The sequence below is a fragment of the Maylandia zebra genome, linkage group LG15, assembly GCF_041146795.1.
Source record: "Maylandia zebra isolate NMK-2024a linkage group LG15, Mzebra_GT3a, whole genome shotgun sequence".
Lineage (NCBI taxonomy): Eukaryota > Metazoa > Chordata > Actinopteri > Cichliformes > Cichlidae > Maylandia > Maylandia zebra.
Window position 1 is genome coordinate 26720335 of NC_135181.1, and position 143506 is coordinate 26863840.

The 143506-nt window shown below is 43.9% G+C and overlaps 6 protein-coding genes across 19 annotated transcripts; 4 read left to right on the forward strand and 2 right to left on the reverse strand.

Moving 5' to 3' along the window:
* Positions 1-9738: 9738 nt before the first annotated feature.
* Positions 9739-11778, forward strand: sox11b (SRY-box transcription factor 11b). The gene has a single exon (XM_004572857.6). The coding sequence runs from the start codon at positions 9914-9916 to the stop codon at positions 11189-11191; it is 1278 nt and encodes a 425-aa protein (XP_004572914.1). The 5' UTR covers positions 9739-9913; the 3' UTR covers positions 11192-11778.
* A 5321-nt stretch (positions 11779-17099) lies between these two features.
* Positions 17100-37281, reverse strand: kidins220b (kinase D-interacting substrate 220b). Of its 10 annotated transcripts, none has more exons than XM_076874220.1 (30): positions 37050-37277; positions 35140-35295; positions 34747-34845; positions 34511-34609; positions 34330-34428; positions 34091-34192; positions 33671-33769; positions 33370-33567; positions 33191-33289; positions 32712-32810; positions 32533-32631; positions 31898-32075; positions 28426-28590; positions 28150-28329; positions 27896-28061; positions 27664-27815; positions 27279-27568; positions 26803-26943; positions 26308-26545; positions 25859-25947; positions 25460-25604; positions 25126-25288; positions 24873-25051; positions 24517-24752; positions 23815-23940; positions 23306-23335; positions 21750-21887; positions 21576-21674; positions 19733-19963; positions 17100-19652 (listed from the first exon to the last, which is right to left on the reverse strand). In XM_076874220.1, exons 2-30 carry the CDS (start codon positions 35269-35271, stop codon positions 18459-18461), a joined length of 5265 nt encoding a protein of 1754 aa, XP_076730335.1. In that variant the 5' UTR covers positions 35272-35295; positions 37050-37277; the 3' UTR covers positions 17100-18458. The 10 variants fall into 10 exon arrangements, 9 of the variants coding, with proteins under 9 accessions (XP_076730335.1, XP_004572907.2, XP_004572908.2 ...); XM_004572850.3 differs by having other exon boundaries at positions 25859-25950; XM_004572851.3 differs by having other exon boundaries at positions 25859-25950; positions 35140-35298.
* A 5657-nt stretch (positions 37282-42938) lies between these two features.
* On the reverse strand, positions 42939-54970 carry mboat2b (membrane bound O-acyltransferase domain containing 2b). The gene is made up of 13 exons (XM_004572849.5): positions 54744-54970; positions 52739-52884; positions 52124-52201; positions 51603-51698; positions 51463-51518; positions 51334-51388; positions 47136-47319; positions 46744-46936; positions 46465-46568; positions 45241-45305; positions 45018-45150; positions 44718-44869; positions 42939-44461 (listed from the first exon to the last, which is right to left on the reverse strand). Exons 1-13 carry the CDS (start codon positions 54831-54833, stop codon positions 44290-44292), a joined length of 1524 nt encoding a protein of 507 aa, XP_004572906.2. The 5' UTR covers positions 54834-54970; the 3' UTR covers positions 42939-44289.
* A 912-nt stretch (positions 54971-55882) lies between these two features.
* On the forward strand, positions 55883-97540 carry cep43 (centrosomal protein 43). 5 transcript variants are annotated; one of them, XM_076874228.1, is made up of 19 exons: positions 55883-55992; positions 59095-59148; positions 59691-59745; positions 74682-74770; positions 76160-76297; positions 77532-77588; positions 77681-77751; positions 77853-77914; positions 78019-78080; positions 78198-78260; positions 78987-79034; positions 79877-80034; positions 80536-80610; positions 81784-81852; positions 82599-82708; positions 82962-83027; positions 85800-85833; positions 97210-97297; positions 97372-97540. In XM_076874228.1, the coding sequence occupies exons 2-19, from the start codon at positions 59101-59103 to the stop codon at positions 97450-97452; spliced, it is 1374 nt and encodes a 457-aa protein (XP_076730343.1). In that variant the 5' UTR covers positions 55883-55992; positions 59095-59100; the 3' UTR covers positions 97453-97540. The 5 variants fall into 5 exon arrangements, with proteins under 5 accessions (XP_076730343.1, XP_012780642.2, XP_012780644.2 ...); XM_012925188.3 differs by lacking the exon at positions 55883-55992 and adding an exon at positions 58016-58203; XM_012925190.3 differs by lacking the exons at positions 55883-55992; positions 80536-80610 and adding an exon at positions 58016-58203.
* Positions 66586-68421, forward strand: LOC143412696 (uncharacterized). The gene is made up of 2 exons (XM_076874227.1): positions 66586-66985; positions 67855-68421. Exons 1-2 carry the CDS (start codon positions 66633-66635, stop codon positions 68123-68125), a joined length of 624 nt encoding a protein of 207 aa, XP_076730342.1. The 5' UTR covers positions 66586-66632; the 3' UTR covers positions 68126-68421.
* Positions 97541-100272: 2732 nt separating the features above from the next.
* Positions 100273-108812, forward strand: ccr6a (chemokine (C-C motif) receptor 6a). The gene is made up of 2 exons (XM_004572846.3): positions 100273-100559; positions 106026-108812. Exon 2 carries the CDS (start codon positions 106076-106078, stop codon positions 107264-107266), a length of 1191 nt encoding a protein of 396 aa, XP_004572903.1. The 5' UTR covers positions 100273-100559; positions 106026-106075; the 3' UTR covers positions 107267-108812.
* Positions 108813-143506: the final 34694 nt, after the last annotated feature.

Consider the following 143506-nt stretch of genomic DNA (forward strand, 5'->3'; position numbering starts at 1 on the left):
CAGGTGACCCTGAATCCTCCCTTAGTTATGCTGCAACAGATATAGGCTGCTGGGGGATTCCCATGATGCACTAGGTGTTTCTTCTTCACTCACTATGTGTTTATACGCCTCTCTGCATTTAATCATTACTTATTATTAATCTCTGGCTCTCTTCCACAGCATGTCTATGCCCCTCACCCCCTCACCTCTGCCGGAGGTTTCTTCCTGTTAAAAGTGAGCTTTTCTTTCCCACTGTCGCCAAAGCACTTGTTCACAGGGGGCTGTCTGACTACAGCAGGGGTCTCAAACTTAAATGAGATGTGGGCCACTGCTGGCACTGTCCTCTCATTGTAGGGCCACTTTAGTGTTCAAGTAGTACAAAACAAACAAACAAGAAAACAACCACAAATATTTCTGAAAATGTAGTGTTTTGTTTGTTTGTTTTTAAATTTCAAATACTTTATAACAAGACATTTTTTTCTCACTCTTAACTAATTGGAGCATTTCATTGAACACTCTTGAAGTCCAGATCAATAAATCTGGAGTCAAAACTCAAAACTAAAACATGAAACACTAAATGATCAACAAAATGATCTGTAAGTCTCCACCTCCTCCATCTCCTCCACCACCTCCCAGCATCTCACTGGGAGTTCTGGGTTGGAGGTGGGTGGTCTGATGGATGTCATTCCTCCATCAGGAGAGTTTAGAGCAGCCCGGTTTCCATGACTACCAATTACATGTTGAGATTGGAGGGTGGGGGTGTAACCTTGGATTTATGTTGCCATGGAAACAGGGCCCATGGTGCATGATGGCTGGAGTGTCAATGTACATATATTTGTACATTTGTACATGTACAGGTGTTTGTGTGTGTGCATATGTGTGAATATTGATCAGTCAGTGTTGCATCCAAGCTGATCAATTCGTGTGATCAGTACAGACATGAAACATGCTCACACCTGAAGTGTGCCGCTAAAGCTGCTGTGGACCAGGTGGAATCAAATGTGTATTTCTGGTCATTCTCCAAAGCATCTGCTGTACAGGCTCATATATTTAAACCTATTTCTTGCATGGGTGGATTATCAGTGCTACCAGAACATTTGAAGGTTGCTCTATTCCATGTTGCTACCCTCTTTGAGGTCCAGACCGCCAAACAGGAAATGGGAAATTCCAAACTTCTATATATTAGGGGGGAAGTGGGATCTTACCAAGTAGTTAGAAACAGAGGGGAGTTTTTCAGTCTTTAGTCTAAATCAGGGGTGTCGAACTCCAGGCCTCAGGGGCCTGCAGGTTTTAGATATCACCCTGAGGGTGGAGCTGCTAATCCGAAGGTTAATAGGTTAAGGTTAATAGTGCAGTGCATGATGATGGGATAATAATAATTATTATTATTATTATAACCACCAGTTTAACCACTACAACCAGTTTATCTCATTATATCATTCATTATTGTTTGATTCATGGTGACTAGAAAGATTTTAAAAGCAGAACCTGCAACATTAGAAAAAACAGAAATTCATCATTGTAAGTATGTGTTTTTAAAACACGATTAAACTTGCAGATATTCTTGTTAAACCCTGAGGGCAGTAAACGTCAGGAACAGCAGCAGGAATAAGGAGCATCATATTGAATCTATAAAACAGGACCAGGTTAGTGATGAAGTGTCACTGAAAGTCTGTGTCTGTCTTTGGGACTTTATATAAGTGCGTTTGATCTTTAATATGTCACGTGGCTTTTATTTGGCATATTTTCTGTCTTGTCTTTATGCTCACAGTCCTCTGTACGTTTGGATTTCTTGATTAATTTAATATGCCATTAACATTCAGGACTGCAGAGGAAAACAAGCCTGTGCGGTTAAACCTGGCTCATGTTCAAGGAACACAAACGTGAATGACAATTGTGGATGTTTTCTCAGCAACTCATCGTCTTTGTTTTTTATCCACATGAATAAAAGAAACACGTAGAATCCTTTCTTGCTCCCATCCTGTGTACATATACATCTTTACTGCAGCTAAAAGCCCTCTCATATAACTCAATTCAACTTTATTTATATAGCACTAAATCACAACAACAGTCACCTCAAGGTGTTATACACTGTAAGGTAAAGGCCCTGCAGTAATACAGAGAACCCCAACAATCAGACAACCCCAGATGAGCAAGCACTTTGGAGACAGTGGGAAGGAAAACTTCTTTTTACCAGGAAGAAACCTGCAGCGGAACCAGGCTCAAGGAGGGGTGGCCATCTGAGAGACCAGGGGTTAGGGAGATTACTTGGTGTTATGCCCATCACAGCATGTGACCAGCAGAGCACCAGCTCCTCATTTTAAGACACCAGCAGTGGAGAATATTAGAGCTGCGACTGAAAGCATTATCACCCACCATTAACACTGATCAGATCACTGATCATCTTTCTTTTCAAAATGATTAAGATTAAAAATGATTTCATCTGTCTGTTAGATTAGCAGCGCATAATCTCACTGATTACTTTATTTTGTGGTGAGGGGTCATGTGACAGCAGGTCATCAATCATAACAGGCCTGATAGCTCTGAAGCAAAAAGCAGCATCGTCCCTGAAAAAACACAATTAGATCAGATAAAGTTTAAATCGCAGCCTCAGACTCAAAAAGCGTCAACAGCTCGTAGGGTTTCATCCAACAACTCGAAACTTCCTGTTAGACTGACCGATCACACCAGAACCAGAACTGCCTTCAGCAGCTGCACACAGCCTTCAGATGAGGAAACATGGAGCTGCAAGACAAGACCTCCCAGCATACACTGGGCCTGCTGGACAACAGGACCAGCAGACTGAGAGTCGGTCCATCAAAGCACGTTTGTTTCCTCCTGCAGCTGCTCCAGGCTCAGGCAGGTGTTCATTCATTGTGAACACCTGCTCGGATCCATCATTCAAATAAAGATACTGAGCTCAGAGTCACCTGACAGGTCCTCACCTGTCAGGTGACTCTGTCTGTACTGATCACATGAATTGATCAGCTTGGATGCAACACTGACTGATCAATATTCACACATGTGCACACACGCAAACACCTGTACATGTACAAATGTACAAATACATGTACATTGACACTCCAGCCATCATGCACCATGGACCCTGTTTCCATGGCAACATAAATCCAAGGTTACACCCCCACCTGCTGACAGGTTAGAACAGGGCTGCTCAACCTGTAACTCCGGCTGCGATTCCATCCATCCATGTTTAGGGTTATGTTGACATCCACAGGTTTCCAGTTTTAAACCTCAGTTTTATTTTCACAGATCCCACCAATCCACATGATGATGATGATGATGATGATGATGATGATGATCACCACCATTATCATCATCACCACAGAGAGCTCAGTCCTGATGCATGACCTCACTGCGGGTTGTTGCCTTTGTTTCTCTGTGGTTTAAGAAATCATTGTTGCTGTTGGGTTTCGTGCTGCAGACGATACTGACCATTTAAAATTGGAGTTATTAAAGTCATTGCTAATTCAGTTTTATCAAATAAAAGCAGAATTTACTCCACACCAGAGAAATATATGTAAATTTAACAAAGTCTTTGAGTCTGTTTGGTTCAACATTTTCTGTTTCTGCAGCCTCGGTGTGAGGCGTGAACACTCAGGTAGCAAGACCAGACGCAGGAGGATGGTTTATTAAATGTTTCAGATCAAACTGGACAAACTGAACCTAGCTGATTTCAGGCCCCCAAAGATATGGACATAGCTGGACTGGCCATCGGGCATACCGGGCATTTGCCCGGTGGGCCGCTGGCGATTTTTTGTTTTTATGGGCCGATGGATTTTTTTATTTTTTTTTAGGAAGGGTATATATAATGAAAGGTGTTGGATTGGCCAATTGGTCATGATCGACTCTGGGCTGGACCAATTACAGCCGAGGAGGCCGGATGCACCCTCCCCCTTGTTTAGCAATCACGTGATTTTTGTGCATTGCATGCCGGGAACTCGTGGCAAAACAATCCAAACACCGCATCAAATGCAAGCATTTGCAGCACCGCAAAACGTTCATTCTCCGGTTCCAATACTTTCTTGTTTTTTTCTTTGCCGCACAAAAAAGGAATGTACAAAACAAAAGGAGAACAATGCCGGTCCGTACAAAGACAGACTCGACAAAAAGACAAAGAAAAGATACGAGGAAAAAATAAAAGGAGTGAAAGGGTCAGACCCTTAGGAGCACACAGAGTGGACAAAAGACGTTAGCGTGCTGCCCAACTTTCATCACGCTCAGATTTATAATTATACGGTTCTTGGAGTGAGTGCATACACTCATGAAGTTTAGTAACTTCAGGTCACTGCAACAAGCCCAGGTACAGTTTACCGACGGATGGGACAGGACCTTGAAATGCACCGTGTAGAACGAAAGACCATCGTACGAACAAAGGTAAGTTTACCAGTCTCACAAATCATCGTCATAAATACACATTCGTTAATCAAAGGAGCTTGTAAAGAAAGGCGTCTGGACTTCTTTAAGTTACTTGAAGACGTTTCACCTCTCATCCGAGAAGCTTCTTCAGTTCTAAGGTCAAATGGCGGAGAGTCCCAGATATAAACCTAGTGGGAGTAACCCCCCGCAGAGGGACAAAAGGACCCCCTGATGATCCTCTAATCGCCTGAGCCAAGGTGTGAAACTGGGTGTGGGTCCCAATCAGCCAGAGTTTCGGGTGTGTTCATTGTGAAACCTGGCCCCACCTTATCATGCGAATTCCTGAGATCAGATGGCCCAGGATGTGAGTGGGCGTTAAGGCGTCTGGGAAGGGATCTCAAAACTGGATTATAGATGGCAGAGAGTTGGTGTCGTAAACCACCGCCTCTGTTCAAAGATGGTCGCTCACAGTGGACATAGATGGCTTCTTTCACTCCTCTTTCAAACCATCTGTCCTCTCTGTCCAAAATGTGAACATTGGCATCCTCGAAAGAGTGTCCTTTATCCTTAAGAAAGATGCAGATGGACAGCTGAGTCTTGTCCTGTGGAGGTGGCTCTTCTGTGTTGTGCCATGCGCTTGTGAAGTGGCTGTTTGGTCTCTCCAATGTAGAGGTCTGAGCATTCCTCGCTGCACTGTACAGCATACACCACATTGTTAAGTCTGTGTTTTGGCGTTTTGTCTTTCGGGTGAACCAGTTTTTGTCTGAGCGTGTTGCTGGGTCATGCTTGGAGAAAACTCTCCTGAGTTTTTCTGATACACCGGCTACATAGGGGATGACAATGTTGTTGCGTCTGTCTTTCTTATCCTCCCTCGCTGGTGTCTGGACTTCTTTTCTGTGCCTCTTTGCTGACTTTAAGAACGCCCATTTAGGATAGCCGCACGTTTTGAGTGCTTCCTTTACATGTGTGTGTTCCTTCTTTTTTCCTTCAGGCTTAGAGGGAACATGTTCTGCCCGGTGGTGTAGGGTCCTAATTACTCCAAGTTTGTGTTCCAGAGGGTGATGGGAGTCAAAGAGGAGGTACTGGTCCGTGTGTGTGGGCTTCCGGTAAACTTCGATGTTGAGGTTGCCGTTCTCTTCAATGTGCACAGCGCAGTCCAGGAAAGGCAAACAGTTGTCCTTTGTGTCTTCCCTGGTGAACTTGATGTTTTTATCCACCACGTTAATGTGCGCAGTGAAGGATTCCACTTCTTATGTCTTGATTTTGACCCAGGTGTCGTCCACATATCTGTACCAGTGGCTGGGTACTCTTCCTTTGAACTTTCCACTTTCCTTTCCACTTCCTCCATGTAAAGGTTGGCTACAATAGGTGACACGGGGGAGCCCATGGCACAGCCATGTTTTTGTCTGTAAAAGCCTTCGTTGTACTTGAAATATGTAGTGGTGAGGCAGAGGTCTAACAGTGTGCAGATCTGATCGGGTGTGAAGTTGGTCCTGTCCTCCAAGGAGCTGTCTTCTTGTAGTTGTTTTCTGACAGTCTCCACGGCCTCCGTGGTGGGTATGCAAGTTAAAAGAGAGACTACATCAAAGGACACCATGGTTTCATCTGGATCCAGGGTAAGTTTCTGGACCTTGTCGGTGAAGTCGGTGGAGTTCTTGATGTGGTGTGGGGTGTTCCCCACAAGAGGAGCAAGGATGGTAGCAATTTTTGCCATTTCTCCACAACAGTTGCCCATAGTGGACCTCATCACAGCCACAGAATCTGTCATACGGATTAATAAATTATCACAGACAGAAGCAGAGCAAATCAGGATGAAAGTCTCAGCCACGCTCCCTGCATCCAACCTCACAATACAGGAAAAGAAGGCCGTCGCTTCCCTGAGCAAAGACCACAACATCACTGTTTTACCAGCTGATAAGGGAAGATGCACCGTGGTCCTAAACACTACAGATTACCATACAAAGATCACTACTCTCCTCAGTGACAACAATACCTACGAAGCCTTAAAGCGAGACCCCACAAGCAGCTACAAAAAGAAAGTTATAGCTTGCCTTCAAGACTTTGAAAAGGACAAAATTATTGACCGCCTTACATATCACCGCCTTTACCCAGGGGATGCGATACCCTGCATTTACGGACTTCCTAAAATCCACAAGGAAGCTGTCCCACTCAGACCCATAGTCAGTAGCATAAACTCAGCCACTTATAACATTGCTAAACACCTAAAACACTGTCCAGACGCCTTTCTTTGCAAGCTCCTTTGACTACGATGACCTGGATGACTGAAAACCTTCACAGACATACACATTTGTTAACCGTTTATTAATATAACCTTTGAGCTCAACGGTAATTAGGGGGGCGATCGTGGCTCAAGAGTTGGGAGGTCGCCTTGTAATCGGAAGGTTGCCGGTTCGAGCCCCGGCTTGGACAGTCTCGGTCGTTGTGTCCTTGGGCAAGACACTTCACCCGTTGCCTACTGGTGGTGGTCAGAGGGCCCGGTGGCGCCAGTGTCCGGCAGCCTCGCCTCTGTCAGTGCGCCCCAGGGTGGCTGTGGCTACAATGTAGCTTGCCATCACCAGTGTGTGAATGTGTATGTGAATGGGTGGATGACTGGATATGTAAAGCGCTTTGGGGTCCTTAGGGACTAGTAAAGCGCTATATAAATACAGGCCATTTACCATTTAATTAATTAGTAGTGGAAATAATTTCTGGTAGCATTACAGAAATGTAGCAGTGACAATAATATTGTATGTTGTAATCGCAATGGACAATTAGTGATACAAAACAACTGTTTTATCCTGTGAATAAAAGTATATGTTTTTGACAATGTACCATAATAACAGAAGCGAAACGCAATATTGTGTCAGGACAATTCACTATTTATGCACAATAAATAAAGGAGCATAGCGCGACAATTTCTGTTCAGCGCCAGACTTGCTTGTAACCTATATCACCAATTATGTTAAGAAAAATGACGTATTAACTACTACAAAACTCTGACCTTTGTGGGAATGCTTGGAGCAGACTAACATGTGAGCTGGAGTGTTCTGAGACGTTATATTTGGTATATCCAGGCCATCCGTCGCCTCTTTGTTACTTCGGAAACATGGCTCGAACAATTTCTCTTCAACGACGTAATCCGATAACAACCGATCCCTTTACCCGTCGGCTTCCCGTGGCTGTCATGCGACCGGCTATTGCAGTTAATAATACAACAGCTTCTTGCCATCTTTTGGGTTTCTTTTAAGCGCTGTGTAACTGAGTTCAATTGAAAGCCTGCGTGCGCTAGTACCTCTTGCCACAAGTTCCCAGAATCCTTTGCGGTTTTACCCCTGAATGACATCACATTTTCAATCTTTATCCTGGTGGGCCGGTCTCTAGTCAAAATGCCCGGGCCGATTTTTTGTCCCAGTCCAGCCTTGGATATGGAGGTCCCCCTCTGGCTTCTGCTCCGTGGCTGCTGGGTGACCCCTTGTCTGGGGCTCTCCTCAGCTCTTCCCAGGAGGGTGGCACGGATGCCCCTCCGATGGTCCTCCTTGGGCTCTCAGACTCTGGGGCCTCTGGATGTCTGGGGCCTGGATCACCTGCTTCATGCCCTGGGGGACGGGGCTAGGTCAGTGCTGACAGGAGCCTGAAGGTGCACCCTGGGGGTGTAAAACTTGAACGTCCATGCAGATTTCTGCTGCACCGATGAACTGCTGACCAAAGATGATCTAAAACACAGGACCCAACCCCTGTGACCTCTCAAAGTGTTCACAGTATGAAGGTTAAACAAATATGCTGAAGTAATTGAATTAAACTAAAAGACATGAAATAAAAGTCAAAATCGTGACTCATTTCTAACAATTATAACAGTTGTCTTCAAAACCTTAAAAAGGTTAAAAACTTTAAAGTTCAGATCTTTTCAGTAGAAACTCTGAGCTGCAGACACATACAAACACACAGACAAACACACAGAAACACTCACACACACACGTGGACCGTGTGCTGGTGCAGGATCGGCAGCTACCAGCTGGATTCGGGAATCATTAAATCAGACAGCGCACTAACTGTTTTATCCAGAAGTTCACTTTATAAACATCCACAATCTACCTGTCAACTGTTACAGCAGCTGGCAGGTAGAAGCCCTGACTGTACCTGCATTTCAACAAACACCAGGTTAATTATTTCATTCGGAGGGATAAAAGGTCCTAACGGCTCTCTAAAAGCTTTAATTTACATTTTAAAGGGCCTGAATCCCCCAGCAGCAGCCGAGCTGTGCTTACAAAAGCTTCATATGCACTGCTCCTGGTTTCTTGTCACGTTGTGTGTAAATTCTTTTTTTATTTTATTTTCTGGTTTAGGAACTTTATCCACAGAAGGAAGTTTTTTTATGTGATTTTTTTTTTATTGAAATGTGACCTTAAACACATGTTCCCAAGGACTCGGACCTGTGTCAGCTGATGTCTGGATGTTTATTTGCTGTACAAGTGGGAATCTCTGCAGGGCGGCCGGGGGGGCGTTGTCTACCTGACTGTCCTCACACGCTGCTTACAGATGGAAATTTCCTGTAGGGCAGTTAGAAAGGCTTGGTGCTGGGCGAGGGGGGGCTGAGGGCACTGGGTGAGGACGGTTGTTCAGCTGAGGGGGAGCAGTTTTGGTTTCAGACTTCTTTTACCTGAGAGCATTAAAGCAGTGCAGCAACAACAGTGACCTGTGACCCCCTGAGAGGCAGTGTCTCTGTGGGGCTCCTGTGTGTGTTTGTTTGTGGTCGTGCACAGGAAGTCCTTCATAACTGTAACGTAAGCAAACACGGTTTGCTCAGTTTCTGATGCTGACTGTCTCTCCTGATGAGCTCAATGTTCTCCTGGGGTCCAACTGTGGTTCTGGAAGAAGCCAAACCAGCTCCACATCAGGAACTGAGATTATCTAAGCAGAATAACTGGAACTCCTTGAAGACTCCAGGAACCTCCCAGCCTTCCTAAAGGATTCCTGGGATGTCCTTAAGGACTCTTCAAGGAGCCTTAGAGGGCTTGTTACCTGAGCGCTGAGCTTTTCACTCATTTAATATCAGAAACACATGAGATCCAGCTGTGATTGTTATTAAACAGTGAAATAAACCAGGCTTTATTCAATATGTAAGTGACCACCAGTTTGTTCACACTGAACCATCTCTCATACACACACACACACACACACACACACAATGGGAATATTTCTCTTTTGTCGATAGAGAGCCGCAACCATTGATTACTTTCACTGATTGATCTATTGAGAATGATTTGGAGTAACGGCCTGAGGCGGGTGAGCTAACACGCGGGGGAGGAGCTACACTGTGACTCGCTGAGGGCGAAGCGGAGGCGGGAAGGTGTTCTTGCAAAACAACGCTGATTGGTTGAGGGCGGGAACGACTTCTACTTCGGTTAAAAAGACGCCGGTTTGAGAGCTCGCGCACGAAATGCATTAAGCGTGACTGAGGGGCGCGAGTACAGACAAACTGAGAAACTGAAGGAAACCGCGGGAACATCAGCGGGATCAGCCGGTCCGGCCCGGTGGCTTTCAGGGATTATTTCAGACGATGGGTCTGCACAAGGAGCCCACTGAGGCGAGGCTCACCGCCGGCTACCGTGAAGCAGCTGCCCCGGAGCGGAGCCGGACGGTGGGGGCCTGTGCCGGCAGCCCCTCGCCGCAGAAACCGGAGCGGCGTAAGACCGCCTCGGGCCACATCAAACGGCCCATGAATGCCTTCATGGTGTGGTCTAAAATCGAGCGGAGGAAGATCATGGAGCAGTCTCCGGACATGCACAACGCCGAGATCTCCAAGTGGCTCGGGAAGCGTTGGAAAATGTTAACCGACAACGAGAAGGTTCCGTTCATCCGGGAAGCGGAGCGCCTCCGGCTGCAGCACATGGCCGACTACCCTAACTACAAGTACCGGCCCAAGAAGAAGCCCCGGACCGAGGGGAGGTCGGCCGGTCAGTACCAGGAGAGAAACGACACACCGTCTCACAAGACCCCTGCTGCGGCGAAGAAGTTCCCCCGAGCCGGCAAGTCGGTGGGCGGGGCCGTCAAAGCGGGCAGTCTCCCCCCGCAAGACCAGCAGACGGACTCCCGCCACCAGCGGAAACCACAGGACCGAGATAACCCACACCAGCAACTAGACCCCCGGTGCCAGCAACTAAACTCCCGGTACCAGCTGAAACACCAGCAGCCGGACCCCGAGTACCAGCTACTGAACCCCCGCTATCAGCTCAGCGCCCGGCAGACGGATCACCGGTTACGGTACGTGCCGAGCGCTATTACACTCAGCAAACGTGACTATACGGACAGCGAGGAGGAGGACAATGACGACTCATCCTCATCATCCTCAGAGGAGGAGGAGGAAGAAGAGCTGCCCTGCTACAGTATCACCAAGCTGCCCCCCCGGGATTCCGCTGTGGGACCCAGCACGCTCCCGTCCTCTGGCCGTCTCTACTTCAGCTTCACACGGCATAGCACGCCGGTCCACCCCGCCTCCCTCTCCCCAGCTTCCCCCTCCCGCTCCGTCTGCACCTCCGCCTCCTCCTGCTGCGGGGAAGACCTGGATGACCTCCCCGTGGAGCCGCTGGATTTCACCTCCAACTTCCTGGGCGGCCTGCAGTCCTGCTCTGACCCGTGGAACTCGTCGTCTAGCTCGGCCTCGGGGAGCTTGAGCCTGTCGCTTGTGGATAAGGACCTGGACGCCTGCGGATGCACGGAGGGGGGCAGCCTCGGGTCCCACTTCGAGTTCCCGGACTACTGCACGCCGGAGCTGAGCGAGATGATTGCCGCTGACTGGCTGAAGGCCGACTTCACGGACCTGGTGTTTACCTGCTAGTCTGACCCTTCACCCCCGTTCGAGCTCCGGTCAGGGAGCGGGGTGTCGCGGCTGCTGCTGCACGGGCTCCAAGCGCTGTGGCCGGCTGCGTTCTGGCGTGGACTTGGTGCTCGTGAGCAGATGAACCGATAGGCTTTTATGGACTCGTTTCTGCCGCTCGGGTCGGACCCGGACGACACCGACTGACTTTTTTTTTTTCCCGTTCAGGTGTGGATATTTGTGATATTACCGAACCGAGCATACCTCATCTTTTTAAGGAAACTAGATTAAATATTTTCAAGCCTATTTTTGTACAGTCAAAGGGAATGTCAGACTCTTCCACTGGTCTCCTATGTGAGGGTTCAAACCCGTGTGGCCTGCCTTGCTTTACTCCCTTGTTTTACTGGTTACACACATTCAGGCCTGTCTGTACCTACTGGTGTGTAAAAAGGTTTGAGGGAAACAAGAAGTTTGTTGCTTTTTCATGCTGTTGTTTGCTCATTATTTTTGGTGCAATATGAAGGAAAAAAGGGAAATCCAAAAACCAGTGATTCTGTGCGTTATGATGGAGTGTGTATGTGAAGCTGAATAAATCAGCTGCAAACTGATCAGCGCCTCTGTCTCATTATTGATCCTCCTGGGATCTGATTGGCTCCTTTAAGAGCCCTGCTGCTTTATTAAACCTTCCATCAGTTTGTAATGTTCATGTTTTTGACTGTTGGTTAGGTCAAACTCCGTTTTCAGTCCACGTCGGGCAGATTTGTGCAAAATGAGCTGCTGCTGTGGACAGACGCGAAGTCATCGATGGTTACAGCCTCGTACGGTGAACACAATTTGTGTCACAGACACAATGAGAGGCCATAGCAACATTTGGACTTTTTTTCTCTAAATGATCAGTAACTTAATTTTTAATTCATGCTGTGATCATTTAGAATTTCTTGAGATTTAAATTTTTAATCACACGATAGAGAGAGAGAGAGAGAGATATCTATATATAGATTCTTCCATATGTTTCAGCTGGACAGCATAATTGCACCTGAGACATCTGAAGCCTGTCTGTGTAAGTGAAACTTTATTTTTTTTCACGTCTGGTGTTTCTGAGGCTGTTTGCAGGCATGCATCACATTAAATGAGATTAAGCTTCCACACTTTGATGACCCCAGTGATGTCTGACCTCTTCTGGCGTTTCCAGAGTGTGAACTAGTCCTCCCAGTTTATCAGAGCAAGGCAGAGCAGGGCATGATGTTTTCAGTGGTCACATGACTCATGTTAACAATCAGTGGACTTCAAAACTGATCATGAAAGAGTCAAGAAGTTAAGATTTTTAAGGAGTCAGAAAAGAGAAAGTGACATCATCGGAGGCACTGTGAGGGTTTTTCCTCACGCAGCTTTAAAAACAGGACCTTCTCTGACCTACAGTATTCCCAGGACCCTTAAACAGTCCCAAAGATGTTATACAAACATGGCCGCTACAGCACAACTCACTGGCCTGTGGACAGTCTTATCATTTTTTTTTTTTTTTTTTTTTAAATTATTTAAAAAATAAAAAGGACAGTCTGTTATCAGCCAACTCTTGATTATTGTACTACAGCCAGAGACTGTTTGGTACCATCAGATGCAAAACTGGAGTACTGTCTTCTTGGACCATCTGTTAGTACAATGACCTCACAGCAATCATATTATTGGTCACATGATGTCATTAAAATGTTCAAAAAGGCTCCAACAGCACAAACATGGGCCAGAGGTCTAGTCCAGGTGAAATTAGCAGACAGCTAGCAGCTACAGCCACCTGTATCACCATTCACCTGTCCGTCACAGAGACCACACCCCTAATAACGGAATTTTTAAATTAGCTATAGATACCAAAAGAGTTTTTGTATCAGGTGGAAACATATTTATTTCTACTGACTGACTCACTGCTACCTCTGCTAGACGCTAGAGGAACTGCAGCTTTTGTTCTTTTTCCAACTCCTATTGATGTTTGGTCTGAACTTCTAAAAAGCTCTGTCTCAAAATGATGACCTTACATGGACCTTTATCTAACCTCTATTTAAGCAGGAAGTCCCAATGATCTATATTCAAACCTGTTTTAGAGGACTGGCCTGACCTAAGCAGCAACATGTTCATGCTTTTATTACGCACTGTGAAAATGTGTTATCAGTAAATATACAGAGGAGGAGGGATGAAGATGGAGTTTGCTTAGATGGCAAATGGAGAGCTCAATACCTGCTAACCAGGTGTGTGTGTGTCTTGTCACACATTATGGTAATGCCTCTGGACAGTTATTTTAGCTAGTACCACCCTATAACTTTAAAGCCAACGCTCGAAAGATCATAAAAACTGCACGCACTGGTCGGTTTGGCCCAGTTTTAAGGTTCTCTGCAGATTACTCTTCCACTCACATCCACAAACACTCAAATGTTAACAGCTTGGTACTTTATTTGTTATATTGTAGAAATTAATAAAGAAAACACTTTTGAGTTTCATACAAACCAAGCCATCGTTTTCTTTTTTTCTCCACATTTTCTCCACTGGTCAGCAGTGTTGATCCTGAACCAACATAATGATGATAATGGTGACGACACAAGTGTATCAGATACATTATTGTGTTATGTGCAGTAATGTCTAAGGTCAAGAGTACCACAGATTTCAGACACCTTACTGGTGTCTTTTCTGAGAAGGTTGGTTTTGATTGGCTGTTGTTTGCAGAGCATAGTTTGTCTTTGTTCAGTTGTTTGCTGGTTGTTAACTCTGACATCAAGGCCTGATAAACAGTCAATCAGAGAGCAGTATACTTTCCTTCACCTCTAGGTTGTTAGAGAAGATCCTCCTTGGTTTTCACCTGTGCATACATCACAGAGGTCGGGAAACGTCTGGGATTTGGAGTGAGCTGACTTCAGCGCATGTCGCTGCTCATGGTCAAATCAGAGGAAACAGTCAGACTGCTCACCTCTCTATCCCCACTACTCTCTGATCAGATGTTTGGCAGCAGATTAAAGGCAGCCGGATCCCCACCGGCCTGATAAATCTGAAGGTTCTGCTCTGGATAATTGAGGCCAACACAGCGGCATTCTGGGTAATGAGAGGACGAGGTCATTGGGGAAGTAAAAATATATTTAAAAATGTGCTTTTAGCAGCAGAAAGAAGCAAAAGTCCGAGAGGCTGAGCAGTGAATCATATCAATAATAGATCAGTGAAGCAGGTCGGCACCAGAAACACTGTCTCTTCCCAACAAACATGTGAGTAATTAACCACAAAATAAATATTGTATAAGGAGCTTGAAAGAAAACCAACTAGACTTCTTTAGGTTTCTTGAAGACGTGTCGCCTCTCCTGCAAAAATCAGAGCTTTGTGAAATCAAAGGTAAAGCTCGTCTTCCTTGGGCCGACTCCACCTCCTCAAAAAGTTTAATGAAATTCAGCCTGGAGGTTTTTTTTATCACTGACGTCTGAAGCAAGAACAGCAGAGACAAACGAAAAGTAACCAGTAAAACATGAAGAGAAACAAACACATAGGAGCCGACGCCGGTACCATCACAGACCACAGTGACTGCAGCGCCCCTGTCAGGCTGGCAGGTGTGGCCTTGTGTCTGGTGAGTTGTGGAGGCGAACATCTGGGATCTGATCCCAGCTCTGATTGGCTTCCTCTGCTGTGTTTGCATATTTTCACCGGAGCGTGAAATCGCACTCTTATCAACCACTCGCTTTTATCTGAAACATCAGAGCAGCAGCCGCGATGCATTCACTGACACCCCACAGGGACTGCCATCAAGTTCATCTGCATAGCAATGCATTCACTGACGTGCATTTTTGAGCTTCATGTTTTAAAAGCATCTGGACTTCTTTAAGTTGCTTGAAGACATTTCACCTCTCATCCGAGAAGCTTTTTCAAATAAGAGGTGAAACGTCTTCAAGCAACTTAAAGAAGTCCAGACACTTTTCTTTCCTCCATCACTGACTACAATGACCTGGATGACTGAGAACCTTCACAGACAAAGTCACCCAGACTTCTTCCTACATTTCCCATCATGCTTTTAACCTTCTTTGAAGCTGATTGAGGACATCTAAGCGTCAACTGACTGATCAGCTGTGTTTACATTTGTGATGTTTGATAAATTAACAACAATAACTCAAAAAATAAAAGAATACAAAATAAAACTTAATTAAATAAAACAAATATCTTCAAACAGCTCATCTGTGGCACCTGCTGGACAACAACTCCCATCTTCCACTCTGCTCCTGCAGTTTCAGAAAAGAGCAGCTGAAGAAGAAACTTCACAAGTCAAAAAAATTGTAAATGAAGAAAAAATACATTATTGAACAAAGTCAGCATTTAGAAATAAAAAGTGAAATTTATGTATATATATATATATATATATATATATATATATATATATATATATATATATATATATATATATCTCCAATCCAATTAAATCCAAATATAAATCTGAATTTAAGAAGTCCAAAGAAGTCAAATTAAATATGTGAAGAAAATAAAGTCTTTAAAGTCCAACTTTTTAAAATTATCCTAATGGTTTAGATTTGTTTGCCACAAATGTTTGTTTGCTTATTTGTTTGTGAAGTGGAGACATCAACAGATTTATTTCCTCACAGGAAGTAATTGATGAACATCAGCAGGCTCATTTGGTTCAGTTCATTCCTACATTTCACATCATACCCTCACTTTTACCTGGTTGGCTCAAATTAGAGTCAATGAAGGGGAGAGTTGTGTCATTCCAGTCACTCCTGTGGACCATTTTTTGCAATAATGGCAGATCATGGAGCGTCGCCATAGTTACAATAGTTAGCAGTCTATGCTAGTCATGCCCCAGAGATGTATCAGTACAGACTCCAGGGCCGTGCAGAGATGTTTGAAAGGGCGGGTGCTCAAATCTCCTTCACATCCCCCCTCCCCTGCATGTGTCTGACAGACTCTGAGGCATTTATAAAAGGTCAAAACAGGTCTGTGTCACAATCCAATGGGCCGCTCAGCACTGTGGGAATTATGTGATGGCAGCAAATTCTGTCCCCTGCTGACACGTCTCTGATTTAACATTTAATCAGCTTCAGACTGTCTGATGAACTGCAGTTTTAAATAAAGCACTGTTAAAAACTTTAATTATCCTTCAGCTCCACAGACAAAGGACGAACAGCCTTCATCATCATCACATCTTCACCATCAACATGTTTACCATGTTTCATTGTTGCTGTTTCCTGCTATAGTCCAGGCGGATCAGAGTCATGTGATTGCAGGAGAGGCAGATGTTTGGCATCTTATCACCCATGGTAACAGCATTCCGATCCAGCTGGAACATCCAAACCAGGACACACACACACACACACACTTGTTTTTATATCTTTGTGGGGACATCTAATTGAGATAATACTTCCCCTATGCACTAACCCTAACAGTCAACATGAATGCCCAATTCTAACCCTGAGCTTAAACCTAACCTTAACCTAACTGTAACCCTGACACTAAAACCATATTTTGAGTCTCAGACATGTCTTCAAACTCGTGGGGACAGACATTTTGTCCATTAACGGCTGAAACTTTTAAAATATTGAAATGTAAATAGTTTATGAAAATATTTTTAAACATTAATTCTAATAAAAATATTTTTCCACTCAAATGAAAAAAGTATAGGGTCTGTAAAATGAAAATAAGAAACCTAGCATAAGTTTTTGGATTTTTCCCTTTAAACTAAGGAAGGCCAAAAGTTAAAAAATCCAAATGAAATACTGAAATAAAAAAATAAACACACAAAAATAAAAAATGTCTTTTAGAAACTGTAAATATTTGTTTTTGCTTCTTTATGTCCAATTTCCTGTAAAAGTTCCTAAAAAGTGTTCAGAACAAAATAAAATATTTATTTATTTAAAATGCTCACTACTGTGTTCATTGTTCAATAAATGTACTCTGATACTTTCAACATGCAGGTTTTTTATTTTTAGTTCACAGAAACATTTTTTCCATTAACTTCGTCCTGAGACAGGTCACATGATCACTGAGAGCGCGAGACACAAACGACAGCGTTACAGAAACATGCTTTTAGAATCTAACACTGAAAACAGCTATATTATTCATTATTTATTTTGAAGGAAACATTTATTTTTGTTATTTTATTCTGAAATCTTAAGATATCTGGATAATTTTGGTATCTTCATTTTCATTTCCTGTCGTTCATAAATGTCCGACAAAGCTCACGTTCACTGCTGATTGGTCAGAATTTTTTTCCTGATGATTGGAGGACGTTAAACTCATCCATGATTTCAAAGATTTTCAGACCAAACGACATGATCACAGATTCACTTCACTGTAAGAGCACCACGTCAGTGTGACACCAAACACAAAAAGCCGATTAAATACTCGTTCACGAAGATCATTGCAAAATAGTTAACAAGGTTTTTTTCTGATTATAACTGACTGCAGTACACCTCAGCAATGGGTAAATAACCCATTTGTAATGCTGAATATCACCAGGGGGCGAAGTGGAAGTCTGCGCTCACCTGTCCAGGTAATTTCTCAGGGTGCTAGTTCACTGTTTGATCAGTTAGAGCAGGTGTTGTTCCAACTCTTTCTCCTGATTGGTCCTTGAAGGATATTCTACTAAACAATCAGGAAGCTCTGCTGATGTTTCTGGACTCACAGGAAGCTGGTGATTTGTATCACCATGGAAACCTTGCTCTAACTGATGAAACACCAGATCATTCCCATTGGCTGGTTTGACCCTAAATAGGTTAGGTGTCTGTCTCTAATTGGCCAATTAGTTTGTGGTGTTCTGACAGCAGGAAGTCACCTCTCTCGCTGTTAAACAATTGGATGCGATGTCAGTGGCGATCGCTTTCAGGGGCGTGAACGATAAGCATTAATAATGAACTCTGTCACGATGTAAACAGGCCGGAAGCGCCCAATCACATCAGAGCAGGACAATAACGACATGCAGCAGCTTCACGTTACGTCTCTACAAAGCTTCATGTTACCTACGGACTACAGGTGAGCATGCACAAACATCTACCATTAACACTGAAATTGAGGTCCTCCAGCAGCCACTCTTCTTCTTCTGCTCAGATTTAAAGTCCAAAACTTCTAAACATATTTTTTCTTCCTAATTTCAGATTTTTGATAATTTTTCAGTCAAATTGAGCTTTTTTTCTTTTTCACTGATCAAATGTTTTTTTTCTTCGTCAAACTCGTCAAACCATTCTAGAGTCCTGATTGGTTGCAGAAGTTGAAAGGCGACTCTCAGTGGACCCTTGGCGCTCTTCCCCTCCTCGCTGTGAGGTCACAGGATGCTCTCACGCTCCTCGCCGAAGGTGACAGTGTCGGAGGACACAGTGCAGATCTCCGGCGGGTCTCCGGGCTTCAGGCCACGCTTCAAGTGAACCACTCTGACGTTCTCGTTGTTTGGCCCCGGCCGAGTAGAAGTTGTGGTGGTTGTGGTGGTCCCGGAGCTCGGGGGGATGATGACCTCGCTGGTGGAGGAGGTGGAGGAGGAGGGGTTGGAGGAGGTGGAGCCCTCTGGGGGCTGGCGGGCGCGGTTGGCCTGCTGGGCATTGGTGTTGTTGTTGAGGGTGACATTGCTTGGCGTGCGGTTCAGGTTGTAGCTCCTGGACGACGGCCAACTCTCCTCCGGGCTGCTCGCCAGCAGGCTGCACTGATCCTCGGAGCAGATGGACATGCGCGCCACCGCCGGGTCCTGCAGGCCGCTGAAGCTGCTGGGAAGGCCACGCTTCCGGGCTAGGCTCTCTTCATTCAGCTCAATCAGGTTGGCCCTGTCCAGCTGCGACAGGTCCGCCTCCTCGTCCTGCAGCGAGTGGTTGGGCGAGCTCTCACTGGACCTCACGCCAGAGTCAGACGAGTCTTTCTTGTCCAGCATGGCATCAGAGAGGTAGTCCTTCCCTTTCAGCGCCAGTGAACCGCCGGGCAGTTTGGGGTCCACCACCTTCTTGCCATCTTTCAGCAGGGGGGCGTGATCCGACTCTTCAGACTCCTCGTCATCGCTGGTCAGCTTCTGGTAGCGCAACCCACCACTGGCCTTCAGCTTGAGATCAGCAGCGCCCTGGAACAGCCCGCCTCTTTCAGCTGAGGACTTGCGGGTGAGCACTGACTTGGAAGACCCGTGGTCACCCTTCTCGTCTTCTTCTCTGATGGGATCTAGCGCCTCACCATTGGAAGCAAAGTCAGTGTTGTCCGCTGCCGGTTTGCTGCTGCTCCTCTTGTTGAAGGATTTGCGTCCATCCTGCTCGGTGCCATCCTTGCTCTTATCCTCAGATGATGATGTCATGAACTGTCCCGGTTGTGGTTGGATGGGCTTCTCCCCAGTGATGACGCCCAACTCCAGCTGGGCCATCTGGGCGATGTATTCCTGGTAGGCATCGCGGTACTCTGCCTGCTGCTTGTCCGTCAGCTTGGAGATGTCATTGGAGGACTCCTGCGAGTTCAGACTGGTCATGCTGGCGGTTCTGTGAGCGCCACCCTGAAGACAGACAGAAAACAACATTCTTCAGCATCAGACCCCTCACATCTGACATCACAGATCACATGTTCTATAGTTACCATCCACGGCATGTTTCCGTGTCGCTGCGGGTCATCCAGTCCCACCGTACTCAGCTCCTCGAAGCTCAGGTTGAAGCTGTACATTGGTGATGCATCCGTGTTCGGGGCGCCAGCGTGGGGTGGAGCCATCACTCGCCTTACTGGCTCGATGTGACCACCAATGACGCTACCTTGCTCGCTGGCAGTTTCCTCATGTAGCACCTGGCTCTCAATGTGACGCATGTCCAAAACCTTCAGCAGGAAGGAGGAGGTGGATCTTATTTTAAGTCATTACATAGCAGTAAACCAAGATGTGTTTTATGTGGAAATGAACCCAAAAGCTGCTGCAGGTCACTGAAAACTGTTTTAATAAACCCCAATTTTTTGGTTTTCCACTGCTACAGGGTTTCTGTTTTAGAAAATTCACCTATATGGAGATAATTTTACGCTATTAGTCAGTAATGCTAATGATATTCTTAGCATTAGTGACGCTCTATGGTCCTAGTTTTACTGGACCTCTCTTCGGCCTTTGATACGGTGGACCATAACATTTTATTACTAAGACTTGAGCACACTGGGTATTAGAGGCACTGCCCTCGACTGGTTTAAATCATACCTCGCTGATAGATCCTTATCAGTTCACTTAGGCACCTTCTCCTCTTCCTCCGCTCCGGTCTGTTGTGGTGTGCCTCAAGGATCAGTTTTAGGCCCTATTCTCTTCTCATTGTATTTGCTCCCTCTAGACGCAATCTTTGAAAAATACAATATCGCCTTCCACTGTTATGCCGATGACATACAGATCTATTTTGAACTTACTGACGACCTTGCTGTGTCCCTGCACTACTTTCAAGAATGCATGCGGGAGGTCAAAGAATGGTTCCTGAGTAATTCCCTCGTTTTAAACGATAAGAAGACTGAGATTGTGGTGTTCAACAGTAATATCCCTCGTGCCCAACTCTGTGCTGCCCTGGGTTCCTTTGCTAGCTTTTCTTGTGACTATGTTAGTAACTTGGGTGTACTGCTGGATAGCTCGCTCAAACTCGATAAGCAAGTGTCTGCTGTAGTGAGATCTAGCTTCCACCAACTGCGCCTTATCTCTAAGGCTAGGCATTATGAGGACCTGGAGAAGCTTATTCACGCTTTTGTGACCTCCAGGTTGGATTATTGTAACTCTTGGTACTACGGTCTTCCCTCTTCTCTTCTTCTTAGACTCCAAACAGTCCAAAATGCAGCAGCCCGCCTTTTGACTGGTACCAGGAAATTTTGCCATATTACTCCTGTCCTAGCTAGCCTGCATTGGCTGCCCATAAAGTACCGTATTCAATTTAAAATATTACTCCTTACTTTCAAAACTATTAATAAATTAGCGCCAAGTTATCTTAGTGAACTTCTCAAACCACATACTCCTGCTAGAACACTCAGATCTGCCACTCAACTACTTCTGACCCAACCCAGATCTCGACTGAAGTCCCGGGGTGACCGTGCGCTTGCTCTGGCTGCCCCGGTACTGTGGAATACCCTTCCTCTCGACCTCCGCGCATCTGACTCCATTGCACTGTTCAAATCACGATTAAAAACCCACTTATTCAATCTTACCTTTCCCTCTAGTTAATATTTCTTTTATATCATGCACTTTTATGCTCATTTAAATTCTTGTTTGCTCTGTACCTGTTGCTTTCCTATGTATCAGTGGCAGTTATCTGCTTGCATACTTAGTACTTACTTTGATCCTATTTCTATTATCCTCCACCTATTCTCTATCTTACTTGTTAAGCACCTTGGCATAACCTTGGTTTTTAAGTGTGCTTTATAAATAAAGTTTATTATTATTATTATTATTAATGCATTCACTGCCTGGACTGACCGTTGCCCTGAAGAGCTGCCAGTCTCCAAAGTTCATGTTCATTTCCTTCTTCAGCTCGTCGATGTTACACTGAGACAGAACTCTGCCGTTAACGTTTGCCTGAAAATGAAAAACATTTGTATTTCAGTCTCAGGTCCCTGGCTTTCTGCTTTCCTGTGAAGTTGTGTCACTGACCTTCCTGATGGTGGCGGTGTACTGTCCTATCATGCTCTGGTCGATGCCTTCCATATGCCGCACGCGCTCACAGACAGCCTCTGTGGTCATGGAGCTTAGGAGGACGGGCGGAGTGGCAGACGCAACGGAGGCGGAGCCCTGAACACAGATATATTTCCCAGGGAAAAATATCCAACATTTTTTAGATTTTAATAACAAATGTCATTATTTTCAGATGTGACATCCAGCTGTGAGATGAATAGAAACTTCATCCAAATCCTGGCAGGTTAAAGTCTCAACCTGAGCTTAATGCTTTTAGCTCAACATTTCTCTTCAGTGACTCCACCAGACTAAAAACATAAACGCTAACTCAGGTAAAAGTACACCTGACAGACATGTAAAAGACAGATGTAGCCACTGTGAGATCGCCCACTGATCAGCTTCACCACTGTTAACTTGGTCTTTAGAAATCAGATGTGAGGAAGAGCAGCAGCTCTGAAAATCATCATGCATAATTGGAAAATTTTCTCTCATGCTCAGAATGACCAAAATTTATTGAATAACCTTGTTTTGACCCGATATGAGAGACTAAGCAACATAAGGAAGGTATTTATAAATGTCAGAGGTCATCCCACAGACTTCTATAGAACCAGAAGAAATTTTACAGTGTCACCTCCTGGCGGCCATAAAATCCAAAACAGTTTAAGGCACACGTGACTGCTTTATTTTTTGGACCCAGAAGCTACGTCCATGTTTTGTACTACCTCTGATGTACAGTTTATCTGGATCTGGATAACCATGTCACGTGACTTAGCACAGCTAGCACAGGACTCATCTGTTTCTTTTAGGCCAATTTTTAATTTTAAGATAACTTTTTGCTGAAACGTGGCCTGAAACACAGAAATGTCCCCAATGACGTACAGAAAATTACTGTCCAACAGATGTTTTAAAGCTTTGTGAGCACCTTTAACTCACAGTCAGGACATTTTTTCACCATGCAGAGGTGGGGCTGGGGGAGTTTGGGGTGGTGAGCAGCTGTGTGGGTTAGCAGTGAGGGGTCAAAAGTCAAGTTAAAGTTTCTGAATAGATCAAACAACAAATTTTTGATCTATGCCACTACTACTTTTTGAAGCCACATGCTAGTAGAGGCAAGGTGCATGCTGGGGGGTTGTAGTGGTTGGAACACTTCCTCCTTTGGTCCACAGCATCCGGCTCAAGTCCGGCTGAAGTTCAGATCGGTCACGGCTCAATCACTGGCTCATGTTCATGCTTGGATCTGTTTTTCATTTCACTGTAACTACAAATCAGAAATTTTGCTCCTTAAATAAAAACAGAGCATGCTCAGTTGTGAAGCGAAGTATTTCATAAAAAGTCACTTGTTATGTTTCAAGTGTTCCTGTGGGAACCTGTTGTGTCTGAAACATCCTTGAGAACCTCACAGAAAACTTCTGAGGCCGATTTGTCAGCTGGCTGAACGAGAGCGATCAACACCAAAACACGCGGACGCTTGCTGTGGACACTTCAGGAAGGAAGGAGGGAAAGAGACAAGGAGGGTCATGTTAGGTAAGGTTAAATACCTGCTTCCTTTTCAAAGAAGAACTCTTAGACTGCAGACAGACAGACAGTTTGGGGATGAAAACATGAGGAAACACAGATGAACGACAGGACAGCACAATGATTTCTACTGAAGGCACAGTTTTAAGAAACCGCCACTGGTTCAGTGTTTCCAGAAACCAAAGAGGAGAATAACAGCAGCAGTAAAAGAGGGGAAAACAGAGGAGCCTTCACAGACCACAAGCAAAGAAAACTAAAACTCTGACTTAGACTCTTTCTAGATTTCTAGAGGAAAACCTCTGAGCAAACAAACATCTGGTGGGCGGAGTTTCGAAAAGATTTTATTCTAAAATATTTTATGTGTTTCTTCTTCACCAGGTAATAAAACTAAACATTTTAAGTTTCAGATTCAAAAACTGAAAACAGACAAGTTTCATTATTTTTTCACATTTTAAGACGAAATATCAGAAAAATAGAAACTTGTTAAAAACGTTCATGTTGAGTCATAGCTTCCAGCTACGGCCGTACTTACAGGAGCGGCGGGAGCAGCGGCATCCCTGCTGAAGGAGCTTTTAGGAGGTGGTCGTGGATGGAGGTGTGGTGGGAAGGAAGCCACGAGTGGGCGTGGCAGCTGGTAAAGGTGGTGGGGAAAATATGGCTGAGGGGGAGGAGGTGAAAAATTTAAATAATGTCGGTGGATGTGATGAAACATAAAAAAACCTGTCAAATCAAAGAGCGAATCCCTGCCGCCTGACACCCGGTCAGCGTCAGCAGACAATTGACAAGAATAAAACAGGAATGTGAAACTTTGAATTTTTATTTCAATGTGTTTCATGAACATTTGTGTTTTTTGTCGTTTCTGTTTGTATTTCTGTGCTTTTTTTGTTATGATGTCAAAACTTTTGACGCATTCAAAATAAAAAAAATCATCATTAGCTGAAGCTAGCTGAAAGTTGAACTTTATTCAACTCTCTGTGAAGCTTTCTGTCGACTCCTTTTACTCTACGGAGCTGGACGGCAGCCTGTCAGCTGATCGGTGGGCTGTGTGAGACAGCAGGGATTCAGTGAAACAGGAAATGAAATCAAATCAAGCAAAACAACACAAACGATGAAAGGGACTGAGGCGGGACAGTCGTCACGTGAACCGATGACATCGCTACGCTACCTGCTGCTCAGCCACCTACAGGATTCAATGACATCATGAGGTGTGGGCAGGGGCGGGGCCTTTACTCACTCTGTTGTAGAAGGGATGCTGTGTGCTGGCCATGCCGCTGTAGTAGCTGCTGTGAGGTGGCGGGGAGACCACGCCCCCCGCCGGTGGGTTGAAAGGCCCGGTGAAGGACGCAGAGGGCGAGCACGTCGACGACACCTGACTGTAGACTGATGTGGGGCGGGGCTGAGCTTCCTGCAGGGGCAGGGGTGGGTACGTGACTCCGCCCATGTTCATCTGCTCACGGGCAGCGCGAACATCTGTGGAGGAATCTCAAACTGATGATGTCATCAAATCACGCCACGCTCATGAGAGCAACAGGAAGTACAGTCAGCAATACACTGAGCAGTATTTTCAGCAGTACTGAGCAGTACTCGTACCTGCAATGATTTCACGGAGTTTGGGGTCCAGGTTGACGGTGCAAGGCAGGAAGGTGCGAATGTCCCTCGCTGTAAGGACAGGTGTCCGTGATGACAGGAAGACCTCGAAGCTGCGCACGTCTCCGTCGATCTCCAGCAGCGGCTCCACGTCCTTTGTGGTTGGGATGTTCTTAGACACTCTTAGGGAGAGAGGACACACTGATCAGCTGACGCAGTGTCGTTTTACACCTGTGGAGGGAGGGTGACCTCTGACCTCTCATAGATGGTCTTGAGCGTGGCATGGTCAGGGACTCCGTCGGTCTCCTCCAGGTACAGGATGAGCCAGGACGTCCTGTAGGGCCACTGCTCCGTCAGGTTGATCCACGACGCCAGGCGGTCCCAGTTAAAGCTGATCTGATTGGCTCGTAGCAGACGGCCTGGACAGGAGCAGGCGGGGTTAAAAACTGCATTATTATTATGATAATAATAATAAAAATGTTTTTTTAATGAAAAATACTGGAATGAACCAACAAGATCAGCAGGAAGTGGCAGACGGGCTGACGGCAGTCAGACCGTGTCCTGCTAATAATGAAGGTGATGGAGGTCACCTGTGACGGAGACAATGTTCAGCAGCCTCCTCATCGTCTGTGGGCTGATGTCGCTGAACCAATCCTCCGTCACCATCAGCTTCGTCAGGTCGAACGACATCTGACGCGTCACCGAGCGCTGCACCTGGCGGCGCCGGTACGTTTCCTGCAAAGTGCACCACACAGGTCACATGACCACACGCACAAGGGATAGAGTATATTTACACAAGCTGTCAATCAAGAAACAGCAGCTCATTGACACAGTCAATAAACGGACCTGATCACATCTAATCACATCACACCCTTTTCAAATTAAAACCTGAAAAGCAGCTGGATTTAATTCAATCAGAGGAAACATGAGACCACCTACAAGTCATTAGATTAACACACACACACACACACACAGACACACACACTCACCCGACGGTTGAGCGTCGTCTTGCTGCCAAACTTGGTTAATTCTCCCAGACTGTGCTGAGACAGCTTCCTGTCTAGCTCCTCATGCCACCCTGCTGACACACAAACAGATGTAAACATTATGTCGTTCTGTAACCACAGACAGAGGTGAGTATGATGTGTGCAGATATTCTGGGATTACAGAATAGCCTCTGCACTCCTGCTCCTCTAATTCATACTTTTATCTTAGTAAGAAAAATAAAACCGAAGGTTTATTTTCAGGTCCAGACTGAATCTGAGTGAATCTCTGTGAGACTTCATCGAACATGATTTCAGAGCAGACGCGGTCACGTGACAGCAGAAGGATGTGACAACAGGCTGCTGATGTCACCTGCACGCTTCATTAATCGGCTACGATAAAAAGCGATGTAACTGCAAGTCTCGTATAACGTAGTCATTGTGTGTGTGGATACCATCGGCGGTGGTGACGTCTCCGTTGGTGGGCGTGGCAGTGCACATCTTCCTGGCGCTGGAGAGGCCCCTGCTGTTGAGAAAGACAGGCAGGTGCACGATGTTCCTCATGTAGTCGTGCCCGTTGATGTTGGAGTCGCGTAGGACGCTGTTCAGGTTCTGGTTGATGGCCTTGATGATGATGTGCGGGTCACTGGCAAAGATGGAGATGAAGGGCCCTTTGGAGAACAGCACACGCACCTGCAGGAGGGACATGCCCACACTGACCATCTGAGGCAACTTTCTGCCCTTTCAAAGTAAATCTGACCCACGTGATGAGAGCTGAGCTGTTCCGACTGATCACATTCATCTAATGAAAACACGATTCAGCTTGACTAAGGCTGTGATGTCACAGCTAACGTTTGCGTTAAAGATGACGATGAGGTCAGACTGTGTCCATGCTTCTGCTCCGTTATCTTTAAAAACACTGACTGAATGAAGCCGTGCGAGCGTCTCACCGTGTCGAGCATCTGCAGAACTTTGTCCTGTTCGCAGGAGTCCAGCCCATCAATGACCACCGCCAGCCTCGTCTGGTGCTGCGTGAACCCGTCGATCGTCTTCGCCATCCTTGCCATCAGCTCCACCTCGTGCTTCAGGACCTGCAGGAGAAAGTGTGCAGAAGCATCAGAATTCAGCTCAGACAGACTCTTCAGTCTCTGAGCTCACACTAACAAACTCAAATGACCACCCCCATGCTCTTATTCTGAAAGTTCACCACAGCACACAAGCTACATGAAGCTTTTTCCTGTGTGCAGAACCAGCCAATTACGTTCAAGGGCTCATTCAGAACCAGGAAGACTCCTGAGCTACACCCTTGCCCCCGCCTCTTGTTTCCCTCCACCAGAGACATCAGAGGATTAAAAACACTGAAACTAAAGACCCTCAGGCTCAAGGAGACCCCCTCGCCGCTCCATAGACTGTGTCCTCTCCTCACCTTCATGAAGCCCTCGCTCTTCAGCTTGTGCATCCTGTTGGCGGCACTGTGGAGCCTCTTCCTCTGCGAGTTCAGCACCGAGTCGGTCACCTGCCACCACGTCCTGCAGTTGAGCAGCAGAGCAAGGCCAACCACGCTGCCGATGGCGATCAGCACCGCGTTCACTGTCCGGTTCTCGCCATCCACCTTGAAGACGGCCAGCAGCGCCATGCCGGTGACGAGACAGGCCAGCACGACGGTGAAGAGGATGAAGGACGGCACGCAGCACGTCTTCTTCCACTTCCTCTTACCTGAGAGCACCGAAGAAGAAGAGATTGAGCCAAACTGGACTTGGGTCAGGTGACCTCAAGAAGCGCAGGCTGCCAGACAGGACATGATGCAATACCTTGCGTCTCCTCGGTCTTAAACACTCTAAAGAGTCGTGTGGCGAGGAAGCCGAACTCTCGCTCGCAGGCGTCCGACAGCGTGGCGATCATCTCGGCCATCGATGTTTCTCCTCCAACGCTGGACAGCCGGTTATAGTCTGTGAATAGGAACCTGCAGGAGACAAGTGACATCATCATGACATCAGCGTGACATTACTGTGACATCATGACCTCCCTATGTGGTGGCGTTACCTGACGGGCAGCGCTCGTGTGCTCTGCTCCGGAAGCTCCGGCGGGTTCACGAACATCAGCTTCAACAGCAGCTCCAGGTACCCGATGTGCCGCGCCAGGCGGGTGCTCAGCAGCCACGCCCACGTCCAGTTATCTCCCTCCCTCCGGCCGCCAAAGTACACCACCACTACAGAATGTAAAAGGTTATGTGAACACCGGTGGCAGTACAGGAGGTCATGTGTTAACGTGCGGCATAACATCGAAGCGTTTCTCACCAAAGAAGAGGTAAAGCAGGGCAAGCAGGCTGAGGGAGACCGCCATGGCGAGCTTGGGGTCCACACTGAAGCCGAGGATGATGGCGATGGAGCCACAGAGCAGCAAGGACAAGAAGACAACGAGCCAGGAGAACTGAAACAGCGGCTCAATCTGCTGCCCAGCAAAAGTCTTCATCTCATCTGAGGAGAAAGAGGAGTGTCAGTACGTGTTGGCCAGGTGTACCCTTAGTGTAACGAGCGTGGTGAGCCTGGCGAGCGTGGCGAACACGAACTCACCCTCCAGCTTCTTGAGCAGGAAGGACTTGCCGCTGCCCCACTGAGCGTACAGACCCACACAGATGGGCGGCTGCATGGTGGGCTCGCTCAGGATGTCGGCGAGCGCCGAGCTGTACAGATCGTAGCCCAGCATGTCACCGTCCGTCTCCGAGGGCGACAGGTGACCTGGAGGGGGTGGAGACACAGAGAGTCTTTTATTCTTTTGATTTGAGGATCCCTGAGGACAGAACAGATAAAAGTAATCTGCTGTGGCATTGTAATCAGATTTCTGGAGTCAGAATGATTTTGGTAAGATGAGCTGATCGATTAACACGAGCCTGCGGAGCAGTCCCAGCGTGGCTGATTTCACTCTTTGTATCAATTTACAGCAAACACCAAGTCTGAATGAGCAGAGAGTGCAGAGGGAACTCAAGCCTGCAGCTTCTGAACTTCATTTTCTACTCATGACATTATTTCCTGTGAGTGGGTGTAAATATGTCAATATGCTGATGATACTTTACTGTTCATTCACTCACTCTGCATTCAGTAACCATAAATCAGCTCTTATTGCAGATAAACTACAAGTTTTTCCTTCATCTTTGTTTTTTTTGTTTTTGACTGTCCTATTTGGTTCTTTAGCCATCAAAATTGTCTGAAGGCCAACAAGGATACCCAATAGATTTACTTTACCAAGTGGATCATCACAGCCTTGCTGTATTGGTCCATTTGATCGACCTTTGGTGTTATTATTCATTTATTTTATTTTCCGGAAGAGGTCCGACCAAGCCACGGGCACCAGGCCCCGCCACGCAGCCACCGGGAGTGAGCTGGTACATACTTGAGCACCCAGCCCCGGACACCAAGAACCACCAACGCACTGAAACACATCAGGCAGTGTGGTGAGGATAGATAGGCCTCCATACCTTGGAGGGCCTGAGATGTTCCCAGAGAGGTGCAGTCTAAGACCCGACCTGACATATAAACACAGACGAACAGGCACACAGAGACACAAACCTGCATTCCCACCCTCATGCACACATATACGAATACTCAGCACTCACCCAACGGGAAGACAGACACAAATGGACACTGTACACACAATCACACTCCCCAAACATACTCTATAGCCCGGGTCCAGGTACCTTCGCCCGTAGAAAGCAACTAGACCCAGGAGATGTTACCCTTTCCCCCGGGATGGAGACAAGCAGACCGCCCCCGGCTCCGTAGCAGCAGGGAGGCCCCGCATCCGGGACCCCAATCGGACGGTCAACACCTCCTCCCAGCCCCTCCGCCCTGATGGCTAGCAGACAACAGGGGTGTGTGAAGACCCCATACATCCCTTCACCTGCTGATGTGTAGTGTTGCTGCGTGTTGTTCTAAAGTGCATTTAGAACACGGGAGGGCATGGTGCTTCCTGCCAGAGAACAGCAGGTGTCAGCACAGCCCCGAGGTGACATTGAATACACAGACCATCCTCTGGACGCTGTATAACGTGCCCGTTCCCAAGGCCCTATATGTATGTGTTATGAGAGGGTGATAATGTGGATGTGTGGAATAAAATTGAGGCACAAGTGGCCATAAGGGGACAGAGGGGGAATGCCTCCCCTGCACCGTGGTGGTAACCCAAGCCTCCAAGGTCCAGCCAGGGCCCCAGCCCGGAGGCAGAGCACCCCCAGAACCCCAAGCCCCCACGCCTGCCCCAGACCCACCCAGGGCAGCCAGGCTACCAGGCCAGTAACCTACGTCTGCCAGCACAGACCCTCCCCCAGCCCTGCAGCACGCAGTCACGAGGGAAACACCATCTAAGAGCCACCACACCCCCTAACCATTTCATGACCACAACCCCCGGGTTAAGCCCTCCAGGGAAAATGTCCCTAAGTAAGAGAGGAATGCCAAGACCTCTACGTTGGAGAGACCAAACAGCCACTTCACAAGCGCATGGCACAACACAGAAGAGCCACCTCCACAGGACAAGACTCAGCAGTCCATCTGCATCTTAAGGATAAAGGACACTCTTTCGAGGATGCCAATGTTCACATTTTGGACAGAGAGGACAGATGGTTTGAAAGAGGAGTGAAAGAAGCCATCTATGTCCACTGTGAGCGACCATCTTTGAACAGAGGCGGTGGTTTACAACACCAACTCTCTGCCATCTATAATCCAGTTTTGAGATCCCTTCCCAGACGCCTTAACGCCCACTCACATCCCAGGCCATGTGACCTCAGGAAATCACTTAATGGGGTGGGGCTAGGTTTCACAATGAGCTCACCCGAAACTCTGGCTGATTGTGACCTACATCCGTTTTCACACATTGGCTCATGTGATTAGGTAGAGGATCATTAGGGGGTCCATTGTCCCCCTTGGGGGGGTCACTCCCACAGGGCTTAAATCTGGGACTCTCCACCTTTTGACCCTAGAACTGAAGAAGCTTCTCCGATGAGAGGTGAAACGTTTTCAACCAACTTAAAGAAGTCCAGAGGCTTTTCTTTCCAAGCTCCTTAAACTACGATGACCTGGATGACTGAGAACCTTCACAGACATGTCCCTAAGGACTCTCCAGATGCCTAAGCCAATCCCTACCTCCACATCAACCACAATAGCGAAGGCAGGACCAAACTACCAGCTGCTGCTAGTGGTTTGATAAAAATTGCAAACAGTGAAGGGGAGAGTGGGCATCCCTGCCAGGTACCCCTCAGGAGACAGAAGCTGGAGGATGTTTGGTCATTTGTTCTGACGCAAGCTGTTGGGGAATTATATAATAATTTTAGCCAGTTTATGAAAGAGTTTCCAAAACCAAATTTGTGCAAAGTTGAAAATAAAAATTTCCAGTTAACTGGAAACGCTTTTTCAGCATCTAGAGACATTATTGTGGTTTCAATGTTTTTACTGCATGAGTAGTCTATTAAATTAAGTAGTCTACGCGTGTTTGTTGATGAGTGCCTACCTTTTACGAAGCTGGTTTTGGTCAGGATGAATTAAAAGGGGGGTTATCTTCTTATCTTTTTGAGAAAGTTTTGCAGATTATTTTGAGGTCTACATTTATAAGGGATACTGTTTAGAATGATCCACATAGTGAAACAGTCTCACAACTTTTAAATATGAGAAAAACTAAGAAGTTTGGTTTCAGCCGAGGATGTTATCACTGTGAGCTGTGCACTGAGGCCAGGCTTTGATTTCTTCATAACACTCTGATCTCTGACTGCAGACTGATCCAGTTATGTGTAACAAGCTGAGGATATCCAGTCTGGCTCCCTGAGCAGCCGCAGCCTACAAAAACACAAAGCACCATGTAAAGCTGCCTCATTACTTCATACTTTCCAATTACAGCTTCTTTCACCTGATTCACTCTTAAGTTTCAGCAGTGAGATCGGCCCAGGTTCATTTAAAGGTTGAAGGAGTGACGAAGAGACTCAAAGCTGAGCAAACATCAACCATAACACTGCGTTTGCGTGCAGTTCAGGCCCACTATGAGGTGAGACAGAAAAAGACGTACGTGCTCCAAAAATCTGCGTCAGGATGCTTTTCTGGTGGCTGCAGTCAACGTTGTACGGCGTCTCTCCAGCCTTGTTGGGGCGGTACAGCAGGCGACCATCTTTGGGGTTCCTGAGGAGGAGCTCGGCCAGGCGCCGGCTCCGCCCCCGGATGGCAATGTGGAGAGGAGTGTCCCCTTTCTGTGAAAACAGGTGTCAGCATCAGGTCCTCTGTAACCTGTTCATTCATTTCACTCTGTGACAAATCTACAGACTAAAAAACAAGCTAAATATTTAAACCTGCTTTTACTTTGAAGGGCAGGTAGATACACGTGATGCTTGTGTCTATGGACTGATTGGTAAATGGTAAATGGACTGATTCTTATATAGCGCTTTTCTACTCTCCCAGAGTACTCAAAGCGCTGTATACAACATGCCTCATTCATTCACCCATTCATAAAAGCACTTCTAAACTCAAGTGCAAACTAACCAACATACACACTCCGATGAACGCATCGGAGGGCAACTTGGGGTTAGTATCTTGCCCAAGGATATTTGGCATGTAGAAAGCCAAGGATCGAACCACCAACCTTCCAATAAGTAGGTCATCTGCTCTATCACCTGAGCCACAGCCACCCCTAGTCTATCTGGCTCTCACCTTGTCCACAGCAGACACCTTTGCTCCTTTGTCAAGTAGTAGCTCCACGATCTCGATGTTCCTCATCTTTGTGGCTTTGATCAGCGGAGTCTCTCCATCCTGAAAGCAAAACTCAGGTTAACCACAGAACCCCACCCCCTACTCTGAGACAGGTGTTCTCAGGTGTGCTGGGCTCTCACCTTGGTGCAGGTCTCTGTGTCGGGGTTACACTGCAGGATGTCTCTCACCATGGTGGCGTTTCCTTTCTCCACGGCCCAGTAAAGAGCCGTCTTATTCTCCTGGAGGTGGAGCAGAGAGATAACATTAGCAACATCACTTTACGCTGCATCTGATTGGCTCCGATCCTCAAGTTCTTCTTTACTGAATGCTCGCAGAGTAACAGCAGTCGTCCTTCTCATCAGAATGTTGAAGACACCAGCAAATCAAAACAGAGACAAAACTGCGGAGGACACCAAGTGCCAAAACAATCAAACCTAAACCTGCAACTGAATTAAGTAATGATGACACATTTATAAAATATCATCTGTGTTAGTCTGACTGCAGCGTGCATGAAATTGGGAAATGGGAAAGATTTTTCATGTTCATAAACATCTAATGAGCTAAGAAATGAACTCACTGTTTCCAATGTGATGAAGGAAATGTGTCTCCAAAACCTCACCTGCCCTCTGATGTCGATGTCAGCGTATTTGTGCAGCAGAGCTCTGACGATCTCCACGTGCCCGCCCCTCACGGCTCCGATCAGTACCGTATCGCCGCTCTGGAACACACAGGACGCCGTTTAGTTTCCCTGTTATTGAAACCGCGTGTGTCATGTGACGATGCCTGTTGGCGCCTCACCCGGTCAGGGATGTTTACATAGGTGCCGGCATCCAGCAGATCCTGGACGATCTCGGTGTAGCCCTCCTTGGCGGCGATCATCAGTGCCGTATTCCCGTCCTTGTCGGTCATGTTGACGTTGGGGTTCCTCTTCAGCAGCTCCTTCACCACCTCCGTGTACCCGCCCCTCACCGCCACGATCAGTGCTGTCATCGAGTTCTGGGGACAGACAGGAAGTAGTTAACAGAGGTGGGCGCGTATTATTCTGGCATGCCGGCAGTGATGGTGATGATGAAGGTGGTGACGGTGATTAAGGTCGTACCGCCCCCTCCTGGTCAACGTCAGCACCGTTCTCCAGCAGGTGCATCACGCAGTCAAAGTGTCCTTTCCTCGCCGCCCAGATCAGAGGGGTGGTCCCGTACTGTAACACACACACGAAACACACACACCTCTCTGAGCTGCTTTATTGTGAAATATGGCATAGTGTTTGGTGTGTGCTCCTGTGTTGTGTCACTTCCTGTTGTTGTCCATCATGCTACTTATTGTTGTATTGGTGTTATTTTGCAGGACGTTTCCTGTGCAGGTGTTTTTACTTTCTTACTCTCGATTCACTCGAGCCCACAGAGATTAATTTATTTGATGTCAGTCGGATGTTGTGTTGCACTGTTTCCTGTGGTTTCTTGCTGTTTCAGGTCAGGTCATGCAGGTGTGTGTGCTCTCTGTTGGGCTCTCGCCCCCTCACCTTGTCTGAACAGTTGACTTTGGCTCCATTTTGCAGGAGCAGCTTCACGATGTCAGCATGTCCTCGACCTGCGGCCCAGATGATCGGATACACACTGTACTGCTGCGAGGGGCACAGGAGGACATGTCAGCACCATCACTGAAACACTGTGGACTGAAACCATCCAAAACACAACAAAATCTTCCTGCCAAAATCAATTCTCTCGTCCGTGTGTGTTACCTGTGTTGTCTGTGTGTTACCTGTCCTGTAGTGTTGGGGTTGGCCCCGTGTTCCAGCAGCAGTTTTGCAACCTCCACGCGACCTTTATAAGCAGCCCATGTGAGAGCTGTCCAGCCGCCCTGGGACACACATACACACGTTAACCCTCGGTTTAGCTACTCCATTCTCTGCACGACATTTCCCATGAGGCTTTGCTCCCACCATATCCCTGTGCTCGATGTAGGCGCTGTTCTCCAGCAGCTCCTTCACCACCTCCACGTGACCCTCCTTGGCTGCGGAGATCAGAGCCGACCAGCAGTCCTAAAATACACACAGACAAGGTTACCATGGAAACAGGAGCCGGCCAACTTGCCCACCTGTCTCCTAGCAACCATAGCACCGGAGGATGGGGGAGGGTTTTTTTTCCTCATTGGTGACAGAGCACTCGTTTCGCTCACCACATCATCCAGGTTGACATTGGCTCCTCTCCTGATGAGCTCCTGGACGATCTCCAGACTGCCCTGCTCGGCCGCCAGCATCAGAGGAGTCTGACCATTCTGCACACATAGGCAAGTACACAAACAAACAGGTAAACAAACCAGAAAAATAAAACAAGCACTAAGGTAAAAATCACTAAAGAATAAAAGTCAAATAAAAAGTGACCAGAAATGAAAATAATATAATACAACAGCATTAATGAACTGAATTCAAAGAAAAACTACAGTACAAACAATGACACTGAACATGAATGTCATTAAATACAGTTAAAGGAGGGATATCTGTGCTCAAATGCTCTAAAATGTCTTTGACTGTGAAGCGAGCGCTGCCACCATCACAGCGCAATTACATACGTCACTGCGTCCATCCACTTCCTTGAAGCGATCCAGGTGAGCCTTCAGGGCGGACAGGTTCTCCTCCTCCACGTAGCTGAACAGGTTCTGGATGGCCAACGTGGTCATCTTGATGGACGTGGTAGTGTCCATGTCTGCGGTCTCTCACGGCGCCCCCTGCTGACACAACAAACACGGCAGTGAAATGCTTGGCCTGCTGGGTAAAACTGAGCTGAACTTCTGAGATGAAACTCTTAGATTCACTCAGCTGTTGCTCCTCTAACTGCAGCCAAACAGTGACCTTTGAACCTGCTGCAGAAACATGCCGTCCTGTGGTATAAATCAAGCTGCCCCCGTAGCTCCCCCACTCCACCACCACCACCACCGCCTCATTCCCTCATCATTAGTTTTTATTTGAATTCTGTTTAAAGGACAAAGACGTGTTTCTGCATGTTGTTGTTTGAGTTTATGAGACAAAGAAGATCTTAATTACTGATAAAAGCAATTAGCTGTACTTGAGTACTTCCTGTTTGTCAATAATCACACTGAAGTGTCAGTTTTTCTCCTGGTTTTCGGGAGCTGAGCAGCCTGCAGGAGGCGCTGGCAGGTTTAGTGAGAGGCAGCTGCAGCCTGTTTAAATCTCTGTGACATTTCTGTGGTGCAGACATCAGCCAGTGTCTGAAGACAGTTTCCTTTGAAACAAGCTGACCTGAGATCTGCTGGCGGCTCTGCTCTATGCCTGATAAAACAGGAAGTCATCATCTAACGGACAAACCGCCATGAACAGACAGCCTGAGGTCTGTCCACATGAGCGAGCGTTTCCCTCTAATCAGCCACAAACACGCCCACAGCTTTCTGCCAGGAGCCAAGGGATAAAAACAACCCAGGTGAATATGTTCCAGGATTTCTCCAGTCGTGGATCCTCACTTTTACACCTCAACTCATCCTCTTTTACACTAAAACCCATTTCTCCTCATTCGCTGGCTTCTGGAAGCCTACTGAGGGGCACGGCACAGATCTGCTAATCTGTAACATCCAAATAAAATTTTAAAACTGGAGCTTGTTGGACAGTTTGTCTAGAGGCCAGAGGTCACACAGAAGAGTCAGAAAAAGGTCAGAGCTGCTTCAAAGTCCCAGAACAAAGATTGAGATGCCGGCATGAGCAGAGTCACAGATACTGAAATCTTTATGGATTCATACTGAAGAGCAGACAATAACTGTGTCTGAGGAGCAGCTCCAATATGTCACAGAATTCATTAATGTGCTAACAGTGACGTCTTCGATAATCCCACTGTTTACAGCTCAGGACCAGCAACAAATAAATAATAGATAAATAAATACATGTAGATAAATCAGACAATTTTAATCCAGTCACAATAATAATGATCGATTAACTGCGGAGTTTTTTTTTGTCTGTAGTTATATTGATTGATCAGGTTTTATTGTAAGCTGAATAAGTAGGTACCTGATGACGTCATTTAATGATTTATGTTATTATGTTGACTCTCTCGGGTCCAGTGTTAATAATAACAACCACACTGTAAATGAAGAAACCGCCATGTTTCCGTGCAGTGGTGTATCTGACCGGCCCGGCTGGTCCCGGTGAGGGCAGCGGACTCTCGGACTCATTACCGGTGAAACACCGCCGCCATGTCACCTTAACAGCGCCGTTATCTCCCGCGGTAACCGGGATAACCTTCACCCATTCACCGCCCGGAGCCCCCACCCCTCCCACCACCCCCGAACCAACCAGCAAAAAGCCCCATATTACACCGGTAGCACTCAGATTTTATGTTTTACCGTCGGGGCGGAAATCAAACCGAATCACCCTAATCTGATTTTTCTGACCGATCCGGCGACGTGTCAATCAAACAGCGATCGATGGCAGGGAGGATGCTGCAGAGAGAGCGACGGGAGCAGAGCCCCTCTACCTTCAACGGAGAATCAGAGTGAGTTCTGGCGGTCCGGGTCCGGGGTTTGGCTCCCGTAGATCAGCGGGTCGGTGCGCGTGTCCTCGGCCTGTGTTCGGATGTCAGCCTGAGCTCACTCTCCATCCCCGACAACAGCAGCCATCTTGATCTGATCAGAACAACAGCAGGAGGCACGGAGACAAGGCAGCCAATCGCAGTCCACCGCCCGTCAAGCGTGCCAAAGCCAGCTCGCCGCTTCCGCTCTCGGCTGCTACGATAAAAGCACACATGACAGCAGTTTCCTGTTAGTTTAAAATGACTTAAAATAAAACACCCGCACTCTAAGCCCAGTGTGTTTTTCACTTCCAACGCGTCTTCATCACACATCACCCCCGACCCCCATCTCCACCCAGCCTGCACTCTCTTCTTCACCTCTGCTTAACCTAACTTACACACCTGGTTCCCGTGTTTTCATCACGCTGTACTTCCTTCAGCTCTGCACATCACCATGTTCTCGAAACTCAGAACTGGTACACGTCTTCTTCATTTCCATCATCCGCTCAATTTCCAGCATTGTGCTGTACTTTTTAAACAGACTATTAAAAAGTCCACCACCCTCTCTCCCAGACCTCCCCATACCTGCACAAGTGTCGTCTGGACCAACCTCCTTCAAGTCAAATCAAGTGGCTTTATTGTCATTCCAACCATGTACAGTGGTACAGTACACAGTGAAGCGAGACAGTGTTCCTCCAAGACTTTGGTGCTAAATATAACAGACAATAAAGACAGGACTACATACAGTGCAAGTGTGCAAAAATTGCAGAACAATTGCAAAAGAATAAAAGAATAAAACAAAAACAGTGCAACACCAGACAAAGCACAGCAATACAGACACAAGACAGCACAGTAGAAAAGCAAAACAATGACAGTGGGTTGTGCAAAATGACTGAGCATTTTGCAAAAGTAACTTGATGTATGAAGGTATACCTGTGTGTGTCAGTCCAGTCACTGAGTGTTCAGGAGTCTGACGGCTTGGGGGAAGAAACTGTTTCAAAGTCTGGCAGTGAAGGCCCGAATGCTCTGGTACCTCTTGCCAGAAGGCAGCAGGGTGAAGAGTGTGTGTGAGGGGTGTGTAGGTTCCTCCACAATGCTGATGGTTTTGCTGATGCATTGGGTGCGATAGGTGTCTGTGATGGAGGGAAGAGAGGCTCCAATGATCTTCTCAGCTGTTCTCACGATCCATTGTAGGATATTGCAATCCAATACGGTGCAGTTACCGTACCAAACAGTGATGCAGCTGCTCAGGATGCTCTTGATAGTCCCTCTGTAGAAAGTGGTGAGAATGGATGGTGGGAGATGGGCTTTTCTCAGTTTCTGCAGGAATTAGAGATGCTGCTGGGCTTTTTTAGTTATGGAGCTGGTGTTGAGGGACCAGGAGAGGTTTTCCACCAGGTGAACGCCAAGGAATTTGGTGCTCTTGACGACCTCCACAGAGGATCCATCGATGTTCAGTGGACAGTGATCTCTCCGTGCTCTCTTGAAGTCGACAATCATCTCTTTTGTTTTGTCCACGTTCAAAGACAGTTGACTCTACACCAGTCTGTTAACTGTTGCATTTGTGTAGCACTTTTCAAAACACAGAGTTGCAGAGTGCTTCACAGTTTCAGTAAATGCCACACATTAAAGATAAATATACATATTTCAACATACACACATGCATTTATGCAGGGTTGCAAACTATGGGTGAAAATTAAGTGGAAAAGATTAAGGCACAGCTAACCTATAAAAATGAGTTTTTAGCAGGCGTATAAAGAAAATGAAAAACAGTGATCCTGATTGCAAAAACCACAAAAGCACAATCTTCTCTGGTTTTAAAATCAGTTAAGAGACCCTGGTTAGAGGGTCAGAGGCCAGCTGCCGTGACAAGGTTTCAGAGACTGCTGGATAAGCAGGGGCGAGTCCGTGTTGACATTTATATGTTGGTAACAGAATTTTAAAGTAGATTTTAAATTAATATGAATTGTGCAACATGAATTCTGAAATATCTGTAGAAGCTGGTGAAGGCATGCCTTCGCCAGCTTCTACAGATATTTCGATCAAAAATGATCAAGGTGAGAGAAAAGTGTGAACTACAGCTTCCAGATGATTGAATGACAGTAAAGGTGCAATTTTTTCAATATTTCTGAGGTGAAGGAAAAAAGACTGGATGAGCTCTGAGGTGTGAGAGTAAAAGTTAGTCAAAGATGATTCCAAAGTTTTTAGCATATGATTTCATGTTATTGGCAAGGGGGCAAAGCAATGGCTAACCTCCTTAGAGAAGCTGTCTGGGCCGAGCACTAGAACCTCAGTTTTACTGGAACTGAGATGGAGGAAATTTGAATATATACACTCAGTAATGGCAAAGAAGCATTTGTTGAGTCAGGAGACGCTGTCGAGGTTGCTGGGCTTTACAGAAAAGTATAGCTGTGTGTCATCTGTATAGCTGTGGTAGGAGATTCCATTAAAACCATTAGACAGGTGACCCAGGGGTAATGTATGTAAAGAAAACAGAACTGGTCCAGGGACTGAGCCCTGTGGGACTCTACATACGAGTGATGAGAACTTACACTGCAGCAGAGCTTGGGGAGAGTCTGTGCTGGCGGACATGGGTTACTGGACTGGTAGTCAGGTTTGGGGGCTTGGGGCTCTGGCTGGGCCTCAGGGGCTTGGGTCCTGATGGTGGTGTGTCACCGAGGTTGTGGATGGGTGTGTGCATGGGGGCCCAGCCCTGGCATGGGGGGGCCTCTGGTGCATTTGCAGAACTGAGGGTCCCTTCAAATGGCGGGGAGGTTGTTACATCCTTGCAGGTCTCTGTTCTTCAGGAGTTCACTCTGCAGGTGAGGGAGAGATATAGGAGAGGTGGAGAATGAACTCAACCTAGGTGTCTATTGTCTTACAGTGGGGCAAAAAAGTATTTAGTCAGCCACCGATTGTGCAAGTTCCCCCACCTAAAATGATGACAGAGGTCAGTAATTTGCACCAGAGGTACACTTCAACTGTGAGAGACAGAATGTGAAAAAAAAAAATCCATGAATCCACATGGTAGGATTTGTAAAGAATTTATTTGTAAATCAGGGTGGAAAATAAGTATTTGGTCAATAACAAAAATACAACTCAATACTTTGTAACATAACCTTTGTTGGCAATAACAGAGGTCAAACGTTTACTATAGGTCTTTACCAGGTTTGCACACACAGTAGCTGGTATTTTGGCCCATTCCTCCATGCAGATCTTCTCGAGAGCAGTGATGTTTTGGGGCTGTCGCCGAGCAACACGGACTTTCAACTCCCGCCACAGATTTTCTATGGGGTTGAGGTCTGGAGACTGGCTAGGCCACTCCAGGACTTTCAAATGCTTCTTACGGAGCCACTCCTTTGTTGCCCGGGCGGTGTGTTTTGGATCATTGTCATGTTGGAAGACCCAGCCTCGTTTCATCTTCAAAGTTCCCACTGATGGAAGGAGGTTTTGGCTCAAAATCTCACGATACATGGCCCCATTCATTCTGTCCTTAACACGGATCAGTTGTCCTGGCCCCTTGGCAGAAAAACAGCCCCATAGCATGATGTTTCCACCCCCATGCTTCACAGTAGGTATGGTGTTCTTGGGATGCAACTCAGTATTCTTCTTCCTCCAAACACGACGAGTTGAGTTTATACCAAAAAGTTCTACTTTGGTTTCATCTGACCACATGACATTCTCCCAATCCTCTGCTGTATCATCCATGTGCTCTCTGGCAAACTTCAGACGGGCCTGGACATGCACTGGCTTCAGCAGCGGAAAACGTCTGGCACTGCGGGATTTGATTCCCTGCCGTTGTAGTGTGTTACTGATGGTGACCTTTGTTACTTTGGTCCCAGCTCTCTGCAGGTCATTCACCAGGTCCCCCCGTGTGGTTCTGGGATCTTTGCTCACCGTTCTCATGATCATTTTGACCCCACGGGATGAGATCTTGCGTGGAGCCCCAGATCGAGGGAGATTATCAGTGGTCTTGTATGTCTTCCATTTTCTGATGATTGCTCCCACAGTTGATTTTTTCACACCAAGCTGCTTGCCTATTGTAGATTCACTCTTCCCAGTCTGGTGCAGGTCTACAATACTTTTCCTGGTGTCCTTCGAAAGCTCTTTGGTCTTGGCCATGGCGGATTTTGGAGTCTGACTGTTTGAGGCTGTGGACAGGTGTCTTTTATACAGATGATGAGTTCAAACAGGTGCCATTCATACAGGTAACGAGTGGGGGACAGAAAAGCTTCTTACAGAAGACGTTACAGGTCTGTGAGAGCCAGAGATTTTCCTTGTTTGAGGTGACCAAATACTTATTTTCCACCCTGATTTACGAATAAATTCTTTACAAATCCTACCATGTGGATTCATGGATTTTTTTTTCACATTCTGTCTCTCACAGTTGAAGTGTACCTCTGGTGCAAATTACTGACCTCTGTCATCATTTAAAGTGGGGGAACTTGCACAATCGGTGGCTGACTAAATACTTTTTTGCCCCACTGTATGTAGTCCGGAAGATAATTGGATGATGGGGTGGGAGTAGAGCCCCGGGCTCTGTGGGGCTTGGTGGTGCTACTGCTGTGGGTCCCGGTCTGGATGGGCCTGGACCCCCTGCCCTTGGTGGGGGTCCAGGCCCAGGGAATGGGGGCGCCTACTGAGATCAGCAGGGGATCAGATAAGTCGAGCGGGACTAAAATAGAAAGCTCAGCTTTATCTGATTGTATTAGAATACCCTTAGTCAATAAAGCTGGTTCAGTGCTGTGGGTTTATCTCTAACCGGACTGGAATTTAAACGATAAACGACCTGACAGACTTTCTCAAGGATTTCAGAAATAAATGTGAGTTTGGAAATTGTCCTGTGAGTATCTGAAACAGTGGGATCTAAGTAGGGTTTTACAGCAGAGCAAAGATGCTAGCTGTAATCTGGAAGGCAGCCAGATAAAAAGGATTGATTCATAATAGAAAGAATCTGAGGGAGATGAGGCATAACGCCTTTGATGAATTTAGGAGGGATAATGACTGCTGGGCAGGATGACAGCGTCCATGTGTGAGACTATATTGAGAAGATCTGTCGAGGAAACTGGTTTAAAGTCAAAGAACAGGACGTGAACAGCAGACTGACGAGTCTGCTGATGGCGTCAAACAATAACCTTGGATTGTGTTTGTCGTTAATCAAATCAGCAAAATAAGATGTTCTCACATCTTTTATAAGCTGGTCGAGGATAGTTAGTAACTCCTTCACATGGGAGGGAGTCACTCTCACCTGCTGCACATCCTTTTCAGCTCGGTCTCTCTGCCTCTACAAGTCCTTCTCTCCTTCCTCAGAGTCCAGCCTCACTATAAACCTTACCTTTGCCTCATAATCACATTTATCTCAGTGTTTAACATTTTGAGCATGTCAGGCTATGCAATTCATCATTATGACTGTTTGTCCTTCAGTCATGACTGTACTATGTAAAGCACCCAGATACTTACTGAGGTTATACATACTGTAACAGACTGCACCCCTGTACAAAAGCCAAAGTTAGTGCAGTGGAACATTTGGTTAACTCAGAATTAAGGAAGAAGCAGGAAAATGCAAGCTCAGGCTGAAAGGCCGGAGTGTGTGAGGATAGCAGAACATCTGGTGTATTTGATAGAAATCCAGAGTGATAGCTTTAAATAAAGTGTTTGTGCGTGCATGTTTGTGGGTTTAATGCTGTGCTGGTGAAATCTCTGAACCACAAACATCACCCAGCGACTTTATGACCTGATATTTGAGGAATTATTAACAGAGTTGTTCTCTAGTTTGATTCCTATCAGCCTGCCAAAGTTTAAAGTGCAGACTCAAACTTCCACCCATCCCAGCAACAATCACACATGTTCACTTGGTCAGGTGTCAAAAATCAGCTTTAATTCACATTTACAAAACCATGAAGCCCACAGAGAGGTGTCTGTGTCCCAGAACATCTCCACCAGGAACAACACTGACGATACAAATATGGCAACAGGAAACAGAAATGTGTTTTCCTCAGTTTACAAAAACATACAGCAGTAAACGCATAGCACTTCCTGTCGGAACGTCCTCCTAGATCCGAAGACCAGACTACAGAACCACGATGAACCCAACCCGAAGCACTTTCTTTATTTTCTTACATAATATTAGCATGTGTTCATACGAAACATGGCCCAAGGTCAAAGTAATAACACTAGCATGTGAACGTAGTCCAGAGTAATCTAAAGTAACCCAACGTAAAGTAATCTAGTCTCAAGCCTGCTCTTAGCACTCAGCTTCAACGCTGTTCTATATTTTTGTCATTACATTAGATTTCTTTATGTGGTCATCTCCTGTGGGCAGCACAGCTCACAGGTACAGAGTGCTGCCCCTCAGTGGGTTTTCAGAAGCTGGCCAATCAGAAGGAAGTGGGATTTTAAAGAAGGATGACTTTAAAGAGAGAGGAGCTAAAAGAGTTTATTGAGCTGAGAAGCCAGAGTTAAATAAAGTAAAGTTGTTGTTTTTTTTATTTTATTATTTTTGAATCATTGGAGGGTAATACAGCTGAGTAGAGCTGCAGGTTAGCTCAATGGTTCTCCTTTAACGTGAAAGATGATCATATGACCCTTACTGATCTTTCAGTTCATTTAATCTTCGAGCTAAATCTGCAAACACCTGACTGCTTGGAATGAAATGACATAAATCACCTGATTCAGACATCTGCTAATGTAAACGTGATGCCACCCTCTCCAGGTAACACCTGCAAAAACCCAAACGGGTAAGACTGCTGAGTGGACCTTTATCGGCCCCTGTGAACACTGTCATGCTGTGGTTTAACCTGCCTGACTTCCATTTGTGCATGCTTCACTCATCCAGCCACTCTTCCCGTCCTTCCTTTGTTCTTCTTCCTTGCAGATGAACAGTCAGCAGGTGTTTAACCACAAAGAAACACTACACAGGTGATCATGAGAGTTTGGGGCAGCTCAGCTTCCCACACAGCAGCTCCATGTCAACTTACACTGTATGTATTTATACACATGAATCCTCCATCACCACACATCTGTCTGAATCTGAGCAGTCACGAATCCTTTTGAAGACAACACGGGGCCTGTTTCCATACCCCTCCCTATGACTCCAAGTAATCGTCATCATGTTTCTGTACCCAGCCAGCAGGAAGCTCCATCTGCCCACTTTCTGTACACGTCCATGTAATGCATGATGTCACATCATCGCTCTCTGTCCTCTGTCTCATGTGGTTTTCGCCTTCTGGCTGCAGGTCCTGTCTGTAGCCTCTAGGTGGCGCTGAAGCGATTCCTGCACTGGGCTCTTCTGCTGGTCTTTGAGAGGGAGATTCCTCCGTTTGACGGGCAGCACGAATGCGACCAGAATGCAGCCGATGTGGAGGCTAAAGTACCAGGAACTGCAGAGAAGATGAAAATTCAGAAATGCTGCTATGAGCAGTCAAAGTTACACATGAATTAAACCTGGGTTAAACAAGGTTTAAACCTGGGCTGCACCAGCAGTAAACCTGAAATATATCTGGGTTAAACCTGGAATAACTTATATTAAACCTTGGTAAAACCTGATTTAAACCTGGGTTAAAGCTGTGTTAAACATGCATTAAACCTGGATTGAATCTTGATTAAACTTTGGTCAACCCTTTCTGACTTACTGACCTGTAGAACTTCATGGATGGACCCACAGACAGCAAGACAAAAGGTATCACCGTGTAGCAGATGGCAATCTGAGTGGCTGCCCACGTGATGACATCATAGACCAGTTTGTGTACGGAGGAGTGCAGGAAGTATGGTCGAACGTTGTGTCTGACCTGAGGATGAGAAGTTAACATGGATGACTGCTAAAATGGACACAGGTCTCATTTCAAAGGCTTAGCAGCAACATCAGTTAACAGATAACAGCTAACTGCTAAATGATAATGGCTAACAGCTAGCGGCTAATAGCTAACAGCGGCTCACCGCTCTGGCTGCCAGCGTGATGACGATCCCTGTGAGGAAGGTGAGGTAATATCCTGGATAGGCTCCGTGCCACATGGCTGACAGGATGAAGGTGGCTGCTGTCGGATGGTAGGGACATCGCTCATAACACACCCTGTCAATCAGAGATAAGGGGTCAGAGGTCACAAACAGTCATTTTTACACATGCCAGGTACAGATTCCAGATCAGGTAACTGAGTGTGACCTTTTGAGCCAGTGTGCTGTCTGAATGTTCCAGTTGTCCAGGAAAACTTTGAAGCTGGTGGCAAACTGGAAGCAGACAGAGATCCATTAGACTGATGTTATCAAACCATTTTAGTGACTCGTAAATAGGGATGGGTACCGGTATCCGGTGCCATTATGGCACCGGTTCTGACATAAACGGTAGTAACCAGACCGAAAAGCAGTGCACATTTCGGTGCTTTATTTCGGTGCTTTTTTTTCCTGAGCTGTGATACACTTTAGATTCTAGCCAATCATTTTACGTTTCCGAGGATAGTAGGCGGGTCCAGGTACGTACGTTCTTTTAGAGCAGAGCTACAGATTAAAAATGACCAAGGCAAAGCGGTCAAAAGTCTGGCTGTACTTCACAGCAAAAGATGCAAACTCAGCAGCAACAAGTGCTTTAAGCTGATACTGTGATACTGTGCAAAGGAGGTAACACCTCGAATCCGATGAAACACCTGGCGACGCATAGCGTTTTTTTTTTAAAAGCCGAGAAATGCGCCGTATTTGATAGCTTGCTGTGAGACCTCACACCGTGCACATCTACTGCGGGTGTGGTGCCTGTTATCGGACCCTGAGTTAGCAACATCCCCCAAGAACCCGAAGAATAGAGTCCTGGCCCCTAGCCCTGCCAGTGTAGCAGAAATGATGACGGATGATGATGGCAGCAGCAGCCGTTCTTCTCTGCGTGAGTAGCTTAATGTTGTCCGTGTGTAATTTACGCTGAGTAGGCTAACAGCGTTATCAAATTAATGCATGTAAGGTGAACTAGCAAACATCATCATAGCTACATGCGGCTGTCTTCTTGTTTGATGGCAGATACTCCCTTCACCCTGGCCAAAAAGGCTAAAATGACCAAAGAAAAAGTGGAAAACAGTTAAACATGAGAGGTTTTTGGACAAAGTTTGTGTTTTTTCCATTGATTAAGCACTGCTTCCAGCCAAGAGTGATGCCATAAAAAAAGGCTAACATTGTTATCTTTTTACAAAAAAACAGCTGAAAATGAGAGGTTTTTGGACCAATTTTGTGTTCTCCATTCTTTCAAATTCAAATTCAAATTCAAATTCAAATTTAAGCACCGGTTTGAGCACCGTTTAAGCACCGGCACCATTTCAAAAGTACCGGTTTGGCATCGATATCGGATAAAACCTAAACGATACCCATCCCTACTCGTAAACTTGTCCAGGTCTGTGATGGTCCTGACCTCAATCTTCAGGATCCTCAGATTGGAGATGAGGTCCCAGCGAGCAGAGCCGTCACTGTCGTAACCATTGAAGCCAAAACCGGCGGCGTTGTTGATGGCGTCAGCTGTAGCACAGATGTGACTGGTCAGAAATTTAGGTATGAACAGTGTGTTTGTGCTAACAGTGAACCCAGCATTTTCATTTCAGCACAAATGATCGGTTAGATTTTGATTTTAATCCAATTTCTCTAAAGCAGCACATGAAAGTTTATTTGCACAAAGCAGATTTCAGCCACCCACCAAGCGTCCAGACGAAGTAGTACTTGGGTCTGGTAGTCAGCATGGACAGGTACAGGTAAACCACTTGAGCATAGAAAGGTGTGTTGGCAATGAAGTTGTCGTCGATGTTTCGCTCCACTGGGAAAACCTTACACACTGACAGAAACACCAGCAGGCAGAAGAAGGAGGTGGTGACCTTACGTACGACCTCCATCTGTGGAGAAACATAGTATTCATTCAGGTTCAGTATGTCTTAAATTCAGTCAGCAATCATGAACAAAAGAAGAAATGGATTACGCTCCTCAGTTTAAACGTCTCAACGGTAAATGTCTTAAACCTGCTTTCTGTTTAATGTCAAGCGGGGGCGACTGCTCATACTGTAAATACAGGTATACCTTAGTCATGCGACCTACGTTTGGGGAGGGCTCACTGTGCCTCAGCTTGCTGCTGGACTTCCTTTCATCCTTGTAGTCTCTGCAGCGTCGAGGGGCTCCCTCGATGAAGCCGATGTAGTCGTTGTAGGAGCAGGTGGGGCCAGCCAGGATCCCCATGAAGTTACAGTTGTAGCTGAAGTACTCCAGCAGACTGGGCATTCTCCTAAATAAATAGAGGGTTAAGACCATTTCACCACAATGCTTTCTATTGGCAACTCCTGTGAATGTTGTATGCTATGGAAACAGCCGTGCTCCGAAAGAAGGCATGGAGAACTATTCAATTTTCAATTCAGTTTTATCTATACAACGCCAAATTACAACTACAGTTGCCTCAAGGTGCTTTTTACAGTAACTTAGACCCTACAAGAATACAAAGAAAACAGAGAAAACCCCAACAATCACATGAGCCCCGATGAGAAAGCACTCTGGTGACAGTGGGAAGGAAAAACTACATTTTAACAGGAAGAAACCTCCAGCAGAACCAGGCTCAGGGAGGGGCGGCCATCTGCTGTGACTGGTTTGGGTGAGGGGAGGAACACAGGACAAAAGACACACTGTGGAAGAGAGCCAGAGATTAATAATAAATGAACAAGTTGTATATGAAAGATCTGTTTTCACACGCCCTAATTTCTATCACTGCTGGGATTCTGTTCTGCTGTGGTGGGCCATCAGAGTACATGCAAAATGGTTTCATTAAATTCTGTATGTCAATAAATAATGTTCAGTTTCTTGTACTAATCTCTTTTTATTGAACCAATGATTTAATGCGAGAGGTGTACGAACACATGAGTGACGTGAGTTAAGAAGAAACACCCAGTGCATCATGGGAATTCCCCAGCTACCTTCACCTATTGCAGCATAACTAAGGGAGGATTCAGGGTCACCTGATCCAGCCCGAACTATATGCTTTAGCAAAAAGGAAAGTTTGAAGGCTAATCCTAAAAGTAGAGATATTGTCTGTCTCCTGAATCCAAACTGGAAGCTGGTTCCACAGAAGAGGGGCCTGAAAACTGAAGGCTCTGCCTCCCATTCTACTTTTAAATACTCTAGGAACAACAAGTAAGCCTGCAGTGTGAAAGTGAAGTGCTCTAACGATATGATACTATAAGGTCGTTAAGATAAGATGGGGCCTGATTATTCAAGACCTTGAATGTGAGGAGCAGGATTTAAATTCTGGATTTTTAATGGAGCCAATGAAGGGGAGACAGTAAAGGAGAACCAGAACACAGAACAAAGAGCTAATGTGATTGGCATAGTGAGACTTGTAGTAAAAACCTCAGTTAGAAAAGCTCTCTAAAGTACATATCCATTTATCATGTCTGATATTTAGCTAACATCTGCACAGACAGCATGCTAATGCTAAGCTAGCCAAGAACCTAAGAGTGATGAAAGAGTGGAGTATATGCAGACCCCAGTCTAGCAGCCAGACCCTGAACTTCAATAGGTTAACAAAGGCAGTTCTACCTGTTCATGTTTCTAAAGCAGAATCACCATGACGACTGCTCTGAAGTCTGTTTGGCTCGTTTTAACTTTGCTTTTATTCAAACTTCAAGAGTGTGTGTGTCCTCATTAGCACAGAGATCTGTGTCAGTGTGCGACTGTAGCTTCAGGTGTACACTGTTCATTGATAATTATCAGACTGTGCTTCAGGTTGGAGTGACATGGAGGTAATGTAACAGGTTGTGTAAGAAATTACTTTCTTCAGTGAGTAATTAAGTAACATACAACACTACTTTTAATATAAGTAACAAGTAATGTGCAATAGATTAGTTTTTTGAGTGACAACTCTAACACTGTCTTGATGCATGCTAAATCACCCAGGGAGGTAAATCCCAAAAGGTGATTCTGTTCATCTGGATGTAACGTTTTTAGTGGGGGAAACATTTCGTCATTTATCCAAGCGACTTCTTCAATCTCAGTTGACTGCAGGTTTCCCTAATCTTATAAACAGTAGATTTGCGCAATAATTGAAACCAGCCCACTGATTGAACAATTTGCTGTGAGGTTGGTTTATGATCATTAATATGCAAATTGTCGTCAAAGGAGCTTGCAAAGAAAAGCGTCTGGACTTCTTTAAGTTACTTGAAGACGTTTCACCTCTCATCCGAGAAGCTTCTTCAGTTCTAAGGTCAAATGGTGGAGAGTCCCAGATATAAACCTAGTGGGAGTGACCCCCCACAGAGGGACAAAAGGACCCCCTGATGATCCTCTAATCCTCTAATCAATCATCCAGGTCATCGTAGTCAAAGGAGCTTGCAAAGAAAAGCGTCTGGACTTCTTTAAGTCCAGACTTGATCTTAAAAGTTTATTTTGTGACCCAGAAGGAGCAATAAGAGTGATATTAAAACTAAGTAGCTGCCACCATTGTTGGAAACTGGAAATTGGCTGGGCCACACTGTGAATTCTGAGATAGGTTGGGCTACGAAGGATACACCTGACCCATCCTTCAAATCTGGGGAAAAGCAGGACGCATTTGTCAACCGCATTTGGAGGAGTCTTTGAATTGGGACAGCCTTTGTCGCGTCACCTTTACGTACTCGGCCTACAAAAGTGCAGCTGTCTATTGTAATTTTTGAGTGTATGCTAAAATAAAAATAAAAGTGTTCTATATCACCTGTTTGTTTTTATTCAAGCATACGTGTATACTATTTTTATTGATAGAGAGATTAAGCTTGTGTTTCAGTCATGTAGTGACTGTGCTTATTATGAGGCTTATTAGACATTATAAAACAGATGAACGTAATTTTGTGCTTAAGGTCGCATTTGGAGGAGTCTTCAAATTGTGACAGCCTTCGTTGCGTCGCTGTCACATAATCTGCCTACAAATGTGGCTTCCGAAGATATGCAGTCCCTGAATCTGGACACAGCTATGATACCGGAGACTGCTTCTTCTTCTTCTTTGGCGTTTAACGGCAGCTGGCATCCTTGTAGATGCATTGCTGCCATCTTCTGTTTCAGTCCGTTATTATACTCTTAAATCCTACTACTTATTCCTGTGTCTTGCAGGATCTTAAAAAGCTTAAATTGATGCATCGACTATTAAATTACTTGGCAACGATTTTGATAGTCGACGTAATCGTGACTAGTCGACTAATCATGGCAGCTCTTCCTCCCTTGTGAATTTGATGTGTTGGTCCATCGAGTTAATGTGATCCATGAATTGTGGTACGTCCCGTGCTGAGATTTGATTTTCACCCAGGTTTCATCCACATACCTGAACCAATGACTTGGTGATGTTCCATAGTAGGATAAAAGAGCCCTCATTCCCACTTCTTCCATGTACACGTAGGCCACAGTGGGTGAAACTGGGGAAATCATGGCACACCCATGTTTCTGACTGTAGTATTGACCCTTGTATGCGAAATAGGTGGAATTAAGACACAGTTCCAAAAGTAAACACACTTGGTCAATGCTGAGAGTGGTCCTGTTGCTAAGGTTGGGGTCATCCTGTAATGTCTTACGAACTACCTCCAACGCTTCAGTGACTGGAACACAAGTGAAGAGAAATGTAACATTGTATGAGACCATTGTTTCATCTGCCTCCATAATGACATCTCTCACCTTCTCAATAAAATCCAAGGTGTTCTGGATGTGCTGTTCAGAGCTGCCTACCATTGATTGATTAATGATCAAGGAACTGACCTCACAGCTGATTGTTCATTTAGTGGCTAATTTCAGTTATTGTGTAAATGTACTGTTTGTAAGGTTGAGGAAACATGCAGTCAGCTGAGACTGAAGAAGTCACCTGGATGAGTGACGAAACGTCCAGACGAGCAGAATCAACAATTTTGAACTCCAACACTGCCGATAACGTGATGAAAAATGAAGGCCACAGAATGAGGATTGTTCATGCAAAGATCTACTAAGAGCAGGAAGAAGACCATTCAAAGGGTTCCGCTATGTCATGAGTTTTGAAGGACTGATCCAGTAAAAGTGACTCAGCCGAGTATTTTTTGTTTTTAGTTTAGGTGAAGCTATTTTTTCATACTAAACCTGTTTTGCATGAACAGAAGTACAGCAGGAAGTTGCATTACTTTTAGGGAGAAGTATTAGGGCGGAGATACCTTTGATTGACAAGTGTCTACCATGGAGGCATGGATTTTGTCTTAAGCTCCACCCTCCTGCCTAAACACAGTGATTTCTGTTCCAGTAAATAATGTTTCTACCATGAACAAACCTTATTGCCAGAATCTTCTGTCCCGCCGTCAGATGTTCCTCCTTCCGAGCCATTCCTGTCAGAAACACAGAGTGGACAGTAAAACCTGAAGGATTTACGGAAAACAGCCTGTCTGAGAGTGCAGCTCACCGTCATGGATCTCAAACGCCAGACTGGTGATCTTCTGAGTGATGACCATCATGGGGCTGCAGAGAGGGCAGAGGCAGAGATTAGAGCCTGGACACGGAGAGGCGTTTAGGAGTGAATGGGCCACAGAGCGGAGGCGTTACCCTGTGAAATCGGCGGTGTACATGCCGTAGTCAAAGACGTACACTCGAGTGATCTGACACAGACTCAGGTATGTGAGCGCCACCACTAGGCAGTACCTGGAAAAACACAGAGAACAGGCTGTTATTCAACTTGGGGTCGGCGGTCCTGACGGCCTCACTGAGGTCTGAGGACCTCTGTGATGATCTGGCTCACTCAGGTTTCTGGCTGTAGCTCATGTGAAGCTCCACGGGTTTAAGACCTTCACCAGTCTGAAGTTTGCATCCTTTTGAGGACAGAACACCTGGTGCAGTCATGTTTGTTTGGCTGAAAGGAGCACATTGTTACTTTTACAACATCAGAATCTGTGGAAGTCCTTTTGTGCCAGTATGCATGACCTAATGTTCACAGAGCTGGAAATAACAGAGGTCCGACTGTGAGCTGCTCTCCTGACATCAAAGGTGATAAAAAGTTTCCTCATTAACCCTGAGCTTGTTAATGGCTTGTTAGCAGCGTTTTAATGCATGTCGTGTGTGACGCTCACTTGTGCATGTGTTCGACTCCGGTGAGGATCATGATGCCGTAGGTGAGTCCGCTCTGAACCAGGAAGTGGAGAGCATACCTGTAAAACAAGGAGAACACAGAGCGTCATCTCCAGACACCAGCTGACCAGAACACGTGATGTGTCTGCTGCTCCTGTGACGGATGCTCACATTAAACATAATCAGCTTGGTGTACAAACAGTAATCTCTGTGAGCCAACGCTCAGGCTGCCCTCAACACTCAGTCAGTCACAGCATTTTTCCCTCTGGGATCTGGATGATGTCATAGAGAGTTTGTTTTAGGGTCATCTGACACACAGACCGAATCAGAAGAAAGCTTTCTTAAAGGGGGAGAGGAGCTAAAAGTTGTTTCAGACGGCGAGAAAATGAAAGAAGGATTATTATGACTGCGAGTCATGCAAAGCTGCTCTAACAGCGGATTCTTATTTAGTCCAGCCACATCTGATGTTTTCTGCTCCTGACAATCATTATTGTGTAATTTTTCCATTACAGGTGAGATGAGCGATGCACGTGTGACCTCTATCAGAGTTCAATTTTAGGATAAGTCAGACTTTGGAGAGCTCAGTTTTACTGATCCTGAGTCGTAGTTGGTCTTACCAGCCGAAGCAGAACATGGCAAAATAGAGTCCCAGCAGCGTGGCCACCACGTGCCGGATGATGGGACTGGTCTTACTGGGATGGAGGAAGAGACGAAACCAGAAGGCGGAGATCAGAGCGCAGAGCTGGCACGCTACGAAGTTCACCTGCAGGTGAAGCAAACAGACAGCACCTCATTGGTGCTTCAGTACATCCAGGTGAGAGAGGGCAGACCCGCCCACCGTTAGACTGCTCCGCCTCCCTCAGGCTGACCCCTCACCTTCTCTAACACCTTCACAGAGGGGTGCTGCATGCTCATTGGCTAATCCTGCCTTCCTCCTGCTGAGAGGACCAAACCTGAGCGCCACCGCCCCCTCCTGGGTGTGAGAGAGGTGTCACATGACTCTTTCAGAACCAACACAAGCACAAAATGGCTGCCCTTTTCTCCAAGCAGCTCCTCCTGCAAGAAGGCGAGGAGGAGGATCTTCATCATCATTAGCACAGTAACACCCATGTTATTGTCCAGTCACCGTCTACTACAGACTAATACCAGAATACTAAGAAAATAACATCAGAGTGCTATCTGACTAATATCTGTAGTAATGTCAGAGTATCAATAGTGCTGTCAGTTTTTGTAGTATTGTGTGTGGTATTGTGAGTGTTTGTAAACAGAGCAATGATATCACCACCTGCAGTACTTTGTGTCTCTTTGTACTTCAAAACTCAGAATTTGACTTTCAAAGTTCTCTTGTGTTTTTTTGCAACACTGTGAAGTCGAAGTACTCATCACTGAGTCACTGTCACGAGGTATTTTCTTACAGTGTGAAGTTTTTGAAATATAGTGTCCTGAAATATAAGACGTTACAAGACGCCTTGAAACTACCTAAATGATACTCAGGCAGGTTTTACTGTGCCTGTCCCAAAGTACACATCTGAGTCAGGACGATGGGAATAAGGAGCAGCGAGATCTCTGGCTTTGATCTTTTACAGGTTTGAGATTTTCATGTTTGAATGTGTGAAAAAGGCCTGAAAGTTTGCTGATGCAGCAGTTTTCAAACAGTTCTCTGTAATACTCTCTGTTGTACTGTTAGAGTATCTACAAACTGTTTAAAGGTTACAGCGGCCGTGTGTTCACACTATGGACGATAAATATTTATGAAAATCAGAGACGGTCGAGCAGAAGATGAAATGTGCTGTTTGAGAAGGAGCGACCTTGGTGAGGGTCGCACCCCCCGGCCTCCTTCTCGGAGCACCTCTGGCAGTGCCCACTTCCTGCCTTGGAGGGAAGTGACACCAGAGCCTCCACTCAGAGGCGTGAAACTTGCTGTGTGGTGTAGAAACAGGATTTTTCTCTGAAGACTCACACACAATGACATCAGCCCACAGGAGATACTGGTATCATCAGTACTTCCCTGTAAAACTAGTAAACTGAGGCAGCTGGTCACCTGAACCGGCTCCAGAGGCCTGGCTGTCAGCCAGTCAGAGGGTAGGTGTGTGCAGCAGCTCACCAGGATCACCTGGTGAAGGTCCACACAACCACACTCTGATCTACCATCTGCTGAATGAGTAGCTGCTCCACCCCCTCTGAGCTCTGGACTGAGGAATGACCAATCAGGAGCTGACGTGGAGGTCATGGCTGTGCCTGGTTATCACCTGAGCCACACCTGCGTCAGAGAAGCTCCACACCTGACCCCAGCGCAGACGAAACCTAAGAGGAAAGGTGGAGCCTCAGGAGCATCACGGGTGAGAGATCACCCCCCCTCCCCTTCCCCCACCACCACCGACATGCCTTTCCCCTTCATCATCATCACAATAGGAACAGTCCGCACAGCTACATCCCCTTCCTCCTCCTTACGTGAATGAGCAGCATGAAGCCTCTCATCCATCACAGCTGCAGGAGTCTGCACGAGGCCTCCGCCCTTTACTTTTACGGACAAAGCCCTCCTCCCTTCCCCGTCCTCGCCTCTCTTTGTACCCCCGTGTCGGACCTCCGGAGCGGCGGCCGCCGAGGTCCGGCGGCTCTTACCTGGTCCAGCGGCAGGTCGGTGAGCTCGCTGAGCGGCTGCAGAAGGCTGGAGCCTGTGCAGGCCGTGGATGGAGCTCCGTCGTCGGCCATAGTTCCGATGTTAGGCCGACCGTACTGCTTCTGATACCGGCTGCAGCTGCGCAGAGGCGGCGGAGGCTCCGTGATCCACCGGAGGTCCGTGCCCGTGCGTCTGCGCGTGCTTCTCTGCTTTCTGCTCCTCCTCCTATCCCCCTCCGTCTGCCTCCTCCTCCTGCTGCTTTCTCTTCAGATCAGTCTCAGAAACATCTGTTGGCATCTGGCTAAAGAACACACACACAGCTCACCGCATCTGAAGGCAAAGTCTTTTTTAATCGTTTAAGTCTTCAAGGATAAAACTGGCAAAACAGGAATCAATAACTAATAAATTAATAAATTCATTCATTAAAAAAAAGTCTGTCGGTCGCACTCAAAATTGAGGGACTGAAGGTGTTTTACTGTATATGAGAGCCATTCCTGATTTGATCAGAATCAGAATACTTTATTAATCCCTAGGGAAATTATATGGGTTACAGTTGTGTCAGTACAGTAGCATTAACAAAAACAAACTAGACTATTTATCAATACAGTATGTTAAGATATGAGAAATAGCATAATGTATACAATACAAGTCACCAAGTAATAAATATTCAGGGTTGACATATGTGATTATAAATAAATATTAACAAATTGACAGAAACATTACAGAGTAAGAAAGAGTGTGTGCCAAAAGGATGTAACTATTGTAGTGTTTACATTGTATTAGAAGGAGGAGAGATGGCCACAGGTAGGAATGATTTACTGTGGCGTTCATTGGTGCTTTTTGGTCATTTCTGGTAACCCTTTTGCATGCAGTATTCTGTGCAGTACAGCAGGCACGTGCAGAGGGGGGGCTAGAGGGGCTTGAGCACTCGCCCCTTTCCTGGTGGGTGCCCAAAGTGCCCTTTTGTTGAGGCAACTTTAAAAAAAAAAAAATTTATGTGTGCGTGCGTGCGGAGTCCTGTCTGTACCCCTCAACAATAATATTTAACTATTAATCACAGTTTTGCTAAATAAAAGGATCTGGCTTGCATCAGTCACATGATCACATTTAACCAATGATCGCCCTTGACGGCAGAACGCGCTGGTTACGAGCCGGGAACGAGCTCACAAAGAGCACGCGCATTTTTAGCGGTCCGGAGCTGTAGGAGAAACACAAGTTAACTCAGAGACACAGACTGATGCGACAAAACCAGTAAGTAGGTGTACAGCGTACACTGTAGTGTGTAGCACACAGGAGTATTAGCTTATTACGTACACGTTGGTAAGTTGTCTTGTGGCAACTGACGAACTGAAACAAATGAGCGTGCTGTGTGTGCAACAGCGCGACAAACATTACCTGTCCTTTTATTAACTGCACAAGTAGTGCTGGTCATAGCTGCTGGCTACCTGTGTAAGGCTGTCATGGGTCTGTAGCTCTGTCACCGTTTTAGGGAACATATTTAGTTTTAAAGTATTAAGAAACATATTTAGTTTTAAAGTAAGTTACAGGGCTTTTCCTGCCTTTCTGGAGGGATTATATTTCACTAAAAAACGATCTAGTATGCATGTCCACATAATTATGCATTATTATAATTATAATATATTAAAAAACACGCTGTATTTTAAAGAACATACATTAAGAAGCAGATTATATTAGATTTATATTTTAAATAAGACAAAATTTGGAATTTACAGCAGTAAAATGATTGTATCGCTACAGTTTAAAAATGTAATAAGCTTTGCCCCTGCACAGAGTGGATAGTGAAACAAATAGAATCATCATAAATACATTATTTCATATTTATTACTTCCCCCTCCTCATTGCTTTATTATTGTAGCTCTAGTAATAAATAATAATGTAAGGATTCTGGATCAGCACCATGATGCCCATAGTATATACAGTATTCTGAAGAAGGTCTAAAATGTCACTGTGTGTGCGTGCATGTGTGTGTTTTATTTAGATGGATTTACTCATGATATAACATTGTCCAGACATACCTGGTAAGGACATGAGGAGGAAACAGTAGGAGCTGTGTGAGGCTACTAAAGGCAGTGCTATAACATTTTTCTGTCATCATTTTATTAAAGATTAAGTGCAAGAGTTGTTAGGTGTGGATAATTAGATTATAGTTTATTGCAATAGCAAGTTGTGCCTTGTTCTCAGGTAGACAGCAAGTGGAGAGTGGTATATGAAATGATGGGATGGAAGGAAGAAGAGAAGCAAAGAGTGATTCACAGGCAGAGCCTAAATTATTTCTCACAGTTTTTTGTTGCCTTATGGTTCCAAGCGCTGTCACCAATCTTTGCATTTTGTTATTATCTCATGACACTTGTTTAATCAGCTACCATCTCTCCTGTGGACTTTTTAATGTCTACAGTCTCAGATCAACACAGCCCTGCCCTTCCTATATTAGATTCTTGATGAATGTGTGTTGTTGTTATTCAGCCTGGTTCAATGTGCCCCCTTTTAACTTCGAGCACCCGCCCCTTTAAACCTCTCTGCACGGCCCTGCAGTACAGTGCAGTATTTCTACTCACCGGGGATCTTACGAGTCTTCTGTTTTATTTTTCGGCCCCTCTGAAGCTTTTTGTAGCAGACGTGCAACGATTGCAGTTATTAATTTAATGTGAAGACAGACTCCGTCTGGAGAGATAATAAATACAAGGTCACAAACTAGCTCAGAAACTTAGAAATCATAAGATAAAATAACCTTTATTAGTCCCACACGTGTGAAATTTGTTTTGTCACAGCAGGAAGTGGACAGTGCAAAAGTTATGTAGCAAAAATTAGAATATAATAAGAATAAATACAGTACACAACTGTACAGAATAGAATAGAATACTATATACAGTAGAATAAAATAGAATAAAATATACAATAGGATAAAAATAGAATACAAATTCTATATACAACTGAGTAAAAATACAACGATGCAAGAAAAGAGAATTGCACTTAGTGTTATTGCACATGTGTGGATGTGTGTGTTTGATCAGTTGGAGTCTTTGTTGTACAGTCTGACAGCAGTGGGGAGGAAAGACCTGCGAAATCTGTCCGTCCCACACTGAAGGCTTAAATGTAAAAAATAATAAAAGTAGAAATAACATGAAAAACGTGAGGCTGAATCCCTCTCACGGACCGTGAACGCCGTTTGTTAAACTGGTAAATTATCCAGCTGTAGTTCCGACTGCAAGCCAGCAGATGGCATTCAGGCTGAACTGCGTACAGATCGGCTAAAGAGCAACAGAAGAATAAAGGGCGGAAGTTGCGTCAGGTTGTTTTGGCGTGTTGTCCTGGCAGCAGCAGTTAGCTACGTTAGCACCTTAAGCTTCAGACAGAAAAATGTCAGCAGCCGAGGACGACACGGAACTGCGGGACCTGCTGATCCAGAATCTTGAGAACAGCGGAGCTCTGAACAAGCTGAAGGTGAAAGGTCACGTTTAACGTGAGACGCCCTGACGGCGGGATAGGCTACAGCTACTAGCAGCTAACGACTGCTAACCGGCTGCTCAGAGACTGTTTCAGGTTTATTTTATTTAACCTGAGAGGAGAGATGAAGTTCTGACTGAGTGTAGAGGTTCAGCAGCTGTGTGAGCTCTGTTGCTGCTGTTGTCGATCAAGCAGGATCTAACCTTTGAAACCGGTTTAAACATCCGTGAGAGTAGATGAGACATTTTATTACTAATAACGTGTAACTGCGGCTCAGCATAGAACCGCAAAGCTCACAGCCAGGAAGAAGAAACCTCACAGAACAAATAGAAATAGTTTTCCTTTTTTATTTCCTTTCACGCCCTGTTTTTGTCATGTGACTCGACAGCGTCAGGTGCTGAGAAAGACTTACCTCCAAACCTGAAACCACTCTTATTGATATCTGATCAGTTTGTGACTGATATCTGATCAGTTTGTGACTGATATCTGATCAGTTTGTGACTTATATCTAAACTAAGCGCTGTGTGGATTGTGCAGGTCTAGTTTCGTGCGTGCTAACTTCAGCACAGTTGGAACCCGTCAGCCTAAAATCTGATCCAGGAACCAGGAAGATTTGCGCCGAGAGCTCATATAAAAATAATGTGAAATACAGCAAATGAATGAAACGCTGTTAGTCCTGCAACACGCTGGTTGGTCCAGGTGTGTCCCACCTCTGGGAGAGGCTCCACCCCCCACGACCCTGAATACGATGACTGGAAGAAAACTGATGAATGGAAATGAAATAATATTTAGGAAACCCTTTTAGTTTGAAATATCTGTCATGAATGACATGTATGAATTTACTGATAGGTTTCAATAACTACCTGTATTGATGACATGTTCCTGCAGGCGGAGATGAGAGCGGCGGTGTTCCTGGCAATGGAGGAGCAGGACAAACTGGAGGTGAGTGATTCACACAGAAGTTCCAAGCACAGTGTTGATCAGTCAGTGCTGTCCGTCATAGTCCAAGATCAGGACAATGCCGGACAATACCTCCCACTCACTCTGTGACATGCTGGCCAGTCACAACGAGAGCATGAGATTATACGTAATGTAGCACTGAACAACTCCTCCATCTAATACACAGCACACACTAAAATATCTGCACATAACAAGGGCAATCTTAACCAAATATATTTAATTTGTGTAGCATACTGGAATATTTATAATAAGAGCTATTTTGCTATATTTTAACTTTAGTTTAGTCAGTTCCAGTTTTTAGTGTCTTGGAGCGACTATTACTACGTCATTAATAAAGTATTCAAATTCAGGAATACGTGAGACAGCAGGTTCATGGTGTGTTTAGATTGAAATCTAAGTTTGTAGTCTGGAAAAGTGAACAATGAGGTGGGAGGAGTCAGGAAGTTGGGAGGGGTCAATGATGGTCTTGATGTGTGACTGACAGCTTTGACCTGTTCTGAGCTCTCGCTGATGTTTCTCCTCAGAATAAAAGTCCGCTGGTCAACGAGAGCCTGAAAAAATGTCTCAACACCAAAGACGGTGAGTTCCTCAACTTCCTCTTCCTGCCTGCAGCCGGTTTCACTGAGCAGCAACATTTCACGAGCAGGTTAGCAGTGATGAAGGTCATACTGCTTCATGGCTGTTATTTTACAGTTTTACTAAAATTAGTCCAACAGAAAGACTCATCAGCGAGAGAGTTCATAAAGGTTTAAATAATTTCAAACATGCTCTAAAGAATCCCTCACTGATCCAGCAGCTTGCACTAAGAGTGAAACCGCCCGTGAGCACCATGGCGGAGCATCCGCAGGTCACCATGCGTTTCTTTCTTATCCTGATGTCATTGATCATCAGACTGCAGTATTTGTTACAATGGCAACAAGTAATAATAATAATATTAATAATACATTTTATTTGAGGGCGCCTTTCTAAAACCCAAGGTCACCTTACAAAGAGAAGAAGACATCAATAAAACAGTAGATTAAAATAGATTATAATAAATTAAAATACAAAAAACACAAAATACAACCACAAACAACAAATTTTTTTTTCTAAGCTTTATTTTCATTTTTAAATTGGAAACGAACAAAAAAACAAACATACACACAAAGCAAGAAAGAAAACAAAAACAAAAAAACAAACAAACAGAAAACTCACAACTGACCACAGAAGCACTCCCAGGTGCACACTCTTGTATCTATGCCTTCCATGGATAACCTCAAACATCTGAAAACCAAACACAGAAAATACAGGCATAATAATAATAATAATAATAATAATAATAATAATAATAATAATGACAATATTGGTAATTACAGAAATTTAAAACAAACACACAAACAAACAAAGAACAAAGAATTAAAAAAAAAATAAAATAAAAAATTGAGCAAAACAGAAAACACATCATGTGAACCCCTCCCACCATCCCCCCACCCCTTTACCCCTGTATGGCTCTCAACCTCATCACATTCGTGTATCCAGATAGCCCATATTTACACCTATCTATAGAAACTCTCATACACAGGAATCAACATCCCACAAGATAAAACTACAGCATTCAGGAAATCAAGTCAGAAGGGCCTAACCGGGGATCAACTCAAGGCAGACCCAGGGGGATTTGCGTCATCTCTATGATCTGTTAGGTCCAAAGACGGTAGTACTGACAGGAAGGGGCCCCAAATTTTTTCGAAGGTTCCATATTTCCCTTTTACACTATGCAATATCTTCTCAGGTGTGCAGTAGGACGCTAGCTCATTAATCTAGTGTCTCAGTGTTGGAGAGTTTTCAGATTTCCAATGTAGCAGAATACATTTTTTCACTGCAGCACTCGCAAGTAAAATAAAAAATTTCTTGTGATAATTCACATTTATAGAACCTGTGTCACCTAAAATCCATAGTTTTGGGTCCAGTTCGATTTGGATCCCCATTACCCTTGAGATTATTTCAATGGCCCGTCTCCAGAACTCTTCTATCACTGGGCAATTCCACAGCATGTGGAGGAGATCACCATCTGTCACCTTACATCTCAAACATTTGGGGGAGTAATTAATATCAATTTTATGTAACCTATAAGGGGTATAATATATCCTATGAAATATATTAAATTGCATTTGCCTGTGATTTGTAGAAATTAACATGGTCTGTGCCTGTTCCAATAAATGGTGCCATTCTACCTCTTCATAGACATAGCCCAGGTCTGTCTCCCATTTTCTTTTTAAAGACGCTTTATTATAGTCAGGTAACTTTTCATTGATAATAGTGTATATAGAAGATGCTCAGTAGGTAAAGCTCAGTAGGGATAGCTCAGTAGGTAAAGTGGTCGCCCCATGATCGGAAGGTCGGCGGTTCGAATCCACTTAACGGCTACCCTGAGGTACCCCTGAGCAAGGTACCGTCCCTACACACTGCTCCCCGGGCGCCTGCTTAGTGGGCTGCCCACTGCTTCACTGAGTGAATGGGTCAAATGCAGAGAAAAAACAAGTAATTTCCCCATGGGGATCAATAAAGTATCCATTATTATTATTATTATTATTATTATTATTATTTTATTGACTTCCATGGTTTGGTGCAAAGATGCGTTTCAAGAGGAGTTTCTTTAGGAATCTCGGGGAATAATCCTTTGGATTTCTCTTTGACCCAATCTCTTATTTGTAGGAATTTGAAGAAATTTTGTCCTGGGAGTTTGAATTTTTCCTTTAGTTGTTGAAAGTCAATAAATGTATCATTATTGTATAAGTCGGCAACAGTTCGAATATTTCTGTCTTTCCATCCCCGCAATATTGGGTCAGCAATATGATAAGAGAGATCAGGGTTGCCCCATAGGGGTGTCCTTCTAAGAAAAGAGATATTTATTTTCAGAAGTGAGTGGGATTCCTGCCAGGCACAGAAGGTGTTTAATATTATCAAATTGTTTGTGAGCTTGGATAGACATTTTTTTTGTACCTAAAAATGGAACATCTTTTAATGGTATGGGGTTCACCTCATGTTGTTCTATTGGAACCCATCGAACCTCACTCCTCTCTGCATGTAGCCAGATCCAAATTGATCGGTACTGGGAGGCAAGATAATAGTTCCTAAAGTTTGGTAAATTAAGTCCTCCCCTTGAATATGGGGCCTGTAGTGAGGAGAGTTTGACTCTTGGATTTTTCTTTTGCCATATGAAAGACGTTATGAGTTTGTTAAGCTCTTTGAAGAAACTTTTAGGAACATTTGTAGGGAGACATTGAAATAAGTAGATAAACTTAGGCAAAATGTTCATTTTAACAACATTAATTCTCCCTATAAGAGATAATGGAAAATCCATCCATCTCTGAATATTAAGTTTGGTTTGCTCCAACAGTTTGATATGATTTAATTTGAATATTTGATCCTCGGATTTACCAATTTGTATACCCAAATACGTAAATCCATTATTACACCACTGTAATGGGTCAGTAAGAGCTCTAATACGGCTATCTTGTATATTTAATAACATAATCTCACTTTTGGTATAGTTTAACTTGTATCCTGAGGCTGCACTGTATTCTTTAAGACACTTCATTAAAGAGGGAATTGATTTAAGAGGGTCCGTTATATACAGTAGGAGGTCATCTGCGTATAGAGAAAGTTTATGTTCACTTGTGCCGAATTTGATTCCAGATATGGAGGCATTAGTATGGATGGTAACTGCTAGTGGTTCGATCGCAATCGCAAAGAGCAAGGGGGAATTTGGACAACCTTGTCTGCAACCTCTAGTTAAAGAGAAAGTGCCAGAAAGCACATTATTTGTTATGATATTGGCTCTGGGGGCATTAAAAAGTGTCCTAACATAGTGGGTGAACTTTTCTCCGAAGCCCATGGCTTCCATTGCCTGAAATAGAAAGTTTGGCTCAATCCTGTCAAATGCTTTATTAGCGTCCATGGAGATTATTAGCAGTGGGTCTTGGTTTTTTTAAGCAGTATTCAGTATATGGAGCAAACGCCGCACATTATCTGCTTCATGTCTGTTTTTAATGAAGCCTGTTTAGTTGGCATTTATTATCTTAGGCATAATGTCCTCCAATCTAAGTGCAATTATTTTAGATAATATTTTATAATCTGCATTTAAAAGGCTGAGGGTAAGAGTCACATCTCTGTTTGTCCTTGCCCGGTTTTGGCAATAATGTGATTGTTGCAATTTCCAATGATTCTGGTAATTTATTATTTTCTAAAACTTCTTTAATCATATTTGTAAGTGGTGTCAATACTTTATTAGAAAAAGCCTTATAATAATCAACTGGAAATCCATCTGGTCCAGGGGTCTTATTATTTTGTAAACACTTGAGGGCTTGAAGAACCTCCATCTCAGATATATCTGCATCAAGCAGTTCCTTGTCCTCATTATGTAATTTAGGAAGAGTTATTCCATCTATAAATCTTTTTGCAGCAGTACTGTCGACCTAGAGCTGGGCGATATGAGATTTTTTCATATCACGATATGTTTTTTTCATTTCAGGCGATAACGATATCTATCACGATATAAGCCAAATAACTATATTTGTAAGATTTAAATGTGCCGTTGCTTAAGGAACATGAGACTTTTTCAGATAAATAAAGGCAAATATTGCAAACTACACAAAAGGCAGCCGCTAAAGCGTTTAAGTTTCAAAATAGAACAAACGAAACAGACTAAATTGTCAATTCCACTTAGAAACAAAATATTAATTCTAAAAATAAATCTTAGTTTGTTTTACAGAAGAACAGACAAAACTGACTAACTTTTGTCAATATCAAATAAACTGAGAACTAAAAGGAAATTCTCAATCTCTCCTTGTTGTATAGCTTAGCTTTTCAAACAGTTTTAACAGTTACTTTAGTCTGACAAAAGCCGAATGACGAATTAGCGCTTCCAGTCAGAGACTGAGGCTACGTCCACACGTACACGGGTATTTTTGAAAACGGAGATTTTCCGTTTTCGTTTTAAAAAATAATCCCGTCCACACATAAAGGCAGAAATGAAGGAAAACGCTGCTATGAACATGCCAAAGCAGCAGGTGGCGCTAGATTCCTAACCGTGCAGAAATGTTGGCAATCAGAAGTCTAGAAGCCTCGGCGGGAAAAAGTAAACAAAGCTGGGGCATAGAAGCAGAACCGAGTCGTATGTGTGGAGGGACAGTAACTGTGTGTATATGTAAGCATTTAAACACTGCAGAGAGTAGAATTAACAGTAACAGTATTGTAGAAATTCATTTCACCGAAACAATAACGTGGCGCACAGTGTGACGCATGCACCAGTTTATTGTATTTCCAGACTTGCTTTCGGCACATTTACAGTGCACACTACTCTGTTTTTGTCAGACTTGAAATAGCCGAAATACCTTCACACTACGGAACTTCTATGGCTCTTCCGTTCGACAATCTCTCCGTCATTGGAACCATCATCTGTTTTCTCTTCGGTCACGCTCGGTTGATTTTTCTAGTCGGCACACTCATTTCCTCCATTACGCGCTGGCTCCATTACCCGCTGGCTGTTTCCCAAACAAACACACGTGCGGCTTGGCACTTGTGCTGTACGTAACAAGTCACGCGACGTGACGCTGTGATTGGTTCGGCTCTGCGCTGCTTAATTTGGATTGGCTGACCTTTTTTTTTTTTTTTTTTAAGAGGACAAGAGCGGCGAGGTCTATCGCGATAGCTTAATTTCTCTATCGAGTAAAAGTTATATCGCGATACATATCGTTATCGTTCTATCGCCCAGCTCTATGTCGACCCCTTGCTCAGATTTATACAGATCTTCATAGAACCGTTTAAACTCTGCATTTATGAGTGCTGATTCATCAAGAAGTTTATCATCTTCCGTTAATATTGTCCGTATAAATTTATCAGATGTTTCTTTCTTAATTTTCCAGGCCAGTAGTTTACTTGTTTTGTTTCCAAATTTGTAGTAGTGATATCTAGTTCTGGCCATGGCTGCTTCTGCTCTGCTGGTGCATAAATTATCATATTGCAACCTTATTTTTGTTAATATATTGAGGTATTCTTCCTTTTTGGTAGCAATATATTCCTGTTCCAAGTTTTTAATGTCAATCTCCAATTTAGTTATCTTCTCTCTGACCTTTTTAACCTTATTGGCACCGTATGACATAACCATACCTCTCATATAGGCTTTGAGGGCTTCCCAAATATTGGTATGTGAAGAGGAGTTTGAATTGGCATCTAGGAATATTTCAATATTAGTGTTCATATATGAAATAAAATCAGAGTCTCCTAGCATATAATTTTTAAACCTCCACCTGTAGGTTACACTTTGCGACATATTGGTAGCCCAGGAAAGTTTAATGGGATTATGGTCTGAAAAAGTAGCTGCTAAGTAGGAGCAATCTATCACTGTTGCCATCATATTTTGTGGTACAAGAAACATATCAATTCTAGAGTGTGTATTATGTACTGGTGAAAAAAAGGAGAAGTCCCTCTGGCCTGGATGGAGGTTTCGCCACACATCAATTATGCCTATATCCTTCATACCTTGGTTCAGTGCTGTTGCTGCCTTGGATAGTGAAGCTGACAAACATGAAGGTCACACTGCTTCATGGCTGTTATTTTATAGTTTTACTAAAATTAGTCCAACAGAAAGACTCATCAGCGAGAGAGTTCATAAAGGTTTAAATAATTTCAAACATGCTCTAAAGAATCCCTCACTGATCCAGCAGCTTGCACTAAGAGTGAAACCGCCTGTGAGCACCATGGCGGAGCATCCGCAGGTTCACCATGCGTTTCTTTCTTATCCTGATGTCATTGATCATCAGACTGCAGTATTTGTTACAATGGCAACAAGTAATAATAATATTAATAATACATTTTATTTCTAAAACCCAAGGTCACCTTACAAAGAGAAGAAGACATCAATAAAACAGTAGATTAAAATAGATTATAATAAATTAAAATACAAAAAACACAAAATACAACCACAAACAACAAATTAAAAAAAAAAAACACGATTTGACAGCAAGTAAAATCTGTATTAAAGCGAGTAAGCCAGTTTAAACAAGTAGGTTTTGAGTTGTGACTTAAATAAGGGAAGGGAATCTATATTTCTTACGGCTGAAGGAAGTGAGTTCCAGAGCCGAGGAGCAGAGCGACTGAAAGCTCTGTGCCCCATAGTGATAAGGCGAGTAGAAGGAACAACAAGATGAGTGGCAGATGAAGATCTGAGTGAGCGGGTAAGAGTGGGGATATGAAGCAGATCACAGAGATAAGGAGGGTAAGATGAGGTTATGAATACACTTAAATGTGAGAACTAAGATTTTAAAGTTTATCCTGGCTTCTATGGGCAACCAGTGAAACTGTTGAAGAATTGGGGTAATATGGTCTCTTAAGGGAGTAACGGTGTGTTCACACCGAACGCGATGGACGCGAATAAAACGCCCCAAACGCCCCTAATTTGACGCGCGTGAACCGGAAATGTGGGAGGAATGTGGGAGGGAGTTGTGCCAGACCGGTATCTTTGCAAGATGGCAGCTATCGAGCTAGCGCTTGAAGAGAGAGTCTCCCTTCTCTATGTACTGTGGAGAGCAGAGCAGCAGCGTAAAAGACGTCCTCGCCGTACCTGGGTCCATCAGGTCCTCCAGAGGCATGAGCAGTTTGGTGAGTTTCACCACTTGCTCCAGGAGCTGCGCCTGGATGACGGCCGATTCCAGCGCTATCACCGTCATTCACTCGGCCAGTTTGAGGACCTGCTTTCCCTCGTCGGTCCCAGCATCGCCCGCCTAGACACCAACTACAGACGCTCAATCCCACCTGCAGAGCGCCTGTCCGTCTGCCTGAGGTTAGTAAAACTATTTAATACGGTAGTCCTTTATTGATATCTGTGCTAATATGCTAATCCATCCAGTTATACACTGCTAACAGTGAATGCTGTCGGTGTTTACTGAAAGCAAACTGTGGTACAGAGACGACTCTTTATAATATTTCTAGTGATACTCAGAAGCTCTCATCAAGTCCCGATTTAATTCGATTTATGCTGTTATCAGTGTTTGCAATGATAGCATGGCTGTGGTGTCACATCAATGTATGCGCTCGGTGTTTGCTGATATCAAACTGTAGCATTAGGACCACTGAGTTAACCTTGTAGTGATACTCACTCCTTTTTATTTAGACCTGGTTTAATTCTGGGATAGTTGAATATTTGTATATAATCCCTGCAGCTGTCAGACTCTATAGCAGGGGTCACAGCCTTTATTAAAACAGAGTTAGATAAAACTGTGAACAGTTTGGTTCATCTCTAGTTACATGGTTCTATCTTGATAAGCTGTCTTATCACAGATTAATTTTTCAAAAATATTAATGATTTAAGCAAGGAAAGGGCTACATGTCAACACACAACTCTTTATTTCTATTAATGTCTTACTTCATTCCTACCTGATTGACATGTTTAGGAATTATGAGTGATTGGCTCACTGTAGTTGTGAAAGTTGCTACCAATCAAATTATGATATGTTAAAGTTAAAACAAAACACAACTGTTTTAGATATTATCTAATATACATTTTGTAATTATCCTTATAATTACAAAATGTTTTATGTAAGATTTAAGTTTTGTGATTTATATCTGACATCACAAAAGTATTTTGGAATTTGAATAATGTATTTTGTAACTGCAGTACACATAATACTGATTTTGAACAATTTTGTCCAGGTTCCTTGTCACCGGGGACTCCTTCAGGACCATCGCGTTCAGTTTCAGAGTCGGTGTGTCCACGGTGAGCCAGATCACCCCCCAGGCAGCGACGTCCATCTGGGACTGTCTAGTGGACGACTTCATGGCTGTGCCTTCACCTGGAGACTGGCGGTCCATCACAGAGGGATTCCAGGAGCGCTGGAACTTTCCTCTGTGCTGTGCAGCTCTGGATGGGAAGCACATCCAGACAAAGGCACCCCATATATCATATAGGAGACACACACATTGATATACACTAAATATTCATTTCATTTCTTTTTTGTGGTGCCCAAATTGATGCACCTGCTTGATTTTGTTTAAACAATTATTGCACACTTTCTGTAAATCCAGTAAACTTCTTTTCACTTCTCAAATATCACTGTGTGTGTCTCCTGTATGATATTTAACTGACATTTTTTATTGTAACAACCAACGATTTATACAGGAAAATAATGTCTATTAACAAGGTTGCCCAAACTTCTGCATCCCACTGTATCAGTATATTTTGTCATTAGTATAATATGAAATAAATTCTACATGTGTCAAGTTGTGTGCCAACATTTGCTGTGTAGTAGAACTGAGACATTAGTCATTATAAACATTTATTTGAAATAATATTAAAAGTCTCAAACAGAAAAACATTAAACATAAATATATAAAATATAAGAATTTACAGAGAGACAGGAATAAAAAGGACCAGCTGCTCTCCAGAGCAGGAACAAGGCTGAGGAGGAAATGCTCCATTGGAGACTGGTGTGGCCTCTTCAGGGACTCCAGGATGGCCAGCTCCACCGCCGATGGACCGTCCTGGGACCCGTCCCTCATCTGCCTCGGAGCCGTCCTCCTCTGTGGGCCTGTAAAACAGCACAAAACACAAAGAAATGAGAAGGCTGCTACTAGATTTTAATTTCAACATTGAAAAAAAAACAAAAAAACAATAACAGGATATAATCAGATTGGTTGTAGATATTTAGTAAAGGTGATCACAAGGGAATCCCACCGACTAAAAAGGTATCAGTGCTTGCTGTACATATCTGTGGGTGCAGCAGCAGGAGCTCAGGGACTGGGGATGCTCTGCTGCAGAATCAGTTGGTTCTATCAATACAGTATTAAATGTTAACAGGTTGGATATAATAATCGTAGAGTAGACAGTGGTCCCTCATTTATTGCAGGGGTTCTCAGAATAACTAGCCCCTGGTCACAGTTCTCACAATTGATTCTCAAAGTGCAAACCTTTGTAGATTGCAAAACGTAAAAGTATTATTATGCCGCGGTTTGCCTTCATCTGCCCGCCACTTTCGTGCGCCTTTTTCCCTCACGGTGCAGGTGTCTATTTCCGAATGAGGCTCATAGTTATGGGTGTTTTTGTGCTGTTTTTTCTATTGGACGCGATGGTTATCAAAACCAAACGTGATAAATTTGGCAAGCGCAGGAGATTTGTCAATCAGGCTGCAGAATGCAATGCTGTACTGTGCAATAAAAAATCAGCGAAAAAGCAAAGCAGTGACGGATGAACAGCGGGACCACTGTGTGCTGTTTATTAATAAACAATAAAATATATTCCTAAATGACAACATGCATAAAAGCAGAACGGTATTTGTACGTCAGTGGGAAAATAGCGGTGGCTTGCTAGCTTTTGTGCGGCTTCCCCGGGTCAGTGAAAACTTTCAAAAGAGAAATGAATGAACTTACCAGGTTGCCCGATCTCTTCACATATCTTCCTCCAAGCTCGGTCCTTTTTATTCCTGTCTCGGTACTGAAAGCAGCTGGTGTTGTACAGCTCCGAGTTGTTTGCTACCGCATTGATTAGCCTTCCCCTCCATTGAAGTATGAAAGGCTTTGGCTGGATCTGCCCCTTTGACCTAGGTAACAGCCACGTCACCAGGCTCCTGATTGGTTGTCGCGGCGCGATTTGACGCTGGAGTTCAGATTTTTCCAACTCGAGCGGTAGACGCGAAACGCGCGTATGCACAAAATGCAACACAAAAACTCACGCGCGTGGTTTTATTCGCGAGTCAAACGCGCCAGACGCGCTACACTGACGCGCGTTTCACGCGTTTTGGCGTTTTCGCGACGCAAATCTGCTTCCAAATTTTCGCGGGACCCGCAATCGCGCGTCATCGCGCCTTTCCATTGACTTTACATGTAAACCTGACGCTCTATTCGCGTCCATCGCGTTCGGTGTGAACACACCGTAAGAGTTATGACCCGAGCTGCAGAATTCTGAAGAAGTTGAAGTTTATGGAGGGACTTATTAGGGAGACCAAATAAGAGAGAGTTGCAATAATCGATCCAGGAAGTAATAAGACTATGGACAAGGATGGCAGCAGTAGGACTGGGCGATGTATCGAGGTTTTTTTTTTTTTTTTAAATATCGATATATTTTTATACGAGATATAAGATGTGACAGCATCGTTTATATCGATATGGTATATGTTGCGTTATAATTATACTTGTGGAGCCGCAAGTTTGCCTCTCTTTTGTCTCTACTCGGCCTCGCCTCTCCTTCACTGAACACAAGTCCCCCTCCCCCATCGCTTCACCTGCAGGCAACAACAAGACGGACACAGCAAATCTCCGTTACCGCGGATCGCCCTGTGCGTGGGGCTGGACGCATCAACGTGTTAACGAGCTAACCGCGCTAACAGCTTTCTCAAAAGTTGACAGTGCACGTTATGTATGAATTCTGGTTGTTCTTAATGACCGTGAACCGATTTTATGTGGTACACGGCGCTCAGCAATCTGTCAAAAAATGTTTTAGTACGACTTTGGTAAGCTACGAACTACGAAGCCGCATCGCTTGATGGATGATGTTGGAGCATTACGGCTACCGTAGTCTGGAGCCTCACGGAGCAGTAGCGGTTTTAGATACGGGCGACACGGGCGGTTGCCCGGGGCGGCATCGTGGTGGGGGCGGCATCACGGGCATCGGCAAAAAAAAAAAAAAAAAAAATGCTCGTACTTATGCTGCCCCGACGTCATGCCAGCGCATATTGGGAATGGCATAGGCACCGATCGGTTTTCTATCGCCCATTTGCTGGGAGTAAGGTCGCCCTCGTCTGCGATGTGCGCCTGCGGCACAGGGAGTTGAGGGCGGGGCGGCGGGGGATTCTCTGACTGGCTGGAGCAGCATCTAATAACCAACTCGCAAAATAAAACAAAATAAAAACAAACCAACAAACACGAAAATACCAGACATTATAATACAGACTTATAATTTGCACCCATGTTTTTTCGAAATTCTATACACGAAAAGTGGTGCGCCTGCTCGCTGCTGAAGTCAAAGTAAACTTTATTGTCATCTCCTCTAAATACAGTCCAGTATACAGAGAGACGAGATGACGAGGCTCCAGTTACAGCAGTGCAAGTAAACAAACAATAAATATAAGAATAGTAAGAAAATAAATATACACTTTAGGACCAGGGGTAAAGGGATCAATAACAATTTAAAATTTACAGTTTGATGATTTAAAGTCTTACACACAACCCATCGAAAGGGGAGGGGGCCCTGCTGCTTCCAAATAGAGCACATTTAATTTATAATGTTGTAAATCCAAGCCCATTATCTATTCACAATTTGAATCCTGGGTTGTGTGAAATCTCAGAAATGCACCCTAGACAAAGTGAATCTGTGAACTAAGGCAGCGGTCCCCAACCCCCGGGCCGAGTCGTTTGGTACCGGGCCGCGAGAGTTGAGGCTCGGGTGTGAAATGCATGGTTTTCAGGGTTTTTATCAGTTTTTGGCGTTATTTTGTTATCATTTTTATTGTTAACTTGGTTTTCCTGGGTCTTTTCACGTGTGTTATGAATAAATCTTCTTTTTTTTCGGTGCCGGTGCTAGTTTTATGTTGTTGTATTTATCCGCGACACCTTAAAGGCCGGTCCGTGAAAATATTGTCGGGCATAAACCGGTCCGTGGTGCAAAAAAGGTTGGGGAACGCTGAACTAAGGTGTAGGTGTGTTAGATTATGTTGTGGTGATCCTCGAGTTGAGGGATGGGTGTTCATACTGGAGTGCAAAATTAAAACCAATGGAAGATGGACAAGAAAAGTGGGGAGTGTTCGCCCAGAGCGCCAAACAGGCTAGGACCGCCACTGTTGCGGAGTAATACGTACTGTGCTTCAACGTAATGTTACCGTATTGTGTGCGTATTGGGACCTCAAATGGCTCCTGTTAAAAGACACGGTTACACAGAGGATTTCAAACTCCAGGCTTTCAGTCACACTGTAGAACTTGGGAACAGAGCAGCTGTGAAATCTGTCTCTTTGTTATTATACTCAGCGTCTGTTAGTTTACATTTTGATTGCACAATTGTGAGATTTTTGTTATCACAAAAACAACATTGTTTTCTTTTATTTATGGAGCACTATTAATAAATGCTGATAATTTATTTTTGAGTAATTTTTTAATGTACATCTACGCTGTATGTTAATAAAAGTGCCTGTGTTACATCTGGGACACAGCTTTGACTAAGGATGGGATGAAGCTGGTTAATGTTACGTAAGTGAAAAGTATGCAGATCGGGTTATGAAATGAGAGAGGACTGTCAAGTATGACACCCAAACTCTTTACCTGCGGGGAAGGAAGGATGGGGGAATTTTTAATGGAGAAACTGTTAGATTTGGTTAAGATAGAGGCTGTGCCAGTGAGTAAAACTGTTTTATTACTGCTAAGTTTGAGAAAATTGGAGGAGAACCATGATCTGATCTCCATAAGACGGTTCAAGAGGGAGGTAGGTGGAAGGGATGAATTAGGTTTGGAGGAAATGCAGAGCTGGGTGTCATCAGCATAACAATGAAAATTGATATTATATTTTTGGAATATTTGGCCAAGAGGGAGCATGTAGATAATGAAAAAGGGCCCTAATACTGAATCCTGGGGCACACCAGCAGAAACGGGAAAGAAACTTGAAGAGTGTGATTTAAGTTGGATAAACTGAGTGCGGTCTGAGAGCTATGAGGTGAACCAGGCAAGGGGGGTGTGACTAATGCCAATGGATGCTAATCTGCTCAGGAGGATACCATGAGAAATTGTGTCAAATGCCGCACTAAGATCGAGAAGGATGAGGATGGTTAAAAGACCAGAATCAGCTGCCATCAGAAGGTCATTAGTAATCCTTAACAAAGCCGTTTCTGTACTATGATTGGGGTGGAAACCAGACTGAAATTTCAAAATAAAGGGGAGGTTTGATATAGGGCGGAGATTATCAAAATTATTGGGATCTGCACCAGACTTTTTGAGAATTATAGTGACAGAAGCAGTTTTCAGGGATGGAGGAATGATTCCAGTGTTAAGGGAAGAGTGGATAATACTAGTTATAGGAGGAGCCAATGAAGGGAGACAAGCTTTAACTAACACAGTGGGAAGAGGGTCGAGCTGACAAGTGGTTGATTTTGATTTTTGAGTAAGATTTGGTACATCAGCTATGGAGGGAAGAGGAAAACAGAAAGTCTACTTCACAGCTAGAAGCTCCTACAGATTTAAGTTGTTGGTGGATATCAGCGATTTTATGAGTGAAAAAAGATATGAGAGTTGCAAAAATCAGCAGTCCGGAGGTTTTGTAATTTTACTAAACAATGAAATGAGAGACCTGGAGTTACCTTCACTAGAACTGATTAAACCATAGTTTAATAGAATACATAGAATAGTATGTAGATTTGGCTGAAGCAGTGCAGTCCTTATACAACAAGATATGATTGTTATACATTTCTTTGTGTATGGTAAGTCCGGTTTTCTTGAACAGACCAGTTGGCGTTCTTTGGAGCTGTGACAGCAAAGGTTAAGGCTGCAATGACCTCGGTCAGCAGGCGTTGCAGCTCCTATGTGCCCCACAGGGGGGCACTGTGGCTACAGCTGTCAGCTGGTCTTATCTCAGACCACTGCAGGGAGCAGACAGAGTTGACGAGCAGGAGTTCACCTGGATTTTAGGTGTTCATTGTGACGTTTACATGGTGTCAGTATTTTTATAAGGTGTGCTCCATTAACAGGAATCCACCAATCAGAGCTAACTCCAACTCACACCCTGAGATTCTGGGTCACTCCTGCATTATGTGACTTCCTGTTGGTATGTGATTTTCTGTCCTTTATTTAGCAGCAGTCACATTGATGATGATGAAGATCAGAGCTTTGATCTCTTTGGCCCTTGAGGGTGTCACACAAACACACAGCAGCAGGACGCCACAGACATGCTCACACATACACATACATGCACACAGACATACGCTCGTTTAAACCACTGGGGTCAAACTGGAGGCCTGCAGCTGAGTCCTGGTTGGTCTGTGGCATGAGTAGTGACCACGTTCAGTGGTGTGAAAGCCGAGCAGAGAGTTGGAGGTCAGGACGTGTTCGTCTGACCAAAAATGGTTTTCTGGTTTCCTAGTGACATCACAGTGCTCATCACAGTGTTCCCTGCTTCAGAGGCATGTGAAGAGTTTGGACATCTCCAGCAGGATGTTTTTCACCTTTTGGGATTAAATTGTGTGAATAAGTGATGAGATGCTGATGCTTCGTGTGGCCTTCAGGAATTAAATGATGTTAAACAATGAGAAGAAAAAAGCTTCATTAAAATTAGTGTCAGGACAATGCGAGCAAAGTCACATCAATCAGATTTTGGTGTTTGATCAGTCTTACAGATCATGAGTAGTGACACGCCAGGTAATCAATCAATACGTGAAGTGATTGATGAGTGATAAGGATTGGTAGATTGTCTCTGAACACAGCATCAGATGATCTCAGCTGCTGAGAGAGAAGTTTTCCCTGTGATGCATCTTGATTATGGTGATAGTGACGATATCATGCCCTTGCAGGTCGTCTGGTGGCGAGTCTGATCGTGGACTTCCTGCAGGTCTTTAACCTGGACTTCAGCCTCGCCGTCTTCGAGCCAGAGATCAACTCTGTGAGTACCAGAAGCTTCTCCTCCACCTCTTCCTCCTCGTCATTGCCGCTGACTCCTCATGCTGCTTTCAGGTGTCATGAAGCTGTGAAGAAAGTGCAGCTGTATTTGCTGTTTGAGTGTTTGAGCTATGAGAGCTGTGGTATCAGTAGAGGATCCATAATAATACATATTCCAGTGTATCGATAAATCAGAGGCGTGATGATGGCGGCTTGTGACTGGAAAGAAAATGTGAGCGATGATGTGTAAATAACAAAGGACCGAAGCAGCTCCTGAACGCCGTGTTCAACACTTGAAGCTCAACGCCACACAGCGAGCGGTTTCCTCCTCCTGTAGCCGAGGACTCGCTGAGGCGCGCTCGCGACCACAAACTGACTCAATTTTCCTTCTCGTGGTTTGTGGGTTTGAAGCTTAGATCACTGGTTGGCTTCCCCTCGACTGTGTGACGGTTTCTGTTCTCTGTTTAGTTACAAACTCTGGAAAGCTCACAAACCCTCGAGGACGATGCGATTCTCCCACGTTAGAACAAACTGCTCGGCCCAAGCAGAGAAGCATCCAGCTGCACCTCCACCTCTGCATCCCCTCATACAACCTTACAGCAGAGGTGTTTCAAGGACCAGCACAGATGGAGCTAGACGTGCAGAGAGCCATCGGTAACAGTAATGACTGTCAGATCGGCTGATGATGATGATTTTACTGGTATGCTGAGATTAAACTCTGTTAGGCCTGACTTTACTCAGCAGGAGCTTCCTGCTGTCGTTTTCAGAACACTTGATCTCTGACCTCTGAGGACACTAAGATTTGAACTCCTCTGAGATTTTTAGTAGATACACTGATGGAGTCAATTTCAGGCTCCTGTGTCGCCTTGTTTTCAAGTTCTCACAGTTGCAAACTAACGTGTTCACGCCGCCCACCCTGCATGGTGACAACAGTAAGAACTTTGTTTCTGTTTTAGATGAAGGGTTCAATGAGAAGCTGCAGGGCAAGGGAGGCCTGCTGACAGGTGTGCAGACAGCGCCGGTGTCGTTGGGAGGCTCAGGGGTGATACATTCAGCCCACTCGCGAGTTCAGACTTCAACCTGTACGCTGTCAGCGAGTAAGGGTGCCGATGGCTCACTGATGAGGGTGAACGGACTGCAATAATGCAAACATTATTGCTGACAAATGCAACACGACCTTTAAGTGTCCGCTCCATGTCTGCTCAGCGTTTAAATAAAGTTTTGTCTGTGTGGGTTTTTTTTTTTTTTTTTTTTTTTTAAACAAAGAAGCCAGTATCAGCCAATAAAGGATGTTTATGCTGTTGCTGAGCGTGAGGCCTGTGCCGGCTGGACGAGTTCTGGTTTAGTTTTATTGATAAAGCTTTATTTGCTTCCTGCTGCTGTGTTTGTCCAGGCGAGCTGTCTGGATGGGCGGGATCAGGTCTCCAGGGAGCTCGGCCTCTCCGACTTGGACCTGAACAGGAAGTCTCCACTGCTGCTGGAGCTTGTCAGGAGGGGGCGCCACCGGGACAAAACGGCCTCCTTGGCTGAGGTGAGACAAACCTCCTGAGGATGAGGATGTCAGTGAAGTGATGAAGAGTTATTGATGGAATGTGTGCGTGTGAGAGCAGGGAGACCAAGGAGGGAGCATTCCCAAGATGAGCGGACTTCTCCTTCACTGTGTGTGTGTGTGTGTGTGTGTTGGTGTGTTTGTGTGTCGGTGCGTGTGTCTGTGTGGGTTATTCTGGGTCATGATGTCAGTAGATGGAGGGTTTTGGTTTCCTGTTGATCTCAGGGTGTCCTAGTTTCTGCTCCGAACTCTGCAGCACACGCAACCAGCCCACAGTACTGGTATTACAGTACTGCTACTGACACTAGTACTGATAGTAACGTGCATGAAGTCTTCTGTTCAGCTCTGGACTCTGACACGGCAGCTTTGTATGATCCACATCAAGTTTGTTTAATTTTTGTGTAGTTTGAAGACATTTGGACTTTTATTCGTTTAAATGCTAAAAAAGTCTGTGGATGACAGAAGCTAACCAATCACATTGGTGGTTACATGCAAGTAAACAATGAGGTGATCAGTAAGGATTATTTGAAGCAGCAGGTGGGCAGGGCTTCACCCCTGACAGTCAGGTGGAGCTAACATGAAGAACAATACAGAAGATCAGAGCGACTATGAGAACTGAAATGGACCAAAATGTAAAATTAGGCTGCACACGTTTGATCCTTCTGAAAGAAACGGCTTAGCTGACACAAACATGAGAATCTGACTTAAAATGATTCATTTAACTCACTTCCAACTGAACACTGACGCCACAGATGGATGAGTCAGGAGGAGCGTGGAGAGGAGGGGGGGGCTCCGTGCTATTTCTGGAGCTCGATTGGTCAGTTTGTCAACCCGTCCTGCTGTTAGGGGCATTTATGGGTTAGTGTGGGCGTGGTCTCTGAACATTTTTCCATCCGTGGCATCACTCAGAGGCCAATTTGAGTGTGAGATTAAATAATCCAGAGTTATCCCTTAACCCCCCAAGGTTTCTGTTCAATGTGTGTCTGTGTGTATATATAAGGCGTGTGTTTTGTGTGTGTGTGTTTGCTTGCACCGGTTTGGTTTAATCTGTGGTTTGTTTTCTGTGAGCTGCAATCTAATCTCAGCCAATATCTTGCTTCAGCTCTTTGATCACTGAGCGTGCTCAGAGAGGTTTAGCGTGAGGTCACAGGTTCACACGTGTCACATCTGATCCTTATCAGCAAATAAACTACTTCCTTCCTTCCCCTCGTTGTAGGAGCTGACTCAGAAACAGATCACAAATGCCAATAAGAAGTTTGACTTTTACGACAAGGTGAGCCCCACACTGTACCTGTGTGTGATGTCATCAGCTATTGTCCAACCACAGGCTGCAAGTATTGATCTTTTGTCTTTGACCCCCGGCAGGACCACAGCGGCTCAGTGCTGAGAGAAAATCTGAAAAACATCTTTACTGATTTGTTCCCCGCTGTGAACAAGTAGGTTTTACTTCCTGTTTCAGACAGTGAAGAGGGACACGGAAAGAGTCTGAGGATGATGACGATGATGATGAAGGTTAATCTGTTTGTGTGATCTACAGGAACTTGTTGGAGAGGTTCGTCACTGATGAGCTCAGAGCCTCAGACAAAGACTTCTCTACAAGTAAGAAAACGATTTTAAACCAATCACACTGATGAGAAACTCTGATGGCGCTCTGACTGATCTGTGTCTGATTGATCTGGTTGATTTGATCAATACGTTTACAGCTATAGACTTCCAGCAGTTCCTCGGGATGTACCGGCGGCTCTTCTCTCAGTGCAGGAGTGTGGTGAGACTCAATTTTTGGTTTCTGATCACATTTTATGAGTTAATGTGAAACAGAGTATAAATCCGAGAAAATGCTCTTCAGAAACTCCGAGTCTCACAAGGTCTCATCTTTGTTCAGGTGCTTCAGGACTCTGATATGGGTGTGACTCATAGCCAGTTACCTGAGCAGAAAGTCAGTAAGGTACGTTTGCTCTGTCATCTGACCGGTCAAAGGTCATTCCGCTTTACTTCATCTCCCTGTATTTAAAGCTGGTGACATCACAGCGATTCTGGGTTTGTATTTTTGTTTTTTTCCCAAACGCGACCGCCTTGAGGTGACAGTTGCTGTAATTTGGTGCTAGCTAAATAAAATAAAATTGAGTTGGATAAGGAAAGAATATTTAAAAGAATATTTAAAACACATACAGAAACAAACCTAAAAGTAAACAGTTCACTAAAGGTCAGGTTGCAGCAGACTTTAGCACATGTGTACACGATAGAAGGAAAACTGTGGGATAAATAGTTCACAAAATAGAATTAGAACAGTTTAATTTGTGTTCTAACACAGTTACAGCTGCTGGCACCAAGATGAAGATGCTGATGTTAGCCTGTTAGTTCTGCTGGTAGCTGCATTGAGTTAATGCTAGCACTGATTTCAGCTTGTTAACTGCCATGTAGTGAAGATGATGGCCTGTTAGCTCTGCTGATAACCATTTAGCTGTAATGTTAAGAGCTGATATTAGCACTGATGTTAGCCTTTTAGCTGATAGCTGTGTAGTGCTGATATTAGCCTGATAGCTCTGCTGATAACCATTTAGCTGTAATACTATCCTGATAGCCATGTAGAGCTGATATAACCTGTTAGCTGATAGCCGTGTAGCACTGATGTTAGCCTGTTAGCTGATAGCTGCTATCCTGTCCTGCACAGATCCCCAGGTATAAAGGCCTCAGAGGACAAAGTCAGACAGCAGCCCAGGTAACACAATGAGGAGCAGATGAGAGACTCACTTTGTGCTATTGCTAACCATCACCATAAACAGCAGCACTTCTGACTAACGCTCCTCTCTGGCCTCCTCTGTCACAGCTCAGAAACAGGAAGCTATTCATGTTATGACTTATGTTCATCTCATAAGACATCAGCTATAATGATCACAGCTCTTCTGGTTAGGAAATAAAATGAAAGGCTCTAACTTTAAATCTTTTAATATTCAAACATCCCCAACTTTCCAGAGTACTTTTGCATTAGTCGTAGTTCAGAATAATCAGTTATCCGATTATGGGAAAATACGTTTTACCTCCTTCCCCTCACTGCTGTATTTCTCTTGATTGGCGGACTTCAGGAAGCCTGCTGAGGGGCAGTACACTAAGCCTGTGAGCGACAGCATCTGAATTCACCAGACACTATCACTGCCACCATAAACCTAGTTTATTCTGTGTTTATGTGATAAAATGGCTTCTTCCTGTTCGCATCTTTAAGAATAAAAGCTGCAAAAGAGTACACATCTTTAGTTTTACTGATTAAATAGATTTGTTTATTTCTGAATGAAGACGTGAACATTTTTCTAACTTGTGTTGCTGCCTCTTTAAAAGCTTGTATTGTGAAACATACAGGAAGTTCCCGGCTGCTGAACATCAGCTTTTGTTTGAGACCTGCAGCTGATTATGATCAAATCTAACTTTTCTGCTCTGAAACACTGTGACCTCGTTACTACAGCTTTAATCGGCCTCCACATCTTCCTCTTTACCGCGTCTTCATCACCTGCTCACCTCCAGTCTGGGGTGCACGGTGTGATCTGAACTTGTCATGTCGCTGCTTAGGACTCAGAACGCTCTCTGAGTAAAGGAGATTTCCAGCAGAAGGAGGAGATCTCTGCCGACAAGAGGGAGCACCTGGACCTGGAGGAGGAGGAAGACCTCGATGAAGGAGATTCTTTCTTTGACGACCCCTTGCCCAAACCGCAGAAGACCTATGGCTGGTGAGCTTGGCTGACCTTTGACCTCTGAGTCAGTGTGAATTTGTGGGTCAAACGTATTTCCTTTCAGCTTTAAACCACAGTAGTTATCCTTCCCCCTCACATTTACCCTCCCCTCCAAAATAAAAGGAAAATTTCCAGAAAATATTTGCTGAATCCAAAAAAGGAAAATAATTTTAAGATTTTCTTTCCTACAAATTGTTTCAATAAAATAAATGTTGCAAACAATCTGAACATTTTGATACATGCAAACATGTTGTAATAGAAAACTGAATTTTCTGCATTTAAAAGAAATTGTTCCAGCTTTCTCTCTTTCATCTCACACCTGAATTTTATGGGGTTATATTTGTGCCACTATTTTGAAATAGTGGCAAATAGTTGCACAAAAATAACACCATAGAACTTTACCTGTCTGTGCTGTTCACACCTGTGCTGTGTCTGAACGTGCTCCCTGTCCTTCCTCTCCTCCTTCTCCTCCTTCTCCTCCTACTCCTCCTGCGGTAGTGCCGTCCCTGTGTTGGAGGAGAGTCTCTCTGGCTCCAACGTGTCCTCCATGAGACGAGGCAAAAGTCTGAGCGAGTGAGTGTGCACGTCCCGTCATGCCCAATCAGAGGAGCTGTACGTTCTTTATTTAAAGAACTTTAGTGAAACAGATGCGCAGAGACCAACACAGACACACTTCACTACAGACTGCGTGAAGAATCGTTGTTGTTGTTGTTGTTGTTATTATTATTATTATTATTTATAATTTATTTGTATTTGTTCTTAATGAGCAGATTTTCACTGAAGTGTCTCTGTGCTCTGGGCTGTTTCACTGACGAATGCAAACATTCAGATTTATCCAGGATGATGATGATTGGCTGGAGAGTTTCCTCCATGGTGGGAGCGATCCTGTGTTTCTAACAGCTTGTCAGGAGGCGTTCAGAGCTGTGAGCTGGGGTTTGAATGTGGAGCAGGATCACGGTGTTGGTGTTCCCTAGATGGACTGGGTGTGGATTGAGCCCTCTGTGGGTGTGACCGAGCTGTCTTTGTGTGTGTGACTGTTTTATGTGGGTGTGGCCAAGCTCTATGTGGGTGACCTCCTGTAGAGCGTGACGCAGGTCTCAGCTCAGCGTTTGTGATGAAAGTGGAGCAGCCGGAGTCTGGGCAGCACCTGAAACCATGTCAGTCTGATCAAACAGTTTTTAGATCAGTGATCGATCAGCAATGAGCAGATGTTATTGATCTCCCTGCTCCCTGTCTACGTGACGGGCTCTGCACACTGCTGCCCATTAATAGCAGGGGGCGTCACACCCACAGATGGACACAGAGATACAGGAATAACACTCGTGTAAGCACCGCCTGACGGAGCGACCACAGAAACACTTGCCGAAGATCTCCCTGCTCTTACCTGTGCCCGCCCTGCTGTGCCTCGTGTCACGTGTTGGGGAAGGTAAACTCGGAGCTGCTCGCCTGTCCGCCTCATTACGCGTGAGTTAAATCAGCATCCCTGTTGACGCCAGTCCCGTGGACTAAGCTGTACTCAGCTCAGATTACAGTTTGATGGTGGCGATGTAAAACTTTATTGACGTTTGTGGAGAAAGTGGGTCACGGGGGAGCTCCAAGCTTCTCTTCCTCCTCTGCTCATGACTCTGAGGGCGTTTAACAGTTTTCATGGCTGATTACGTCCTCCTCAATAGAAGCTCAGACTTTGATGTTCACTGACTCCTTTCTTTCCTTCTTTTCTCCTCTTCCTCTTTCTCCTGGCTTTAGCCTGTCTGTGCTGGCTGCTGACTCAGAGGGCGAGCGAGACGAGCCTCTCTCTGATCCCTCTGAGCTCAGGTGAGCTGCAGGTGCACCTCTCTTCATGTGATTGGCCACTGATGAATCCTTCCAGGTGAAGCAGGTCAGCATCAAACCTCTAGGCTTTCCTCTCTGCTCTGACATTTTGGTTCCTCTCGTGAGCACGAAAGTGTTTTGATAAACCGTTTTTATATTCCTGGAACTGTCTGATGTCAGAGAAAGGGGATCTCCTTACATAGTCAAATGATTTATAGGCTTCATTAATAGGTCAGCTTTGAGTTTCAGGGATGACTTTAGAAATCATAAAGACAGGATAAACTGATTAAACACCATGTTTTCTATATTTATTTTTGCCTTGAAGCTGTTGCTGGCTTCTCTTTGTCATAAATCAAGTGCACCCCTTTCGGTTTTCAGTCAGACTCTTGCTGACTTAACAGGAGTGTTTGATCTGTGCAGAAAATGTAAAATCTACGAAAAGTTTCTGAGTGTTCATATTACGACCCCTAAGGTTTATCTCCTGACCTGGTGAAGGGCCATGCCCCACAGCATGGGAACCAGCAGTCTGAACTGTGCAGCTGTAGGCGGAGCTGATAGACCAGCCGCTTTACAACCCTCCTCTTCTCTCGCTGTTTCTGGTCCATGTTCAATCTGCTGTTTGATGCTGTCTGCTCTGGTTAGGTGGAAGAGAGGATGTCTAATCTGGGGTGGAGTGGGGGGTGTCTGATTAATTTGACTTGCTGGACTGTCTGTCAGGGTCTTCAGTCTTTGCGGTCTCCTCTTCACAGGAAGGGGGAGGTGTCCGGATCCAGGGGGAGTCAAGGAGGGTCGCTGGAGGGTCAAGGAGGAGGAGGAAAAGGACAAAGCAGCATGTCGGAGCCAAACCTCAGCAGGAACGGTCAGTTTGATTTCTCTCGGAGCGAGTTTGGGTCGAGTGTGTTTCTGTGAGGTCACCTGATCTTTAACAAACTGATTGTGATCCTGAACATGGCCGTTCTCTGGACTCCAACTGGTATGGTTGTGTGTTTGGATGTTCGTGTGGTTGGATGGTTGTGTGGTCTGGTGATGTGGACCTTCCTGTTTGATCTGGAGCAGTCTCAGTCACGCTGTTGGTGCTGACAGATAAAATGGAACTCGTGATTTCTCTGCAGGAGCATCTCAGGACAAAGACAGAGGCTTCAAGGCTCCAAGTGACAGAAGTGGATCTCTGCACTTAGGTAGGATTCAGGGCTGACACGCATCAGGTTCAGATCACATAACACAGAGTACATGAAACATATATAAAACACGTTAACAATATATGACTGGACAAACACCCGAACAAGGTCAAAACTCCTTTTTATAAAATGTTTTTCTAACCCGATTGGTTCTCTTCTAATATTGTCCCAATCTTTATGTTTTGTAATGTAGTCTGTTAACTACAAATATCTCTAATGGTCCCCTGGGGATAAAGCATATTTAGCCCTTAGTTGGGCAAAACTTTTAAGAGTATTCTTTTCAAACAGCTGATTGACTGTAATCAGTTCTTTCTCCGCCCACCTCTCAAAACTCCGATCTGACAATGATGGAAGGAACTCAACATTTCCATTTATGGGAACAGCTCAAGACATGGTCAAATTCCCTTTTAGCATTTTTAACACTTGGTTCCAAATCTTTACAGTATGCTTGACCCACGGATTAGTTATTAAAAAATTTTTTCCCGTGATTGTGGGTTGAGAAATGGGAGACTCCGAAGGGAGATACCTGGTAATGAATACTCTTCCATAGATACCAACTGCATTTCTGAATTATGAATAATCCAGGCAGCCATTGATTTTAATTGAGCTGCCCAGTAGTACATTCTGAAGTTAGGCAATTTGAGGCCCCCTTTTTCTTTTCCATTAACATTTTGAGTCTGACCCTTGGTCCTTTATTCTGCAAAATAAATTTAGATGTAATGCTTTGTAATAATTTGAATGCAGACTGTGGGATCAAAATGGGTTGGTTCTGAAATAGGAATAATAGGTGTGGAAGCGCCTTGAGGTGACTGTAAGCGCCTTGAAGCGACTGTTGTTGTGATTTTGCGCTGTATAAATAAAATTGAATTGAATTGAATTATTTTTATTCTCAATAATATTAAAATTTCTATAAACAAGGTCTTAAGAAATCTGTGAAAGAGTGGTGATTTATAATTAATAAGAATATTCATCCTTATACATTCAATCCTCCCCATAAGAGTGAGTGAGTTTGTTTACTTCTGAAAAACATTCAGAAGTAAACAAATAAAGAACATTAAGAACAGTAGCTTCCACGTACCCGACTGAATTCAGAACAACCTGAGTAATCCAGACCCCGGTGTATCCAGGGCGGAGGGTGGTGACGAGTCCTCCGAGGGGGGAAAACACAATGTGTTACGTCGTCACTGTTGCCCGCTCGCAGATCGGTTCATTGCAGCTATATAAGTGGGGAATTGGTATCTACTTGTGTGTGCACATTCCATCCACTGAACAAGCAAAATTTGGTTACCTTTTCCTAACATTTATGTCCAAGAAAAACTAAAATGAACTCGGCAAGAGTAATATCTCAGTGCTCCATAAAGACATTTTTCATTTTCTGCAATGGAGAGGGTCATACCTGCCCTAGTTCCCTCAGCTGACCATCGGCACCGGGATAGCTCCGCTTCCATGCACTCCGTCTGGTCGACTCGCACTTGTATCCCCAGCTCTTGAAGCGTCAGCAGGGCATCCATCAAACTTGAGAACGTCTTCTCACCACCATCCTTGAACAGTCTCTGTTTTGCTGGAAACACACACTTGGCTCTTATGTTTTTCAGATTTAATTGCTTTACTGCATCTCGTACCAGTGCTCTCCTCTTTTGCAGTTCCGGGGAAAAATCATGGTCAAAATATATCTGTGTGCCCATATATAAGACTCGCTTCTGATCCCAGGCTTGTTGTAGGATGGTCTCTTTCACAGAGAAGTCCCAGAATCTGACCACCAGCGAGCGCGGTGCTGACAGGGTTCTTGGGCTTAGCGGCGAGGGCTCTGTGTGCTCGCTCTATTCCAATCTTAGTCTATATTGCATGTCCTCGCATCGTGCAGTGAGATCCATTTCTCTATGCAAGAAGTACCGGAGGGCTCGTTTATGGCACCTGGTGGAGTCTTCGCTGTCACCAATACGCTCCTCCATCTCCGTTGTTCTGTTTTCCAGCTTTGTCATATCTTCTCTCAGATTCTTGACAGATGCCTCCAGTCTTGTCAGAGCTTGCTGTGTTTCCATATGCCCATCTTTGTTATCTTTTCTTATCTTCTCTAGTTCTGCTAGTATCCTCGTATCTGCATCCCAAGTGCTAGCAGTAGCATTAGCATCTGCATTCAAGGACAGAGTTAATTGCGTCAAATGCTCGCCTTTATCTTTATTTTGATCCTGTTTGCTGGATCCCTTGCCTCTCAGGGACGATGCCATGTTGGTTAGAATGGAAATTGCATTTTTAAAAACTGCAGTTTTAAAAACTGTAGTTAGGAGTATTGTATTAATCTGGACGGAGCTCGTTCCTTATGCTGCTTGACTAGATCATGGCGTCAACGGAAGTCCCATGGTGTACTCCTTTAATCAATCAGATGCTGCTTTCTTTGTCTGATACTCTGTCTGAAACTAACTGCTTTAGCTCCTTCCCCTTCACAAAATGTTTTCCTGATAACTGCCCCCCCCCCCCCCCCCTTCTGTGACATCATACAGGTGCAAGATTAAAAAAACAATTTACTGATGACGTTCAGATGAGCCTGAGCTCGCACACCTTTAGCTGGTACTGACAACTTCCTGTTTACACAAGTGTCCACCGCAGGAACAGGAAGTGAGCAGCAGCAGCGCATACAGCTAGCTGTATGTTCTTCTTGCTCAATGACAGAAACATAAATAAAACGCAAACAAACAAATAGGTCCTCAACCACCCTGACTCTGAACTGGATGAAGTCAGACGATTAACGAGGTTTTCACTTTTTTCCCTCAGATGACGAGGTCGAGTACGACGACGACTTCAACAGGTACGTACCAGTGTGTGAGTTTCTCTCTCTCACACTCACACACACACACACACTTGTTTTTTATTCACGTCCTTTTTATTCACGAGGATTCAGAGGGTCTGATGTTCCTGTGATATCTGTGAGTCGAGCACTCACACTTCGAAGGTGCTGCTGGATCTGCTCCACGCATCATCATCATCATCATCATCATCATCATCATCATCATCATTATTATTAGTATTATTATTATTATTATTATTATTATTACATCAGAGCGTTTTTTCTACGGCATCGTGTTTGTACTTACTTTAGTACTTTATTTGATCTTTCACTGAGAAATCCAGCCTGCTCCAGATGTCTGATGAAAGTCCAACCCCGAACACAGCTAACGGCAGTCATAGCACCATCTAGTGGCAAAATGAAGTTATGTTTCATAAAAGCGTGTTAGACCAGAGTTTAGACATTGACAGGAAAAGTAGTTTGTGTTTTTTCTTGCATGGTAACCACTGATGTGCATGATGGATTAAATCAGTGTTTGACGTCACAGCTGTGATTTTTGCAACGTTTTTGCTGCTCCCAGATTTCAGGGATTTTTAAATGTTTCTGCACAAAGTAAGCTCGCATCCAAACAGGTTTTAACTGACTTTTATTCAAGTTTTGAACTTCTGTGGTTTGAAGTGGGGCATCCTCGACCGACACTTGTCACAGCAGTCTACAGACCTCCAAAATACCATAAAGATTTTATCAAAGGCTTTTCAAATTTTTTAGTAGGAAATGTCCCAAATATTAATTGTTGGTGATTTTAATATTCATGTGTGCTGTTCTTCAAATCCACTGGCCAGAGACTTTTTTACCCAGTTTGTGTCGGGACCAACCCATAAACAGGGTCACTCTCTGGATCTTGTGCTGTCTCTAGGTCTACCAGTCTCAAACATGGAAATATGTGACGTGTTTTTTTTTCTGACCACTGTCCCGTTGTGTTTGACATACTTTTATCCTATTGCCATACTACATTTTTTATTCCAACACCCTGTATTTAAACCATCTGCAACAGGACAATTTTCTATTGCTTTTAAAAAAGTGTCAAGAGCAGATTGCATCAGCTTTTAATTATAAATACAAAATTGTTCTTGATTAGATTGCCCCGTTTAAAACTTTTTTCATTCAGCCAAATGAGAGTGCAGGTAGGCTGAACGTAAGTGGAAAAAAGATGGGTTGCAGGTGTCTTTCCTGATGCTGAGAGACAGCCTGTCTAATGTCCTGTCTAATACCAGGACATTGTAAAAGCAGAAAAATCAAAGTTTTTTGCCAGTATTATTGAGAATACCTTCAACAACCCCAGGCTTATTTTCTCAACCATTGACTCTGCCCTGAATATTTCTCCTGCTTCCCACATAAATAGTTCCACACAAACTTGTGAAAGATTTTTGCATTTTTTTTTTATAAATAAGATAAAACATCTTCGATTTATGACCGCCCTGCCTTCACATGACATTTTTGCAATATTCATCTGATTTTGATCAGTTTGAGCCTGTGTGTTTTGATCAGGTGGAAGAACTTTGTAATGGCATAAAGACATCTTGTCCAAATGATGTTGTTCCAACACATTTCTTAAAAAAAGGTTGTCAGTTCTGACATTTTTAATAGCCTTAATAGTCTTAAATCAGGTGTTGTGCCAGCTTGTGCTTAAAAAAACCTAATCTTGATTCCTCTGTTCTTGCAAACTTCGGGCCTATTTCAAAGCTCCCATTTCTGTGAAAATTTTTAGAAAAGGTTGTATTTGTTCAGCTGCAATCTTTTCTATATGGTCACAATGTTCTCAAGAGGTTTCAGTCTGGTTTTAAAGCTTTTCATAGCACTGAAACAGCACTTGTAAAAGATCGTTAAGAACTTTTAATAGCCACTGTCTCAGCTGTGCTTTTGCTTTTGGATTTGACCGCTGCATTTGATACTGTTGACCACAACATCTTAATCTCTCGGTTGGAGCACTGCGGCATCAAAGGTACTCCATTAGAGTGGTTCAGATCTCATACCTCTGTGATAGGACTTTCTCAGTGAAGGTTGGAGATTTTATTTCTTCCACAGCCCCCTTTACTTGTGGTGTTCCCCAGGTTTGTGTACTGGGGCCAATTCTATTCTCTATCTATATGTTGCCTCTGGGTCTTATTTTCAGGAAATGTAATTGTAACTACAGGGGTCCAACAAAGAATGGCCACGCATCATACTGATGTCTTCGGAAATTTATTTCTCTCTCTCTCTCACTCTTATTGTCTTCAGACACCGTGAAAACTGAAGAAACACAAAGTTTACAACATAAATGTTTTGAGCTTTTCAGTCTCTCATATCAGTGTCCATAAACAGTCTTGTGCAAGCAGAACAGAAAAATGCACAATAATGGATATCACAAAAAATTTCCTCTCATTACCAGTGTAGAACACGTATGCAACATTATACAAACAATATACATGAAACCATACCGTGTGCGCCTCTTGGACCACATGCAGAATAACATTAACGCTGAGGCTGTAGATGCATCTGTAGCCATGTATCCATGCTAGCTCCACAATGCCATGGTTGTGCTCTCAACCAAACTCTGGTCATGTGACAATTACAAACTTTACCTCATACAAACTTTACAGCACTTTACATATTTAACAAACCCATATTTTGTAATCACATATTTTAGACATGTTTTTTAATTAATGTTACACTTTTATCATCTTATCTTGTAAATAAAAGAACTAAATTAAGCATGAATCTATCACAGAAACATGAAATAACCAACTTTATTTTAACTGTCTCAGGGACAGTTACACTCCCACCAAATTACTATGATTTATGAAATCTGTAAATAATTTGAATAAATCTAGGAATTTACAGAACCAAACAGTACTTAATTGTGACAAACTTGCAAGTCAATCCTAATACTTTAACCATCCCATACACACTTACAGAAGTTCCACTGGAACATTCTAGTTACTTTCTATTAGGACCACTAATTTATGTATAGGGCGTTCAAGAGTGGATGGTTTATTGAGCCTTTCACCCTCTTTCGATAGTTTTCTATTTCCTAGTTGTATTCTGGCTTTCCGAACCAGACCATCTTCATCTTTGCAAACATCCAGTACTCTCCCAAGCTTCCATTCACTGCGAGGGATTCCTTCGTCTTTCACAATGACAATGTCGCCTATTCTAACATTTCGTCTTGGAGAGTGCCAGCGTTGTCTTAGTGTGATGTTTGAGAGGTACTCATTCCTCCATCTACTCCAGAATTGCTCTGCCAAATATTGAACTCTGCGCCACCTTTTCCTGGCATACAGATCTTCTGGCACAAATTTTCCAGGTGGAGGCAGTGGTACAGAGGTTTTCATGGTGAGTAAATGGTTTGGGGTGAGTGGCTCTAAGGCTTTGGGATCACTGATGCTGTCGGTGGTGAGAGGACGGCTATTAACAATTGCCATGGCTTCATAGAAGAATGTTCTCAAAGAAGCATCATCTAATCTTCCAGCACTCTGTGAAAGGACCTTGGTTAAGACACCCCTGACTGTCCTTATCTGCCGTTCCCAAACACCTCCCATGTGACTGGCGTCAGGCACATTCATGACAAAGTCACACTGTTTCCTGGCCAGGTAAGCAGACAGTCTGTCCTTATCTACTTCCTTTAAGGCCTCTGTCAGTTCATTTTTTGCCCCCACAAAGTTTGTTCCTTGATCAGATCTGATTTGTCTGATGGCTCCACGAATAGCTATAAAACACCGCAAAGCATTTATGAAGGCATCTGTCGTGAGATCTTCCAACATTTCTATGTGGACTGATCTAGAGGACAAACAAGAGAATATAAGACCGTACCTCTTATAGTCCTTGCGGTTTTGCTTTGTATGGAAAGGTCCAAAGCAATCCATCCCGCAATAGGAAAATGGTGGTGAGGGGTCAACACGAGTGGCCGGTAAATCAGCCATCCTTTGTGTTTCTGTTGGCCTGCGAGCTCTCCTGCATGTAACACATTGCTTAATGTGATTAGCCACAACTTTGCTCCCACCAACAACCCAGAAACCATTTGCTCTCAGCTCATTAAGTGTCTGTCCTCTGCCTTGATGTTGGGTTTTCTCATGGCACTGATCTAAAATCAGGTGTGTAATTATGCCATGTTTGGGTAGGATTATTGGATGCCTCATGTCAAGCGGTAAGGAAGCCTTCCTTAACCGCCCTCCTACCCTGAGAACACCGTCTTGCAATATTGGGTCAAGTTGGAACAAAGGATGGCTCTGTGGTAATTTACCATGGTTCAGTGCTTGGATTTCCTCCTTGAAAGCATCTTCTTGTGCTAATTTTATAAGCACATGACTTGCTTTTCTCCTGTCTTCCACATTTATACCCTTTGTTGCATTGGCTCTTTTGGCTAGTTGCTGAATCCTAGCAACTAGATTTACTGCTGTATGCCATTTTGAGAACCTTTTGAGTCTCTCCAAGAAGTTCCTGTCCTCTACTACCTTTGTTTGTAGTATTTGTGTCGTTTTGACCTCTGGATCACCTACCAGAAGGTCTGGAGTTGAGTCTGGTGTGACAAGCTCTCTTTCCCACAGGAAATGAGGTCCAATGAGCCAATTTGAACTGATGAGTTCCGCTACTGTGAGGCCTCTGGAAGCGTGATCCGCTGGATTTTGATTGGTGTCAACATAGTGCCACTGTGCAGGATCAATTGCTTCTCTGATTCTTTGCACTCTATTAGCAACAAAAACGTGAAATCTGCGAGCTTTGTTGTTAATGTAGCCCAAAACCACCTGTGAATCAGTCCAGAAATACTCTTGGTCAATTTTGAGCTCCAGTTCCTCTTTTAGCATTCTGCTGACTGCTGAGGACACCACTGCTGCTGTTAATTCCAGCCTTGGTATGGTTACAACTTTTGTGGGTGCAACTCTTGCTTTGCCCATGACTAGGGAGCAATGCACTTGGTCTTCACTCATCACCCGAACATATGAGCACTGACCATACCCACGATTGCTCGCATCTGAAAAGTGGTGGAGTTCTATTCTCTGGACTTTCCCAAGGCTTTCAGGTACAAAGCATCTTGGGATTTGGAGTCTCTGCAGGTTCTTCAGATCAGTGACCCAACTCTCCCATTGTGGCTTCAATTCACCAGGCAGTGGCTCATCCCATCCAATGCTCTTTAGACACATTTCCTGTAGAATTTTCTTTCCTATTAGAAGGAAAGGAGCCAAGAAGCCTAATGGGTCAAACACAGAGGCTATAATGGACAGAATTCCCCGTCGTGTTACTGGTTTCTCCTCCAGGGCAACTTTAAAGGAGAAGGTGTCACTGCTTACACTCCACCTTACTCCCAACACAGTCTGAACTGGGAGTTCATGATGGCTGATGTCCACATCCTGGGCTCCACTAGCTCGTTCACTATGTGGAATTGACTCCAGGACTTCTCTATTGTTGGATATGAACTTGTGGAGCCTTAGTCTTGCCTTTGCACACACCTTCCGCACATCTCTCACTAGTTCAATGGCTGCATTCACAGTTTTTACACTGATTAGCCCATCATCAACATAGAAACTACTTCTGATGAAGTTGGCTGCTGTGGGATGTTCCCTTTCATTTTGGCTCGCAAGATACTTCATTGCATAATTTGCGCAGCCTGGTGAGGATGCGGCCCCGAAAAGATGGACTTTCATGCGATATTATTTTGGCTCTGTGTTTGTTTCACCGTTTTCCCACCACAGGAATCGCAAGTAATTTCTGTCCTCTCTGTTTACATGAAATCTGTGAAACATCTTCTCTACATCACAGATGATTGCAATTGGGTGTTGGCGAAATCGGCAGAGTACTCCAGTCAAACTGTTGATGAGATCAGGTCCAGTCAAGAGGTGATCATTCAGAGCTGTGCCACTGTACTTTGCAGAGCAGTCAAACACAACCCTGATTTTTTCCGGTTTTCTCGGGTGATAGACGCCTTGATGTGGAATATACCACATATTTCCTTCTCTGGGATCATCTTCAGCTCTTTCAGCATCACCTTCCTTGAAGACATTGTCCATGAACCTTACATAATCGTCCTTAAATTTGGGATTTTTCTCAAACTTCCCTTTCAGGTGCTTAAGTCGCACCAGAGCCAGACGCTTATTTTCTGGCAGCTGAGGGCGTGCCTTAAAGGGAAGTGGCATCTCTAGGTGCCCATCAGCATTCTGGTGTATTTTCTCATTTAGCAGTTGCATGAACTGTATGTCATCTTGTGATATGCTCTTTTCTCCAGGAGCTGTGTCTTTGAAGTCTGACTCAAGCACTCTGATGATGGTGGCTGGTGTCAAGGGTGGAAGTTCCTTAACAGATAAGCGATGGCACAGGCCTGTCACTTCTGCTGATGTTGCCATTTTTTGTGAACTGCCAACAATGCTCCAGCCCAGGTCTGTCTTGATTGCATATGGCTCTTCGTCACCTCCCGCGATTACTTGCCGTGGTGCCAGTGCTCTAGGACAGTCGTAGCCTATTAACAGCCCGACCTTGCAATCCATTAACTCAGGCATCTCCTGTGCTATTCTGATTAGATGTTCCCATCTTTTGGCAGTTTCAGAGGTGGGAATGTGTGAACGTTCAAGTGGGATGAAGTCTCTGGTATAGGCAAGTGGCAAGTTGATAAAGCTTTTGGAGGAAAACCCTCTAACTCTGAGCCCACTAACTCTTTCGCTCTGAACAATGGAATCTCTTCCTATCATAGTGGTTAGCTTTAACTTCACTGGCTCTAAACTCATCCCCATCTCCTCACATACCCCTTGATCTACAAAAGTGTTGCTACTCTGTGTATCTAATAGAGCATACACTAAGGTCTCTCTCTCTGGAGTGGTGGTTGAAGAAACCCACACAGGCACGATCATGGATGTGCTCCCACCATCTCCTCTGTCCATGCAACAAGAAAGTGCAGATATGTTTTCTTCTGCCTGCATTCTATGTGATGATGTGTTCACTGGAGTCTTTGGACGGTCTTCGTGAAGAGCTGTTGGATGATGTTTTTTTACAAACTCCGCAAGTCGCCTTGCGCTTACAGTCTTTTGAATTGTGTCCTCTTCTTAGACAACCAAAGCACAGGTTATTGTCAAGTATGAACTTTCTTTTGTTCTCCACGGACATTTTAGCAAAGATCTGGCATTTGTGAATAGAATGGCTTTCTCTACAGCAAATACATGTGCCTGTATCCTGTGGTTGTTCTCTCTGATGCTTTCACATTTGTGATGTATGCATTAGCTTTTGGACGCTTTATGTCTCTAGCTGACCTTTCTTCAGTGTGTTTCAAGGCATGAAATGATGTTACAGGATTGCATGCAACTTCCGCTTCTTGTGCAACAAAATCAGCAAATTGTTTGAAGCTTGGATATTCTTCTTTTTGCTGTAACTGCACTGTGACGCGACGATTCCAACGAGAAGTCACCCAGTCAGGAAGTTTTTGGAGCAATTTTTGATTCTCTTCACAGTCATTTAACACCTGCAGTTCTTTGATGTATGGCATAGCATTGCTGCAGGCTGTCAGAAAATCACTAAATTGTCTCAGTTTAAGTGACTCTCTTGAACCAATCTTTGGCCAGTTGTTCAGTTTTTCCCTAAATGCACGCTGAATTATAAAGGGGTGGCCATACCGAGCATTCAAAGCTTCCCAAGCTTGGTCATATGCTTCGTCATCCTTTCTGTAAAAGCTTCCCTCCAATACAGACCGTGCTTCTCCACTGATGTATTTGCGTAGGTAGAACAACCTGTCAGCTGGATTTGTGCATCGCCGCTCTATCAAAGCTTTGAAACTAGTGCTCCACTCTAAGAACTTAAGTGGGTCCCCTGAGAAGACTGGGGGCTCAGGTGCAGGAAGTCTGGTGAGGACCATTGTGTCATGCAAGGCTTGCATTAACAATGACTCATTGTTATTATTGTTTGGTTGTTCATTGTTATTATTCTTGTAGGTTTGCTCTGGTATGATTTCTTCAGGAGCTAATGGAGGACAACTGACTACCGCACTGTGTGCGCTTTTGTCTTCTCCACAGGCTTCACTTGAATCTGCTTGAGAATAAGCCTTTAGCTTTGCAGTTATTACCTGAAGATCTCGCTGATTTTCTAGTCTTTTAAGCTCTTGCCTTTGTGTAGCAATAGCCTCCTCCATCTCTATCTCGGCCTGCTTCGCGGCAAGCTGTGCAGCACACTCTGCCTTTTTTACATTGATGCTTTGCTGCTCCGATAAACAGCTTGAGCGGCAGCTACGTACAGAAGGTCGGGAGATTGTAGTCCCAAATATTGACTGAGCATATTCTCTGTCTAGCACCATGTGAAGTCTCGCATTTTCTGCCTTAGCATCAAACTCTTCTTGCTCCACTTCACTCATACGTACTTTAAGTATTCTCATCAAGTCCGCTGTTACTGCTGTGCAGGAATCAATTTTTCTTCTAGTCTCAGTAGAAGGGGCTGACTGCGATCTCATATCTTCGTATGTATTTTTCACTTGTGACTCTAGCCCTTCGACAGTATCCATCATGTCAGCTAATTCTTGGTCAGAGCACTCATCTTTAAGTTTGGAACGTGTAGCTTTAACTTGTTCTTTCCAGCTTTCATATAGTTTGATAAATTTACTCTCCTTCTGAGAAAACTCTTGTTGCTTAAGTTCTAGCATTTTGGGCGTTAACTTTCGCTCCCTTGAGGATTTCCTGGGCTCTAGTCTTGAAGTATTAGAGGCAGGCTTCTTCAACATTATCTGCTTGATTTCTATTTTAGCATGAATATCACCTATGAGTAACTCCAATTTCTCTCTTTCGACATCATCAGTGTGTAATTTCAATTGTTCATTCAATCTACTTAGCTCTTCCTTAAGGGAATCAATTTGTTCTCTGCATTCTTCAATATGTGATTTTTCTGTGTTTACTGACATTGTACATGTTTCAGCAAACCTGCTGCATAAACAAGTTGTTGCTATATGTACATGCGATCCTGGCAAATATACAATTCTCAGTACAATCTGATTCTTGCAACAATTTGCTTAACTACACCCCTTGTTATTCTTCTTTTAAGTTGAACTCTTAAACATTTTTAGAACACTTTAAACAACACCACTTGTAAAATAAAAGGGAACACTTTGGCTATAATGACAGGTTGGTTACCTTTAACTCAGTACCTTTCTTAAACAAAATAAATTATTATTTTAATAGACCTCTCCAAACTCCAAACCTCTCCATGAAGTTGTGGATATATCACAGCCCAACCTGGCGCTGACTGAAGAGCCGTTATCTTTTCCTTGAAGACCGCCAGGGATTTTACAGTTCTTGCTGTGTGCAGCGGCAGAGATTTGCAGAGCTGTAGTTTATGATGGTCAATGTCGCCCTCTATTGGTGAAGTCGTGGTCGTTGCCGTCCAAAGCGCCAATAATGGTGTTTCCTCTTTTTAAGTTTGCAAGCCTCTTTTCCGCTGTGTTCTCGAACCACACACACTGCGCTGTCAAGAACGTTTCTTCTTTTCTTATTCTGGAACATGCATTGCTTCTAACGTCGAACTTCCAGCCACGTTGGCGGTACGTTTTCACTGTAACTACAGGGGTCCAACAAAGAATGGCCACGCATCATACTGATGTCTTCGGAAATTTATTTCTCTCTCTCTCTCACTCTTATTGTCTTCAGACACCGTGAAAACTGAAGAAACACAAAGTTTACAACATAAATGTTTTGAGCTTTTCAGTCTCTCATATCAGTGTCCATAAACAGTCTTGTGCAAGCAGAACAGAAAAATGCACAATAATGGATATCACAAAAAATTTCCTCTCATTACCAGTGTAGAACACGTATGCAACATTATACAAACAATATACATGAAACCATACCGTGTGCGCCTCTTGGACCACATGCAGAATAACATTAACGCTGAGGCTGTAGATGCATCTGTAGCCATGTATCCATGCTAGCTCCACAATGCCATGGTTGTGCTCTCAACCAAACTCTGGTCATGTGACAATTACAAACTTTACCTCATACAAACTTTACAGCACTTTACATATTTAACAAACCCATATTTTGTAATCACATATTTTAGACATGTTTTTTAATTAATGTTACACTTTTATCATCTTATCTTGTAAATAAAAGAACTAAATTAAGCATGAATCTATCACAGAAACATGAAATAACCAACTTTATTTTAACTGTCTCAGGGACAGTTACAGTAACATTAGTCTTCACTCCTATGCTGACGACACTCAGATCTATCTTTAGCTAAAGAGAAACAGTTCTGCCTCGCTAGAACCTTTATTTCAGTGTCTCGTCAAAGTTGAGGCCTGGATGGCCTCTAATTTCCTTAATTTCAACGAAAATAAAACTGAAGTGATCGTTTTTGGACCAAGTTGCAATTCTAGAACCTCACATTTTAATTTTCGCAGTTTAAAACCTTTTATCAAATCGCATGCTAAAAATTTGGGGGTTATATTTGACAATAAGTTCACCTTTGAGAAATAGATTAGCTTAGTTGTACAGCGGTCTTTCTTTAAACTGAGGCTTTTATCCAAGGTGAGATCTTTTTTTTGTCCTTTAAAAACCTAGAACGGGCAATTCATGTTTTCATCCTATCCCAACTGGACTACTGTAATTCTTTATATTCTGGCATTAGTCAGACTTGTCTTTCAAGGCTCCAGCTGGTCCAGAATGCCGCTGCTTGTCTTTTGACACGAACGAAGAGAAATGAACATATCTCCCCGGTGGTTGCCTCGCTTCACTGGCTCCATGTACGTTTTAGAATCAATAAACAAAAACCTTGGTAACTTATGAAGCACTGAATGGACAGGCCCCAGGGTATCTGTCAGACCTACTGCAGCCTTATACGCCCCCTAGAACTCTTAGATCGGATAATATTTTGCTCTTGGGCACACCAAGGTCGAGGTTGGTTTTTGGAGGTGATTGTACATTTGCAGTCGTGGCATCTAAATTGAGGATTGATTTGCCTCTCCACATTAGACTGGTTCCTACCCTCAACCTTTTTAAATCCTATCTTAAAACACATTTCTACTCACTGGCTTTTAATTCTGCATGAGAGTTATTTACTTATTTATTTGTTATTAGCTGTTTGGTATTGATGTTAATTGATATTGCTATTTTATTGTGTAATTTGTATGTTTGTACAGCACTTTGGTCAACACCACTGTTGTAATTAAAAGTGCTATATAAATAAATAAATAAATAAATAAATAGAAATAGAAAGTAGTTGAAACCTTCCACACCTTTACAGCAGCTGTTCAGATTCAGCTCGAAGGAACAGAGGACAGATGTGTTGCTGACCGCAGTGCCACAGAGCCACTGTCATGTTTTGCATTAAAGTGATATCTGTCCTGCGGTCAGGCTGAGCAGGTGGAGGATTGTCTCACTTTTTTTTCTTCTATTTGTTTAGTCACCGCTCTGAGTTCTCCAAGAGCGAGCTGAGCATCGGCGAGGAGATCGAGGAGGTTTCCATTGAGGGCCCCGACCACAGCGACAAGGTGAGACCATGCCCCTGCAGCTCCACCTGTAGCTCCACTTGCAGCCTCAGGCTCATTTCTGTCTCTGTCCACAGGTGGATGAATCCACTCAGGACGTCAGCATCTCCCAGCTCAGTCAGAGTCATGGAGCCGACTACATGGAGGACGTGAGCTGAGCCTCCCATCATGCACCTCTTCTTTATATCCTGATATTTAAGCTTGTACAGTCTCAGTGAAGAATAAAGCTCTGTGTTCATAAATCAATACATCCTCCCTGGGTTTTAGTGTGTGTGTGTGTGTGTGTGTGTGTGCGTGCATGCGTGCGTGCGTGTGTGCGTGCGTGCGTGCTATCATGACCGTTGCTCAGGGGGTTGGGAAGCGCATCTGTAACCGGAAGGTCGCTGGTTCGATCCCCGGGCTCTCCGTCCTGGTCATTGTGTCCTTGGGCAAGACACTTTACCCTGCTGCCTACTGGTGTTGGCCAGAGGGGCCGATGGCGCGATATGGCAGCCTCGCTTCTGTCAATCTGCCCCAGGGCAGCTGTGGCTACAACTCTCACATTCATGTGAATGTGAGAGTGAATGAATAGTGGCATTGGGTGCCTTGAAAAGCGCTATATAAATCCAATCCATTGTTATTATTATTCAATGAGTGTTTAACATCGCTGTGGACAAATTTTGGCCCACTAGTCTTTACCCAGTAAGCTTTAGGGCAGGAACTGATGATGGCCATCAGAACCATGAATTCCGCTCTGTACCAGAAAATGGTCGAAGGCAGAATTCATGGTTTGTCCTGAAGCTGCAGTGTTAGCAGACCATCACACTACCACCACCATGTTTGACTGTTGCTGTGATGTCTTTATGAAATGCTGTTAGTTTGACGCAGGACTCAAATGCTTCACAAAGTTCAGCTTTTGTCTCGTCAGTCCACAGAATATTTCGATTCCGTTTTATTTATACAGCACCAAATCACAGCAACAGTCGCCTCACAGCACTTGATATTGTAAGGTAGACCCTACAGTAACATATACAGAGAAAAACCCAACAATCATATGACCCCCTGTACACTTTGGCAACACTGGGAAAGAAAAACTTTCTTTTAACAGGAAGAAACCTCGGGCAGAACCAGGCTCAGGTAGGGGCGGCCATCTGCCACGAACGATTGGGGTGAGAACAGGATAAAAGACATGCTGTGGAAGAGAGCCAGAGATTAATAAGTATGATTCAGTGCAGAGAGGTCTATTAACACATAGTGAGAGAAGAAGAAACACCCAGTGCATCATGGGAATCCCACACCTATTGCAACATAACTCATGGTCACCTGATCCAGCTCTAACTATATACTTTAGCAAAAAGGAAAGTATGAAGCCTAATCTTAAAAGTAGAGATAGTGTCTGTATCCTAAACCCAAACTGGAAGCTGGTTCCACAGAAGAGAGGCCTGAAAAGGCTCTGCCTCCCATTCTACTTTTAAATACTCTAGGAACAACAAGTATCCTAAAAGTAATAAATGCATGAACTAGTTTTTCAGCGTCACTGAGACAGGATATTTCTAATTTTAGAGGTATTACACAAATGGAAGAACGCAGTCTTACATATTTGTTTAATATGTTCATTGAAGGACATGTCCTGGTCAAAAATGACTCCAAGGTTCCTCACAGTGTTGCTGGAGGCCAAGGTAATGCCATCAAGAGTAAGAATCTGGTTAGATACCATATTTCCAAGATATTCAGGGCCGAGTACAATAACCTCAGTTTTATCTGAATTAAGAAGCAGAAAGTTAGCGGCCATCAGGGTCTTTATGTCTTTAAGACATACTCATCACTGCAGTTTAACTTATTGGTGTGTGTTATCTGGCTTCATGGATAGATAAAGTTGGGTGTCATATTCATAGCGAAAATGTATGCTATGCATTCTGTTGATACTGCCTCTAAATGAAAGACTCTAAATGAATATCAATGGTACTGAAAGTAGTTGTAGGTAATGTTACATCTGAGATGATTATGAGTCATTTTTTTTTTCACTTTTTGTCAGCCTGGCTACAGTGCTGAAGAGAAACCTCGGGTTGTTCTTATTTTCTTCAATCAGTGATGAATAGTAAGATGTTCTGGCTTTGAGGAGGGCTTTCTTATAAAGCAACAAACTATTTCTCCAGGCTCTGCAGGTCTGTCCTCAGGATGTGTGCCGCATTACGGAGGGAATCTTCCTTTTTACATCTCTATTGAATATTCACTCTGCTGCTGTGCGTGAGGGAGGTCAGCTTTTCTTTTACAGATATGAACGTGGTAATGACTGTTCTCCCTCCCAATAAAGAATAAACCTGCAGGCCTATGCAAGCTTATAATGATGTTCTTAGTTTATACACGGGCAAAGCTTACTTACAGCATGTGTTTGTATGTAAATATAATTACACTGTAATTTTACAGAAAATCTAAACATGTAATGATGCCATAGACTGTGTTACTACATGTTTCTGACACGTCTGTAATGCTGAGCGGTCCATGCAGAACTGAGAGTCTGAACGTCACTGATGGTCTGAGAGTCATCTGAGGCGAAGCAAAACTACAAACAATAAATCATGTGTAATGCTGCTATGGCACTTTTAACCCCCCACAGCACGAGAGGAACCACAACAGGAAACCGACACAACAGATAATACAAAAATGATTTTTATCAGCAAACACACACACACACACAGCCTTTAATCTTACAGCAGCGACCCCCAAATGTTATAATGCTCTGTCTCCACAGGAGATATAAATAAAGTTCAGTGTGAGTAAAGACGAAGTGACAAGACCTTGAGCAGAAAAATGGAACAATTCTGACTTTTATTTTATTTCTTTTATCAAACTGTGAGAGGAAGCTGAGACGAAGAGCTGACATCACAGTAATGTGTGCTGAGCCGGGCACACACACACACACACACACACACACACACACACACACACACACACACACACACACACAGAGGGCAGGGTAAAGAGGAAGGCTCGCACTGGGGTTTCTCACTGCTTTGTAGTTCTCTTTAATTGCAGCGCTTAGTGTTTGTTGGATGCTGTGCAGCTGCATCATCGCCCTCCTCATCCTTGTCTTCACCTGTGTGGCCTCAGCAGCCAGCTTCATCATCCACCGCCACACCTGTGAGTTTTCTCTGACTGGAGTTTTTGCTGTAGCGCTGACTTGAACGGTCAGACCCCAGCTTCTCCACATTGCTCTGCAGGCTGTGTCAACATTTCAGGCTGGAAACAGAGGCTGAAGCTCAGAGGTGGCACTTTGAACCTTCAGGTGTGTTTTTCCTGCTTTTCAATACAGCATGAGAGAAAGTTTGAGGTTAAACTCTGTTAAATGATGTAATGTGTGATATTTTTTAGATAAGATCAGGTGTGGTGCAGTGAGGCGTTTTCTGTTGATCGAATCGATAAGACAACGTTTCCCTCTGAATGGCACGTTCTGTCAGCTGCTCGCATGAGCACAGAAACCACACAGTAAATTCCTCTTTACTGCATCAAGAACAAAGTTTAATCAAAGAGAAACTGAGTCCATCAGCTGTGCAGCATCTCTGCAGCTCAGAAACATTGTCGTTAAATCACTGCAGGATAAAGTTTGTGCTTGCTGGAAGAAGAGGTTGCCGTCAGATGCAGGTTAATGATTGTCAACAGAAACATCAAAGCAGAAAATATCATGTTTATACTTTATCTGATTTTTAAACTTTGAAAAACAAAGAAATAAAAACCGTTAGAATCAATTTAACACGTTTTCTGGAGCCTGAACTTTTCCACTTGTCAGAAACGCTCAATAACCTCTGGCCTACCCAAATGTGGGTGAGTGGCTACTCTCAGAAGGACTCTAAGTATAAATGTGCGAGCCCAGGCAAGCTCCAAGCTGTCATGAACTGCCAGCTCACATTTCTCCACAAGCAGAATAGAAATCTTCCCATGAGCCTTGGTGGAACGGCGATGCGGCATCTGTGTCGTGCAGGTTAAACTGATCTTAAAGGAGAAATAAATAGTTCCTCAAACACCTCGGGTTCCTGCTCTGCACTTCTGCTCCCAGGGCCCTCGGCTCTAATTTGTCCCCTCAGACTTCCTGTATTTCAAATGTCACCTGCGGGGAAGCGAAAGGTCCAGAAGACCTCAGACGATTTCATCCACCACGCTGCCCCAAACATCGGACGTGCGAGTGGTGGGAAACGGCCACTTCTCGTTTGTGTCTTTCTGTCACCTGCTCAGGTGTTTGTGAATTAACTTCCTGAAAACCAGCAGCTGATCTCAGGCCAGCATTGAGCACACCTGCCCGCATACTCCAAATAATCTATTACATTTCCCGTCCTGTGATTAATGGACTGACTGAACTTTATTTAAGGCACAAACACACCTGTCAAATCAAAAATCAATTAAAAACACAATAAAAATATAAAAGCAAGACTTTCAAATAAATATAGTTGCATTAATTTAACATAAGAAAATAATAAAGATAAAAATAAAAACTGTAGACTACATGAGACTATATTCAGTTTAGTTTTATTTATACTTTTTATTTATACCAAATCAGAACAAAAGCTTAAAAACACAATAAATAAATACAGTTATATTAATTTAACCTATGCAAATGATAAAGAATTATAATAAAGAAAAGAAGACAATACAAAATAAACCAGACTATTAAACAAAATGAAGTTTAAAAGAAAACTAAAGGTATAAAAATCAAATATGAAGAATACAATAAAATACAGCAAACTGCAGAATAAATAAATTACACAAAGGTAAAAATATAAAGATATAAAAATGAAAATGCATCAAATAAAAATGAAAAATGAAATTACATTAAAAAGATGATAAATAAAAGTTACTTTTCATTACTTTTGCTCACACTGGGTGATTACAGCTGGTAACATGAAATGAACTTGACTCGTGCCTTGCATTCATAGAGCATTTAGTGACATTTGGACATTTATTGATGACTAACTGCAGCTAAAGGTTAGGAGGAAGTTCTCTTATTTACAGGAAGCACATCGATAAAAAAACACACCTGAGCCTGTCAGTTAGACACACCTGGCTCTTTCGGCTCGACTTTAATCTTTGCCGCTCTCCGATACATCCATCCATATGAATGTGTGCAAATGTAGTTAGACAGCACTCAGTTTAGTGTCAGTGCTTGTGAGAATGGGTGTGATTGGGTGAATGTGGCATGTTGTATAGAGCGCTTTGAGTACTCCGGGAGAGTAGAAAAGCGCTATATAAGAATCAGAATCAGTCCATTTGATATGAAGGTAAAAATGTGAATATGTGAAGAACAACATAAGAGGGGTAGGTGTTTGTTGGCTGCGGATTGTGGGGGAAGTAACCAGGGGGGAAACCATGCATGCACGAAGTGGGTCACTCGCTGTTTCTGACCTCTTTTCTGCAAACTTCCTGCAAAAGCTCAAACACCTGAAATGGCGTGACGCGCACACCATTGGCACTGCAACAAGCATGTCTTCATCTGAGTTTACGAGCAGCAGCAGCTCAATGTAACCGGTCTCTGCACCACTTTCACACGTTTAACATGTCAAAGTCCCGTTTAGGTTTCAGGACTCGTAGCTCAGCGGGGATGAGTCAGATCAAGAGCAAGCGCTGAAATCTGGAGGCTGTAAAGTGTGTCACTCATTAACATCTCAAAGCTTTCTGTGACTGACACTGTCTGTTTTCTCTTTACAAATCAATCCAGACTTTCCTCAGAAGCTGTTTCCAAAAACATCTCACTGACAGACACCTCAGTCTGTGCTGTAACCAACACTTACCATCAGCCTCACATTGAGCTCAGAACCCAAACGAGGGCCAGGAGCCTCGCAGAGTTCTGCCTAGTTTACAATGACACAACAATGATCACATCACAGTGCAGGAACATGAACATAACACATGCAGAGAACAGCAACGGCAACATGAAAATGAGATAAAACTCATTCTTCAGATTCTTAAGAGGGAGATTATGGGAAAATGGGAACATTTAGAGCATTCAAGTGGACAATGGGACGTTTCAAAGAAATAAGCTTACACCCACTGTGAAGCTTTGTCACTGTGTTTGCATCAAAGTCACCAAAAACAGTGTTTAAATTAATGAATAAGAAGAGTCACTGTGGTATTTTGAAATGCTGTTTCATCAGCCGGAAACATGCCTGCTTCAGGTTAAAGTTATGGTAATAGTGTGGCACTTAGTTCTTGGAGTTGGTAATTTAGGATGACGTGTCTGGGATCCACAGGCAGTTCTGTGGATTTCCAGCTCAGGCTGCTTTCCACTGTCTCACAGCCTTGGACAGTGAACTCATCTTAGTGCTCCTAGAGTTTCACTGCAATAAAACGCTGGTGTTAAAAAGAAACACTGCGCTGGTTTGAGTCGTTTCTCTCTGATAGACTCCAAAAAACAGAGTTGTCATCACACACAGCGTTAGTCATGGAGACCCACAGGTTTCAATGCTGCGACCAATACTTATTCACATCATACATGCATGAGAAAGAGAGAAGGAAGAGCAGGCTAGAATTAAAGGGTGGGTTTGAAAACAGTAGTGAGACTTGCTGTGATGGATAGTTTGAACATGTGCAGAGGGAGACTGGATATATTGGAAAAAAGATGATGAAGATGGAGCTCCCAGGCAGGAGGAGAAGAGGAAGACCTCAGAGGAGGTCCATGGATTTAGTGAAGGAGGAGATGCAGAGGGTTGGTGTGACAAAGGAGGATGCTTGGATAGGAGAAGATGAATGCACATGATCACATGGCTAGAGAAAGGAGCTGAAAAACAAGAAGAAGAATTAAATTCTCTTGTGCATTACCATTAGAAATATCCTGTCTCAGAGTGATGCTGAAAAACTAGTTCATGCATTTATTACTTGTATAATACTTGTTCTTCCTTAGGCTTCAAATTTTCCTTTTTGCTAAAGCATATACAGGGAGTGCAGAATTATTAGGCAAATGAGTATTTTGTCCACATCATCCTCTTCATGCATGTTGTCTTACTCCAAGCTGTATAGGCTCGAAAGCCTACTACCAATTAAACATATTAGGTGATGTGCATCTCTGTAATGAGAAGGGGTGTGGTCTAATGACATCAACACCCTATATCAGGTGTGCATAATTATTAGGCAACGTCCTTTCCTTTGGCAAAATGGGTCAAAAGAAGGACTTGACAGGCTCAGAAAAGTCAAAAATAGTGAGATATCTTGCAGAGGGATGCATCACTCTCAAAATTGCAAAGCTTCTGAAGCGTGATCATCGAACAATCAAGCGTTTCATTCAAAATAGTCAACAGGGTCGCAAGAAGCGTGTGGAAAAACCAAGGTGCAAAATAACTGCCCATGAACTGAGAAAAGTCAAGCGTGCAGCTGCCAAAATGCCACTTGCCACCAGTTTGGCCATATTTCAGAGCTGCAACATCACTGGAGTGCCCAAAAGCACAAGGTGTGCAATACTCAGAGACATGGCCAAGGTAAGAAAGGCTGAAAGACGACCACCACTGAACAAGACACACAAGCTGAAACGTCAAGACTGGGCCAAGAAATATCTCAAGACTGGTTTTTCTAAGGTTTTATGGACTGATGAAATGAGAGTGAGTCTTGATGGGCCAGATGGATGGGCCCGTGGCTGGATTGGTAAAGGGCAGAGAGCTCCAGTCCGACTCAGACGCCAGCAAGGTGGAGGTGGAGTACTGGTTTGGGCTGGTATCATCAAAGATGAGCTTGTGGGGCCTTTTCGGGTTGAGGATGGAGTCAAGCTCAACTCCCAGTCCTACTGCCAGTTTCTGGAAGACACCTTCTTCAAGCAGTGGTACAGGAAGAAGTCTGCATCCTTCAAGAAAAACATGATTTTCATGCAGGACAATGCTCCATCACACGCGTCCAAGTACTCCACAGCGTGGCTGGCAAGAAAGGGTATAAAAGAAGAAAAACTAATGACATGGCCTCCTTGTTCACCTGATCTGAACCCCATTGAGAACCTGTGGTCCATCATCAAATGTGAGATTTACAAGGAGGGAAAACAGTACACCTCTCTGAACGGTGTCTGGGAGGCTGTGGTTGCTGCTGCATGCAATGTTGATGGTGAACAGATCAAAACACTGACAGAATCCATGGATGGAAGGCTTTTGAGTGTCCTTGCAAAGAAAGGTGGCTATATTGGTCGCTGATTTGTTTTTGTTTTGTTTTTGAATGTCAGAAATGTATATTTGTGAATGTGGAGATGTTATATTGGTTTCACTGGTAAAAATAAATAATTGAAATGGGTATATATTTGTTTTTGTTAAGTTGCCTAATAATTATGCACAGTAATAGTCACCTGCACACACAGATATCCCCCTAAAATAGCTAAAACTAAAAAAAACTAAAAACTACTTCCAGAAACATTCAGCTTTGATATTAATGAGTTTTTTGGGTTCATTGAGAACATGGTTGTTGTTCAATAATAAAATTATTCCTCACAAATACAACTTGCCTAATAATTCTGCACTCCCTGTAGTTAGGGCTGGTTCAGGTGACCCTGCACCTGAACCAGCCCTTAGCTGTTAAGTGTTTGCAGAGATGTAGTTGAATAACATGTGGATTTCATTTAATTTTTTATGAAAATACAGAGCTGATTAATGTGCGAACTGAAGATGCTATAGCATTCACACAGCTTCTTCATCATGTGTTCTCTGGTCTTCCTCTTGCCATTGTCTTTGTTTCACTGTGAGTCCATCAGACACATGTGCTGTAGTTTGATGTTTTCTCTCTGCTTGCTTTACAGTGATCTACTCTGCAGAGGATTTGGTGTCCAACCGATCATACCCCACGGAGATGTCCAACCAATCATACACCACGAATATGTCCAACCAATCATACACCACGAATATGTCCAACCAGTCATACACCACAAATATGTCAAACCAAGCATACCCTATGTCGACGTCCAATGATGACAATAATGTCACTGATTACCTAGATTACGGTGGATTTTGTTCATTTCCCAACAACCAGAGTGCGGCGAAGGTGATTGGCCCGTACATCCACTCTATCATCTGCATCCTGGGCTTTGTGGGAAACAGCCTGGTCATTGTTACCTACGCCTTCTATAAGAGGACCAAGTCCATGACTGACATCTACCTGTTCAACGTGGCCATCGCTGACCTGCTGTTCGTGCTGGCGCTGCCATTCATCGTCTACAACGAGCAGTGGTCGTGGCCGATGGGGCAGGTGGCCTGCAAGCTGCTGCGTGGCTCCTATAGTGTGAACTTGTACAGTGGCATGCTGCTGCTTGCCTGCATCAGCACTGACCGCTACATCGCCATTGTCCAGGCTCGGCGTAGTTTCAGACTGCGCTCACTGTCATACAGCCGCGTCATCTGTACCATCGTCTGGATCTTCGCTATACTTGTGTCCGTCCCCAGCTTCTACTTCTACAACTGGTACGAGCCATCACACTTGAGTGATCCTAATAACCAAACGCATGTTTGTGAGTTCAAGTTTAAAGACTCAGAAACAGCCGCTGCGGTGAAGGTGGGCATCCCCAGCACCCAGATCAGCGTGGGTTTCTTTCTGCCACTCTTCATCATGATCTTCTGCTACAGTGCCATCATCATCACCCTGCTGAAGGCCAAAAACTTCCAGCGGCACAGAGCAGTACGGGTGGTGCTGGTGGTTGTGGCCGTTTTTATCATCTGCCACCTGCCTTACAACATAGTGCTGCTGTATGACACGGTCAGCCTGTTTCAGGAGGTCTCGTGTGGTGAGGCGGACATGTTGGAGATGGCCAAGACGGTGTTCCAGACCATTGCTTACATGCACTGCTGCCTGAACCCAGTGCTGTACGCCTTCGTAGGGGTGAACTTCAGGAACCACTTCAGGAGGATCTTCAGGGACCTGTGGTGTCTTGGAAAGAAGTACATGGCCCCACGCCGCTTCTCCAGAGTCACCTCTGACTTCTACATGTCCTCCACTCGTCGATCGATGGATGGGTCCAGCAACAGTGGCGCTTCTTTCACCATGTGAAGACATCCATGTGTTGATCTCTGAAGCTCCAAGTCTCTAACTCACCTCTCCTGACTCACTTCTGTTTTACCGACGAGATTCTTAATCCAGAGTGAAATATTTTGAAGATAAAAAGATCTAACACCATGCTGCACATCTTGTTGTACTTCATCATTTTAATTGAGAAATATTCCAACTCCTGCATTTGACTGAAGACGAGTCTCCTGCAGAGCCTCCTGCTGTCTGTATTACACAATTGAAGCCCAGAGCTCAACATCTCCTGCAGCTGCAGATGATGAGCTCTAAGCGAGGATAAAAATAACCTTGAAGAGTTTCTCTGACTGATGTGTTCCTGAAAAGACTGATAGCGACTGGAAACTTCCCAACAGGCTGAGTGTTTCCTGTCTTCTGAAGGTCCAGAAAGGATGCAACAGGCTCTGATGTGTAGTCCTGCACACCTGAAATATTCCTGTGCTCAGGTAAAATAGCTATGTGACCTGCATAGGCAGCAATAATCAGCTGCCTCTCCAGTGAGTCCCTCCTCCCACAGCTGAACTACGCCCCCTGGTCCTGGTTCTGCTCATGAACCAGTTCTCCACCTGCTGCACTTTCTGGTTAGAGAGACCCTCAAGAGCAGAACCAGAACTAAACCCACTCTAATCGGACCATCTGTACCAGGAACCCCGACAGCGAGCACATGAATTTTCAAATTAAGAGTGAGGGGGATTGTCCAATCCCCAACACACCTGATCAGCTCATTGTAGTAAACTCGTCATCAGACCAACACCTTCTAGCTCCTTGTCTGGTGACAATGTCTGTGATTGCTTTGTGAAAACTTTTAATGAGCTGTTTTTACTCATATCGCTGCTAGCCACCACCCATCAATGCAGATTAATAAAAGATGGCTGGCATTGCGTGGAGTACTGGTCATCAGGGTCAGGGGTCAGGCTTAGAGTTTGGATGTGTTCCAGCCAGATGATCAATGTTACAGTGATTCTGTCATGTAAGTGTGTCACACAGTAAAATATATCCATATAAGGGATGAGCCTAAACCTGACCCCTGACCTGTTAGAAGGTTCCTCAGCAGACTAACTGGACATTGACCATTAAAACCTACCAACAAATAACAGCTGATAGGCTCCATCACCCACATTACAGGCATGTTTTCAATCCCTTTTTAAAATTTTGTACCTAAGAATTTTTTTTTAATGTTAATTTGCTGTTTGTCATTTCATTTATATCAGAACTGTGCAAGTAGTCTGCATTGACGTGAATGTGTAATCCTAATCTGCTCACAGGTGATTTCCAGGATTAAGAATTGAAACTTTTCAGAGGTTTTCACATCCTCATTTAAGCCCTGATGAAATACAGGTTTTCAGTTTTAATTTTGTCTCAAGGCTCAAACATTTCAAAAACTCTGCTTTTCTTCATATCCAACTCTTATTTGTTGCAATTCCTCTCATTCTTTTTTTTTAACTGTTCGTGCCTGGGTTTATTTTTATGACACCCAATGTATCCTTTGAATGTAACATTACAGCTCAGTTGTCAGATTTGTGCCTTTCAGAATAAATGCAGTTTATTTCGTCTATTTCTACGAGTCTGAGTTTTTATTTTAACGTCTCTGTGGCTTTAATGGGATTTAAAGCTCTGGTGTTTAAAGGACGTTTACTGATTTCCTTTTAAAGGAGTGCAACAAAATACTTTTAAAGGAGTACTTTGTTGCACTCAGCTGAGTTACGGCATGACCTCAATGTTCAGACTCTTTGCAGAATTAGACTCCACAAAAACAGGACTATGGCTGTATAGGAATTTCTTTTACTTATGTATTAATCACATTATTTTATTGTATAATGCAGTGTTGCAGTGACGTGCCTGTGAGCTCCGCCGGCAGCCAGCTGTGCCAGAGTGACCGAGCCCCAGGCCCAGAGGCCGAGGGCACCCCACCCCCCAAAGGGCCCCGAGTGAGCCCCAGGCTCCAGGCCCCAACTAGCAGCCACCAGGAGTGAGCCGGTGTGTACCTGGACGCCCATCCCCAGACACCAAGAACCACCAATGCACCGATGTCTGAGGGCGTCTGCCACTGGCAGGGGGAGTGGTGGGGGGAGATAGCCTTATGGAGGCCTATCTCCCCCCACCACTCCCCGAGGTATAGAGGCCACTGTGTGTGTCGCTTAGACAGGTGGAGAGAATACATCACTTGTTCGTAAATAGAGAGAAGGAGAGAAAAAAAAAAGAGTCTGATTATGTGTGTGCATATTTACTAATATGAGTACGCTTGACTTAAGTGTGTGTATCCTATACATCTGTGTGCACTGTGTGATTGATGTAAATGTGCTGCCGTTGAGCGCATGACTGTCCGTGATCATGCTTTACGTATATGTCGAAATAAAGGATGTTGTTTGTGGATGAGTCTGGAAGTAGGTGATGGAAGCAGTGAAAGAAAATAAGAAGAAAGAAACCAAGGACAAGGGTGAGCAGCATAAAAAAGACATGGGAAAAAAGAAAAAAAAAACGAGAAGAAAAAAAATGGAAATATTCCAATTAGACCATTGACGGAGAGTGACAGTGTTAATTCTGCTACGATATCACACTTAAATTGCTGCTGACAGCTCTGCTGACAGTGTAACACTGGGCGGTGAATTCACTGTGTGCAATGCATGTTTTAGCCTCTATCTGACAGTGGAAATTGGAGCGTGTCTCTTCACTAACTGGACCTCTGGACTCCACATACCGAAGTCTCAGTGTCAGTGTTCTGTCATCTGTCCTGCCTTTTGGTAAATAATAAAACCATGTCTGTGACTTGAGTTCACACGCATGAATCAGAAGGACGCACATGAATGATATGACCACACTGAGGACAAACTGTGGATATGTGAGCGTATTAAATCAGACCGATTGTAACAGGGCAGCCCTTAGCGGCTGGAAACACAGTGAGACAGACCAAGGCAAGTGTAGTGGAACAAAGTATTTATTTGCTCTATGGCTCTCCTTAAAACAATTAACTTGTCGAGCTTCTTCACAGCACAAAAATCCATCCTCTAATGACAACTGGCAGCCTTAAATATGTTCAGCTGTCACAGACTTAACCATTATTCCACTCTCAGGTAAATTCTTAAATCCCAACCTTCCACCACAGTATACAATATATCAATAAGAATAAATAAATACATAAATACATTTTCACATTTACATATTAATAAATACTTCACACTTTAATGTTACACCAAACCCAATATTATAAAAACCCAGAAACCCAAGCACAAAAAGATTCACCACACTCTCTTTACCAATGGTCTCTCCCGGAACCTTTAAATGGTGTCTGGACCCCCGGGGAAACATTTGCCCAAACACCTTGAAGAGGACACAGGCAAGAAAGGTGAGTAATCATTAACTTACAAACACTTATTTGCAACTAGTGATGGGCAGATGAAGCCCCATGAAGCACTGAAGCTTTTCATCCAATTGGTTCACCCCAACGCGAAGCTTCATGAAGCTTCATTTGCTCTAGCAGGACACCTACTGGACGTAAAAATAATAGCTGGCATGAATTTGAAGAGTGTGGCATTTTGCACACAGCCTGTAAATGTCAACAACAAAAGGAGTGTGTAAAACATGTATATTGTAGTGATGGCAGTATACTGTGTATATTTATACTGGCAGTATGGGAAATGATTATTTGGAAATGCTTGAAATGGAAATGATCATTTACTGTGAGGTGAGGTGTGGTTGGGGTGTGGACAGTGGTTGTGCTTTTGTAACGTTGAGGTATGGACAGCTACACACTGAGGCTTTGAGCCTCAGTCCTGCCTGTTCACATTTTATTCTGTAAAAACTAAATTTTCACTGCTTCTATAACCTTTAGTGGGGAGAACATAGCTAGGATTTAACGATTTAACAAATCTTTTAAATCCTTTGTCCTCCACAATGCTAAATGGCTGGGAGTCCTCAATCACCATGCTGACCAGGTCTTCATCTATTTGAGATTGTTCTCCTGAGGAAAGACAATAAAGATAAAGCACAAATATAAATATCACACATGTAACTTATAACAGCTGTATAATATTGTTATATCATTTAGTAACATTACTGCATCCTATATTATCACTGCATTTGATGGCTCACCTGGTCTTGCTCCACGATCGGTGTCCTCTTATTCTCATGCAAAGCTCTGTAGTGCCTAAGCATGGATGAGGTGTTGTTGTTATATCCCAGCTCCCTGGCACATAGCAAACACTTCACCTTGTACAAAAGTCAAGACAGCTCAACATAAATTGTATTGCACCATCAGTGTTATGAAAATACATCTTCTGTAGAAATTTACATACCTTGTTGGGAGGAATAAGATCAAAATGTTCCCACACAGGGGAGGACATCCTCCTCTTCTTAGCTGGCTCCATTCTCTCCTGACTTTCTCTCCTCACTCTCATAAACCTCCAAACTGTCTCCAAACTCTCACTAACAGCTCTCCATCAAACACCCACATTTTGAATGAAGTCTGAGGGCTTTATATCGCTGTCATATCTCGCGGCAAAGTTCGAACCACTTCATGAACCAGTCACGTGGTACAGCCGGGCAGCGAGGCTTCGGACGTCATCATTTTCAGCTCCTCCCATAAATGAAGCAAGCCTCGATACGCGCATCGCGGAAACGCTCCCTCCATTACTCGACACACGCTCCGAAGCCTCGATACAGAACGTCCCATCACTATTTGCAACACTTTTCCCTAGATTTCACACACACATTTGCATTAGTTTTCCTTATTGGTAAACCTTAATCACAATCTCAATCACCATTCTTCTCTCCTGACAGACAACCACCACATTCCTTGACGAGGAGCAGCTGTGCAGGATCTGAAATAAGGCCACCAACTGATTTTAAAATTCCCCATAAATAGTCAATAAATATTTAAACTTCTTGTGTGCAAATCCATGCTTAAAGTGCAATGCTCATAAATTGCTTGATAAGGTGCTTTTAATAAAGTGAAAGGTGTGCTCTAAAGTGCTATACAGACAATACAATATAAATAAATGCAGTAAGGGAGTCCTCTTCCTTACACCGATGCATGAGTGGAAAAACACAGACTGTCCAACACAGGAGTGTTAAAGTCACAACCTTCATGTACTGATTTGTTTCTGGGCATGAATTTTCATCAGTCCACTGTCACAGTATAATGATACAAACGGGTATGGTATATTTGAAGTGATGTTTTCTACTCTTCATGGTACAATGTGTAACATTTTCACTGCTAGGTGTCAGCAAACTTCAGATTGCAGTTAAGTTGTGTTTTTTTTTTTTAAATGAAGATTTAATAAACACAAATGGTGATAATAACTATTTATTATCACTTTTCCTTTTAACAACCAAATATAACTTCATTTACAAACATTTTGAATCCTGAGATAGGCTGCTTCTACTAAAACCTGACTGCTTCAATAAAACCAGAACAAGTTCCTGTATTTGAATACTTTCCTCCATCCTGCACATAGCAGCTAGCATCACACTGGTAGCGTTAGCACATTTTAAAGACCTATACCACACTAGAAGTAACAACAAGAAAAGTAAAATCAATACACAACATTCTCATAGCTCCCAACTGGATTTTACAAAAATATCTGAGCTTTACTGGCACAGTTCTTGTTGGGTCTGCGCTTCAGCAGCCCTGCTGGTTCAGAAACGTATTCCCGTTAACAAAGCAAGACAAACAGCGACTGATCGGTTTTAACTTGCGCAAGGGAAACCCCGGTCGGTGTCTCAGAAAAGCACTCTGAATCCAACCGCAGATGACTCCGACCCAGGTCTCTGCTTGCCGCCTTTTTATTTAAAGCAGTTACAGTACACACAAGCACCACCCATTGTAAACCCCCCCCCCCCCCCCCCCCCATGGTTATAAATGATAAGGCACTGTGTGTGTGTGTGCTTGTGAGTGTGTGTGTTAGTGTTTGGGGGTGCGTTTGTGTGACTTCCTGCTCAGAAAAGGGTCATCTCTCCCACCCTGTACGTGGCTTAACCCCTCTTTAACAGTCTAACCATACACAAACACAGGTGAGGTCATAAAGGGCAGGAAGTAAAACATCCTCACTAAATAAGAAAACAGAACCCTCACATAGGATGTGCCTATAATAAAACACTACAGCCTCCCACACCATTCAACACGCTGGGGAGGGGGTCAGAAACAAAGGGATGTCTTTGATCATACAGTGTGAAACAATGTAGAGATGGTAAGCATAAAATTTTCAACATTTAACAATTCACTCTAACATTTCCCTCCTGTTTTGTCATGCCAGATTATTTCTGTGTAATATATTCTTATCCATACACCACTTGCTTGACATTTTCAGTGCAGGCGTCATTTATACACAGGCTTCTGTCATGTCATTTATTTCATATTGTTGCAAAAGTACATAGTTAACAAATGTATTAGAAATCATTTTAGTTAGCATTGATCTTATACAAAGTAAAATGCATCCTATACATAAGTAAATCAATGTTAACAGTCCAAAAACAGGAGTTAACATTTTCAAAAGAAGATGCCTCCATGGTCCAGACATTAACCAAGCTATCCAGCTTTGTGGTGCATCTCCTCCCGGTGTGCGATTCATCATGTATTTCTGCAGTGTGGTTAAGTTCTGCAGTGCTTCATAAATGTCTCCTCCAGTTGTATATCCATCTGGTAAAAACGTACTACATGTTTCACCTATCAATTTGCATACTCCTCCTTGCGATGCAAGGAGGACCGGCTACTGGTGACTCTACCTTTCCATTCAGGTTCAGGGGAGTTGAGAAGTTGGCAGTATTCCAAGTATGTCTGTGAAGGTTCTCAGTCATCCAGGTCATCGTAGTCAAAGGAGCTTGTAAAGAAAAGCGTTTGGACTTCTTTAAGTTCGGGGCGATCGTGGCTCAAGAGTTGGGAGGTCGCCTTGTAATCGGAAGGTTGTCGGTTCGAGCCCCGGCTTGGACAGTCTCGGTCGTTGTGTCCTTGGGCAAGACACTTCACCCGTTGCCTACTGGTGGTGGTCAGAGGGCCCGGTGGCGCCAGTGTCTGGCAGCCTCGCCTCTGTCAGTGCGCCCCAGGGTGGCTGTGGTTACAATGTAGCTTGCCATCACCAGTGTGTGAATGACTGGATATGTAAAGCACTTTGGGGTCCTTAGGGACTAGTAAAGCGCTATATAAATACAGGCCATTTACCATTTAAGTTGCTTGAAGACGTTTCACCTCTCATCCGAGAAGCTTCTTCAGTTCTAAGGTCAAATGGTGGGGAGTCCCAGATTTAAACCTAGTGGGAGTATCCCCCCAAAGAGGGACAAAAGGACCCCCTGATGATCCTCTAATCGCCTGAGCCAAGGTGTGAAAATGGGTGTGGGTCCCAATCAGCCAGAGTTTAGGGTGAGATTGCCATGTACCCAATCACTTCATTTACAATGTGTGGGCCATTATCACTATAAATAGTCTATTCCAAGTACGTTTTCCTCCTGGGTGTGTGGCTAAAACAAGCAAACAAACTGTCTCGCTCTCAGTGATACTATACGGCTATAGCCCAGAAGAATGTGTAGACAGTGGCATGTGTGCACAAACATAACAATTAGTCTTGTTGTTTATGTAAGCGGTTGTGTTCATAAACTCCCACCAGTAATTGTTGAAAACCCATGTGGGTACTGGGTGTGGTTTCCTTTGTCCCAGTGTGCTCCTGTCAGCCCACACAGGGTCAACAGGCCCAAGAAGGTGAACAGCACATACCCAGCCATGCTAAGTTGGGTTCAGGATCCGTTGGTTTCTTCACCAGTTTGACACCAAAACGACACTAAAAGTCGCGCACCCTTTGTACCTGGACTTTTCACCATTACCCAGAGTCGGCCAGGAAGTGTGTTACCCTCTTGCAGTAATAATAATAATAATGGATTGGATTTATATAGCACTTTTCAAGGCACCCAAAGCGCTTTACAATGCCACTATTCATTCACTCTCACATTCATACACTGGTGGAGGCAAGCTACAGTTGTAGCCACAGCTGCCCTGGGGCAGACTGACAGAAGCGAGGCTGCCATATCGCGCCATCGGCCCCTCTGGCCAACACCAGTAGGCAAGTAGGGTAAAGTGTCTTGCCCAAGGACACAACGACCAGGACAGAGAGCCCAGGGATCGAACCGGTGACCTTCCGGTTACAGATGCGATTCCCAACCCCCTGAGCCACGGTCTCCTCAGATTACATTAAGCAGTGCGCTTAATGTATCCAGGTGGGCCTCTCAGCTATCTTCACTGCTGTGGGCGTCATCAGCAGCACCTGATAGCGACCTTGCCACCGCGGACTGGACCAGTACTTCCTCTTTAGGCCTTTATCAGCACCCAATCTCCAGGCCCTGCTCCTGTGGGGAAACAGAATCATCAGGCAGATCTTTTGTTCTCATGACTTCCTTACTCTTTAACATTTTAAGCATCCAATCTGCTAATGTGTTCTTCTCTTCTGCTTTTCTATCATCACTACAGAATACTGGAACTCTGAATGGTCTACCATATATAATCTCAAAGGGTGTCACACCATTCTCTGTCGGAGTAATTCTCATATACATTTTAACTAATTCTATACAGTCTACCCATGTCCTGCCTGTCTCTTCCATTGTGTAATAGGGATTGTCTGCTGGTGTTGTACTACTAAAATGTGAACACCATGTGCTCCTAAAGCTGCCTCTTTTGCAATCTTATCTGCAAAAGCATTCCCTAATGTGACTGGATCATTCCCTCGGGCATGTGCTGCACATTTACAAACAACAATTCTGCTGGGCAATAATACTGCCTCCAGCAAATTTTGCAGGAGCTTGGCATGTTCTACAGGTTTCCCTGTCAAGGTTGTCATACCTCGTCTTGCCCACTGCACTGCAAAGAAATATAATGTAGCAAATGCATATTGGCTATCAGTGTATATTGTCACATTTTGTTTCTTGGCAGCTTTACACGCTTCCGTTAAAGCTACTATTTCTGCTGCTTGAGCAGACATGGAACATGCTAACTGTCTTACACGGATAACTTTCTCACTATCTACTACAGCAAAACCTGTTTTAGTCTGTCCCTCTGCTGTTGCAAAACTTGAACCGTCAACAAACCAAACCTTTCCCCCAACAAGTGGCATGTCTCTTAAGTCATTTCTTGGTTTACACTCCTTCTCCACGTGCTCTCTACACTCATGAGGAGTGCCCTCATCCTCCGTCGGCAGAAGGGTTGACGGATTCAAAGTTGTGCACCGCTTTATGGTTATGTGTGGTTGTGAGAGTAGCAGTGACATTAAAGACAAGTGTCTTGCAGGTGACAGAAACGTCATTTTAGTGTGCAGCAGTAAAACATCTACCTTGTATGGAACTAGCAGTGTCAAAGGATGAAATAGAACTATTTCCCCACAACATTGTACAGCTTGAGCCGCTGCACATACTGACCTCACACACGCAAAGCGCAAGCAACTGGATCTAATCTTTTAGAATAGTAGGCTACTGGCTTCATTCTTCCCCCGCTGTCTTGTGCTAACATTGAAGTCATGAAACGTCCTTTACAGTCAACTGTTTGGACAAACGGCTTATTATAATCAGGCAATCCTAACACAGTCGAACTTGTCGACAGTTGTTTCAACATGCAAAATGCCTGCTCTCCCTCTGGCTTCCAGCTCAGACTATCTGACATTGCTAAAGACTGGCTATACACCATATCTAACAGTGGTTGAGTCACTTCGGCAAAGTTAGTCACCCAGGAACGACAATAATTAGACAATCCTAGAAACTGCATCGTGTTTCTTTGTCACTGGCCTAGGAGCTGCTAATAGCTGCTTTCCTCTCTGGGTGTATGCTTTTCCCTGCTGAACTGAGCTGGTGACCTAAGAATTTCACCTCCTTTTGTATCCACTGTGACTTTTAAAGTGACGCTTTATTCCCTGTTTTTGTTAGATGTGTCAGCAGCGCCATAGATGTGGTTTTACAATTTTGTTCTTAGTCAGACGCTATCAAAATATCATCCACGTAAACTAGTATCTGTGAATGGGATAGTATTTTGAAATCAGACAAACAATTAGTAATTGCCTGCATAAAAAGGGTAGGGCTGTCACAGAAACCTTGTGATAATCTAGTGTAGGTGTATTTTTTACCTTGGTGTGTAAATCCAAACCAATCTTGTGAATTCTCATGCACTGGTATGGAAAAGAAAGCATTACTCAGATCTACCACTGTGAAATATGTCATGCCTGGTTTTATCTGATTTAGCAAGGTATGGGGGTCTGGGACACATGGTGCAATACTCTCTACAGCTTGATTTACAGCCCTTAAGTCTTGAACCAGGCACCACGACTGGGAATCTGCTTTTTAAACTGGAAAAATGAGCATGTTACATGCTGCATTTGGGGCTTCTACCAGTATTCCTGCTTTAATCATGTCTTCTACTACAGGCTTGATCCCTACTTCTGCATCTGGTTTGAGGGGATATTGTTTCACTCTGGGTCTATATGAGGTTTTAGGCTGTAATTACTACTGGGTTTGCTGTTATCATTAACCCTACATCAGTCTTCCCTTTTGACCACAAAATGTCTGGGATCTGTTTGAGCTCAGGGTGATCATTTAAATCTACCATATATCATTCTGCTGTTTCATTCTCACTTCCCTGTAAGTGTATCTGTGGTGTTGCATGTGTCACCCATCCCAGTTTCTTACGGAAGATACTGTTGTGCATATCTGCCTCCCATTCCCCTGCAGCTTGCTGCCACTCAGTGTGCTCTCCCTGCTCCACTAAGAATGCCAAATCTCTTCACTCAGCTGTGCTACACTTAACAAAACATGTGGCACCTTTCCCTTAAAACGTTGTTGAGCTGCTTCAGAAATTATCGCACTGCATCCTGCCATTTGTTTTTCATCAGTGTATATTGCATTTACAGTAATTCTTTGAGGACCTAATTTCATTACTTTTTCAGTGTAGGCCTCATCAGGTCCTGGTGTAGTTTTAAACCTAAGTGTGATATGCATTTCATCTGGCACCTGTCTATGATAGCCCTCAGCTAATCTCTCCTCAGCTGTGGTCAACATTTTATGGCTTATCTGGTCTGGTTTAGAGGTTAACAGGTCAAGCGTCCAGTAGTAATGTACATCCCCACTGCCCTGGTGAACCATTGTTTCAGCAGTTTCTCCTTTTCCTGCAATTATCATTCCAACAGCCGTTGGAGTAATCTGCAATGAGTGGATGAAACCCACTCATTAAGCCATGCTTCAACTGCTGTTGATAGGGGCCTGCTGGGTCTGCACTCTCCTCAAGTCCACTATGCCTCTTAAACACTTCCTCTAATCTACCTCTATACCCAGTACACATTGTTGTGGCCATTTTTGTTGAATGTTTATAAAACGCAATTTGTATTCATTTTTGTTTTTTCTTTAAAGTTGTAAGAATATGCTGACCTAGTTTTGTTATGTAAATTTGTAATTCATTTTATTGGAAAAGTTTTTGGAAAGTGATTGGTTTATTGGCTTATGGACCCTCCCATTAATCAGGGGATTAGGAGCACCCTGGAGGGGTGTGGTAAAGGTGGTTTTTTTGTTTGCCAAATGTCTGATGGGGAGAGGGTTAGAAAATGATTTTTTGACCACTTTTGAAGTTGTTAAAGCAAATTAAGTTAACTTTCGTTTAATTTTAAGTTTTAAGAAGTTATTTGGTTGATTTTTGTTTATAATTTTCCACGAAATAAACGGCATATGATTTTTAAACAATGGAGTCAGAAGTGCGTTCTAAAACAAACCTCCCGTTGCCAGCCACGGCCTTTTCTTGGACTTTTTTGGTGTTTGGAACATAAAAGGCCGTGCCATCTAAGTCAAAAAAAAAAATCATTTGACTCGCTTGGATGTCAACTTGGAAGCTGGGAAAAACTTGCAAGATTGAACTTGGAAGATTGCATCTTTGCAGAATGGACTGAAAAAATGACGCAAAGTTCGTGAATAAATGCGAAACTTTGTTTGGATGAGCTGAGCATCCAAACAAAGATTTTCATAAATCTTATTGTGACCCGTGGTAGGTACCTATTTAAAATAGGACAGAGCCGTAGGCGCACAGTCAGTTTAAAAGAATTTAATTTTTAATACAAAATAAAAGAAACAGTGTAACAGCGGCACCTAAAAACAATTAAAAGCTTTACCTTATTAAAAACGATAAAACTGTACGATTGCCCGTGAGACAGGACAAGCGCTGCGGGGAACAGTTTAAAAACAAATCGACATAGCACACAGGTTAAAAATGGACGGCAACTCACACATGACCCCAAATGGGTAAAACACTATAGAAAAAAAGACAAATCTTCGGTGCCGTCTTCACTCGGGCCCACCGCTGTGCATGCAAGAGCGGGGAGACAAAAAAAAAAAAGGATTTGTTATGTATATATATATATATATATATATATATATATATATATATATATATATTAGGGGTGCAACGATACACAAAATTCACGGTTCGGTTCGATACTTTGGTGTCACGGTTCGATATTTTTTCGATACAAAAAAATGTTCATGCATTTTTAATTTGTCATTTATTAAAATTATAAATATATATTTTAACTCAAAAGTACAGTTTTTAAATTTAACCCTAACCCTTGTGCGTGTTTTTTATTGTGACAGCGAATGCGCACCTGCGGACCACTTATGTGCAGCCCTGGTTATTTAGCTCATCATATCGCAGCCACAGAAATTCTTTTGTCCATGAAACCATAAAGCTGCACTTTCTTTTTGCCTTATAGTCTGATTTGTCATAACTTCTCCGTTTTGTGGTAAGCTTTTCTTTGGCTGTCACTTCTTCACCCTGACCTGTCTTATTTGGCTCAGCAGAACTGAAATGCTTTTACACGCTCACTCACATAAGCTCAGCGATTCTCTGCGCGATCAACCTCTCACATGTGTAAGCTGCGGGAGATTTCACTTGTCATGTTTGCATAGTAAGCTAACGATTAATAAGACGATGTCAGAGGAATTGGTGCACAAATTATCATCACTCACAGATCAGTGCTGTCGCTCTCTATACACAGTTCGCACGATTGCAAAGTGAAAGCAAAAAAACAAGCGCAAATTCAAACGCGACTTCAATATGTCACATATTGACAGTGGCTCACCGATGCCAATGACATAATTACCCAGCTACATTTCTGAAAGAATGCAAAAGCATTGACATATATTTTTCCTACAATAGCCCGACGGGCAGGGAAGAGAAAGATTTTGGTAGCCCGACTGAAAAAAATCGCTAGCTCCAGGACGTCGGGCTAGCGATATTGCGAGCCCTGTATCTGATTGAGGAATCACTCATCTTTGGAAAAGAGAGTTTATTACAGAGAAATGGCTCTTTCCAAAATAAAAGCTATACTATCCGCTTCTTCTGGGCTATATTCTCAGCAGCATAAGGAGAATCATGTGCTAACAGCTGTCTAAATGACTCGGCTAAAGTTAGTAGCATGCTTGCTTTTTTTTGTCTGCTTCCACTTGTCTTTGCACTAGGATGATGTCGGTGTAAATGTGCAGTCATATTCGTTGTGTTCCCACTAGTGCTTTCAGGTTAATCTCGTTGAAATGACCTTAACGCCACAACACGGCAAATCTCCGTTAACGAGCTACCGCCGATCGCTCCGTGCATGGGGCTAGACGGCCAACACGTTAACGAGCTAACTGCGCTAACACACTAGTTCACACCAATGTAATTGAGCATTGCATGGCACATCCAACATACTGTTTTACTTTAGTCCATGACTCGCTTACCTTCAGGGTCATACGTCACATGAAAACCAAAATAATTCCAAACGCCAGATCTGAATGAGGTTCAATTTGCCTGTTGCAAGTAGAGCTTAACTTCTGTCTCGCTAGCTTGCCCTGCGCTCTTCCTTCTGACTATGCTGTCTGTGTTGAGCGCTCAGTGGATCTGCGCTCGACAGTGCAGCCTAGGCGGAGTAGTCGAACACAGATTCACTGAGCGCTCAACACAGACAGCATCGTCAGAAGGAAAATTGATAAAATAAATTACAAATGTTGTATTGTTCGATACATATGCGTACCGAACCGAAAGCACTGTATCGAACGGTTCAATATCGATACGAATATCGTTGCACCCCTAATATATATATGTGTGTGTGTGTGTATATATATATATATATGAAAAAAAAAACACCCAGCACGCCCCTGCGGGCGGTTTATCCTTCAAGCTCGGGTCCTCTACCAGAGGCCTGGGAGCTTGAGGGTCCTGCGCAGTATCTTAGCTGTTCCCAGGACTGCGCTCTTCTGGACAGAGATCTCCGATGTTATTCCCGGGATCTGCTGGAGCCACTCGCCTAGCTTGGGAGTCACCGCACCTAGTGCTCCGATTACCACGGGGACCACCGTTACCTTCACCCTCCACATCCTCTCGAGCTCTTCTCTGAGCCCTTGGTATTTCATATATATGTATATATATATATACATATATATATATATATATATATATATATATATAGTGAGATCATTAACAAGACTGGCTACGGATACCGACTACAGAACGGAGCAGTTGTCAGCCACCTCCTGTACATGGATGACATCAAGCTGTATGCCAAGAGTGAACGAGACATCGATTCACTGATCCACACTACCAGGCTATACAGCAATGACATTGGAATGTCGTTCGGACTGGAGAAGTGTAGTCGGATGGTAACAAAGAGAGGGAAGGTAGTCAGAACTGAGGGGATTGAACTACCAGAAGGCAACATTGCAGACATAGAGGACAGTTACAAGTACTTGGGGATCCCACAGGCGAATGGGAACCATGAAGAGGCCGCTAGAAAAGCTGCAACCACCAAGTACCTGCAGAGGGTCAGGCAAGTCCTGAGGAGTCAGCTGAATGGTAAGAACAAGATCCGGGCCATCAACACGTACGCCCTGCCCGTGATCAGGTACCCTGCTGGGGTAATAGGCTGGCCAAAGGAGGAGATAGAAGCCACTGACATAAAGACAAGAAAGCTCCTTACCATGCATGGAGGGTTTCACCCCAAATCCAGCACCCTGAGGCTGTACGCTAAGCGGAAGGAAGGGGGCCGGGGACTGGTGAGTGTCAGCACCACAGTCCAGGATGAGACAACGAACATCCAAGAATACATTAGGAAGATGGCCCCAACTGACCGAGTGCTCAGTGAATACCTCAGGCAGCAGAAACCCAAGAAAGAGGAGGGAGACGAGGAACCATCATGGAAGGACAGGCCCCTGCACGGTATGTACCACCGGCAGATAGAGGAGGTGGCTGATATCCAGAAATCCTACCAGTGGCTGGACAAGGCTGGACTGAAAGACAGCACAGAGGCACTAATCATGGCAGCACAAGAACAAGCTCTGAGCACAAGATCCATAGAGGCTGGGGTCTATCACACCAGGCAAGACCCCAGGTGCAGGCTGTGTAAAGATGCCCCAGAGACAATCCAGCACATAACAGCAGGGTGCAAGATGCTAGCAGGCAAGGCATACATGGAACGCCATAACCAAGTGGCCGGCATAGTGTACAGGAACATCTGTGCCGAGTATAACCTGGAAGTCCCGAGGTCAAAATGGGAGATGCCCCCAAGGGTGGTGGAGAATGACCGAGCTAAGATCCTGTGGGACTTCCAGATACAGACGGACAAAATGGTGGTGGCTAACCAACCGGACATAGTGGTGGTAGACAAACAGAAGAAGATGGCCGTAGTGATCGATGTAGCGGTTCCGAATGACAGCAATATCAGGAAGAAGGAACACGAGAAGCTGGAGAAATACCAAGGGCTCAGAGAAGAGCTCGAGAGGATGTGGAGGGTGAAGGTAATGGTGGTCCCCGTGGTAATCGGAGCACTAGGTGCGGTGACTCCCAAGCTAGGCGAGTGGCTCCAGCAGATCCCAGGAACAACATCGGAGATCTCTGTCCAGAAGAGCGCAGTCCTGGGAACAGCTAAGATACTGCGCAGGACCCTCAAGCTCCCAGGCCTCTGGTAGAGGACCCGAGCTTGAAGGATAAACCGCCCGCAGGGGCGTGCTGGGTGTTTATATATATATATATATATATATATATATATATATATATATATATATATATATATGTATGTATATATATATATATATATATAAAAAGGGGTTAAAATACTAAAAGAATCAATATCTGTGGTGCCTACTGATACAGAAAAGATTAAAACAAAAAACCAAAACCATCGACAGCCGCAGCAGTCAGTCTGTCGACTTACACCAGGTTAAAACAAATTAAAACACACTGATGTGTCGGGTCCTTTGCCCGCAGCCAGAAATCCACCTGGCAAAGCAGCAGCTCGGTACTCTGTCCACAAGTTCGTGTCACACCCTAATAAATGTGGGTCAGTGGCAATGAAGTCCACTATACCGTTCTCACGGGAGCAATGTTTCCCACCGTTCTAACAGAAGTTTAGGGGAGGACCCGTATCAGACTTTCATAGACAGGCGTTAAAAAACACCAACTTGCCCAACTCGGACCAAGCACTCGCAGCTTCAGGTTTACAGAGGAATACCCAACTGCCCACACCTGCGCTTATGAAAGGAGCAAAGACCCGCTCCGCCCACCAGGGGCGGTCCCAAGTCTCCAGGTCTCACCTGTCACATTCTGAAACATTTATATTAAGCAATTATCTTTTGGACCTTGTGAAACGAATTTTGTGGTTAAAATGGAGGAACAAGAAAGAGAGCTTTTTAATTTGATTAAAAAATGCAGAGCGAAACTTGGCGTTCTGACAAAAAAACGAAATGACATTAATGCTCTCATTGATGCTGGAGAATCAAAAGCTTCCATAGATGAACACATGAAAACATTTAATGATTACTTGGGAGAGTTTATGGACTTACAGACTTCAGTTCAAAAATTGCTGAACGATGATGAAAAGGAAACAGATCACAGCGATTGGTATGAACCTAAGCTGATCGGTTTTAAAGAATTTCTGCATGAAATCGACACTTGGATAAATGCAGACCGTGATCCACAAAAGGATGAAGTTGCAGCCTCTAATGTTGAATCAAAGGCAGCATCTCATGACAGTGACATTGCGCAGCCTGACAGTGTCTCACAAGTAAGAAATGAGCGACATGATTTCTGAATGAGTTGCTAAACCTGTCAGCAAGGGCTCTAGTAAAGCGCCCAGTAATGTTACTGCAGCCTTAAGTTTAAGGAGTAAAAGCTCGCGTGCAGCTTCAATGGCGCTGATGGAAGCTGAGTTGGAAAGAGCCGCTTTGAAAGTGGAGGTGGACGCACTGGAAGAAAAACATGCGCTCGAACTGGAAGAAGTTCAATTAAAAGCAAGAAAAGAAGCATTGGCTCTAAGAACTAAGTTGGTTTTGGCAGATGCAAAAATGCAAATTTTCACCTGAGGTTGAATCAGAAGGCAGGATTACAGCTCCTTCTGGAACATCTACTGAGTTCATACCTGCTGCTACAGTTCAAAAAGGCTTCAAGAACAAAGAAAGCCCCTTTAGTTCATTCACCTTTGCCAATGCCCCTAGAGACACATGCACCTGCTAAGGTTAAACCAGAAGGGGAAAGCCCAAGGCCAATCTCTTCTCAGGTTGATGTCCACAGCAGTGCCCTAACAGAGATCATGAGAAAGAAAAATGAGATTACTGAGATGCTTGTAAAACAACAGAGGTTGTCACTGCTTCCAGCAGAAGAAATTCCTGTTTTTGGTGGTGATCCTTTGCATTTTAGATCCTTTCTTAAGGCGTTTGAGCAAGGAATAGAAACTAAGACTGATAACATGCAGGATAGGCTTTATTATTTAGAACAGTTTACTACAGGACAGCCCAGAATTTTAGTGAGAAGTTGCATGCACATGAGTCCACAGAAAGCTTATGTTGAGGCAAAAAAGCAGCTTGAGTGGAATTTTGATAACAGAGCAAAGATAACATCTGCATTTATAGACAAGGCTCTCAACGGGTCAGTTTTAAAGTCTGATGATGCTTCAGCATTACGTGCTTACACATTCTTTCTAAGAAGCTGCTTCAACACAATGGATGAAGCCGGGTTTCTTGATGAGCTGGAAAATTCAACCAATATGAGGATTCTTGTTTCAAAGTTGCCTTTTAGACTTCGTGATAAATGGCGAATAATAGTCATTGATATAACAGAAAAGTGCAATCGCAGAGCAAGATTTAAAGATCTTCTTGATTTTCTTGAAAAGCAAACAAGAGCTGCATTAGATCCTGTTTTTGGAGAGAGTCAAAACACAAAAGAAAAGATGGCTTCAAAGGCACCGTTTAAAACTAAAAGCAGTAGCTTTGCTACTTCTGTTGCTGTAGTTTCAGAACAGAACAATGACAAACACAAACTGGAACGTATTCAAATAAGCCATGAAGATAAAGGGTTGGATCAAACTCGGTGCTTGTTTTGTAACCAAAATCATTTTTTGGACGTATGTGACTCATTCAAACTAAAAGCCAACAAAGAAACGGTGACATTCCTTAAGAGTAAAGGTTTATGCTTTGGTTGCTTACAGAGAGGCCATATAAGTAAATCTTGTCCACATCGTTTGACGTGCCACACCTGTAATAAAAATCACCCTACTGTTCTCCACATAGACTCAAAACAACGGCAGTGGCAAGCAACTAAAGCTGTCTGTAAAGAATAATTAGTCTCAAATGCTCTTGTTTCTTTGAACTTTGGTAGCCATACTGGGGCCGGGGCTAATGAATGTGCCTTGTCAGTTATTCCAGTAAAAGTGAAGTTGGAAAATGGGATGAAGGTTGTTGAGACATATGCCTTTCTTGATCCTGGCAGCTCTGCAACTTTTTGCACTGAGGCGTTGATGATGCAGTTAAATGCATCTGGAAAGAAAGTGGAAATCATGTTAAAGACTATGGGTCAGGAAAGGCCAGTAAGTAGCTATAAACTTTTTGGTATGGAAGTAGCTGCTTTAAAACAGAATGAGTATTTGAGGTTGCCTGATGTGTACACTCAAAAGGCTATTCCGGTCACTAAAGAAGAAGACTTAAGAAAATGGCCTTACTTAAAAGATGTTGAGTTGACACTGATAAATGCTGGCATTGGGCTGCTTATTGGTGTAAATTCTCCAAAGCACTAGAACCTTGGAGAATCATTAACAGTGAGGGTAATGGACCCTATGCTGTGCTAAATCAGCTTGGTTGGGTTGTCAATGGGCCACTCAATCAGGGTAGTGAAAAGGATGAGCATGATGCTAGTTTTGTCCAGGTAAACTGCATTTCTATAAGTAGTTTAGAAGAAATGCTGGTTAAACAGTATAATCAAGATTTTGTGGAGAACCAGTGTAATGAGCGTGCAGAAATGTCTGTAGAAGATAAACAGTTCATGAACATAATGTCAGAGTCAGCTGTACTTAAAGATGGTTGTTAGGTTTTGTATTGTTGATTGTCATTTATGCTTAGAAATATTTAACCATATATGCTTAGAGGTGTATAATCAATTGTGTAGTGATAGGATGTGTGATCTTTAGCAGGCTGCAAAGGCTTGGTGTGCATTCCAGGAATGCACACCCAGGACACCATGGAATGTTCAATGGCAGGAAGAGTGTAGGAAATGACTAAAATCTAGTAAAACAGATTGCACTCTGATCCGGGTTACACTGATCTTTTCTGTGGAAGTTGGCAGGTAGCTCATCATTTAGTCCTAACAAGCAAGTCCTTGGACCCAGATGCAGTCAGCAATTAAATATGATGTATAACTTGTCTATGAGTGATCTCCAAAACTGTAGAATAACAGGACAGGTCCACAGACAATGGGGGAAAAAAAGAACCAACAGCAGACTGACATTTGTTTCAGAGATTTCACAAAGCTGGAAACATTGTGTGCCTCTTCTCGGGTGTAATATAAAGCCTATGTAAGAGTTTAAACTTCTTCTCCCAAATAGAATTGGATGCCGAGTCCAAAACCAGCCCAAAGACCAGGTAAGAAGTCAGAATTTTCATGAATGGGAGTAAGAAGGGAGAAACAATTATCATATCCTTCCAGGCACCTGACTTTGTGCCAAATAATGACCATGCTTTTTAACACCATATTATCTTGTGTAAGAACTGTGGCTTTACCTATGGAAATATCAGAGGTGGGTCGAGTATCCAAAAATTGTACTCAAGTAAGAGTAGCATTACTTTAAAATATTATTACTCAAGTAAAAGTGAAAAGTTACTCAAGTAAGATTAAAAAAGTACTTGGTGAAAAGACTACTCAAGTAGCGAGTAACTGATTTATTTTTTAAATAAATGCTATCAGACAAACAAAAATAAATAAATATAAAAGATTTTTGTATTTTCAACAGGAATATATGTAAAAAGATCAACAAAACAAGGTACAACAATTCTAACTTCCAGATTTCAGTTTTTCACAACATAATTTTTTTTTAACCAATACCTACAGTAAATAATATAAACACATAAACAATGCAAAGAATTTCCAGTGACAAGAGATGCTGTAAACTTTGTATTCATTTTTGCTCCAAATGGCACAGCAGCCTCAGAGAAAACATTAGAATGAGGCATCTTCAACATATGTACATACAAGGGAGCTCAGTTTACCATAAATTGTATGGGTGTGCATTTATTTCTGCATATTTAGCAAAAATGTGCCATTTCTTCACTCAGTGAGGTGATGGTTAAGCTTCAGCAGCAGTTTGCTCTCGAGGTTCTTTCTGTGAAGCTGTAACTGTTTAGCAGTGAACAGGAGTCCTGCATGACTGAGAAGTCCTTCACAAGCTCCAGATGCATGAAGAGCTGTCGATTTTGATCGACAGCTTCTTGATGTGAGGAACGCCATGCAATAGATCCACACCTCCAGTGAATGGACATGAAAGGTACCTCTCCAGCCCTGCTTCTGGCTTTCCTGACCCCATGGATCCATCATCTTAGTCGGTTAGGCCGCTGTTTGTGCTGGCCTCATCCAGCTCTTAGTCTAGGTGATGTCTGATGAAGTTGAGACCTGTGGAAAGATGTATGGTTTTCAAAAGAATTAGGTCTGGTTATTATAGTGCTGTATACACTGTCAAGCTGCAGATGTTTGGCAAGAAGATGTGATCACACTGGAGATGTTTTTTACTAACTCTTGTAGAAAAACAAAATCCTGTCATTCATAACCCGCACAAACAGTTTGCAATGAATTCCAGATTAAATTTAAAATAAGAATGCGTGCAAGGCTAAGCAGTGCTAGCCAATGGATCCTCCTGTTTGGCTGTTACTCTGGGAAAAGACGAGAAAGACGGTGATGGAAGCGTGACTGGAACTGCGATGTAGCCTATATAATATTTATATTGTACGAACGTGATAATTATGTATATTGTAATAACGTGATATTATATTGTTCAAACGTGAAAGGTATATTGTACTAACATGATAGTATATTGTACAAACTTGAAAAGTATATTGTTAGAACAATATACTTTTCTATTTTTCTTTTGCCTGGGTTGCAGCTCTACACTTCCGTACCACGCTTCCGTATCCGAGGCTTTTCAATGTGGCCTCACAAAATTGTCACGACTACAACAACCATGAAAAGAGTTGGATGGACACTGCTGCTCAATTGCAGCTGTCTGCTCAATGTTTTTCATTAGTAATTTAGCAAAGGGTGTGTGTGTGTGTAAGACATAGAGAGGGAGAGCGAGAGACAGATTTTGTATGATAAGCTTCATGTTATGGACACACAGTTTGAGCACTCAAGTTGCATCAGAGCATCAGGCCGTATAGTGTGAGACCCTGCATCGTGACCTATGAACTTTTAACCCCTGCGATTCAATTGTACAGTTTGAGCAGGAGCTGAATAACGTGACTGAAAAAAATCGCAGTGTTTGCCCAGCTTAATGCAGACTGTTTAAACTAAACAAGCTGCTGTTTCACATAATAAACCCTGTCAGCCACAGTATTGCCTTCTGTTTTAACAGTTAAAGCAGTAGAGACAAGCTGTTTGCATGCGCTTTGAACTCTAGCGTCATTAACCAGGCTAGCTGTTAGCTTATAGCTTACGCTAGCTAACCAGTGAGCAGTTAAAAGGACAGCCAAAGCTCCACAAAACACCCACAAACTTATCTCACTACAACGTAGCGCCGAAAATATGACTCGCAGATCAAGCTCGACACAGCTGCTGTAACATAAGACTGACATCCAGCTAACCACAGCTAAAAAGATATTTAGAGAAAACTTTCCTCAAGTTACACAAGCGGAGTTTTTTTCACACTGAAAAGTTGGTTTGTTTTAGCTCTCACTGAAGACATAGCTGTTCTTTTGTAGGCTACTGCTTTTATGCGAAACATTCTTTGTATATGAGGCCAAGGGTGTTCATCCTCTTCAGCTCTAGCGTAGACAATTGGCTATGCCATGTTTTCATGTGTTTCTTCTTTCTGTGTGTCCGCTACTTTGAAACGCTTGGGCGGCTCTGCCTGCCACAGTTTCAAACTGGTCATGTGACTGCATGGCCACATCTGATTGGTAAAAAAGTTACCAGAAACTCCACTGGCGGCATGTTATCTAATGTGTTAAACTAATTATTTTTTAAAAACTAACGAGTCGAATTTATGCAGCGGAGTAAAAGTACCGTTTCTTTTTCACAAATGTACTCAAGTAAAAGTAACGGAGTAAATGTAACTCGTTACTACCCACCTCTGGGAAATGTATAGCAGGTTCCGCAACATGAAGGTATCCTTTGAATATAAGTCTTTTAATTTACAAATTCCCCATCTGCAGGCCTTTGGGGAGTAAGGCTGTATCATCCAGCAAGAGAGAAATTATTCTTAAATTTGTTGCCTAGTAATAATGTATAAAATTAGGTAGAGCAAGTCCTCCAAGAAATCTGTGTTTAGAGAGATGTTCTTTTTTTTATTCTATGTGTTTTGTAATTCCAAATAAACGGCATAATAATGAAACACTGGGATATTTTGTACCAAGTGCAGATATTGCAGGAGAAAGACCATCCTTATTGAACTCACAGATATGGTCAAAGGAGCTTGCAAAGAAAAGCGTCTGGACTTCTTTAAGTTGCTTGAAGACGTTTCACCTCTCATCCGAGAAGCTTCTTCAGTTCTAAGGTCAAATGGTGGAGAGTCCCAGATATAAACCTAGTGGGAGTGACCCCCCACAGAGGGACAAAAGGACCCCCTGATGATCCTCTAATCGCCTGAGCCAAGGTGTGAAATTGGGTGTGGGACCCAATCAGCCAGAGTTTCGGGTGTGTTCATTGTGAAACCTGGCCCCACCTTATCATGCGAATTCCTGGGCCAGTTGATCCTGTAAACGTCAAAAAAGCCAAATTTTGACGTTTACAAGCCAAATTTGTCAAAAACAGAGAGAATTGCTGGGACAGAAGTTTGGGGTTTTGTTATGTATAGTAAAATGTCATCACCATAGAGCGATATAGTATTAGAGGTATATGTTGTGTCGTAACCATGTATATCAGGATAAGTACGAATTGTCTGTGCCAGGGGTTCCATTACCATTTTTTTAATAAACCAATAGATTTAGATTTCTTCAGTTGAAATCTTGGCATTAGGGATCTTGCAATCCACCTGATCCAACACAGGGAGGTCACATTTGTCTAGAAAGTCCTGCATGTCTTTAGGCCTGGCAGTGGAATGAGTAGTATAAAGAGATTCATAAAACTGTCTAAAGCTATCATTGATGTCTTTGTGTGAAGTGACAAGGTTTCCATTGAACGATCTAATTTTGTGAATCATGCTGTCATTTTCTAACTTCTTTAGCTGTCTAGCTAGTAGCTTATGTAGCTTGTCCCCAAATTCAAAATACTTCTGTCTTACAAAGGTGAACGCTCTATTAATGTTACTGGATAGTATCTGATTTAGTTTGTATTTTAATGCACAAATAGTGTTGTATTCATCTAAAGAGGGAACCCTTGCATTGTCAGTGTCCAAATCATGAATAATTTTTTTCTAATTTTACCTGTTCTGGTTTATTATTTTTATTCTGTGAGGCCTGATACGATGTTATACTTTAAATATAGGCTTTAAATGGTTCCCATAATAAATCAGGTGTAGTTTATGTTTATGTCAAAAAATAGAGGTCTGAGAATTTCTATATTATTGAAATTTTGAATCATTCAGCAATTGTGGGTCACATCTCCAGCTCCTATGTATTTTAGTGAAGTTACCAAGTGTAACAGACCAGGTGACAGGACAATGATCAGAAATAATGATGTTGTGATAGGTTGCATTATGGACACTGGGGAGCATTTTTCCATCTATCAGAAAATAATCAATCCTAGAGTAAACATTATGTGCAGAAGAGTGGAAAGAGTACTCTCCTCCTGAAGGATTTAAAGTTCTCCAGACATCACAAATGCTCATTTTATCCATGTACATTCTAATAAGCTGCTACCTTTACACATTGTGGTCTTTTTGGAGAGGGATTTATCTAAGTATGGGTCTAATACTGAATTAAATTCACCTCCAATTATTAAATTACTGTTAGGTTGAAATGGTTAAATGTTGCCATTATTGTCAGGGCTGCACATAAGTGGTCCGCAGGTGTTTGGTGTTCCCCCACCTCCGAAGAAACATCAGAAGGAGTCCGAACCACAAAAGAAGCGCATATTCTCAGAATTTCTGCGCTTCTTTTGCGGTGGAGGAACACCAAAGTAATTGCTTACGGAGCTTGCTTCTTCGACATCTTTAAGAGTTCTGAACAAATGTCCGTCCTCATCCAGAAAATCTTATGTACACAAACTTCTTATCTGGTGCGCGTCTTTTATTTTGACAGCGAATGCGCACCTGTGGACCACTTATGTGCAGCCCTGATTATTGTACTTAAATTTGTAAGCCTTGCCTTAAACTGTATGATCAAAAACATTTTTGTGATTCTATTGTCCTCCCCAGTGTGTTGAATGGTGGGGGAGGTTATACTGTTTAACTACAGGGACATCCTATGTGAGGGTTCTTTTTTTTCTTATTTAGTGAGGATGTTTTACTTCCTGCCCTTTATGTGCTCACCTGTGTTTGTGTATGGTGAGACCATTAAAGGGGTTAAGCCATATACAGGGTGGGGGAGATGACCCTTTTGGGAGCAGGAAGTCACACAAATGCAACCCCATTTACACGCACAGACACACACGTGCACATACATACACATACACACTCAATGCCTTAGGGTTTATGATGCACCATAGGGGGATTTTACAATGGGTGTTTGCATTAGCGTTTTTTGATACGGGTGACACGGGCATTGTGGTGGGGAGCCGGCATCACGGGAATCGGCAAGAAAAAAAAAAAGCTCATACTCATGCTTCCCTGACATCATGCCAGCGCATATTGGGAATGGCATAGGCACTTATCAGTTTTCTATCGCCCATTTGCTGGGACTAAGGGCGCCCTCCATTTGCGAGGTGCGCCTGCTGCTTGTGGCCCAGAGACGAGAGGGCGGGGCGGCGGGGGATTCTCTGGCTGGCTGGAGCAGCATCTAATAACCAACCCGCAAAATAAAACAAAATAAAAACAAACACGAAAACACCAGACATTATGATACAGACTTATAATTTGCACCAATGTTTTTTTTTCAAAATTCTATACGTGAAAAGTGAGCGCGAGAGCCCTCGGTGCACCTGCTTGCTGCTGAAGTCAAAGTAAACTTTATTGTCATCTCCGCTACATACAGTATAGAGAGATATAGAGAGACGAGACAGCGAGGCTCCAGTTACAGCAGTGCAAGTAAACAAAAAATATATATAAGAATATATATAAAAATAAATATACACTCAGGGCTCTAGAGTGCGACCAATTTGGTCGCAAAAAAAAAATAAAAAAAAAAATAAATTCGGGTAACAAAAAAAACCCAAACTGGTCAACAGCAGACACACATTATGCCCCTATAGTGGACTAAATCAATCAGAGATAGTCAGGGGCGGGACCTCTCTGATTGGCCGTGGTCCAGTTGAAAGTGCAGGTGGAAGAGAGAGGTGAGTAGCTTGAATAAAGCGATATCAATTCATTAACGGATTCCACACAAAGACGTAAACACAGAGCTTTGTCTTTCTCGGCTTTCTCACCCGACGGCCTGTACACGGACACACTGTCGGAGCTTAGCGATTCCGATGCGTCGGGTCCAGGTGTTTACGTCTTTTTTGCGCTAGATTCTGAGCTGCAGGTTTTGACTCTCTCCAACCAAAATTCGCCGAGCCAGCAGCAAACGAAGCAGCAAACTACGCTTCACATTTGATCAATGTCGTCATGAATTCCCTCTGACTTTTATAAAAAATCACACTTCATCTCTCTCTCTCCCTCTCCTCCCCCTCCCCCCCCGCCCCCCCACACACAGGAACAGTTTCCCGTCTCAAATCTGTTTTGTGCATTATTCATTTGCTTATTACCCACCAGTCTACCGTTGTTTACAGCGCTGTGTTTTTTTTGTTTTGTTTTTGTTTGTTTTTTTGTGTCCCTTTTGGATCTTTAGCCATCAGAATTGTTGTCTTAAGGCCAAGAAAGATGCCAAGCGGATTTATTTTACCAAGTGGATCATCATGGCCTTGCCATATTGGTCCATTTGATTGACCTTTATTATAATTATGAATTTATTTTATTTTCAGTTGCTACAAACGGGACAGACATGACTGGGGGATAGGACAGGGAGAAAGAATGAAAGAAACCCACATGGAAAAGATATATATAAATCTTATAAAGTTTTTATCTGTCTTGTATGAAACTTGTACGAAAAGCATACAAGAGTGAAAACACATATAAGATCCCTTGAAAAATTATACAATGAAACTTGTATGTTTTGTATACTTACTAAAAAAATATATGAAAGTAATGAGAAATTGGCCACTTTCATGAGTAAATCATATATGTTTTTACTATTTCTTTTCCATATGGGAAGAGAGGGAGAGAAAGAAAACCAAAGGGGAGAAGAGACGGTGAGAAGGGGGGGAAGAAAGAAAAAAACAAACAAACAAAAAAACAAAACACCTGGGTCACCTGTATGGAGAAAAAAAACAGAAGAGAAAGCAAACAACAAAGAGCAACATAATAAAAAAAACAGCACCATCACAATAAACTAGCTAGCAGTAGATATCAGTAGATACTATATAATAAACGATATTGTGCAGCACGCAAGATAGACAGCGCACAATGTGCTTTGAGGCAGCAGCCAAGAAAGCTGTAGTCCGCGTCTGTGAATACCCATGTGTACACCTGTGTGCATACCTGTGTGGATCAGCATGCTTGCATTCCAAAGGTTTCTCCATGTAACGATCTGCTAGGGAGTGTGGGGGGGCCACAGCCCCGTCCTCCAGGGTATGGAGGAGATCAAAACTCCAGACATCCAGAGGCCCCCAGAACACAAGAAACCATGGAAGACCAACAGAGGGGCAGCCGCGCCACTGTTCCAGTAAGAGCTGAGGAGAGTCCCAGATGAGGGTTCACTCAGCAGCCGCGGAGCAGAAGCCAGGGGGAGTTGCAGTGACGCGCCCGTGAGCTCCGCCGGCCGCCAGCTGTGCCTGAGTGACCGAGCCCCAGGCCGAGAGGCCGGGGGCACCCCACCCCCCACCACCCGCAGGAGGCGCCATAGGGGTCGGGTGCATTGTGTGCCGGGTGGCGGCCAGGAGCGGAGGCCCTGGCGGACTGACCCCCGGCTGCCAAGACTGGCAATAGGGACATGGAATGTCACCTCTGATGAGGATGATGAGGATGCGGAGGCTGGACCAGGCGAGACTGAAGCAGAAGCAGAAGCTGGACCAGGCGAGGCTGAAGCAGAAGCAGAAGCTGGACCAGGCGAGGCTGAAGCAGAAGCAGAAGCAGGACCAGGCGAGGCTGAAGCAGAAGCAGAAGCTGGACCAGGCGAGGCTGAAGCAGAAGCAGAAGCTGGACCAGGCTAGGCAGCAGCTGATGAGGAGGCTGAAGCTGGACCAGGCGAAGCTGATGAGGGTGCTGGAGCCGGACCAGGCGATGCTGAAGACACGGAGGCTGGACCAGACGAGGATGAAGCGGAGGCTGGACCAGACGAGGATGAAGCGGAGGCTGGACCAGACGAGGATGAAGCAGTGGCTGGACCAGACGAGGATGAAGCAGTGGCTGGACCAGGCGAAGCGGATGAAGCCAAAGCAGACGCTGGACCAGGCGAGGAGGATGCTGAAGCAGATGCCGGACCAGGCGAAGCTGATGACACTGATGAGGAGGCCGGACCAGGCGGAGCTGATGAAGCTGAAGCTGGACCAGGCGACGGCGAAGCTGATGAAGCTGAAGCTGGACCAGGCGACGGTGTGGGTGAAGACAGGGGGGCTGGACCAGGCGACGGTGTGGGTGAAGACAGAGAGGCTGGACCAGGCGACGGTGTGGGTGAAGACAGAGAGGCTGGACCAGGCGACGGTGTGGGTGAAGACAGGGAGGCTGCAGCTGGCGAGGATGATGAGGCTGCAGCAGGCGACGGCGTGGAAGCCGGAGACTGTAGCGCTGCAGGCGTGGAAGAAGCTGCTGCTGCCCGCGGCGTGGATGAAGCTGCAGCTGGCGAGGATGATGAGGCTGCAGCTGGCGGCTGGACGGGCTCCTCGGGCCCTCCAGCTGACGAGGCAGGCCGCTGGACGGGCTCCTCCGGCCCCCCAGAAAAAACAGTCTCAGAACCAGTGGGCACTGGAGCCCCTGGCACACACAGAACAGAACCAGCAGGTGCGGAGACCTCTGGCAGAGACGGAACAGAACCAGCAGGCCCACGGGCCTCTGGCAGGAACGCAACAGAACCAGCAGGCACACGGGCCTCTGGCAGGAGCGCAACAGAACCAGCAGGCACACGGGCCTCTGGCAGGGACGCAACAGAACCAGCAGGCACACGGGCCTCTGGCAAACATAAAGCAGACTGCAGCTGCACTGAGCAGTGACTCAGCTCAGGCAGCGACAGTCCGGTGCAGTCCTCAGCTGGCTTCTTAACCTCCAGGGGTCCAGAGTCAGCTGGGGGCCGAAACCAAGCCTCTGGGGAGGCCCTGGAGTGTGTCTCAGTCTCAGAACTGGCCAGCTCTTGAGGAATGTTTCCATTGTTATTGGGTTTGTCTCTCTGCTTAGAGTAAGAAGTTGTTGAACTGTCCGTTATGGGTTGGCTTGCATGTACAGGAGGAGTAGGTGAAGGTGATGGCTGAACAGGTGGTGGAACTAATAGCTGACCTGCAACCTGAGCTGGTAACTGAGCTAAGGGCAAGTGAGCAGCTGATGCTGGAGACTGAGCTAACGGCTGTGCTAACAGTGGGAAAGGCGACTGCTCCTGAACGACCTGCCCTGGCTCCTTAACCTCCAGGGGTCCAGAATCAGCTGAGGAAGGTGGCTCAGCTTCTGGGGAGGCCCCGGAGGGGGTCGCAGTCCCTTGAAAAACAGGGCTAGCATCTCCAATCCTGGAGTCAGTATTAACCGTACCCTTTAAAGCATCCCTGGATTCAGAGGGTGCATGAAGAGAGCCCCTTAAATCCCTGGGACTGGAAAAAATGGTCTCTGAAACCACAGTCTTTAATTTTGCCGCTTCAGCATTAACTGAGACAGTGATATCTGATCCCGAGCCCATAGAAACTTTGGATTCAGTCTCTGGGGTAACACTTTGCAGTTCGGAGAAAGCAGAAAGACAGTCTTTACCACTCACCACAGCTGGCTGTGTCATAATCTCAGAGTCCAGCTGAGGAGAGGAGCGCTGGCGGCGCATACGCCGTTTCTTGCGGGAGGAGGAGGCGGAGAAGACGACAGAGGAGGCTAGTGGTGATGGGGAAAAGGAAGCTGGCTCCTCATCGTCTGACCACATAGCCGCGAGGAAAGAGGCAGGTGTGTAGTGATCAGAGCGGGACGCGGAGGCTGAAGAATTCCTTGGCACCGGCACGGAAACAGCTCTCCGTGGTAAAGTCTGCTGCTGCGTTGCAGAGATCTCCATCGGCTGCGACTGCAGCGAGGCCTTCCGGGAATCGACGCGCTCTGACCGCTCCCGAGCCCGCCACGCCTCCTGGCCTCGGCTTAATTCTCCCATGAAATCTCCATAGCAGGAAAGCTCACGAAGGAAAGGATTTCCTTCGACGATCGCCTTAATAGCGTTTAGTCCAACAGAAATTGTCCGTGGGTCCGTGGCGCGGGTTATTCGGCTCATCAGACACTGTACGCGGAGAATATCTTCCTCACGGGCGGAGCCTGCGGGGTCCATAGTATGGTCGGATCGTGCTGTCACGGCTGCCGGCGTGAGCCGTGTGGTGTAGGAGGAAAAGAACCCAAAATGCAGGCAGTTGACTGGTGATGAGAATGAAGTTTTATTTGCAGAAGTGGAGCGACTGAACAGGTAGTGAGACAAGACGAATAACTGAAAAAACCTAGACTGGGAAAACTAAATAACAAACCTAAGCATGAAACGGGGAGCGGACAATGCAGAGAGACGTAGTTACACCGAGAAACACAGACGATCCGACGATGAACAGAAGCCAACACACACTATAAATACACACTAGGTAATGAGGAGATGACATGCAGGGGTGGACACAGCTGATACTAATGGACATGATGAGAGGCAGACCTACAAAGTAAAACCGGAAACACCCAGACTGTTTTGCAACAAAAACACAGGGACCTGAACGGAGCACAGAGGGGAGACACAGGTAGGGATAATAAACACGACAACCAACCCAAAGAATTAATACAGAATCAGAATAAACACCAAACACAAGATGAACCCAAAAAGAAACACAAAACGCTGGGTCAACGACCCAGGATCATGACAGATCTCTCTCCAAACAATATTGACCGAACCAGCAGCAAAAGAAGATCCAAACGATTCACATAAAATCTTCATGAATTCACTCTGACTTTTACTGTTTTGCTTCCACCGCGATGCACAGCTCTCTCTCTCTCGCTCTCTCTCTCTCTCTCCCTCCCTCCCCCCCCCCTCTCTCTCTGTACTTCAAGAACAGTTTCCCTTTCTTCATTATTCGCTTGCTTGTTACGCACCAGTCTACCGTAGTTTACAGCGCTGTCAGCCGCTGTTTTTTTCCCTTTTACATTCTTCCGAAAAGAAAACCTCATTTCTGCTGTTCAATACTGAACAAATGTAAACTTTTTAAAATTATTCAAAATGCAAAACGCTTAACCGTGTCTCTAATAAAACCGCTGTAACTTCAGAGGTAATGTTCATATGTTGATTAACCCTTTAGAGCCGATCGGAGCGGGAACGCTCTGTTATGCGTAACTATTTTTAAATCCCGGTAGCACTGCAACCACGTAAGCTAGCGCAAAAAATTTTTTACTTACATATTGTGCCATCAGCTTGTCCTAGGTCACGGTTTCCTTCCACATAAAGCTTTGCAAAAACTGCATAAAAAGCGCTTGCAGGAACAAAAACATAATATTCCAGAAACACGCTTTGCCGGTCCGATCAGCTGATCAAAACACTTCCTACGTTGGAATAGACGTCAGCGCGAACTTTTGCATTTCCGCCATTACCTGGCCGAAACCGGAAGTGACGTCATTTTCGCGGAAATGTAGTCTTTTTTGCGATCAGGGCCTCAGGGCCTATACTGCTCTTTTTAAAAGTTATCTTTGACTTTATGACTTTCTGTGTTGTTTCTGGGATGCTTAGGACTCATATTGCACTGCTGGAAATAGTTTATTTTGATGCATATGCTGCTTTTTTGCAAATTTGCAGTATAATATTTATTTTTGTTTTTCCTGCAGTGTATAAAAATTGGTGTATTTCAAAAATAAAATGAAGACACTATGAAGACACTCAAAATAAATTTCCTGTGGTGGGAAACTATTTTGTGCAACTTTTTTGTATTTACAGTTTTGAGGGATAAGCCTCTTAAATTTCTCTAACTACAAATATATGTTAAAAAATCAAAAACGATTTTCAATTTTTTTGTAGTTTATTGCACTTTTTTGCAATTTATGTAATTACTATGCACTTAATGAATACATATTATTAACATCTGGGCTATAATGGTTGTATTGATGTATAGCAACTTGAAATGCTCCCAAAAATGGCTCCACAGCATGTAAAAATATAATATAAGCTCTGGCGGACTTGGTTCTATGGTAGGTCTTAAAGGGTTAATGGTTTTCTTTCGTTTTTGATGTACTGCAGAATATTTTTATAAAATCCCAGGCCAGGAAAATCACCTTCATGTTTTTCTGTGTTTTATCTTCAGCTACTTTGACACAAAGGCATCTGCTGTGATGCTCACACCTTTGATAAAGTCTTGCGTGTGTCAGCTTCCTTTTTATTGATACAAAAATATGTAAATGTACTGATTTGAATTATAATATTTCTGACTGTCAAAATTTCCCAGATTTAAATCGAATCGAATCGAATTAAATCGAATTAAATCGAATTAAATCGAATCGTGGATCGAATCGATTCGGGACCTTGTGAATCGGAATTGAATCGATTCTAGAAATCAGTGACGATACCCAGCCCTACTTATCATACAATATTTGAGGTAAACATTGATATGAGCTTTCCATCGCGGACTGGATCAGCACTTCCTCTCCATGGCCTTATCAACATCCAATCTCCAGACTTCAGACTCTGCTCCTGCGGAGAAACAGAATCATCTGGCAGATCATTTGTTCTCAAGACTTCTTTATTTTTAAACATTTCAAGCATCTAATCTGCTAATATGCTCTCTTCTGCTTTTCTATCATCACTATAGAAGACTAGAACTCTAAATGCTCTAACATATGTAATCTCAAAGAGTCAGACCGTTCTCTGTTGGAGTAGTCCTCATGTATATCCTAACTAATTCTATACAGTCTAACCATGTCCTGCCTGTAGGGATGGGTATCGAAACCCGGTTCTTGTTGAGAACCGGTTCCCACTGTTTCAATTCCTTGGAATCGTTTGCCATTTTTGCAAACGATTCCCTTATCGATTCCAGTCGCCCCGAATGACGTCACCACGTTGCGGAGCGTCATTTACCTGGCAGGAAACACGGCGCCAGCGGCTCAAATGCTCAAAAGCTTGGTTATACTTTACGAGAACGGATGACAACAGGGCAACTTGCAATACTTGCAAAGTAGATATTTCATTTAAGGGAGGAAACACTACGAATATGCAAAAGCATTTGCTCACAAAACACGTGATAACCTTAAATGAATGTCGTGTTTTTAATTCCGCTCCGGACTCGTGAATCTCAACCCAGCAGCAGCGGAGAGAGTGATATTATACCCCTTTCGTCAAAAAAAGTGACAGGTTACTTCCGGAGCTCATTAATTATTCATGAGCTCCGGAAGTCCGGAAGTAATTAAATTATTCATGAGCTCTGGAAGTCCGGAAGTAGGAAGTAATTAAGTAATAAAAATATGATATTCATAAAAATATGATATTCATAAAAATATGATATTCATAAAAATATAATTGATTATTTAGAAAGTTTTTTATATATCAAAATAGCATTCTTTTATTTCTTTAAGCAATTAAATTTTTATTTTTATTTTTTTTTATGCTCAAAAAACGCCATCTGGTGGCGGGTCAGTGTGTGTGTGTGTGCGCGCGCCTGCGCGCGCCCGAGGCTGTGTGTCTGGGCGCGCGGGGGCGCGCCCGTGTCTCCGGACCGTGCTCTCTCGGGCTCCGTGCTAATGTGTTTAAAAATGTATTAAACCATATTAAAATTGTTTAGTTAAACTTGTGCTTTTGTAACGTTCAGTATGGCCACAAACACATGCTGCATGCCTTGGGGGAAAACTTTATTTAGATTTATATGCATTTGTAGATTTAGAATAAAACTCATACTCAGAAAAAACTCGCGATCCCCTAACCCTCCTTAGATACATAAGCAGGGAAAACTCCTTAAAAAACCCTCCGCTATTTCTCCAAAACCCTACAATAACTTGTTAGGGTACCCCCTCTATTCCCAAAACCTTATATTCGATAACAGGGAAAATCCTGAAAAAATCCTTAGTCTTTTTTCTCAAATTCAGCGCCCCGCGGCTCCCTTCATGCTCAGCCAAACAAAGCCAAAACTCCTTTTAAAAATTTCTCTGCGATTTCTCCAAAACCCCTAGAATAACTTGTTAGCTACCCCTCTATTCCCAAAACCTTATATTCGATAACAGGGAAAATCCTTATTCTTTTTTCTTCAAAAACTTCCCTCTTACTAGCAAGCTCTAAAATTCAACGCACACTCTAAGTTCTACCTCGCTCTTAATCTCCGATCCACAACTTCTTGCAGAGCACAATTTTTTCCTGCTTGTTCGCTCCCCGCTCTGCTCCCGAATGCGCTGCTTACCTCGTTCGAAATTTGCGCCGGAGACCAACTCCCCCCCTTACTTCGCCCCGCTGCCAATCACATAACTATTGCACCGCTCCCTTCGCACCCCGGTTAGCCAATCCGCTCCAGGTCCGATTTTTATGATCTCCCGCTCAGGTTAAGACTACCCTCGAGGTCCCAGAAGACCCCTGCCTTCAGCCATATCAACAACTGGAACCGCTCAGACTGCTTGCGAGTTCGCATAGGGAGCGGCCGATTTCAACAGCAACTTGCGTCTCTTTCCTTATCCGCATATCATTCGGTAAGTGTTAATCTTCCTCTCTAACTACATTTTTGCATTTTCCTTTTTACCATTCTGTCAATCCTTTAATTTAAAAAATAAATAAATATCACAATGGTTTGTAACAGGTACAATACACCATCCATCCATCCATTTGCCTCCACTTATCCTTTTTTCAGGCTCGCGCGGTGCGCTGGAGCCTATCCCACGTACAATACACTTTAAAATATATATAAGCTCCACTTTTAACTCCCGTAAAAGTTTATACATTACATGTCTACATCACCTATCATGGCCTCATCAGGTATCTCATATCATCTTGTTATTGTTATGTTATGCTCCTTTGATATTTTGCTAGTTTGCGTGTTTTAAAACTCTTTTTGTTTTTCTTTATATTTTTAGACCCAGATGTGTTAACCTGATCCCTGCGAAACACCAGCTCTGCGTGGATTTTGACCGCGAGTGACCGGATGTTGTTTCCGGCCTGAGGTTGCCTGAAGGCTCGTTTGAAAGATTGCGCCCGAGACCAACTCCGCCTCCAAGGCATGCCTACCTTTAGCTGCCACCAGTGAGATATCAGAGCCGGGCTCCACATATCCAATCAGGAGCACGAGCAAGACAGCTTTTGCAGACTCTCCAGAAATATACAAGTCCTTACCAACTGCTCTGCAACCCAGTGTTTCTGGTCCCCTCACTAACATCGCTTTTTGAGATATTTTTTATGAACCACCAAAAAAGCAATTTTACCCCACAGACTGGGTCTGAGGGCAGCAGCGGGGACAAATGATTGTAATGAAGCGACGGACATTTCATGGCTGGTCTTGCATAATCGTGAGTTATTATGTCATATGGTGATAAGTACATAGTTTTGCAAGAGGCATACAAGCACTGTGGAAAAAGTAATCATAAAACTGTTTTTGTGAACACCCTACGTTATGCTTTAAAAAATGTGATACATGTAATGTGATCATCAAAGAACATGATTTTTTTTTAAAAAACTTTTATTCTTATGCTTTTAAAGTATGTCAGATTATCTTAAAACACTTATTTGTATGTTATAATGTTTTTCTTACACCATGTGTAATTTTTATAGACACCTTATTCATTGTATCAATGTGTAATTATGTATCTTTGATAAATAAATAAAATATTTAATCTTGTATTTGTGTACTTTCTGGTGATTCAATAAAAAATTAGTCACATATCGCTCTGATAAACACAGATGGCTGAAAGAAATGTTTGATGGAACAAAGGAAACAAGTGTCTTGCTGCTAAACTTTTAAGTCACCATGGTTTAAATGAGAAAGTCTGTATGTAAAACATGAAAAACTCCATATCAGTGATATCTACAAAGGTGTACTCATTTCTTTGTAATGGTACTTTACTGTTCCAATGAAACAAAAAGAAAATCTCATTTTTAAAGTACATTTTTCGGCCATCCTGACCTATTTTCAGGGGCAAGAATGTTGATGTTAGACTGTGTTTTAAATCAGGTTGTGATCTTAAACTAACTATCACAGCACTGATTTCAGTTGTAATCTCAATTAGAATCCCAATTTGGCTTTTCTCCAGTCAGTGTTATGGTGAAATTTAACTTGTTCTTTTGTGTAATTGCACATGGCCCAGCAAAGGACCCCTTAGTAAACTGTACAGCATAAGTTTTCAATTCACTTTTGTCAGAAAACTTCACAGTATGAGAAGTTACAGCACAGTTTCTCCAAACGTGTGGTTCTTTTTCAGCCAGCGTGCTTTTAGAGCATCTACATTAGCTCATGTAGTAAAAGTACAATCAGTAAGTGTACTTTAACATTTGAGATTCCGA

Excerpts from the sequence above, each read along its gene's own strand:
- sox11b (XM_004572857.6), top strand. The coding sequence starts at position 9,914 with ATGGGTCTGCACAAGGAGCCCACTGAGGCGAGGCTCACCGCCGGCTAC.
- kidins220b (XM_004572850.3), bottom strand. The coding sequence starts at position 35,271 with ATGGACACTACCACGTCCATCAAGATGACCACGTTGGCCATCCAGAAC. Across the intron at positions 25,289-25,459 it reads GAACATTGTCTCCGTCACAG|GCCGTCTGCTACGAGCCAAT; the intron begins GTGACCTCCATC and ends GCTCCTGTCCAG. Across the intron at positions 24,753-24,872 it reads ACTCCGTGAAATCATTGCAG|ATGTTCGCGCTGCCCGTGAG; the intron begins GTACGAGTACTG and ends ATTCCTCCACAG.
- mboat2b (XM_004572849.5), bottom strand. The coding sequence starts at position 54,833 with ATGGCCGACGACGGAGCTCCATCCACGGCCTGCACAGGCTCCAGCCTT. Across the intron at positions 52,885-54,743 it reads CCGACCTGCCGCTGGACCAG|GTGAACTTCGTAGCGTGCCA; the intron begins GTAAGAGCCGCC and ends CTTCACCTGCAG. Across the intron at positions 44,870-45,017 it reads TCACGCTGGCAGCCAGAGCG|GTCAGACACAACGTTCGACC; the intron begins GTGAGCCGCTGT and ends TCTCATCCTCAG.
- cep43 (XM_012925188.3), top strand. The coding sequence starts at position 58,120 with ATGTCAGCAGCCGAGGACGACACGGAACTGCGGGACCTGCTGATCCAG. Across the intron at positions 59,746-74,681 it reads ATGTCTCAACACCAAAGACG|GTCGTCTGGTGGCGAGTCTG; the intron begins GTGAGTTCCTCA and ends ATGCCCTTGCAG. Across the intron at positions 80,611-81,783 it reads CGAGGCAAAAGTCTGAGCGA|CCTGTCTGTGCTGGCTGCTG; the intron begins GTGAGTGTGCAC and ends TCCTGGCTTTAG.
- LOC143412696 (XM_076874227.1), top strand. The coding sequence starts at position 66,633 with ATGTGGGAGGGAGTTGTGCCAGACCGGTATCTTTGCAAGATGGCAGCT. Across the intron at positions 66,986-67,854 it reads CGCCTGTCCGTCTGCCTGAG|GTTCCTTGTCACCGGGGACT; the intron begins GTTAGTAAAACT and ends AATTTTGTCCAG.
- ccr6a (XM_004572846.3), top strand. The coding sequence starts at position 106,076 with ATGTCCAACCAATCATACACCACGAATATGTCCAACCAATCATACACC.